We start from the raw sequence: 144,179 nt of genomic DNA on the forward strand, positions 1-144,179 counted from the left end.
CTATTTGCCTTGGTTCCTCATTCATAAAATAGAACTGAGAAAGCATTGGCAAAATATTCCTGTATCTTTGTAACTTTCCCATTGTTGTCTTCTTCTGAGTTTAAGTCTTGGTCTTCCCTGCTCCTGTAGTAACTTTTTATAGTTAAATTCTTTTTTATTGTTATTTTCTTATTTTTCCAACCTCTTCTTGACTGTGAACTTCAGGTTAAAATTGGACTCTGCTTTAGGATTTTTCATGTTTCTTTTTTCAAAGTTAGTTCCAGAGGTCTGCAAATTATTGGTGCTTCCAAGGTAATGTAATCCTGGGAAAAGTATGGTCACTGCTTCCATGGTCTGTGCTCTGGTCCTCATCCAGGAAGGACCTATGGTCCACTATAGCCCCAAATATTAGCATTCTTTTTTGCTTTGGAAGTGTGACTAGGACCCTGCTCCCTTGTGACCAAATGCAAGTATCTATGTATATATACATATATACATATACATATCACCCTAGAAATACAATTTAGAACTGTGTATGGGCAGTAAAGGTGCCAATCAACACCAGCTGTACCCAAGGCCAGCAAAGATCTTTCTATCCAGTTGTCCAATCCCATACTGTCTCTGGGTGGAGAGCTCCCAAAACGGCTGCTGTGGTCAGTCTTGCCACCACTATGCATGTGGATTCCAGACAAATCTCCATTCTAGTGTTATGGACTTCTTTAGGCTTTCTTAGGCCAGAAAATTCTCTCCCCCTGAGCTTTTGTTGTCTCTGCTGCTCAAAAATCTGATTTGAAACTTTTTTTAAAAAGTTGTTCAGAGGGGAATATTGGGTGAGTTATTCAGCTGGGAGACTGCCTCTCATCTGCCATTTTGGCTTTTCCCTCCTATATATTTGTTTTTAAAGAAACTATATGTCATAGAAATTTAAGGCTTCATGAAGGGTGAGTGTTTCAAAAGGAATAACAAAACAGATAAAAATTCACTTTGTCCAGTCTTTTTATCTCTTCATATCTATAACCTTTTTTTCATAAACATAGCATTAGTGAGAAAACATTGGTGTTGAAATGATGAGTTTTTATAGTGGGAGCAATTGGAGATCCTTAAAAACATTTTGGAATTTCCCAAATATGATCCAGACAAATCTCTTCTTTTATCTCAGTTCTTAATTTCTAAACATTATCCAGCCATAGCAACTATCCAAAGTATATATTTATATCTATGTCTATATTTTTATATATACCTATCTATTCATATACCTCTGTTCATATCCAGAATATATGTGTGTGAATATATGCCTATAAATATATATATATATGCATATAAACATACATTATATGGTATATAGGAAAAACATATACATATATATGGTATGTATGCATATATACATATATATGTATGTGTTTACCTTTATATACAGATATGCAATATTTATTACATAGTATGTAGGCAAGATATATATGTATATATTTTATATAAAATACAAATTCCTATAAACACACACACATAACCATAATCTTGTGCACAAATACACACACACACACACACACACACACACACACACACACACACACATATATATATATATATATATATATATATATTACTAGTGTGCATATATACACCATATCAAATATACATAGGGATACTGGTAATATTTAACAATTGACTCTCCAAAAAATGTATACCTGACATATTTTATATTTAATTTGCATTATCAGCATTTTCCATCACTTTTTAAATATACCTTGGCAATCAACAAAACAATAAATCAAGTCCTTATTTGAAACATTTGCTTATCTCTGACATATAAATGCTCCACACTAGAATTTAAAGGGAGCTGATTTGAACTAGCTCCAAAATATTCCTTTATATGGACTTCTGTATTTGGACAATTCTTATAATTAGAGGAAGATCTAAACTCAGAAAGAAGAGGAGGAGGAAAAAGAAGAGAAGAAGGAAATATCATATTTGATAAATTTTATAAGGCTTTCAGTGTCCACCTCCTCAAAAAATATCTCTTTAATACTAATATATTAACCCAGTAAGGACATATGCTGTGAATTGCAGAACACCATTTGTGAGGGTGGTATCATACTATTAAGGATGATATGCACAATAGACATCATAATATATTATTGAGGACATATATGACTCCAAAATAATAGTGATTTTGAGAAACAACATGCAGGATGTCTAAAAGGAAACAATGTATCCTCTGGGTATTGAAAAAGTAAGATTTCTGATTTAAGACTAGCATTTTGGTGACTCCTATAGGGGAGATTTTGGGGAAGTAATGTTGACAAAAAATCCTTGGAAGAGAATTATGATCTGTATTTATATCAATGATAATAATAACTGTTACTATAATAGTAACATTTACATAACCCTTTAATGTTTGCAAAATGATTTAGAAATAGTATTTTATTTTATACTTATAACAATGTTGGGCAGTAGATAACATTATTATTCCTACTTTACAGAAACAGAGAAAATGAAACAATGATTTGCTCAGATTCTTGAGGATTTCTTTTTAAAATTCTGTCTCAAAACTTGGATCTTCATTATTAGCTAACATCCAAGAAACTAATTGTTTTGCAATCTGTAAATCACGAGGTCAATATATATTAGCATGAAAGATCTCACATTTTCACAATACCTTTCTAACATTAAGTTTCAACTAGCTTAGAAATGGGTATGCTTAGGATTAATATATAAAGGAGGGATGTTATTTTATTATAGGGCTAATATACAGTATTAAATTTTAGCCAAAGTAGAGGAGCACTGACTGGAATGGCACTTTGAATTCATTATGAATGAATAGTGAAACTTTCAAACCATAAAAGCTAATACAAACAAGAAGAGAAGTATCATGAATGTATTAGAATAGCATGAGAGTCTCTTTGGTCAATTCACTTGACTTTTGTGTTCATTTCTGGGAACTGCATTTTAAGAAAGACATTTAACAGCTGAAGCATCTAAAGTAAGATGACTAGGGAGGCAAAGAGATAATAATGTACGTGGGATCCCTCTTTATTTGAAGGTTTTGAGAGGAGTTCCTTGCTTTGCCTTCTAGTTCTCCAATCAGAAGGGCAGAAGGTGCTGAGAGTCCTGGTGAGCTATAAGTTCCAAGGGGAAATTTCATCTTCCCAGGATGATAAGGTTCCACACAATATAAATCCTGGAGGCAAAGTGGAGTTCAGTTTAAATGAATGCAGTTGAATAAGAAGTTATTGTTGCTGTTATTGCCATATAGTCCTTGTCATTGTCCTTGTCATCCTTGTTAGTAATAGGCAATTAGGTGATGCAATGGATAGATCACCAGACTAGTGGGAAAGATCTGAACATCCCTGACTCTATGACATCCCTGATAATGCTGTCCTTCCTCCCCTTGCTCCCTTTTCCTTCTATGTGCTTTTTTCAACATTATATTATAAGCTCCTTGAGGACATCTTTTTTTATATTTACATCTCCACACTTTGCATATATGTTCCTGCCATATAGTAGGTTCTTAATAAATGCTTACTGATCGGCTGACTGATAATAATAGCTAGAATCTACATAAAAGTTTAGTGTTCAAAGAACTACACATATACCTATGCTCTTGTATGTGTAGATATTGTCTCTCCCCTCCTCCAAAGACTATAACTTCCTTCAGAATAGGTACTTCTTCATTTTTTTTTGTCTTGACATTCTCGTTGTTTCACACATTGTCTAGCAGGTAGTAGACGCTTAAAACTGCTTGTTGATCACTTGTAAAAAAAAGTATGAATAGTAGACAAGTTTATAATTTGGTAAAGAATATGGGAGTAGAATACATGTGTCAATAGCATGAATTAAAGAGTATAATCAATTTATTGATACAGAATGTTTCTATAACTATGTATGTTTCTATAACTACATGTCTGAACTGCATGTACAACATATTATACACAAAGCCACTCCAATATCTTTGCTAAGAAAACACCATATAGGGAAATGACTGAACAGCACAATAACTTGCTTAAGATTTGGGTGGCTTCCAAAAAGCACCTTTGACTCAGAACTTGGGGTTTCTAGCTGGACACCTCCCTTCCCCCAAGAAATGAATCTATATTCCCCAGGATCAGCACTAAGGGAGATAATACAGTGAATTTGAGAACATAACAGGTTGGAATTGAAAAATCATACTTAAATGTTCACCTGGGTAAAGCAGACTCTGTTAATTTGCTTGTCTCTATTTAACCTATCTTATAGTATTTCACAGCTTTTCATAAATGTCTGTACTTTGTGTTAAGAAATTGCCATAGGCAGGGCAATTCAAGCTTTTATAGTCATCCTCTACCCTCAATCCCACTTGGGGTTTCTTCTTCTCTCCTTTTCTAATACCGTGTTTCCCCGATAATAAGACCTATCCTGAAAATAAGACACCCACATACTCTTTAATATTCCGCTAAAATAAGCCCTCCCCCGAAAATAAGCCCTATCGAACTTACTATGAAAACGGTCATCATGGTGATCCCCTGCGCTATATGCTGCGTAGCGGTACCTTCAGTAAGCAGCGCCGCCCTCCCCTCCCGGGTGAAACGCACGTCGCGCTCCGAGCTGCATCCAATCAGAGCTGCAGCAGTGAGCGCGTCATCCTCTTCTTCCCTGGTGATTTGCTTGCTGGCGCTACTGAGAGCAGCGCCGCGGAGTAGAGCTGAGACAGGACCATCTAAAAACTCGGTAAGTTCAGTAAGCGATGGAGAAGAAAATAAGCACTCAGGGGGCATGATGGAGGCTAAAAGGGGCATGATGGAGGCTAAAATGGGCATGATGGAGGATAAAAGGGGCATGATGGAGGCTAAAATGGGCATGATGGAGGATAAAAGGGGCATGATGGAGGATAAAATAAGCCCTCCCCTGAAAATAAGCCCTCTGGTGTTTTTTAGTCCCAAAAAAATAATAAGACAGTGTCTTATTATCGGGGAAACACGGTATATACCATAACCCAAAGCTGTTGCTTCCATTTCTGGCTTCTGACAACCCCAATGACTATACCTTCCACCCTCCCTTCAGATCTCCCCAAAAATCTTAATCACTTGTTCATTAACTTTTGCCTTAGTTCACCTGAGGCAAAAGCAAGATTTTCATAAGATGCTTTTATTAGAAGCCACGAGAGAGAAGGTAAAATATAATAATTTTGAAATCCTACTCTAAAATAATCTTAATCCAATAGACTGGGGTGATATAGCTTTCTGTGCTAACTTTTGTCCCTATTATATAGCTATCTGATCACAAATTGGCCAACTGCCATGCTTCCTCAGAGGATAGACTATTCTCCACAATTCCCTCTCCGATCTCTAGTGGGATTTGGATATCCTTTCTACTTAAAAGGAAAGTAGAGAAAAAGAAGATTCCAAATAAAATTGGGTTTTCAAGAGCTAGTTTTCATTTTATAATAAAGTGAACTTCTACTAAAAGTATCCTGAATCACAAGTGCAGAATAGGGATGTAGGGTCAATCCTATGATAATAGTCTAAGGAGGGGCTCAGGGAGAAGATGTCTGAGAGAAGCTACTACTGGGCTGCTGAGATGGTAACCCCAGAAGTAACCAGAGAAAAGTTTGGATTGTTTTCTGTTCAGTGGTCTTATAACATTCCCCCCATCACATACTTCCCTCTAGCATAATAAAACACCATGGATTCCTGTGCTCCAATCTCAGATTCTTTATTATATTCATAGATCCTACCCTGGGCAGGATCAGATGGGGTAGTAAATAGTGATGGTCTGAAAGGGAGAAAAGATGGCACAAGAGAAGTAGATTCAAGTGCAGAGACTATGGCTCTAAACTGGAGAAGCAGAAGTGCTTTGAGCTAAGGAGAGTGAGGAGCTATGTGGTCAGGAGCGGAGTCAGTGTCAGGACTGAATTGGGGCCCATGATTTTATGCAAGGTCAGAACATCGAGGCCGCAGGTGATGATCTTCCCACCTTCCCCTCACTAGGAATTCTTGCAGCACCGAGCACTGGTCCAGTCCATGCCCTTACACTGACAATGACATGTGTTGTCTCCTCGAACATCCCAGGAGCCACAGCCATAGCCACAAGCACAGCCAGTAACTACAAACCCTACAAGAAAGCAGAAACATTATGAGATGCCAGGGAAAGGGACAATGCCTTTACTACCTTGGATAGGTCCCTCCTACCCTTTTTCATTAATGGTCAAATTGAAACAGTAGATGGAAGAATGGGAGGGGAGACAAAGTAGGAAGAAGGGGCCATTTGAGGTGAAGAGTCCAGATGAGGTGAAGAGATGGTTTAAGAAAAGAAAAGAGTTTTAAAGAGATATGAGAGGAAGAAATGAAAGTAAGTGTCCCCCAGTATCAACCCCAAAGAGAAAATGGAGACAGGAGGTAAGAATATTAAAGGGAGAGAGATTGAAAAATCCAGGAGTCCTGTGGAGTAGAACAGTTGGACTAGAGCAGGGGGGGGAAGTTCAGGCCACAAGCCATGTAAGATCAATTAAATCATTTGCTAAGGTGATGGTGAGCTGAAAGCTAACCTCCCAGTGCTTGAGTTCTATAACTTGATATTTTTGTATGCTTGGAAAATGATTTTATAAATGATATTATAAATATCCAAATGGCCTTTGCCAGAAAAAAAGGTCCCCCAGCCCTGGGCTAAACAAAGGACTGGGGTAGGCTGGGAGGAGATATCTTGAAATAGGTTAAGGAGAATCTTTGATCACTTACCTGCAGGACAAGTGGCTAGGGTGCCTCGATTTTTCACACTTGTACAAGAGAGGGGTCCCTTATTTCCAATCTCTGAAAAACAAGTAATGAGAAGATGGGATATTTCTTGTTTAACCCAACTCAATAAATCTCACTCATTCCTCTGTGCCCCTCTTGTTCCCTCAGTTGGACACTAAATCTCAACCCCAGGGACATACAAGTTTTTAGATTGTTTCCTGGGACCAACAGTAAGATTGTCCTGAACTGAAGGAGGAAGACTTGGGGATGGGGTTGGGGTTTTGGATAAAGAGTTCAGTCTTCCACATTCCAATTCCCTCAAAGCCTATTACCTAATTTGGAAAGAGCTTCATTTACTTTCTTCTGCACAATTAATTCTAAGTCTTCTTTTAAGCAACCAGCATGGCCAGGAGACAGTAGTGCTAGAAGGTGGATAATAATTAGCAGGAAAAAGAAAGATTTCATCTTGTTACAAGGCTGTGGCCTGTAGGGAAAAAAAAATGCTGGTTAAAAGTGAAAAACTTATTTCCCTGAGAGTCTAACAGAGACTAGTAAACTAGATGGTTTTAATTCCAGGATGTCAGTCCTCCATGAAGGTGAATGGAGAAATATTGTAGAAGAAAAAGTTGGCTACAATCTGAAAAGTAGGGGGTTTATATATGTCCTGGGACTTTTCAGTTAGGTCCACCCTAGCTAAATTAAATACACAGTGGGATAAGACAAGAAAATAATTCTCCCTTTCACTTCCCATTGATCCAAATGTTATTTCAAAAAGACACTGTGATAAGCCATACCAGACCAAAAAGTAAATATTCAGGGAGTGTCCAGAATCTTTTTTCAAGGCCGGTTTCCTCACTTCTCATTTCTAAGGAAATCTCAATCAGCTTTGATAAACCACCGTGGAACAAGAACACAGGTAATCATAGAGGGAGTGTCTGGTTCTAGGAAAGATAGTAGTAGCCACCCTCGGTATACAGAGGACAAGAATGGGCACAAAGTTTCTGCCCTTTGACTTCATAATTCTTTCCTAATTAATATATTTGACAAATGGCTCCATACACTTTCACACTTTTGACTCAAAGAACCTTGTTTGTTTATTGGGCTCCAGGTTTTATGTTTTCAGTCCTGGAACAATTTGCTATATTTTAGGATGCCTTGTGGCCAAGTAGCTGGGGAGTTCATAGGAGGCAACAAGGAATATTTGGGGAAGGGAGTAGTGATGCCATGATGTCTACTACTCAATAGACAGGAGAGGAAGAGGACCCTTTCAGGTTCCTCTGGAAGATCAGCTTGATGGATTCTTGTACCTGCACAAAGATTTGTTGTCATGCAGATTTCTAGGAGAAAGTAGCAGATTATCTTGTCACCTGATAGGAGGCTTGAGAAAAATTTCCAGGAGACACATGTAGCCACCAGTAACTGAAAAGTCCAGCTCTTCACTGACCTATTTTGCATTTTCTTGGCAAAGATACTGGAATAATCTGCCACTTCCTTCTTCAGCTCAATTTACAGGTGAGAAAACTGAGGTCAGATGTTAATAAATGCCTGAGATGAGATTTTGAATTCTAGTCACTGCCATCTAGCTGCTCAGCAAGCATTTACTAGGCTCTTATGTTTCACCAAATATAAAGCTGAAGATCTGTTCCTCAAATACACCTTCTTGCCTCCTATGAAACTCCCAGTTGCTTGGTTACAAGGCTTCCTAAAATATGGCAAATTGTTCCAAAACCTGAAAACATAAAATCTGGAGCCAAATAAACAAACAAGAGTTGTCTGAGTCAAAAGTGTAAAGGTGTATAGAGCCATTTCTCAATCCTCTCTGTGTGTATATACACATGCATATAATATGTATATGTAACACATATGTATTTATAATGTGCAGATAATAATGCATGTTTATATACCCACAGATGTATGTGTGTACATGTAACACATATATGTACAATGTTTCTACATTACATGTACATATACCATAGTTATTGTACACCCATATATGTAACATATGTATATATCACATGTACACACATAGAGACAAGCAAGTGCTCTATGAGTACTTATATGTATTTTGTACTTACCTACATATATGTATTGCATGTACATGCACATACTTTCTTGCTCTGTTTTTTCATCAAATTAAATAACCTACTTTCCCATTTTTAGTTACAAGCTATACACACTATACTCCTGGTGCTAGCTGCTACTATGTCTGCTACCTATCTATCACTCTCCTAGGTATCTATACCAAAATTTCCCAGCAGGATACCTTTGAAGAATTTCAAAGCTAGTGGTAGGTGGTGTTATATAGTGACACCTGGAGATCCTGTCTGTAAATGCCCTTTATTGGGTGGGCTTTGAGACTGATATCCCAGGAGAGGCAGAGCCTTACTTCTCTAGAAAGGCAAAATCAATACTTTATGATTTAGGGGAATATGGTCTGTGTGAACTATCCACACCCTCCTGCCTCTGATAAAGGGGAAGACTAAGTAGGTAAACTATTAACCTCCTGGGTATGGTTTTGGAGGAAAAAAGAGTGGCTCAGTGGTGAGTGTATTATCAGTTATTGCCAGGATCAATGGCAACCCTACTGCTCATCCCTGATAAATGTTTACTACTCAGTAGACAGGAGAGGAAGAGGAAGAGGACCCTTTCAGGCTCCTCTGGAAGATCAGCTTGATGGATTCCTGTACCTGCACAAAGATTTGTTGTCATGCAGATTTCTAGGAGAAAGTAGCAGATTATCTTGTCACCTGATAGGAGGCTTGAGAAAAATTTCCAGGAGACACATGTAGCCACCAGTAACTGAAAAGTTCAGTGTATTATTGCATTACTTTTTTATTGTGAAGACCTCCTAACCAAAGAACTTTTCTTTAACTGGTCTTGGTCTGTCTCTCTGGGCTCCTGTCCAGAATTTCACTTGTATTGATGGACATTGGATCCTGACTGTGTTGGTTGTCTTTTCAACCTGTATTAGGATGTAAAGGAGGGAAGTCAAGATCTACTGAGCCTTCACTTCAGTGGGAGTGACTAGCCCAATGCTCAGTATAATGAAGGGCAGTCACTTTGGGGAAATAGTGGATGTCTTAGATGTCTGTCCTACTCAGACATTGGACAATTGCAGGGCTGTTTTGATACTCTTGCAGTAAGCCTATAATATATTGTTTTCATTTCTAGGTGAAAGAAAATTATTCTTGATCCTCCTCCCACAGGAAAACTAAAAAAAAAGGCATTGGTCAAGTCAACTACAACATACTAGTCCTCCTGTGTTGTGGTCATTCTTTTATTAAGAGCAATCACATCAGGTACTGTGCAGGACAGCAGAGTCCCCGGCCCCGTTTGGTTCTTTATAGTCAATGGTCAGATCCCAAATTCCAGTAGCCTTTCTGCTGGATTATTCTAGTAAGAAGTGATGGGCTGTAGGATTCCCATTTGTTCTCATTATTGGCTTAGTACTATGACATCCTTTTCTTGGGATCCCATAGTAGATCCAGGATGGAAAGAAGAACAAAGGAGGAAGAAACAAAAGGGGGAGGGAAAGAACAAAGATGGAACATAAGCAGTAGCCATATCCACTATATATTGATGGACGGATACTGAAAGACAGAAAGTGAGGTAAGTCATTCTTTTCAATGAACTAAAGTGGTCAAGTATGCTAATGGATCTAGTCCGGTGATATATTTGTCATTTTTGTTTTAGCCAGAAACCCTTAGGGTCTTTCCCTGCCAGATAAATTAATTAGTTAATTTTTTTGGGGGGGGGGTCTAGGTAAAAGAGGCCTTTCTTTGCCTCAGTTGCTACCTAACTTTAATCACCAAATGGGTGTAGTCTCTGTTGACTACCTGTTGAAGACCTTAGCTTTAAAAACCAAGGTCTTCCATTGCATCCAAGGCTGCCTCCAGTTATCCTGACCTATATCTGGCCATTGGATCCAGATGGCTGTGAAGAATATGAGGAAAATGTGTTCCATGCTGAAAAAGTTGTTTTTATTTTTGCATGTGTTGAATAGTTGGGATTTGCTACACTCTGCTACCTGTAGCAGAGGAAGGTCAAATATGAAGTCTGCCTTGCTCAGAGTTTAGGTTATAGCACTCAAATCTTTTAGAACAAATAACCCATTTTAAGGGGGAAAAAGAAGTTAAAGAAAACCAATAAAACTGATCAATATATTGAAAAACACTGAAAACATATGCAAAGTATCGCACTAATGGATCTCTCTGACAGAGGGAGAATAATGGCATTCTAGAAAAGTTACATTTGACTAAGAACCTTGTGATGGACTAACAATACCTTTTTTGAATCTTAAATAATCCAGGTCTACAATATGAAATTTTCATTCTTTATCAGCCTCCTTGTTATCACAAAATCGAGGAGGTGTAATAATTCTAATATGAGATTTTTATGCCTTAATGTTTAGTTAAACTTTATTTACCTCCCCTAAGATATTTCTTATTGGCTGTACATTCTAATTGGCCTACACAAAAAAGAATATAAATTAAATCTGTACACTAGAAAGTAAGGATTGCTATTAGCACTTGTATTTCATAACATTCAAATAAACCTCCTTCCTATTCAGTATGGCTGTTCATCTAATTTGACTTCCAGTCCAATGAATCCACTGATAGGTAAATTTCTTTCCAAGAGTCAGGGTGAGAAATTTCCTAACAATTTGGTGTCAAAAGTAGGATTCCCCAGAGTAGAGGCTGATTCTACCCAGAACAGTCTATTGGCGATCCAATTTTTCCACATCCCACTCCAACATTTGTTATTTTGCCCTTTTATCATTTTAGTTAGTCTGATGGGGGTGAGATGATATATCAAAGTTGTTTTGATTTGCATTTCTCTAACCAATAAAGATTTTGAATATTTCCCCCCATATAACTATAGCTTTAGTTTCTTCAACTAAAAACTGAATGTCCATATCCTTTGGCCATTTATCAATTGGAGAGTGACTTGTATTCTTAAAAATTTGTCAAAGTTCTCTATATATTTGAGCTATTAGACATTTATTTGAAAAACTGTCTATAAATTTTCCCCTAATTTTCTGTTTTCTTCTAATCTTGCCTACATTATTTTTATTTGTACATAGCCTTTTGAATGTAATCTAATCAAAATTCACTTTTTACCTCACAATGCTATCTGTTGTTTATTCATAAATTTTCTCCTATCCAAAAATCCAATAGGTAATCTATTTCGTATTCTTCTACTATCCCCCTTTATGTCTAGGTCATGTATATATTTTGATGTCATCTTGGTCAATATAGGGAGGTGTGTTTATCCTATAGTATAGAGACATTATACCTACTATCTGTCAAACTGCTTTCCAGTTTCCCCAACAATTTTTCCATAGTAAATATTTATCCACAAAACTTAAGTAAAGACTTAATACTATTCAAACACAAGGCTACTATAATAATTTTTATGGATTTTATGTGTCTACTCTGTTTCACTTATTTACCTTTTCTATTTTTCAGCCAGTGTCAGATAGTTTTGATAATTACTGCCTTGTAGTACAGTTTAAGATCTAGTATTCCTTTTAATTTTTTTACATTAATTCCTTTGACATTCTTGACCTTTTGTTCTTCCAATGGATTTTGGTATCATTTTTTTCCTATCTCAATAAAATTTTTCATCCCATAAATTCTCTCTATTAGGAAACCTCTCTGATTATATACCATTAATCAAAACTCTTCCTAGTCTCCTAGCATTGTCTGCTATTCCCCGAGATTTTTTTAGGACCAGTAGAAAGCAAGGGTTAAGTGTGTGAGCCTGGTGAATCAATGGGAGGGCCTCATTCTCTAGCCTATGTCTGGTCTGGGACTAAGTCTTTGCATCCCACAGATTCTTTTTTTTTTTTTTCCCTTGACAAAATGAGCAAAGCTTTCAGTCCCAGTTGATAAGAGTATATGTATTCAGCTAGTGTCAGACTTGACACTAAAATAAATCCTCCAGCATCACAGAGGAGATCCTGAGGATTGGCTTTCCCTTAACTGTTCAAATATTTCTGAGCCTGATAGCTTTTCTTGCAGCTGGGAACCTTCTTGAAGTTCAATATGGTATAGCCCTTGTGGATGTGATTCTGATTTAGCCTGTGGCTATCCCCAGTCATCTGAAAATTTGAGTCAAATCCTCAGAAAAACTGGGGAGTCTTCTATAAAGTGATACAAAGTGAAGTGAGCAGAGGCAGGAAATCATTACACACAGTAACACAGTATTGTAATGATGATCAACTGTAAAACAGCTACTCTGATTGTTACAATGATCCAAGATGATTCTGAAGGGCTCATCATGAAAAATGCTGTCCACCTCCAAAGAACTGACAAACTGCAGTCAAGAAAACCTGAGGTCAAACTGGGTCTCAAATACTTACTAGCTGTGTGATGCTGGGAAAGTCACTTAACCTGGAGAAGGAAATTACAAACCAGTATCTTTGCCAAGAAAATCCCAACTGGGGTCAGGAAGAGTTAGACACACCTGAAAAAGCAACACCTAGTTTGTGCATTTGTAATCTATATTGCTAAGGGCAGGTCACTTCTTCCCTTCTTTATAGTTTTCCTTAATGTACTGAGTTTTTTTTTCCTCCCATGAAAATATGAAATCCTTCAGAACAAGTATTGTCTTGCTTGTATTTTTTATCTCCAGGGATGCAAATGCACAGTGTCTGGCACATAATAAGTGTTTAATAAATGTTCTTGCATTCCTTCAAACATAAGAGAGCCAATGAATCTGAGATGGTTGCTATAGAAACAATTGAATGTAAATTTTATTTTATTTTTATAACAGCTATTTATCAAGAGAAAAACCCTTCCACCCAAACAGAAACAAAATCAGGTAAAGTTAAGAAAACTGGTGAGTGCAGAAAAGCATTTTCCTGAAGGGCCTTCACACAAAAGTGTAATAACATCACAGAGTGATCATGCTAACACATTTTTTCTTCTCACTGTTTCACTGGAAGATTATAGAATAGAATACACGTGTCACATGGCTTTGGGGAAACCAGCCCTTTTTCAGACAAGAGAAAAGATCTCCCGAGCCTACCTATGAAAACTTTGAGGAATTTTAGAACTGAAGAACAGTATAAATTCCCCTGTTTGAAGGGGGAAGGATTGCTAATTTCAAGGAGAATCATTTAGTCCCATCGAGGACTAAAATTTGGGTGTTTTAAAATGGTTTGAACTTTCCTGCTTCATATCACAGTTTATTCAATCCCCTAAGAAGGAAGTTAGGCTGAAATGGACTGGGTTGAGCTCTGTGAAAATCCAATAAAGTATTTCATCTCCCCACTTTGCCAACACTTACAGTTATCCCTTCCACATCTCAAATTTCCCATATGTTTTGGGTCAGCATAAGAAATTAAATAGGATTTGGGGGGGAGTTTTGTAAAAGCCACAGTGGACATGCAAAGGCCAGCAGAGGACACAGACAAGAAAAAGGTATTTTGACTTAACATTGAGCTACATATAACTTAAGACCAAATACTTAACCTAAATTATACAGTAAGGTATTAAAAACACTCCCTAAAAGAAAAAAGAAAAAAATTCTGACTTCTCTAATACAAAAGAAGAGTCAAAACAGTTTACGTGGATTTTACATATTATGGGGTACTGCATCCCTAACCCCTACAATGAGGAAGGGGTCTAACAGTTTTGATTTATTTATTTGCTTGGATAAAATCTTTCAAAAGGTGAAGCAAAGTGGACATTGACAGCGTGGGAAGAGGGATGAATCTTGCTGCAATCTCGAATGTTTTCTGCCTGTAACTACTCAGTGGAACAAGGGCAAAGATTGTAGAGCAGGTCCACCTAGTGGGAGGACAGAGGTATGCTATGGACACGCCCGTATTCCAAAGTAAGGGTCAGGGAAGAAAGGGAATACCTTTTCTTCTCATTCATTTTCAGTTTTCATCTGAAACCTTTAGACTTTATAACTCCACCAGTAGATCTCTGCCTGACCAGGAATTATGGACCATTTAAGGTTATTTCTTTCATTCTTAGCTCTGTTGGCTTAAGTAGAATAAATAGGTTGTAGGTATGCTGAAGAAAGAAGCCCTTGCATTTTGGAAAGATGCTCATACTTAGCAGGCTGGTTTCAGAAAAACCTGGAAAGACTTACATGATCGGATGCTGAGTGGAGAAGCAGAATCAGAACATCGTATACAGGAACAGCAAGATTGTGTGATAATCAACTATGAAAGACTTAGCTCTCCTCATCTATTCAGTGATCCAGGACAATTCCAATAGACTTGGGATGGAAAATGCCATCCGCATCCAGAGAACTATGGAGACTTGAATGTGGATTAAGGCATAGTATTTTCACCTTTCTTTTAGGAGGATATTTGTTTGATTTATTTCTGTATTTTTTCCCTTTTTTTCACAACATGACAAATATGAAAATATATTTAGAAATTGTGTACATGTTTAACCTATATCAGATTGCTTATTGTCTTGGGGAGAGGGTTAGGGAGGGAGAAAAAAATTTGAAATACAGAATTTTACAGAAATGAATGTTGAAAACTCTTTATATATACTTGGAAAAATAAAATACTGTAAGAAAATAAACTTCCTTCTAGCTGAAAAAAAAAAGATGCATATACTAGAAAAGACTCAAAAATATTGAGATTGACTGGAGTCACAGAAGATTCATCATTCCCATCTCAGGCTCTCTACTAGGTTTATGCTTGATGAATGTAATGGAAACTTGAATTACTTGAATTAGGGTGGTGTGTGTGTGTGTGTGTGTGTGTGTGTGTGTGTGTGTGTGTGCTCCAAATTATTTAAGTTAAATAGGTAGATGATGTGATTTAATTGCCATAGGAATGTACAATTAGCTATAAGGTAGGTTGGAGCCAGATTGAGAAGCACTTTTAAATGCCTAGTACAGGAGTTTTTATTTTATCATACCTGCAGTAGAGAGGCCCTAGAGCTTCTTGAACAAGGGAACAACACAATTTGGCAGCTGTGCAGAGGGTTAGATTAGAAACTCTCTCCTAGTGACTTTCAACAATTCAATTAAAGTTTCAATTTCTACACTGCTAATTTAAAAAAAAATCCCTTCCACTGATGTAGATCTGCAAAGTAATATGAAAAAGTTGCTTGTGAGGTTATGTGACTTGTTCATTGTATGTGTCAGAGACAGGTCTTGAAGCCAGGTTTTCATGATTCATAGGTCAGTCTCCTATCTAGGCTGTCTCTCATTCTTAAATGTAGGGTTGATAAAACTTGGAAGGTTATTTTGAGGATGAATAAGATAATGACACTGATGAAGAACTTTGAGTTCTTCTAAGAAAAGCATAATTTTAAACAGGAAGCATTTCCTATTTGAATATAATAATTTTAAAAAGAAGAAAATATTCAGAGCTGCCCTTTCTAACCAAAGAATCTAATTACCCTTTTACTTTGCAAACAGTCATGAAGTTAGCCTTTGCTGTGAAGCAAATTGCCACTTGGCTCCTATAAATAGGAAGTGCAGAGGAAAGGCTGCAACTCTGGGTCTTTTCCAAGCTGAAAAGCCCTCTTCACAACCTGAACTTGTCACTCCAAAGACAGTGACTTTCTGAACCATATGGGCTAACTGAGGGAGGACAAATGACTGAAAAATGAGACCTCTTTCATTTCACAGCTAGCAATCCTCTTGATCAGATCCTAGGGAGAACCGCATAGACTTGCAAAGCTACTCCCACCAAACTTGAATTAGATTACTTCATCCCTCCCACTGGTGTAAGAGGGAAAGGAGAAAGGGCAGAAAGTGATGTATTTCTAGGGAAGCTTGTTCCAGCAAATTTTCTAATGGCATCATATTAGAAAACAAAAGTGGGGCCAAAGCTAATGTCTAGGCAGGTACTTCTCTATTGCAAGTAACTAATTATGCTAAAATTAGCTGGCAGGGCAGCCTAATTGAAAAGTCTTGGGTGCTTCACACTGAAATGGCATTCAATTAATGAGGTTATTTGGTGGCCACTGCATCCCTACTCTGAATTCAGACATTATAAGATAGAGAATGAGAAATGCCATGGAAGTTGGGTTCCTTTTTTAGGGAATCTATAGTCTAGAAACACTGAAGTTGTCTGCCTTGTGCCAGTAGAAAGTCAAAAATGGTCATGAACACTTTGGATTCTAGAAGCATTTATTGATGTGTAACTATAGACCTCTTAAAGATTTGTGCTATGGTATCCAGATATTCAAAAAGAAATGATTTGAATAAAGGAAAATGAGTTTTCTCTCAAAGAGCATTGAAATAATTATAGAATCAGATGATTTTTCTTTAAAATTTTTAAATTGTGTGCATATTTAACCTATATTGATTGCTTGCTGTTTTGGAGAGGGGGAAGGAGAGAAGAGAGGAAGAAAAATGTGGATCTCAATGTTTTGCAAAGGTAAATGTTGAAAACTATCTTTATGTACTTGGAAAAATAAAATACTATTTAAAAAATAAAATAAAGTTTTAAATTCTGAACTTAACAAATATCACTTAAAATGAACATTTCCATATGCAAAGTAAAAAGAAAATGAAACTGTGGCTCTTTATTATACTACTTAAAAAATAATAAATTCAATGTGTATGTTTCAAAGGTATTCTGCTCAATAAACAATATCACTCTGTGATTAATCTTCTTTCTTATTATGTTGGACCCCATTTCTGAAGGAGGTTTATGAAGGGCATGATTGAGTGATGTGACTATTCTCAGCCTCCAAGGCATCTGCTCATTAACTAGCTTTGGCTGAGTCCCTCCCAAGTGGGTTTCCAGATTTCTGTTTACAGGCTACAGCTTAAGCTAGACATATCCCTTGTCTTTGTCCTTGTCTTTTCCTTCAACAGAGTTGGGTGACCTGGTTTACAAGGGCTCCTGATTGGAGTGGGTTTTTCTAGCTAAGATTGCTAGAGGTACTGGGTCTCATAAAGAACTTTATGTTTATTACTATTAATTACCCTTATATTTACTGCTACTAATTACTAGATTACCCTCTAGTAATCCTTAAGTGTCAGAAAGGAGCATAATCAACTTTTATCACTAAAATAAAGCATAAATCCACAAATAAAGAATTTAAAGATGAATCCAGGAATATGCAAAAGATGAATAAGTATAAAAATTATACTTTGATAGTCATTTTTTCTCATTCACTAATTTTTTTAATCTTTGAAATAAAAAGACATGACATGACACATGAAACAAACCCAAAATATTAATTCATTGCTTTTCTTCCATTTTATTGATAAAAATGTTTTCAAGCTGACAGCAATTAAATATGAAGCCTCCACAAGTTATTTTCAATTATGAAATGCAGTTGAAAAGCAATCCTTTGGCAAAGATATTTCTATACAAAAAATTGATTGGTTTATTTTTTATTTCCAAATGTTTTGTATTCAAATGTCACGGAAGTTTTGCTGGCTTTAGAACTTTATTCACAAAATATCTCCACAAATGCCACACTGGTCTTGGCAGATTCTCCTTTAATCCAGGCCAAATGAGGAATCCAATTTTTAAATAATGGGCATTATGCTTCCAGACAAAACCTAATCTTGTGTCCTACCAAGGTAGGCGATGAAATCTTATTTTTTTTTATTATCAGATACAGATAATTGAAGTATTCAATTCATAACTACTTCTGTAAATAAAAATGAAGCCCCCTTGTACTTTTTCTTCTACTCATTAAAAAAAATAATCCTCATGTTTCATTATCCTTTTGATGTTGATCAAAGGAATAATCTGATAAAGGATCTGATTCACTCACTGTATGTACTCCCTTCTCCAACCCTTTCTGACTTTAAGGAGTACTGAGGAATTTGTCATCCTACCACCTCAGAACCTATCTAGACTGATCACTGCATTTAGAGCTTCAGTAATTTTCTACACCCAGATTAATAATTTGTGATGATAAATTGAGCCCTCTTTTTGTCTCAATTCTAACTTAACTCGTAGTCTATTGGGCATCATCTTGGACAAACTAAGACCTGGAAAAGGCTAAAGTCACCCACTATATCATGGGCCATTGCCATTTATCTGGACTTTTATTTTGCTATGTGATTTCAATGATTGGAGGCTGATTACAATGCAACAACAGCTCTGTTTCACTTAAGCTCAATTCAGGCAAAAGTCAAGACATCACTCTCATGATGTCATTTGTCCTCTGAGAACAAAGGACACAAAACTCATCAGCTGAGTAAAACATAAAGGAGCTTGCTTTTTTCCGAAGTACACAGCCTTCAGGAATACATGCATCTTTGAGGTAAAGGTACCGATTCAGCATCTTTATTTTTTTAAGTAAAAAGGGAATTATTTATTAAAACAATAAAGAATAAAGATAAACCAGTATTTCTAGATACTTTCTGATAAACAATTAAAACAAGAATTTTGGAAATATAAATATAGAAGAACAATTTACTACTTTTCTCTAATTGTTGATCATCCCTTTCCTTATCACTTATCCTTGCAATTCTCTAAATCAAATATCCTAATTCAGAGGTTCTTAACTTTTTTTCATTCCTTGGACCCCATTAGAGTTTTCTTGGCAAGGCTATTCAACTGATTGTCATTTCTTCCTCCAGTGGATCACTTTTTGTTAGACTTCTCCATCTTGGGTAACTTGCATGGCAGTTTTATTGAGTTATGCAAATCCCCCTGCCATGACAACACAGTGATCCAACATAACATAGCATTTTCACTCTTTTCTTGTTCTTTGCTTGCATTTTGTTTTCTTTTTTCATTTTTTCCCCTTTTTGATCTAATTTTTCTTTTGTAGAATGATAATTGTAGAAATATGTAGAGAAAAGTTGCATATTTTAAACATATATTAGACTACTTGCCATCTAGGGGAGGGAATGGGAGAAAGGGAGGTAAATTTAGAACACAAGGTTTTGCAAGGGTAAATGTTGTAAAATTATCCATGCATATGTTTTGAAAATAAAAGCTTTAATAAAAAATTTATTAAAAGACAGTGATCCAGGAGGGGTCTGGTACACAATAAATGCTATATAAATGTTTATTTCCTTCTCTTTCCCTACTAGTATCATGAAGTCAAGTGATTTCTGCATCATCTGAAATTACAAACCTTTCCATCTTATTCCAGCACATGTGATCCATGAAAACTGGGACGCAGAAAAAATCAGAGCAAATATAGCACCAAAAGTTACCCAGATCCAGGGATATGCATAGACTCTGGCCAAAATCTATAGAAGTTAGGTGCTTATCTCATTAAAGGAATAAGGAAAGAAAGTTTGGGGTGCTGGTGGAAGTAAGATGGTGGAGAGATAGCAGGGATTCATATAAGCTGTCCCCCAAACTATTCCAAACACCTTTAAATAATGCCCTTAAAATATTTAAGAGCCCATACATAAAGTAAAGCAATTTTCCAGCCAAAAACAACTTAAAAGTTTGACAGGAAAATTCTGTCACAAAGGGGTGAGAGTCTAATACAATCAATCCAGTGCAGCCAGAACCCAGCAAACCAGAAGCAAACTTTGATAGTAAATGAATCAGCAACTATATCCAAAGATGTCAATCCACAGATTATAAAGGGGTTGAAAAATTGACCAGAAGGAGATTACAGGGGTATCTTTGCTGGCCCTGCCTGAGGGCAGGACTCATTTACTTGTCCCATACTCAGATCCAGGTGCATGGATACACATACACTTGTAGGTATGTACAGCCAGAAAGAAATAATTCAAATACTAAGGACCACAGTCAGGATGGATTTTGCAACTTCTACCTTAAAGAATTGGAGGTCCTGGGATAAGATATTCCTTTTTTTTTTAGAAATATTTTTTTATTATTTATAATTTTTTTCACAGTATATATGCATGAGTAATTTTTTATAATATTATCCCTTGTATTCATTTTTCCAAATTATCCCTTCCCGCCCTCTACTCCCTCCCCTTGATGACAGGTAATCCCATACATTTTACATATATTACAATATAACCCAGATACAATATATGTGTGTAAATACCATTTTCTTATTGCACATTAAGTATTAGATTCCGAAGGTATAAGTAACCTGGGTAGATAGACAGTAGTGCTAACAATTTACGTTCACTTCCCAGTGTTCCTTCTCTGGGTGTAGTTATTTCTGTCCATCATTGATCAACTGGAAGTGAGTTGCATCTTCTTTATGTTGAAGATTTCCACTTCCATCAGAATACATCCTCATACAGCATTGAAGTGTACAGTGATCTTCTGGTTCTATTCATTTCACTCAGCATCAGTTGATGTAAGTCTCTCCAAGCCTCTCTGTTGGAATAAGATATTCCAAAAGGCAAAGGAGCTTGAATTACAACTTAGAATCAATCACCCAGCAAACTGAGCATAATATTTCATGGAAAAAGATGGATATTTAATGAAATAAGGGACTATTAAACTTTCAATAAAATAAATAACCCTTTGGTTATTTTGATTAGAAAAAAAATCTGATATTCTAAGTGATATGGATGAATATTTACAAAAATGTAAATTTTTCAGTTTAACATAGGAGGAAATAAAATACTTAACCCCATTTTAGGAAAAGAAATTGAACAAGCCATCAATGAACTCCGTAAGGAGAAAAAACCTCCAGGGTCAGATGGATTTACAAGTGAATCCTACCAAACATTTAAAGTACAATTAATTTCAGTACTATATAAATTATTTGGAAAAATCCTTTTATGATACAAATATAGTGCTAATCTCTAAATCAGGGAGAGCCAAATCAGAAAGAAAATTATAAACCAATTTTCTTAATAAATATTAATGTGAAAAAATTTAGATAAAATATTAGCAAAAAGTTTACAGCTATTTTTCATCAGGATAATACTCTCTGTCCAACTGGAATTTATATCAGGAATGGAAAGCCAGTTTAATATCAGGAAAAGTATCAGCATAATTGACCATATCAGTAATAAAATGAACAGAAATCATATGATTATCTCAATAAATGAAGAAAAAGCTTTTTGCAAAATACAGCATTGATTCCTACTAAAAAATATTAGAGAATATAGGAATAAATGGAGTTTTTCTTAAAATGATAAGTGGCATCTATCTAAACAAGCAATATTTGAAATGGGGATAAGCTAGTAGTATTTCCAATAAGGTCAGAGGTGAAAGAAGGATGCCTATCACCACCACTCTTAATCAATATTATACTAGAAATGTTAGCATTAGCAATAAAAGAAAAAGAAAAAGAAGGAATTTGAAAAGCAATAATAAAACCATCACTCTTTGCAGATGATATGATGGTATATTTACAGAATTCTTGAGAATCAACTTTAAAAACTATTTTGAATAATTCACAACTTTAGCAAAGTTGCAAGATATAAAATAAACCCCCATAAATCATCATTATTTCTACATATTACCAACAAAGCCCAGCAGCAAGAGAGAGAAAGAGAAATTTCATTTTAAATAACAGTATTCAATAAAAAATATTGGGGGATCTACCTGCCAAAACAAACCCAGAACTATATGAAGACAATTACAAAACACTTTTCAAAAAAATAAAGTCAGATCTAAACAATTGGAAAAATATCAATTGCATATTGTAGGCAGAACTAATATGATAAAAATAACAATTCTACCGAAATTAACTTACTTCTTAAGGGATGTACTGATCAAACTATGAAAAATTATTTTATGGAGCTAGAAAAAAATAACAAAATTCTTTTGGAAAAACAAAAGATCAAGAATATCAAAGGAATTAATGAGTGAAAAAATTTAAAAGAAGGCCTAAAACTGTATTATAAAGCAGCAGTCATCAAAACTAGTTGGTACTGTCAAGAAATAAAGTGCTGGATCAGTAGAATAAGTTAGATACACAAGACACAGTAGTCAATGACTATAATAATGTGTTATTTGGTAAACTCAAAGATTCTAGTTTCTGGGATGAGAACTCACTATTTAGCAGAAACTGCTAAAAAAAAAAAAAAAACTAGAAAATAACATAGCAAAAACTGAGCATAGACCATTAGCTCACACCATATGCTAAGATAATGTTGGAATGGGTACATGATTACATAATGTAATCCATACATGGGTACATGGGTACATAAAGTATGATACCATAATCAAATTAGGAGAGCAAGGAAGAGTTTATCTGTCAAATCTTTTGAGAAGGGAGTAATGTATGACCAAACAAAAAACAGAGAACATTATGAAATTGATTATATTAAATTAAAAAGGTTTTTCACAAACAAAACCAATGCAGCCAAGATTAGAAGGAAGCAGAAAGCTGGGAAACAAGTTTTACACCTAATGTTTCAGAAAAGGGCCTTATTTCTAAAAATATCTAAACAAATTTAATTTATAAGAATACAAGTCATTCCTCAATTAGTAGTCAAATTATATGAACAGACAATTTTCAGATAAAGAAATTAAAGCCATATTTAGTCTGTTTTAAATCACTATTGATTATGTATATTAAGTCAGCTCTGTGGTACCACTTCACACTTATCACATTAGCTAAGATAACAGGAAAAGATAATGATAAATTTTGGAGGGGATGTGAAAAAAGTGGAACATTAATACATTATTGATGCAATTGCATATGACCCAACCATTCTGGAGTTCAATTTGGAACTATGTTTAAAGAGCTATAAAATCATGTATATTCTTTGATCCAGAAGTGTCACTACTGTGATCATAAAAGAAGGAAAACGATCCACATGTGCAAAAAATGTTTATAGCAGTTCTCTTAGTGGTGGCAAGGAATTAGAAACATTAATAGGGAATGGTTGAATAAGTTTTGGTATATGAATCTAATGGAATACTATTGAAATACCATATGAAATGATGAACAGGCTGATTTCCAAAAAGCCTGGGAAGACTTACATGAAATGAGGCTGAGTGAAGTGAGCAGAACAAAGAGAGCATTGTGCAACAAGATTATATGATGATCAATGTGTGATCCATATGTGATGGACTTGGCCCTTTTCAACAATGAGGTGATTCCAGGCAATTCCAATAGACTTGTGATGGAAAATGCTATCCACATTCAAAGAGAGAATTATGGAGACTGAATGTGAATCAAAGCATAGTATTTTCACCATTTGTTGTTATTGTTTGCTTTTTCCCCCCCTTTATCATGTTTCCCCCCTTTTCTTATGATTTTTTTTTGCACAGCATGATGAAGATGGACATATATTTAGAATAATTGCACCTCCTTAACCTGTATTGGATTGCTTGTTGTCTTGGGGAAGGAGGAGGAGAAGAGAGGGGAAAAAATTGGAAAACAAGGTTTTGCAAAGATGAAGGTTGAAAACTATCTTTTTATGTATTTGAAAAAAAATGCTATTAAAGTAAAAAGAGAGAGAGAGAGAGAGAGAGAGAGAGAGAGAGAGAGAGAGAGAGAGAGAGAGAGAAAACTCAGTCAAATTTATAATAATATAAATCAATCCACAATTGATAAGTGGTCAAAGGATATGAACAGGAAGTTTTCAGATGAAGATATTAAAATTATCTGTGGTCATATGAAAAAATTCTCTAAATCACTATTGATTAGAGAAATACAATTTCTTTTCTTAAAACTGGGTTATTTTATTTCCTCCTCTGTTAATCTGGGTAATTTAAATTTTTGTAAATATTCACCCATTTCATTTAAGATCGTCAGATTTATTGGCATACAGATGGACAAAATACCTTCTAATTTCTATTTTAATTTCCTATTCAATGGTAGTGACTTTACCCGTTTTATTTTTGTTACTGGCAATTTTTTTTTCTTTTTTTGAATCAAATTAATCAAACATTTATCTATTTTCTTGTTTTCCCCCATAAGATCAGCTTGGATTAGGTTCGATAGTTTTCTTTCAATTGTATTAATTTTTCTTTTGAATTTCAGAATATAATTTGATATTTAATTGGGGATTTTTAATTTGTTCTTTTTCTAGCTTTTTTAGTTGCATGCTCAATTCATTGATGTCCTTTTTCTATTTTATCCATGTAAGCATTTAGAGATTTGAAATTTCCCTTAAGAACTGAGAGAATGTTGAAAATGTTTTTAAATGTAATTGGGGGAAAATAAAATAACATTAAAATTTTAAAAAAGAAAATTTGGTAGCATGTTGTAAAGAAATTTAAATAAAAAAGTAATCTGCTCAGGGGTGTGGCAATATAAAAATAAGTTGGTGGGGAGCAGGGTGTAAGTTAGGAGGGTTATCATGAAGTAGTCAGTAGATGAACTGAGTCTTTTGAGAGTGCTATACATGACAGGAACTAGGGGTTCTCCCATTCAAGAAAAAAAGCTATTAACAAATGAGTTCATATTGGAGGAGTCAATGCTTATTAGGTGACTAAATTCAAAAGAGCACCTTCTGATAGAATGCCCTTCTGAGCAACTTGTTTTCAGCAAAATTGCATAAAACAAAGGAATGTGATAATTTTTCTTTTTGAGACAGGGATAAATCTGAAGTACATGCCTAACTACTGTTATCGACTCTCTTTAGAACTTTAAAAACAGATGCAAAAATGCAATTGACTTGTCTGCTATGTATATTTTTCAAAACTCTAGATATTATAGGCAACTAAGATCTCCAATTGTTTGATTTAAAAATGAAATATCTGTGTTATTAAAGAAGGGAGTTGTAATTAGAGCCAGAAGCTAAATATGATAATAGAAAATTTTCTATCCTTGGTAAGAAGACAGCTTTTGCTTGCTTTGCTTCTTTCTAGAAGAAAGACAGACTACAAAGACAAAGAAAGAGATAAACAGACACAGATAGGGACAAAGATAGAGACAGAGAAGACAGAAATAGAGAGGAAGAGGGAGAGACAGATGGATGAACAAACAGAGACAAGGAAAGACAGAGAAAGATAGAGACAGACACAGAGAAAGAAAGAGAAGACAAATAGAGAAGTAGAGAGAGGTGGAGGAGACAGAGAAGAGGGAGGGAGAGACAGAAAGATGGAGACAAAGAGTCAGAAAGATAGAAACAGAAAAAGAAAGAGAGTAGACAGAGACAAACAGAAACAAACAAGGAGAGGGAAAAGCAGAGAAAAAGAAAGGGGGAAGAGAGAAAGAAGATGGGGGAGAGAAAGGGAGAGAAAAGAGGAGGCAGAGGAGAGGAGATGGGGAAATGAGGAGAAAGAAAGAAAGAGTGAGGGAAGGAGAAGGGAGAAGGAGGGAGGGAGGGGAGGAGTAAGGAAGGGAAGAAGAGGAAAAGGGAGAAGGGGAGGGAGAGAGGGAAAGAGAAGGAAAGGGGGAAGGAGAGGGGGAAGAAGAAGGGGAAGGAGAGGAGAAGTGGGGAAGGAGAGAGAAGGAAGAAAGAAAAGGAGAGGAGGAGGAGGAGAGGGGGAAGGGGAAGGAAAAGGAAAGGGGGAGAAGAGGAAGAGGAAGAAAGGGAGGAGGGCAAACAAGTAGTTAATTTACAATTTCAAAATCTCTCTGCATTCAGGATCTGTGGACAGCAGCAATGTTGTTTCATCCTTCATAATTGAAACCAAATTCAGAGGCATAATTTAGGTTGATAAATTCAGAAAATTAGAATACTAGACTGACATCTCCATTTACAAATCTCCTGGGAAGGGACTCCTTTAAATAAAAAAAAAAAATTTTAACTTAAAAGATCAAAATTTATGGGATGTAGAATGTTCCTTTTTGCAGCTACTCAATAAAAATACCTCAGGGTGGGGTTCTAGCCCGGTTGAATATAAACTGGAACAATCATAAATATACTGGTCTAGGAAATTTTCCTCTATTCTAGGATTCTTCTTTCCTACCCTCTTAATAGCCTCATTCCCTATATCCTATTAAAATTCACTAGAGTCTGATAACTAGTCATTTACACTTGATGATTAATTGACCAATGACATTTTAACTGAAATTCGTTCTCACTCAACTATGTATTTGTGTTTTAAGCCTTTTATCTCTAATTGAAGAATGAAAACTGTTTTCTCTAGCTGAAAGAATTTCAGACATCATAAAACAAGTGAGAAGGCTTAGTTTGAGGGTAGAAGCAAATCTTGGGGGAGCCCTGAAGTCATAGGAAGTCTACGCAGAAACCTTTAAAATAAACCTGACTTATTCTTTTAGAAAAACTTGAGGATAGGAGGAGGACATAGTCTGTGGTCTATTCAAAGTGCCTAGATCTGATAAGATGATTGAAGGTGTTGGTGGGGTTACACCTGAGACCTGCTCATGGGATAAGGAATAGATACTCTGATTTCCTATTTCACATGGAATAGCTCCTTGAGGAGCTATATTTATATTTTTCCCCTATCTTCAGTCCTAACACAATGATTGAGACATCGTAGATTCTTAATAATTGTTTGTTGATAGGTTGGCTTCTTCAAGGGCCTTGGGCCCTATCTCACCCTAACTCCCAGTTCTACCTATGAATATGTCTTTTTTTTCCTTCATGCTTTCCCTTTTTCCAATTTCCTATGTTTCCTCTTTCTTTGTTTCCAGGATTTTTCTTCCACAGAAGAAAGAACACATATGGGGGTTAGGAAACTTGGGTTCTATTTTTAACTCTCTCACTAAGTAGATGTGATGTGATTTAGGAGAGCAATTTCTGGTTCCAAATGATATGTTTGGGATTTAGCACTGCATGATGAGATTTAGGCTCCAAATGGTGGCGTTCAGTCATATGGAGAATTCACAATGGCCATTCTCTTTGGCAAAAGGGAGGTTTACTAGGAGAAGAGGTTACAGGAATAGTAAATATGAAACGGAGTTGGGAGAGCACTGAGTGAGCAAAGAAAGGGGTCTTAACAATTAATGATGGAAAAGACAAGTTCCCTAGTGGATCTCACAATTAATCATAAAGGGAACATTCCACGAAGTTGGAGTATGCTGGCAGGCTAAATCCTAAAAGGATTTGGCACTCTAAAAGAGAAGACCATGAGGTATGGAGAGGGGAAAGGCAGAGAGTCATGGTGGACTACATCCCCAAAAGGGAATCAGCAAAAGACATGAGCCAAGGACACATGGGGAAGTTTAACCTCAGGGATTTGATGACCTCCACAGAAGTCTATAAGGTTGAAGTGATTCCCATCAGTGCCCTTCCTTGCTTGCCTTACTGAGTCATTCCAAAAATACTTCAGTTTTTCTCTGTCAACCTCATCTACCCAGGACCTCATCAGAAGAGTGAACTTGGGAGAATGACAACTTCCCTGGATACCTCTCACTTTTTCAATCTGAAAATGAAGGGCATGAACAAGATTTCATAGATCTTATAATGAAGATGCTGAGACAGAGAAAGATTAAGTCACTTGCCCACAGTCACATAGCCAGGAAGTGTCTGAGGCTATATTTGAATCCACATTTTTCTCACTTTAATTCTAGCATTCTACCCTCTACTACATCAACAAGCTGCCATAAGTCCAGCACTAGATAATTTTGGCAAGTCATTCGTCCTTTCTCAGATTTGAATTCCTCTTCTGTAAAATGAGCAAGTTAGAATGGAAGACATAAAAGGGCTTTTCCCATTGTAAATCTCTATGATTTGATAAATTATCCAAGATAATAAAATTTTGGAAGGTTGAACAAATAGGGTTAGAAAGGTACCAGATTGTGGAAAGTGACATTTATCATATTATTCCCCTCCATTGACTTTGCTCATGTAATGGCTAGAATATTCTCCTTCCCTCTCTTTGCTTATTGAATTTCTACCTATTTTTAAAGCCCCATTCCAATGTCACAGCCCTAAGGTTGCCTTCCCTAATGTTCTGTTGGAAAAGATCTTTCCCCTCCAACTTCACATTATTTGTATCTTTTAAATGCATTTATTATTATAGTTATAATAATAATTATTATAATTTATAATTATATGTATAAGAATATATAAGAATCAGCTATTTCTGTATTTTATCCCTTATCATGCTAAATTCCAAAGGTTGGGACAGAATTTTATCTAAACTTTGTGCTCCCCTCCCAGAATAATGCTCTACTGTATATAGGAAGTGCTTAATAATTATTTCTTGTGTTGTTTCTTCGAAAAAATCCTACCATGATACCTCTTTAAGGCATGGAAGTGACTTGAAGAAATGAATAGACAGATGGCATAATATATAAATTTCTGGACTGAAAAATCAGGAAGATCTGGATTTTAAACCTTCAGACATTTCATAGCTGTGTGACTTTGTAAACCAGTGACTTCCTTGAGCCTTAGTTTTTCTAGCTGTAAAATGAGAAAGTTGGACTAGAAGATATCTTATACTTATATATTTATAGTCTCAGATGACCTCTGTACAAAGGTCACAGAGCATAATCTCTGTCATAGATAGAAAGGTTGCAAGTATGGATGTATTAATAACATAACCCATTTTTTTTTTGGTCTGAAAATCAATCTGGTTATTTGGAAGGGACCGTCAAACTGAAATCCAGAGTAATGAATTTTTCAGAATTCATGATTCTCCAAAGCCAGATGGCTTTCTAATTCCCAGAGAGGTTGCATCTAACCCCATGCACACTGGTCAGCTCTTTCGTTTCTACCTCTTGTCCGTTTTTTCAAATCCATAGCCCATCCATTTCAGATAGTGACAGTTACTGAATCCCGAAAGTCAGTTCATTTGAGAAAGATTGAGATCTTAATACCTGTCAAGAAAGAAGAGGAAATGCTATTTCCCAGCCCATCTATAAAGTAGCTACAGAGGAGTATTTCAGAAATGTCTAATACATAAGATAGCCTCCAATTGTCACTTTAGCCCCGAGTATTTGGGGAATAGAGCAGGAATAAAAAAGACCTTAAATGGTATTTGAGGTAGCAAGGCAGGAGCCCAGGTTGAAAATATTCTGAGAGATCTTACCATCTGTCTGGGTAAAAAAGCATGCTAGCTGCATTGTTAATATGCTATAACGAAAATTCTTAGAAGTTATGTATAGCCTATTTTTATCCTGCCATATAATAAGCTATATGGTGCTGCTTAGGCCTAGTGAGTCCTAAGCTCTGGGCCCTGGTTGTCAGTGCACTTTATCCTGCTATAGACAGTATACTATAACCTCATTGTGTGTGTGTGTGTGTGTGTGTGTATAGCCTCATATGCATTAGATATAATGGAATATACAAAATTTTAAAAAAGATATGGTATTTTCCCTGCCCTAAAAAAATCTTTATCACAAATGATGACTAATATTATAGTACAAGACAGATAATCCCCAACCAATGCGTTACACTTCAAAATTTCTTATATAAGTTTGTTTGGAATTTGAAATAAATTTTCCTTTGAAGATAATATTACAAATAAAGTTAAATTCCTAGACCATCCCAAAAAATCTATCGCTATACTTATAATGTATCTGAACCTAACATCATGCAATAATATTTGAGATTGTTGGAATGTGGAATATTAGCCTTAGAAAAGAGAAGACAGGGGAATAGTGATTAAAATATTCAAAACTGGAAGAATTTGCATGTGGAAATAGAATTATACATTTCACCTGATCTTGGAAGGCAGAACTAGAATAAGCAGATGAAAGGGGCATCAAGGAAGATTTTGACTCACCATAAGAAAAAACTCAATAACAATTAAAATAATAGACTAAATTAGAATAAATGAGATTAGAATAAACCTCCTCTACGAGGAAGTGAGTTCTCTGTTAGAGGCTTGATGGTCACCTATCAAGTATATTATACAAATGACTCACACTTCATATAGGAATTTGACCTAGATGATCTCTAAGGCAAAGGAAAGAGCACTAAATGCGATGTTAGGGGACCATAGTATGAATTCTGAATTTTCTATTGTTCAGTGATGTGACTTTAGACAATTCATGTAACCTCTCAAGATTTAAGTTTCCCTTAATTGTAAAATGAGGGGATTGGGATTAACGGATTTCTAAAAGTCCTTCTAATTATAGAGCCTCTGATTTCTATTCACATTTGAAGTTTCTGAAATCATTTATAATTTCACCTTCACCTTCCAGTGAGAGACTCTCACCCACCAGGCTCTATTTGGTGGTAGATCAGAGAATACTGATCCCCCCTGGAGGGGGGATGAAGTAGAAGGGGAATGAACAACTGGAAGGAGGTTCTCTGGGAGGCAGGAATAGAGTGAATGAAGAGTTGTGGATTTCAGACTGCCTGCTAAAGTAAATTTGGCACTTTTCAGTCTGAGTTGGATCCTGATCATCCCACTTTTCTATAAACCCAGATAGCTACACTGGTAATTTTGAATAATTGTCCCTTGAATCAGCTATGGGACTCTTTCTCTTGATTAAGCTGGGTTAACTCACTCCCAGTGGGAGAGCTTCTTCATTCTATAGTTTCTGGTATATCATCTACTATGTATACTTTCTCTAATTTCTGTTTTGCTATCAAATTGGATTAATGAATTTCATTACTACTTTTTTTTTTTTTTTTTTTTTTGAGGCTGGGGTTAAGTGACTTGCTCAGGGTCACACAGCTAGGAGTGTCTGAGACCATATTTGAACTCGGGTCCTCCTGAATTCAAGGCTGGTGCTCTATCCACTGCCCCACCTAGCTGCCCCCTCATTACTACTTCTGATATGTATTCATTGTGGAACTGGTATTTAATAGGAAGAGAGTCAAATTTTGGATATAAAGTTTGGATTCTTCTTTCCTCATTAATGACAAATGATTTGAAGTTTAGCTTGAACCCCAAATACATATTCCCTAGACTAAGAGTATTTAAAAGAGCAAACAATTATAAATTATAACTCAGTACCTCTTTTCTGAGGAGAGCTGAGTGGACAGGCTTCTGGTCTCAACTTCTTGCTTCTCCTCCTGGCAGAAATTACAGTATTGCTTGGAAAAGAGGAATAGGTAATTAAAGGATAAAGATATCTATTTTGCCTTCCTTTGAAACAGCACAATAGTCCCATGTTATAGTGAATGCAAAGAATTGGAAGGGATCTGAGACTTCTAGTGTAACTCATGTGTGAAAGAGCCCAACTTAATATTCCCCAAAAGTGATTGTCCAGTTTTTGATTGAAGACCTTCAAGGCAGCAGAAGCAACAACTTCTCCGAACAAGCCATTGAACTTTTGGAAGGCTCAATTATTTGGAAGTTTTTCCTGACATAAAAACCCTCATTTGGCCTCCTTAGAATTCCTACTTTTTCCTTCTGGTACTATCCTCTGGAATCAAACAGAACAAGTCATATTCTTCCTCCTTATCAGAAGTTAAACACAGGTTTTATGTCTCCCTAAATGTTTTCTCCAGTCCTTCAACTGCATTTCATATTATAGACTCAAGATTTGTCACTGTCCCGGTTGACTTCATCTGGACACTTTCTGGCTTATTAATGTTCTTAAACTGTGTTGTCCAGAAGTGAATGTGGTATTTTAGATGAGGTCCGAGGAGGACGTAATAGAGTGGAATTATCACTGACCTATCCCTGGCAGCTCCTGATACAGCCCAAAATTCCACTAGATTTTTTGGCTGATACATAACACTGCAGACTCATATTGACTTTGATGCTGGTGTTTGTCCTTCCTTCTTGAAAAGACCAAGACATCAGGGAGGTGATTCTATGAAATGCAAATGAATTGAATTTAAGTGAGGGAGGGCTGTGCTAGTTTACCTACTTAACTTTCTCCTCCAGACCCATCTGGGTCCTGTAGCCAGATATCAAGACAAAGATGCATTGGAGACCTTGCTCTTTTTCAACTAAGGTCTCTTTGACAGTTTGACTGAGGCTAGACCGTTTGGTGATAAGAATTGGTAGCAATTGAGGCAAAGAATGAGTTTATGATACACTAAACCCCCCACTCCTTTTTAGAACAGTCAAGTCAGCCAGCAAATATTTTTTTAGCATTTGCTTTGTGCCAAGTACTGGGCTAAGCAAGAAAGACAGTTCCTGCCCTTGAGGAGGAAATTACATTCTAATTTGTTATTGTTGAGTTGTTTCAGTTTTATCCAACTCTTGATGATCCCATTTGAGGTTTTTTTGGCAAATAGACCAGAGTGGTTTGCCATTTCCTTCTCCAGATCATTTTACAGATGAGAAAACACAGTTCAGTGATTTGCTCAGGATCATACAGGGTCTGAGGCTAGATTTGAAGTCAAGAAGATAAGTTGTCCTGACTCCAACCTAACATTCCAACAACTACATCACCTAGCTGCCCTTACATTCTAAAGAAAGGAAGTTAACACTTAAAAGGAAAGTGAAAGGGAAGGGGAAGAGGTAAACAAAAACTATATGCCATAGAAGTATGGTTAAACAATAAAAAAAATCCAGAATGCAGCCTGGAGTGGAATGAGACATGCCTGGCCTGGGTGCTCTCCTTAAATAAAGATTCTGGAAGGAGATTCACTTCAGTAAGTGAATTCCAGTGTTGGAGAAAACTCTCAGGAGGAAGAGATTTCTGGGGGCAAAGCTGTCTGTTCAAGTTTGCTCTCTATTACTAAATGTATAGAAATATTTGGCACCCAGTTTCATCATCTCAGATTAAGCCCAATGTTCAAGCTCGAATTTGTAATCAGGAATGCATGGATCAAGAAATTTATGAATAGGTTTTTGGAGAATTTATATTGGATGGGAAAAATAACATATTTATTCTCATTAATCATTAACTGGAATTTAGCATTTCCTTCAATTACGAATTTTTTTGAAATGATTGCCAAAGATTGCCAAAAAAAAATTTGTCAACTCCCTCTAGCCTGTCTAGTTCTTTTGGATCTTGACTATGCCATGCAGTGTGTTAGCTATCTCTCCTAGATTTGAGTAATCGGCAAATTTGTTGAGTATATTGATCTACCTACCCATGAGTTTGAAATGGGATCAAATACAGATTCTTAGAGCCCTCTCCTGCAGACCTCCTATATTGTGACACCATACAATTAAAAACTCCTTGAGTCTAGTTATAAAACAATTTCTGAACTATCTAATTGTATTATTATATAATTTATATTTCCACATGATTGTTTTCATTAACAAAACCTTTGCTAAAATCTAGGTAAGTTACCTCCACAATATTTCCTAACCTAGCTGTTTAGTAATCCTGGCTCCCTTCTCCCCAAAGAGGAAATAGTTAATCTGACATGACTTGATTATGTCAGCTCCTTATAATTGCTGTCTTCTTAATGAGATATTCATCAACCATATATTTAATATTTCAGTTTAGAATGTTCCAAGAAATTGATGTCAAGCTTACTGACCTGGGAAACTATCCTTTTCTGTTCTTGAAAATTGAGACAAATTTTCCCTTTTGAATCTTTCTATATCACTCCTACTTTCTGTGAGATTGACAGTGGCTCAGCAATCACTTCTGTCAGTTCTTTTAGGATTTGGATGAGAGAAGTAATTATCTCTTTGATTAATAATCAATTACTGAATTAGGACTATGGATTTCCCCCCCTCCTCCTTTTCTATAGCATTCAGAAATCAGGTTATTCAGACACCTTTGAAGTACAATGCTAATTTTAAAAATGGAAAATTTCGATTTGATCAAAAGATAAAATAAATGATTCTGGCCCATTGTGTCTGAATCAGACAGGTCTGGGTAGAAATGGATTCTTCCTCTTTCCCTAGATTAGCCTAGATAAAGTGACACAGGTTTAGATAAGTATCTTTAACCAAGACTGAATGATCAGTAATGTCCCTCAGACCTTCCTTAGAATAAATCTATCTCTCATGATAATATTCATTCTCTCATTACTTGTTAACCAGAGTTTATTTTCATCCTCAGGAGCATCCAATCTTTCAAGGGCATAAAAACATTGAATGGATTGCAGGGGTAGTCTTTCGTTTATGAGAGATGGCCAAATGATGATTTTTTTTTATTAACTCAATTAAATAATAAAATGATTAATTACCTAGAAATTGGGTCTCTTAAACTTTTTACATGTCACATGGGTCAGATGACTTATATTCTTAATTATTCCTTACTGTCTTATATATTAACTCCTGGGCTGATAAGTGTTGTTATGGATACAAGTGTCAGGCAGTCCTGAGATCAAATTTGGCCTCAGACACTTACTAGTTGAGTGACTCTGGGCAAGTCACTGACCCTGTTTGCCTCAGTTTCCTCATTTATAAAATGAGCTGGAGAGAAGAAATGGGAAACCACTCTAGCATCTTTGCCAAAGACGTCCCAAATGGGGACATGAAGAATTGGGCACAATTAATCAACAAAACAAGGTTAATTCCACATTAGTAATTTTTTTCTGTCATTTTCAGTGTAATGAATATTCTTCTTTATGGGGAAAATAGAAATAACAAAAATTAAACAGCTCTGCTACCTTACTGTTGTCTTATTGTCCTATTCACTCCAACCAATGATCCCTGTCTCATCTGTGAGCCACCTTTTTGCGCCAATAAAACTAAATCATCCCTCTTTGTTTTCCATACTTTTCCTTACTAAGCTCAGCTACTGAAATTGCACATTAACAGTATTTTTTATAAAACTATGCCACATTCTCCTATAAAAGGAAGAGAGAAAGAGAAAGGAGAGAGCACTGTAGCAGTCTGGATAGTTGAAGTTCTCTAACACTGGTATATTGTATTTCTGTCTCTCTTTAGGCTTTCACACAAATACTTTTTATCATAGTTCTTCCCCCTGGTTCTGGATTTCCTAAAATGAATACACCATCTTAATATCTACCCATATTTTTGAAAATACAGGGTTATTGTACATGATGAGGTATTGGCTTAGAGGGTTAACAGCTTATTTGAAATAGTTATGTGTACTCATCTTTATCATTTATTTACTTTTTAGCAATAATGCTTCTTTTGAAAAAATTATAGTCATTCATATCCATGAACCAACTCTCAGTGGAACCTATGAGGTCAAATGTGCCTCCTTGCATTGTAATCTGCAGATGGTCTTCTTTGTTTTCTATATTTTGGGTGTTTGCTTATGGACATTTGATGCCATTGGGTTTTTTTTAATAGTATTTTATTTTTCAAATACATGCAAAAATAGTTTTCAGCATTCCCATTGCAAAACATTATATTCCAAATTTTTCTTCCTTCTTCATCCCCTTTCCCTTCCCAAGGCAGGAAGCAATATAATAGAGAATAAACATGTGCAATTCTTCTAAATATTTCCATATTCATCATGCTGTGCATGAAAAATCATATCAAAAGGGAAAAAAACATGAGATAGAAAAAAAAAACCAAGCAAGCAAACAACAACAACAAAGATGAAAATACTGTTTTCTTTGTGCCTTTGATCTACATTCAATCTCCAGATTGCGGATGGCATTTTCTAACCCAAATCTATTGAAATTAAGCCCATAGATTTTACTACTCACTTCTTTCTTGGGATTTATTTCTATCTGGTGTATTACTAAGTGCCTTAGCTGTTCTCTCTATAGAATTTAATTTTTGACATACACAGTTTTTCCTTCTTATTTTATCTTTCTTAGCTTTAAGCTCTTGATTAGACAGGTAAGACACGTGGTAAATACATTCTTGTTGGCCTTTATTAGATTTATTCCATCTTTACCCAAGAATCTGTCAACCCTATATGAGTCATGATCCAGAAATCCAAATCCCACGCTAGACCACCATATTCTGAGACATGTTTTAATTTCATTTCCTTTTTTTTTTTTTTTTCTTTTCTGAATGCTTTACCTTCAGTAGAAAACATTAAGAAAAATACAGCCTGTGTTCTCTGGTTTTTGGTTTCTTACCCATTGGTAATACTTTTCAGTTTCTTCTTGGTAGTATAATTCACACTCACAGTAATCACCGAAGTTGAAAACTGTCATAGATTTTGATAAGTGTTGAGAGGTTATCTATTATGTCCTAGACACCTGCCCCCACAAGACAACAAAGCTATCTATGATTATCAGGTTGATAAATAGTAACTCCTAAGCAGATAATAATCAACTACTATTACTCACCTCTTCCTCTTTACCCCTTAATGAATGATCTCTTTCACCTGGTGGCTTTATTCCCTTCAATGAACACTAATAATAACTTTTTAATATAAACATGATATTATTAGTAGTAGTATAGAGAGACACACTAGGCACTAATAAAGAATACAACCCTCTACTATGATTTAGCAGGCAGTCATCAATAATTTGCTGAAAAATTCACCACTCTGGACCAAACTGGTTAGAGATATATCCAAATTAAAACAAGGTTTTGCAAGGGAATAAATATTTTAACAAAATTTGGGGTCATACCAACAATGATTTCAAAAGCTACAACACATTCTCACAGAAAGGTTGGACAAGAGATAGGGCCACAGTATGAGTAGAATAATAGGTAGAGTTCAGGAGGAGAAATTAGGAATTCCTTCCTCACTGAAAATCTTAAAAGTACAACATCATAGGCTAAAGGCAAAAGTGGTTTCTTTTATTTAGAATGATTTTTCTTATTCTAAATTTAAATTAAAAAGAACATTTTCATGTATGTAGCAAAATATAATAAAATATTTTAAATAAAACCATAAATCTCCATAGGTCTACTTTTTAAATATATATACATATATATATATATAATTAATTTTCAAAACTGTCTTGTTTACCTATGATTTCCTTTAAACTTGTTTTATGTTTTTAAAAAAAATTTTTTTTTACATTTTTTTTCCCTCATTACTAAATCTTCCTTTTCAGTTAATCTCAGTTAATCAATAGGGCCTTATTAAGATTTATTATATGATAGCAGATACTATGGGGATAAAAAAAAGAAAAGCAAGGAAGTTCTTGCCCTCAAGTACCAAACAATCTAATGGGAGAGACAAGTAAACAAACATGTACAAAACAAGCTATCTGTGGGATAAATAGGAAATCATTAACAGAAGGAAGGCACCAGAATTCAGTGAGATTAGGAGAGGCTTCCTTTAAATGTGAGATTTCAGGAGAGACTTGAAGGAAACCATGAAATCTGGAAGGCAAAGACAAAGGGGAAGAGCATGCCAGAAATGGAGTTCAGCCAAAGAAAATGTCTGGAGGTAAAAAAAAAATAAAGTATTTTGTTAATGAAACAAGGAGATTAGTTCTATTTTTTCATTTGATTTTATTCTATTAATTATTTTAGTCTCAGAAATTAATTTCTATCTGATCTATGCTAATTTTCAGAGAATTCATTACTTTGGTATGATTTACCATTTTTTCCTCCATTTTATTTTCCTTCCAAGCTTTTCCTCCAGAGTTTTTATTTAATTTTATATTTCTTGCTTCATTTCTTCTTGGTGTTCATGTAGTTAGTAAAAAATTCATGTTTCAAGTGTGATTTTTTTTTTCAGTATCTACTTAAAGTTGTTCTGGAGTTATTTTCTCCTGAATTGGATTTTGGAATTTGTATCTTTTACATCTCATGTTGTCAGCTACCTGGAAATCAAGGACTAACCTGAAATTTTGCCTTCCACTCTGCCTTTGTCAATAATTTATAAACATTTATTAAGTGTCTATGGATTGTCAGCCTACTCTGCTGTGTACTGGGGATGAGTAGAAAAAATAAAGAAATGTCAGCTGAAGAGCTGGGGAGTGGGAGAAAGGACCTAGAGATATTGTGAAATCAGAGAAACCCCAAAGTATCAAAGGCAGGTAGGAAATTAAATATCTGTGCTGAGAACCCTGTTTAAATGGAGCTTTTGTAGTTCATGGCTCTGCCCAACTCTTCATCTCAAGGAATTGACAATAGGTTTGATTCTAGTATCCAGAAAAATGAAAAAGTGTGCAGGGATCATTATCTTTAGGATCATCCATTTGGAGGTTAAAGCCAGTTGCTTTCTTAGCTATGCTTTGGTCTTTTTCATCAGTTTAAAGAATTTGAAGTTTTGCTCTGAGATAAAAACTAAATCCATTAGATATTGTTGCTCGTGTAAGTATTGTAAAGGGAATAATGAGTAGCCTAACAATCAAAGGTATTTCCCCAATTGATCATGTGGACTATTTGTGCCTATTTGTGGTAGAGCATTCTGAGCTCCTATTGATCTGATCAGACAATCAGACAGTTACTTAACTCCAACATAGTGATGCCATTGTGATTCTCTTTAAGAACCAAGAACCACCACCAACTGATGTGATCTGTAGTGTGGGGCTTGTCACCAAGTGATGGCAGGCACCAAAAGTTGGGGTTTGATCATGTGAAGAATTCACTATTCTCTTTAACAAAAGGTAGATTTATTTAGGGAAGAAGTTACAGACAAAATGAAGGGATACAATAGACATTGGGAATAGTAAATATTAAATAAGAGTGGGAGAGCATATGAAAGACAAGTTCCTTAGTGGAACTCAAAATTTCCCAGTAGAAAGAGAGCACTCCATGGGATGGGGGCTTGCCCTTAGCTGGAAAGTTAAATCCTGAAAGGGACTTAGCACCCTAAAAGAGTTAGTTGTAAGGAGGAGAAGAAGAGTTGGGAAGCATAGTGGAGTTAAGGGAGATGCCACCTGGCATGGGGGAGGACAGGTAAGGAGAAAGACACCATGAGGCAGAATGCCATGGCAGGCTGATCCAAAGAAAGGCCCACAAGTAGGTTTTATAAGATCCCTTTCTACTCTAAATAAATGTTATAGTAAGATATACCCACGTTTCTCAGTTTAAAGATCAGAACATTTATTTACAGTAGAAAGGGATCTTAGAAGTCACATATATATAAATAAAAATCTTACATCAAAGCTTTGTTCTTAGTTGCTTTCTTTCTCTCCCTCTTCTCCCTTCTCCCCCTCTGTCTCTGTCTCTTTCTCCCTCTTTCTCTCTCTCTCTGTGGTCTCTGTCTCTCCCTCTCTGTCTCTCTTTTATTTTTTTTCTTTCTTTGCCTCCCAGTCTCACCCTGGCTGGAACTGCAGCTTTTACTCACAAGCTTCAATCCATTACTAACCAAAAAAGCTTTTATTTTCTTCATTCTGCACCAGCTTGGCCCTCTTTATGCAGCCTAATGTACCTCTTTCCCCTCACTCCTAGTAGACTTTTTTTATTTTATTTTTATTTTTTATTTTTTTTACTCCTAGTAGACTTGAAGCGGGTTGTGGTCTCTTTAAGAAACTGTATTTCCTATTGATTTGTGATTCCTTTCAGATTCCCAGCCCCTCCTAGCTGAGGCATATCCTCCCCAGTTCAGGATGGCGGAACCTTTGATTCACAAATCCTGGTCAAAAGCATCCCTTTGAATTCCAATAGGAGCTCTGGGTTTGTTCCAGCCCCCACTGGATCTGAGCCAATTTGGGCTCTCCCACCTCCCACTGGCTCTGATCTGCTCAGATTTCCCAGTCCCCACCAAGATAATCACTATAATGGGGTTCCATCAACTAAGCCTTTGCAGATGGATCTGGCAGCTCCCTTTGCTGCCAGGACCTTCTGTCCACTGAGAACTGCATTCTCAGTGAAAAACTCCATTTTCCATAGATCTGCTCGCTGGAATCATATTCTTTATCAGCGCCATCCTCTCCTTACCCTCACCTATTTCCCTAACCATACTTTGCCTCTCTGTCAGGATTTCTAACCTTACTTCCAATCCCTATAATAAACCTCTTTTTATCAATCTAGGTTTTCAGGTCTGTAAATTCCTTTACAGAGGACCTCTGCACCGCCAGAAGGGAGTCCCCAAACTCCCTAGTCTTACTCCAAATCCCAAAGGGATGCAGGGGAGCCACACCTCTCCATTTGGTTCCCTGAACCCCGAACCTGTCACTAGACTTTATCATTTAACTCCCTGACCACCAGAAACCTTAATTTCATTTTGGTTCCCTAAATCTAAACCTCATCAGACTCACCATATTGGTGTCACATTTGTTAGTGTGGACACTGATTGATTTAGCCCAGAGTAGCTTAGAAACTCAAGCTTACCAGATTCCTGGCCTCAGGCTTCCCAGGAGCATGGATTACATACAGGAGCATTCCAAGACATTCCAAGAGTCCAGATTCAAACCTGTTGCTTGGAGTTTCAACCTGGTTCTCTAACAATTTGCACTAGTGATCCCTCTATGGCAAGATTAAAACTTTTATATTCTTGTGAGAAATGGATAGGCATTTGTTTTCCAATTATGAAAATTAAATTGGAGAAATGAAACAAATTAGAAAACTGAACATAAGGACATTAAGGGATAATCAATGATGAAGGTTATCTACCCTCCTCCCCTCAAAAATGTAAACTTCTTGGAGGCAAGGATTGACATTTAAATGATCCCTCCTCTGTTCCCTTCCCCCTCCTCTAGAATGGACGCTCCTGGGAACAGGGACTGGCTATGTAATGAGGAGTGGAGATTCACCATAACTTGTCACATCCAGTTAATGGGGAATCAGGGGAGGGACTTGTCCTTCAGGATAAGAAATAAAATACTTTCCTTTGGAGCCAAAGGTAAGTCTACACTAGACACCCATTCTTGCACAAATGTAAAACAAATTTTTCTTACATTCATCAGTGGATTTCTTGGTAAGAAACTTTGTTTCTTACAGTAGAGTTTTGAATACTCTAGGGTACCCAAGGTATGATAGCTTGGAGTTAGGGGAAAATGAATCAATAATCCAAATTCTAGAGAAATACATTTATTTTATTTTCAATTAAAAAAAAGTTAAGATCAAAGTTAACTAAAGGAAAAGTAATAAAGAGAATCTGCTCTGATGATGAATGCAGCTTAGTGGTTACTTAATATGATGAAAATGAGTTCAAATTTGTATTAGTGCATGTTAAATCAAGACTCAGGCATGTTTTACCACACCAGTCAGCACTGTTCATTACACAAGTAGATAAGATATGCATAGTGCTTCTTACTGCATTTGAATATGAATTTTTAAAACTTAAAGCTAAGCAATCTTCTGTGGAAGTAAAAAGTAACATGATATGTGTTATATTTTTCAACATCAGGGTTTTTTTAAAATATAAGATATTTTCAATAAAAAAGATGTTTTAAAAATTGAAGGTAACTGAAGAATTGTTTTAGACAATCATTTTTAAAAAATGTATTTTAGTTTTAATGGAATAAAACAAGCATTTCATAACTATTTTTATTTAAAAAAATGATTGCACATGAAACTGCGAATCTACTATATACCTTTTATTTCTTCTAAATATACAACAGTTACCTTGTAAATTTCTTTTTTTCTTCCCTCCTTAACTCCTCCTCCAACCCTAGAGAGCCACCATCATACATGCGCATATATATATGTAATATTTATACTTCTGTGAGGGATAGAAAATCCTATCCAAAAATGACTACTCAGAGATCACTCATAGAAAAGCAGAATGATTTATTATAATCTCCAGAAGTGGTTCCCCCCCCCCATCTGTGAGCCAAATTCACAGCAGGAGAGAGCCACTCCCTTGAAAATGTTCACAACTTTTATACATTTCAGACAAAGAACCTCCAAAATCCCACCCTCCATAGATTGTGATTGGTCATACAAGTCTGTACCCTCCACCCATTTGGTCAGTGGAATGCAACCCACAAGGTGATTTACAGCCTCTTCTTCTTGGGCAAAGGAATGCAGCCTAGGTAGGCCTAGACTGGGGCCTATAGGTCTGGTTTACGTTAGCTAGCAGTCTCTGATCAATATGTGCTTAATCTGTGTTCTTCACCATAGCTTACTTCACACAGCTTCTATTAACAGTTCTTTCTCTGGATAAAGTGTCTTTCTTCATATTTCCTTTATAGTTAGTTTTGAGTATTTATAATAGTAAAACTTATATGCTCAAAATTATTCTTAAAATAATATTGCTGTTAACTACATACAACGTTCTTTTAGCTCTGCTCATTTTATTCTTATTTTGTGTAAATCTTTCTGAAAAGGGTACAGCTTCTAAGGTAAAGACAGCAGTAACCCCAGTCTCCTGACCTTAGAATGCTATTGTTCTAACAATCTGTCAATGATTCTAAAATCTTCTGGCTTTAGGAAAGTCCTACAAATATTGCTGACTGTCAGATAATCTGCTGGTCAATGATAACCAACCTCCCAAGACAATAGTGATGAATGAGACCACCCCTCAAATCTATCTGTAAACCATAAAATTAGCACATAAATAAGAGGAAGCTCTGGTCTCTCTAACTTTGTCCCTATAAATTTTTTTTTCTCCTCATTCTTTGCTAAATCGTTTTGGAACTTAACCTGCTTCAATTGGTGTTACCATTACAATAAATTTTGCCCTTTGACTTGGAGATGGGTTCAAGTCTGTAAATTTTTTTGAGATACCTTGTGCCACTGGTCAGTGACACAAACCTTTTGGGGTCTCCTTCTGAACCTCAACATTTCCATGTTTTTCTAAGATCAACAAGTTAATTATTTATTATAACACAGTATTATTCCATCACACACATATAATACCACTTCTTCAGCTATGCTCAGAGAGTGCTGAGCCTAAAATCAAGGAAGAGTTCAAATCTGGCCTCAGGTGCTTACTAATTAGATGGCCCTAAACAAGTCACTTACTCCTGTTTACTTGTTTCCTCACCTGTAAAATGAGCTGGAGAAGAAAATGGTAAGCCACTCCAAAAGTTTGCCAAGAAGACCCTAAATGAGCTCACAGAAAATGAGATTCACCTAAAATGACCTAATAACAAATATTCCAATTTAACTATCTTAAATTTTTATTGGCTTTTTTTTTTTAAGAGAAAGGAAAGGAATAAGCATTTACATAGCACCTACAATGTACCTTGCTAAGTGTTTTATATTAAGAACTAAATGTTATTACATTGTTTTATATTATCTCACTTGATCCCCTCAAAAATACTTGTATTATTATCCCCATTTTATAGAGAAAACTAAAGCATGCATTAAGTGACTTTCTCAGGAATACTCAACTAGCCATTATATATTGTTTAAGGCTCTAGAAAAAGGTAAGATGTTCCAGAGAGAAAATAATCATTTCCCCTAGGGACCACTTATGAATTCTTGATGTTTTCTGCACTTTCTTTGGGGTAAAATAAAGGATGTTCAATATCTAACAAATATGCTGACCTTGAGAATTTATATGGAAACCAGGGACCTTTTTATCCATATTTCTAAGCACTTAGTTCTATTCTGATGTTTACAAGAAGTATCTGTATGTGGGAAGCATCATTCGACAGGCTTGATATTATCTCCCTCTCCTATTAAAAAAAACTTTTTAATGGTTACCATTAGATATAGAACAAAGTATGAACTTTAGGATTTAAATCTTTCCACAATTTGGGTTTCTATGTACCTTTCTAGACTTGTTTCATACTTCTTACTCTCCTCCATTAATTCTATGTTCCAGCCAAGTTAGAATATTAGCCATTCCCTGAACTTGAAATTTTATCTCCTGCCTTTAGTGCATTTGAAAAAGCCAATCTCTATGTCTTAGATGAATTCCTTTCGTCTACTTTTCAGGCTGAAATCGGATTTATATCTTCTGTGAAATCTTATGTGATATTTGCAGGTGTTCTCTCTCACAGATGCTAATATTATACTTTTCTAGAGATTATCTTTTTCTCCAACACTTGGTACACTTTTCTTGTACCTGCTTGGTATTTAATAAATATTTAATTATTTGAAGATATAGAAAGATGAATTTCTTCTCAATATAAAGATCTCTTTGAAGATACTTATAGATAAGATTATTTCATAAAAGAATGGGTTCCATATTGCTAGAAGCACTGAAATGGGATTAATGAATATGTCAGGGATATAGAAGAAATTTTTGATTGAATTTAAATATGACCAAATGATTCCTAAAACCTCTTCCAACTCTAAGTTCTATGAGTCTGTCCAAATTCTTTTTATAATGGTCTAGTTTATATTAAGGGAAATGGTCTATGTGGCAGACTAAAGTTGGCAATTGATAAGAAAATATTAAGGCTAATGAGTAAACTGGAAAATTTTAATTCAGATTGGAGATACCTCGAGATTTTTAAGGCCTTTACTAGTAAAACATACATTTTGGCAGGTACTATAAAGCTGCAAAACTTTGAATATTGGATTTTATTTCTATATTCCAGAACCAGCCCAAATTTAGAGAAGCTCATTGCAGGAGGGCTAGCTTCCAAGTAACTCTTTTTGGTCATAGCAATTCAGGGGAAAAAAATAAATTCAGAGAAAAAATTGGATTTGAAGTCATAGGGCTTTATTTTGAATCCTATTGTACCATTTTCTAACCTGTATTACTTTGGACAAGTTACTTATCTGTCTTTCTAGGCCTCAGGTTCCTCACCTGTAAAGGGAGGGCATTAGATTACATAATATCCAATGTCCCTCTTCGCTATAAATATGTATGATCATATTATGTAGATGATAATGCTTGAATTCTATGTAGATGAAGCAAGTTCAACTGCTGAAAGCTTAAATTCTTTGAAAAGAAAATAAGTAAATAAAAGGAAAAAGGATGATCAAATCTGGAAAAATTCAAAGGTAAGGTTCACTGTTAATAAAGTTTGGAGGAAGTGGAAGGAATTCTAATTTGTGGGAGAATTACATATCACATAAAGAAATTAAATGCCTATTTGGAAATATGCCCAAAAAGTTATCAAACTGTGCATACCCTTTGATCCAGCAGTGCTACTACTGGGCTTATATCCTAAAGCAATACTAAAGAAGGGGCAGCTAGGTGGCGCAGTGGATAAGAGCACCAGCCCTGAATTCAGGAGGACCCAAATTCAAATCTGGTCTCAGACACTTAATACTTCCTAGCTGACCCTGGGGAAGTCACTTAACCCCAGCCTCAAAAAAAAAAAAAAAATACTAAAGAAGGGAAAAGGGCCTGTATGTGCCAAAATGTTTGTTGGCAGCCCTTTTTGTAGAGCCTAGAAACTGGAAAATGAATGGATGTCCATCAATTGGAGAATGGTTGGGTAAATTATGGTATATGAATGTTATGGAATATTATTTCTCTGTAAGAAATGACTAACAGGATAAATACAGAGAAGCTTGGAGAGACTTACATGAACTGATGCTGAGTGAAATGAGCAGAACCAGGAGATCACTATACACTACTGTATGAAGATGTATTCTGATTGAAGTGGATATCTTCAACCTAGAGATCTAATTCAGTCCCAGTTGATTAATGATGGACAGAATCAGCTACACCCAGTGAAGGAACACTGGGAATTGAGTGTAAACTGTTTGCACTATTATCTTTCTACCCAGGTTATTTTTACCTTCTGAATCCAATTCTTACTGTGCAACAAGAAATTTGGTTTTACACGCATATATTTTATCTAGGATATACTGTAACACATTTAACACATATGGGATTGCCTGTCATCTAGGGGAGGGGGTAGAGGGAGGGAGGGGAAAATTTGGAAAAGTGAGTACAAGGGATAATGTTATAAAAAAAAAAATCACCCATGCATATGTACTGTCAAAAAAACTATAATTATAAAATTAATTTTTAAAAATGGTATGCTTAATATTTGGAACTAAGAAACAATATTCTGAAGAGGAAGCAGCCTTGTTCTCCAAGGAATGATAATATAGTTCAATAGGCATTATCAAGTAGGAGATTATCCTCTTAAGGGCCACAGGATAAAAATGCCACTTGAGGATTAATTGCTGAGTATTAATGGAGTTATATGTTTGATCTGACAATGAGAGAGATCTCCTATCTTTACAAAAAAAATGGATTTAGATGTAACAAACATATCTAACAGCTGTCAAAATAGAACACTATTCATTTTTGATGATGCATGTGAGTACAAGAGGTATTGCCAAAAGGAACATTAAAAGTTTTGCTAAAAATCACAAAGTTTAAGTAAAAGACTTTAAGACCTGAGGAACACAGATAGTATCTTCTTCAATGCCACTGACTGAAGATAAAAACATCAGTAGAGAAAGACACATCTAAGAAATGAATTATTGGTGAAGAATATATTAGAATAGGATCTGGATTTCTTGACCACAGCTTGAAATATAAGACAACATCCTAGCTAAGTATAAAGCACACCTAACAAGAGCTATTAAAAATGTGTGGCCCTGAAGTCTTACAAATATATTTTTAAAATATCACAGGATTGTAGACTATCTGGAACAAACATTTTTTCAATATGCTGAGTAATAAACATTTCAAAAATTAATTTTACTATAGTTTATCAGTGATTGGTAACCAATATTTGAGTAATTTAAAAACTATCAATTTTTTCAGTAACTATTTTGGGAAAATGCCAAAGCTAATATTGAATTAGAAGATTGGGATGTAATTATAGCAACTCCAATTCAACTAGCTTAAAAGAGCTATAAACTGAAAATGGCAAATAAGATAAAGACACTGTCCATAGCCATGGCTTTGATTATGTTAACTAATCAAGAGACTTCCAATGTATTATCCTAACATCAAGTTTAAAAGGGGGGGGAGGGGAAGTAAAGAGAAAATACCAACTTAAAAGCATAAATTCATTACTGTAGGATTATAAGCAACATCACTTTGTATACATTTAAAAAATGAAGAACAGAGGGAGTCTAGAGAAAGCATGGCTTAAGATTCTATATAAGGCAAATTATCCCAAGAACACTTGTAGATAATAGCGAAAAACAGGGCACAAAAATGGGTGCAAAAATGAAACATATATCAATGTTGATAATAGAAATTTATTTTCGTCAATGATAGTGAAACCATCTTCCTTAGTACCCTTGGTACTGTGACAAAACAATAGCACAAGATTATTTCAGAAATAATATCTAGATTCCAAAAGAATGGGAAAGAATATAGATGGTAATATTAGTAAAAGATGGTAACCAAGAAAAAATCAAAACTACTACTCTCCATAACTTTATCAATGTTATAAAAATCTTTATTAAAATAGTTTATACAAAAATGTATCACTAATTATAATATAAAAAGGATTACTTTTACTGATATAGACAAAATACTACATATTCATAGACAATAGTCAAAAATACAGAAAACACAAGATTTTCTTGTGTATTATGGATCATTAAAAATGGATTTAAGTAGAAAACTTTCCTCCAAGAAACTGTTTCCCATGCATATATTATAAACAGTAGACCATATAATGGCAGAACCAAAGAGATAACAGTTCAATTATTAGCTAAGTATCATTAAGTGAGAAATATGATCAAAGCTGTTCACCAGTGTCAAGATCTTTAAGGTTTCTTGTTCTTAAAATCCAGGATTCTACAGTGACTGACTTCATGTTGATTTGACAGTTTTGCCTGTGACAACACAAAAAAAGCCTAAAGTCCTTGTCTTCCAATAATCCTTTCAACAGAACTCTCCCAAGAAGAGCTCAGTGTAGGAAGGCAGTAATTTCTTCTGCTCTGAAAAGATGGTAGCAAAAACCCTATTCAGCTCACTGGTTGCTCTGAGAGTTGGGCAAAGATTTGCATCCTTGGCTTCAGTTTCTCAAGCAAGGCAATGCCCTCAAATTCTAATGTGGTTATGGTTCTGTTTGGATTGATTTATAATGCCAATATCTGGATTCTCTTATTTAGATTAGTTACTGAAGAAAAAGAGACAATTCAAGTTGTGACTTCAATTATTCTAATCATCAGAATAACTATTTGTATGAAATAGGTTCACAGCCCTGCCACTCTGAATAAATGGTACACACTGACCTTGCCTATTTGTTCTCTGAAAGTGTTTTCTCCAGCCAGACACAGACATCTATTACTGACTTATCTTTCTGTTTGAGCATATATAAAGTTGGTAATATTTCTGTTAAACCTGCTTAGTATTACAAATAAAGTTTTCTTGCATTTTCATTATCTCTTTAAACACAATGCATAATCTTTCCTTTGGGATAAATGACACCAAAATTCTTGGGCTTCTAAAATGAGGATAATGACATGCCTACACTGAAGTATATATCAAACACTGGGATTCTCAAGAGTTATTTAGATCAAATTTAAATTCAACGAAGCAATTTTTAAATAAACATATTGTTTGTAATGAAGCCCCTAACAAGGTTTGCTTTAAACTGTTTGTCCCAAAGTCTAATGAAGTGCCAGAAATATAGGCCCATTCTCCAAATTAGACCTTAATTCTAGTCAAGAGTTGCTTCATTATTAAAAATGATCACTTTCCCCTGTTATTCCTTTCTCTCATCTCTCCAGAATAGCTAAAGGAATGATGGAATTCATCTCAGTGAGTTTGAAGACAAGCTCAGGAATCAAGAAAATCTGATACATAAGAGAGGGCAGATTAGAAAAAAAATTTTTTTAAGAGATAAACAAAACTCTTATAATAATGAAAAGTATTGAAAATGGCAGTATTAGATGCTAGAGGTTTTCAAAATAACTTAAATATAAAAGAATTATTAAATAGTTCTATCTCACTCACCCATGGAAAAGAACATATAGGGAAATCTATTAGCAAATCAATTACTAATTCAGAATTTTTTTAAAGCAGCTAAACTTGTAAAATTAGGGGTTAACCTACTGATTTCTAAGATTCCCTTATAGCTCAATGTTCTATTATAACTATGAACTTCTTATAAGTAAGTATTCAGGAAGAGCCCCAGCTAGTTAATTCAAAACCTAGCTTAAGTGAAAATCAAATGTTTTCTTTTTCCTAAGCTTACCATGAGCCTTTGTATTTTAAAAAGAGTAGTCTTAAATTTTCTTCAAAGACCATTAGATTTCTTGGCTATATTAACAAGTGAAATACAACTCTTACAATATCACAACTTAGATGAAGTGATGGAAGGAATTCGCATTCTCTGTTAAATGCAACCAAGGGTTCAACTATTTATTAGAAAATCTTTTTAATAACATGAGATGCTACAACCTAAATTACTTGTAAACTCAAAATATTTTGAAAATGTCACTCTTGTATGCAACAGTGGACCTTGCAAAAAGTACTTGTGTTATCTATCTATCATATTACATGCCATTTCTTCTCAGCTGAAGATCTCTCAAAGTGCACATATTTAAGTTCTTTGAAAGACTGGTTAACCTAAAGAATGTATTCATGGAGGACAGCAGAGTATATAAGAAGATTAATAATGGTAGAGGATCTAACACAGAAAGCAATGGAAAATGTCTAATGTTGTTGTTGAGTATTTAGGTGGCATATTAGATAAGAGTACTGGCTCTGGAGTTAGGAAGACCTGAGTTCTGGGTAAGTCACTTAAACTTGTCTGCCTCAGCTGTAAAAAAAAAAAAAAAAAAAGAAATGACAAACCACTTCAGTTAGCTTTGCTATAAAACCTCCAAAATACAATCATGAAAAAATCAGACATGACTTATCAATAAAACCATAAAATCTGGTTGAAGATTTGGCAAAAACTGAGAGCAGTGGAAATTGCCTGATAATTGTTTTCAATTATTTAACGAGCAGTCAAAGGAAATAAGTCTTATTATAATACATTAGAGAATAGGAACAGGAACACATATGTAGAACACAGGAGACATTCAATGTTGTAATAATTGGACCTGTTTAAAAATGAAGAGAACTATCTTCAAAATTAGTTTTCTTCAATAGAAATATTTAAGCTAGATGACCATCTGTCACAGATGTTGAAAATGTACCTTTATTGAGAATAGTAAACTACAGCAGATGACTTTCTAATCCTTAAAACTATATTTTGCATAATTCTTCAAAATATTATGTGGAGAATATCAGTTGCATTATTTAAGGTAACAAAAGGGAGATTTGGAAAGGATAATATAAAGTAGAGGGTACTGGAACGGCATAGGCTTCTAGAGGAGAGCTGCAAGATGAGTAGTTCTGCTTTCAACATGGAAATCTGCTGATCAATTTGGAAGAATAAGGATTTTGTTATGAGAAAAATTTTAATATAAAGCTATTATCTTTGTAGCATTTTCTTTCAAGTTTCATCTATTGTTGAGCTTTTAAAAAATTACACATAAGTATCTTTCGCAATCTTTTACATAGTTTAAAAAGAATGCTGCTTGCTAGCCACCTGGAATACATGAATTTTAAAGCCTGATTCTGCTAGGTACAATGACTGGATTGAATACTGCTCTATGTCTCAGATTTTTCTATTTGAATACTGCTTTTATATAACTTGTTTTTTAAAAGTATACTTTAAACTATATTGAGGATGAAGACCTTTTATATAGATTCTATTTTCCAAGCTTGAGAACTAATGCTCTCTTCTGGACAAAAAAAAAAAAAAAAAAATGTCATTTGTCCTTAATCTTTTTGAGGAAATTTACATGAAGTACAAATAGATTTTTTTAAGATCTCAAGAAATAATACTCATTAATTTTAATGTGCAGGCAGGAGTCTTGACATAAAATAGCAGCTTTGTTGAGGGGTCAAATTGAGTTGGATGTCAACAGTTATTGAAGATACTTTGGATACCATTAAGTATGGAAAATTCCTGCACTCTTCAACTTTGAGCCTAATTAATGTTTAAATGATTGCCAACCAGTATAAAATATTTTACTTTGATAATTGTATTTGGCTATAAAATAGTGAATAAAATATCCAATATAACATTAAGTTAAAATTAACATCAGATTAGCTTCCCTAATCCATCAAACTACTACAAAATGGGGTTCCAATCATTAAGAAAAACAAGTCTTAATTAATTGGTTTTAATCCCCAAAGAGGCTTTTACTTTAAAACACACACACACACACACACACACACACACACACACACACACACACACACACACACACGGCAAAATACTGTTTTTCTGACCTATCCTTATAATGCTAATAACATAGTCCAAATTTGTGTTTTAAAAATAAATTAAAATTCTTCAATGAAGAATTATTGTTTCCCCAATCACTAATACTAACAAGAAGAATGTATGTAATTTTAAGAAACACAATCATATAGAGAAAATGATTAAGGTCTGCTATTCTAAAAAATCATCTTGTAGCTACATTTAAATATAGTGAAATAGTTTATAAATTATCATTATAAGCATAAAAATAATTTATATGAACTGATGAAACATTTGAAGATCATGTTTATTGAAACAGGCTATACAGTGCTAGTACAGAAGTTTTCTATGTAAGTATGGAGAGTAAGGAGCAAAATATTAGCCCCCAATTTTTTCATCTAATCAGTATTAAAGGACTACTGTTACAATTGGTTAGCCAGTATGAATCCCAACAAAGTGAACTAAAGTTATGCTCTTAATTCTAGTTTTAGTTGTGGGTTTGGTTTTAAATCTTTTAAAAATTTTCTAATTTTAACCACATTTTTTTACCTACACATGAATAGTTATGTGGATCTGCAGACTTGTTTACTGTGCATGGATAAGTAAAAGAGATAGAAACATCCTAGCATGTATATTGGTGTGACAAATACTATACTAAAAGTCAGTGACCTCAAGGATACAAAAAAAAAACCAAAACAAAACAAAACCACACCTCTAATTTCATAAGTTATAGTTTTCAAATTCAAACAAAGCTTTAAGGCTTAAAGGTGAGGTGATGAAACTGTCATGCTCTTCTTCTCTCCCTAAGATACAACATTTCAGGAAGAGGTCAGAGAATAATGCATAATGAATTAGATGTTATTCAGTTGGGTAAAAATTATCTAGAAAAGGAAAAATCCTAGTCAGTGATTGAATAGCTAGATCAAGTCAATCTGTTGTATAAAACTTTTCCTGAAAAGAGAACATTAAACTTGATATGAACTTCTGAAATGCTCTCTTTCTATAAAACATTTAATTTTCTCTTCAACATTTCAGTATCATTTATCTGGCATATTATCTATAAACTTAGCATCTACCTTCAAGTCAGCAATTTTTATAAACACCACAACTACAAAATGCCTGATGGAAACACAATTTCAATCACAGATTTAATGGAGACATACAAATATTGCCAAAACATAATGAAATTCTTTTGAAGCAATATGATTAAAGTCTATTGATTTGAGCACCAAAAAAGCCATTCCCAATGGGAGCAAATTTCAGCTTGTATGAAGTGAAGCTGATATTTAAGATAACATATAGCCCATGAAAATAAACATACATCTGAAAGATATAATAGAGTCTTGTTATCACTCAATTGCATCCCAACTGACTTTTTGAAAGAAACTTCCAAACCCTGCAATTCCCTGATATCAACTTCTCAGTATCTTGATTAAAAATTTATTACTGTACTTCTCTAACTATAGGAAAGGAGAAAGACTGTGATCCACGTCACAGGTTTTAAAATTCTGATGTTTTTGAACTCTTCTACAATGTTTTTTATGCCTGGAATTCCAACTACAGAATAGCAAGGATAGAGAGCCTGAAATATATGGAGCCTGCTTAAAGCAACAAAATGATTTTTGCAACAATTCAGCCATAGTGTCACAATCTAGTCAACAGGTAGGCTAAGAAACTTTTCCTTGTATGCATTCCTATTTGCCAACTAATCCATTGCTTTTCACATTATTTCATGGAACTTCAGGGTTACCACAAGGAAATGAGGAGGATTCCCTGAAATAAACTGTGGTCAGACATGGTTTAATCAGTGTCTGCTGGGTTCCCATTTCAGATCAGGAAGTGGAGTTCCAAGACATCAAAAAAGAACTAAAAGGAATAAATATACCACTCTAAAAACAACTACCTCAAATTAAGGATTAATTAAATTTTCATATCTCTAGAGTAAGAAAGGATTTAAGAAAAATGCTAATAAGGTTTTATGTGATTTGTCTGTTCTTTTAAAAAAAATTCACAGAACTTAAATACCACCCTCTATGTACAACAGGAATGAATAATTAATAAAATAAGTAATTATGATTATAGTTACATATTTATTCTCAAGCATAATACTTAACCGCATTAACCCTGATTATTGGCAGGTGAGTAAAGTCAAGGATTAGTCTCTGGTATCTAAAGCAAGACCAGAGAAAATTAAAAGATATTTTTCATTTACTAGGGTTTCTAACTAAGACAAAACCTCTTCTAAAAATATGAATCTTCACAATATTTATGCAAATAAAACCATAAAGCATAAATTGAATCATTATTTTTTGCTGCTATGATGTCTTTACTGAGTGTTTCTTAAATTCTAATATACACAAACCAAAAGAATGAGGGTCAAAAGTGCCAAAAAGAAATGTCACATTGGAAAAAAAAAAATCTTATCTTTTAAAGACTAAAATATGGTTGCTTTAACAGTGAAAAAAATTATTAGAAGGTAAAGAAATTTTGCTGTTAATAGTTCAAATATTGACAAGAAAGTCATTACTAAGGTGTTTTTTTTTTTTTTTTTTCTGATCAGGAAAGATTTTTCAAACTATTTGGGTATTGCCAACCTAGTAATATTTTTTGCAAATGTTTTCATCACGTAACCACATGGAAGAATCTGTAGCTATTAGTATAGGAATAAAAGAGGAAAGTTTAGAGTTAAAAAAAAAAAGTTTAGCTAATTGTTTAAAAATATAAAAAATATTACTGCAAAGAAAATATTTCGAAAACTGAAGCCTGTGTGTTAAGAAATGCAAAACAAAACTGTTTTTGGCTAAAACCAACGTCTTATTTGGTTGATGTTACATCAGGTCATAACATAAAACTAACATAAATTTGAGGTGTTTTTCTTGGTCTCTGAAAAAAAGAAGTGAGAAACCTAACAAGGAATAAAAAAATCAGAAAGACGCAAGAAGGGGACGATTAAGGAATGACTAATATTAAACGTATTAAAAGTTTACATTCACCTAATAAAAAGGCAACCAGAAGGAATGCAGTTAAATTATAGCACATGAAAAACCTATACAGTCAACCTAAAAAGGATGTGGTACCTGTTCGTGAAAATCTACAGAAATAGGCGACTGTCATCTTATAAGGTTCAGATATAACTGACTGAAATGGGAAAAACTCAGGGAAACTGATTAGAAATATTAGAGTTAAAAGTCTGCTAGTGTAAGAGTTAAACCCAGAGCAGTAGAGGATATTGGGCTAGTCAATCCTTTAAATTCTGCTAAAACCCAATGATTGATTCTTCCTAATGTTTTGGACTTCTTTTCTCCTAGGTCTTGGCAAAATTCTGGTCAAGAATGATCCTATTTTTTGCATGTAATAAATAAAAAATATATAGATATACACACACACATACATATATATACACATATATATTTAAAATGCAAATTCTATGTATATTCACCAAGAACAACACAGCATACATATATAGAATATTTTTCAAATTACATTATTGTAAATATCAATGATGCTATATGTTTAAAAATTATACATATATGTTAACATACATATATGTATGTGTATATACATATATGTTCATTATATCTTAAAGTAATATTAATCTAATGTATAATTTATGAATTGTTCAAATGCATCTAATTTAGCTAAAATTCTAAGATATTTTGACTTTATATACCTTGACTGGAATTAAAGATATATGTTTAAATTGGATTAGAGCAATGAATTTAAAACTATAGAAAGAAAAGTACTCTGAATCAAAATAGCATTTACTGTATCCAGTCAACTTTTTTTTTGTTCCAGACCCATGATTTCATTAGCGGAAAGCTGTTATAGATTAGCAATTTGCTTATAATTCATATTTTATGAATAGGAGTGCATTGAGAGGTTAGGTAACTTGCCTGAGGTCACATAGCTCATGTACGTCAAAAGTAAGACTTGAACTCAGGTCTTTCCAACTCCAAGTCCAGTCCTCTATGCACTATGCCATGATACCTCTCAATTTGGTCAGGATAAAAATCATCTGAGAAGTGTTTTCATTTGCTCCATTCAAAAGGCCAAACATTATACACATGGATTATATCAGGTTCTTTACTAGACTGAAAAGAGTTAATAATATTCCTTGTCATTTTAAAGTCATTACTGACTCTTTTGGGATGGGTTGGGGAAGACGACAAGATAAATTACACACACACACACACGCACGCACACACACACACATACGCACGCACGCACATGCACACATACGACCATAAGCCATTGGTCTGAGCTCTAAAGGCTGAGGTTCACTGTCTCTGGACTCAATTTTCCACCACTCAAGCTGTGGATCATTGCTATCATGTGAGAATGTTTGTTCAGCTCCTCTTGTTGCTGTTTTACCAGAGTCTCTCTCTCTTCCAAACGACTTTCCAGTTGTGCCTTTTGAACCTCCAGGGAGGAAGCCTATGAGATTAACAGAAAAACAGCTTAGCAAACTTTTGCCCAAATGGATACGTTAATAAACTCTTGCTTACTTAAACACAGAAGAATGACAGGTTCCATAAGAGAAGGACAACTAGGGCAGCTAGTCGATAGAGCACCAACCCTGAGGTCGGGAGCACCTGAGTTCAAATCTGACTTCAGACACATCACTTTTAGCTGTGTGACTTTGGGCAAATCACTTAATGCCAATTGCCTTAGCCAAAAAAAAAAAAAAAAAAAGGCAACTACATAGTAATATGAATAGAGCATGAGTTCAAATCCAGTTTCAGAAACTTACTAGTTATATGACCCTAGGCACTTAAGTCACTTAAATTAACCTGCTTCAGTTGTTTCTTCTGTGAAACGCAAACAATAATTATATCTACTTTCCAACATTGTTATAAAAATCAAATGAGATAATATTTATAAAGTGTTTTGCTAATCTTGAAGTGCCAATTGAAATATATTTGAGCATATAATTTCAATTGTAATGTACAACCAACCTTTTAAATTATATTGGCATGAAAATTTAAACTTTTCATACATTAGCAATGCTAAACAAAAAGTATATATGAATAAACATTACATAAATTACTATTAATACAGTAGAACTGAAGCATTAACCAAAAATTTATGACCACAAACATACTTTAAATCTTATCTTCAGATCAAATCATGTATCTTCACACTTTCCAATATTTAAATAAGCTGAAATAGAGCTCTGACCTAGTTAGGCCCAGGGCAGTGGGCTGGCCAGAAAGCAGTACTCTTTTGTGGGGAAATGATGTTAGAGAGCTTCAAGCTGCAGGTATCACCTCTTCTTTTTAAAATAAGTGATAGGTTTTAAATCATTCAACAACTTAGTTGTTTTGTTTTGTTTTTTTTTTTAATGTACACACAATTAGAATAAGAGAACCAAAACACAGTTTCACTTGTATCTGAATTTAATTTTTAACCTCTTCATTATATGCTATCTCTCAAGGAAAATACAGCAATATGTTCCTTACTCATTTAAGAATGAAAGTGATAGATGAAGACAAAATAACATCTGAGCTTTCCCAATTCTTACATTTTCTTCCTTCATATTATTTTCTCTTATGTTGTGATTCAGAGAGCCAACTTTTTCAAGCAAATATTACAACAAAAATATATAATTCAAATATTGTGCTTTATTGAAAAATTAAGGTGTTAATTTAATATTATAAAGATTTTATTTGAAATCTTTGTAAATTACAACTATTTCAAGATTTTATCACTTTCTAGAATCAAATTACTAAAGAAATCTGATTAATAACTCAACTAAGTTCTCTTACTTTACACTTGTTTTTCTCTAGTGACTACAAATGATCTCTAATAAAGTCTTACCTTAATGCTTAATTCTTTTCTTGTTTGCTCTGTTCTATTTAATTCTTTTCTCAGAATTTCAATAGTATCTTCCCTGTCTTCTCTTTCTTTTTGCACAGTTCTCAGTTTGTCCTCTTGTGCTTTTGTTTTTTGTTGTAAGTCTTTAGAAAAATTTGGAGAAAACATGGAATATTTTATTTCCAGACATCTCAACAATGATACCATCATAATGGATAGTAAAAGAGATTATGGACTTATCAAATATGGAAGTATATATCTACCAGTTATAAATGTTTAAGAAAAGACAGCTAGATGTATAAGCCTGGCTTAAAAAGGTTAGTACTACAAAATCGGAATAATCAAATGTGATCCTATGGAAAAGGCTTAGAATTGGTTTTTGGAGTGTGAAAGCAGAAACAACTAGTATATCCATCATTCCCAGCATAAATATGGACCCTTCAACTATTAAGAATCCAATTTTTAAAAGTTTTGCTTAATCTATTAAATAATACAGGCTTGAAATTCAACTTCCATGATTAACTGATGGACATGCCACTTGCAATTTTAAAATATCCTACATTTTAATCTTTTGACATTTGACTGCTGGGACCAAACTTAGTTCTGGACTTTCTCCTTGAGCCATTTACACCCCATCCAATCCTTCCAGTCTTCCATTTCTAAATTTCATTGTTAATGTCACATCTCTTCCCTTTACCTTCCTTGACATAAAGTACTTTGTGTGATATAAAGGCGATTTCTAGAAAGTTCTGATGTAGAATGCTGGGGAGAAGGGGACTTTAGGGAGAGAGAAGAAAAAGTTTCAGAAAGGAGTTTTGGGTGACCAATGTGCAAGCAGTAGATCTATACTCAGACAACTCAAGTTTAAATCTATACTGCTACTTATTATCTGTACCAGCTTGGACAGGTCACTTAACCTCGTAGGTCTCAAGTTGGAAAATGTGAATAGATGATTTTTCTAAAGTCCCTTTCCAGTTCTTAGATCCTATGTTGTTTAATAGTTATTAATTGTTCTTTCAAAGTCACAGATTTACACAAACTATTATGTAGTTGTAACTAAAAGTTACCTATTACTGCCACCTGCTGTTACTTTATGGTAAGGATCACAATGTAAGAATTTCCCCCATATAATCCTTGTGAAAGCATACAAAGTTCACCTCAAAACTTCAAATTTTTTAAGGAAGCAATCACATTTTTTTGTTGTCCTATTGTGACCCTTTTGCCTCATCTGACTGTACTTTATCACACATCAAGAAGACTATTCAAGTCTAGAATCTTTTAAAATATCCTTTTTAAAGTCCTGCCTATTTTTTAAAAGAAAAGTCAATGTGTACATTTCAAGCTTCAAATTAAACATTAGCTGAGAGAAATCTTCACATCCAAAAAGAGATAATTAGGGTTCTGAGCAGATACAGGTAAAATCTCTTTCATTAATCCTTAAGATCAGTTCTTTTTTCCCTTCCCTAGATCAGGATTTAGTGACTTAGGGAGACATATACTTTAAGTCACTATTGTTCTGTTCGATAAATCAAAGATTGCTACCTATCCTCTTACTCCTGGCTTAATCTTGAGTCTGGAATTTTGTCTTTGCCTCTGAGTAATATAAAGCATGAAAAAAAAGAGGCCATTCTCTGACTCATTTCTTGCCCCGCCTAACACTGATTGGCATTGCCTCAGTTAAATTGAAACTTGTTAAAGAACTTAGCTTAAAAAGACCAAGGTCTCCTACTGCATCCAGTGCCATCTCCAGTTGTCCTGATGTATATCTTTCCACTGGACCCAAATGGCTCTGGAGAGGAAGGTGAGGCAAGTGACTGCACAGCCCTCCCTCCTTTAAATCCAATTCACTTGTATATTATGTCATCAACAACTATAAAGCATATGAAAATTTTGTATAAAGAACTTCAATTAGCAGTTTGAATCTCCTTCCAACTAACAATGCTTATAGAAATAACTGTACCTGAATATATATATATGAGCATATGTGTGTGTGTGTGTGTATATATATATATATATATATATATATATATATATATATATATATATATATATATATATATCCCTCTTATTTCAAGCTTGTTCAAGACATTTTTTTATGTGTGTATGTGTATGTAAATATGAGTAAATATCTATGCAGGGTACTATATTTTTCTCTACAATCAAAAATCTAACATTTGTACTTGCAGACCTCAATCAACTGTATACATGCTGTCATACTGGCACAAAAACATGCTGAAGAAACCATGTGGAATTTAATTTAAGGTTAACATAAAATCAATGACAAACTAATAGAAAAAAGTAGAATAAAATTATTTATGACTTTATTTTGGGGAAAAAATAAACTCAACATAGGCTAAATTTTTTGACTTGCCTGCAAATTAGGAAAATATTATATTGACTTATGAATTCTTTCTGAATTTTAATACTACAGTGTTTATACAATAAAATTTTACCTACTTGCTATTATACATTCTCTCTCCACTAGCTGATTCTGTATTTCTTTTCTTTGCTCTTCTGTCTCCATTAATTGAGTAATTGTTCTGAAATTTAAAAAAAAAAAAAAAAGTATTGCAAAAAGTTCTCAAATAGTCAATGGTTTCCTATTTATGGCACTTCTTTTCAATGATCTATTTAAGGTAAAGTCCTATAGAAAAAAACATTTACCTGAAATCACAACTGTATAAAGTAAGAGTCAACAAGTAGTTAGCAATTTATCTAGCAATTTTGGTGATTAAAAATAAATAATTAAAATAAGCAAAAATCACATTGTTTCTTTAAAAGCAAATAACCTTTTAGAAGAAAGTAGATCAATGATTTAAAAAAAAAACAAAATTTACTTGTCATTTTGTTGCTTGAGTGATTCATTCAATTTTTTCACTGTTTCAATTTGTTTGTTTAAAGAATCACATGTGACCTGTAAATCTTTACTCTTCCTTTCGAAAGTTTCACTCCTGAAAAGAGAAAAGATGGGCTGAAATAAAACAGAACATAAAGCATCGCATTCCTTCAACTTATAGTTTTCTAGGCAAAGTACAGTACAAAGACACAAGTGGGAAAGCTTTGATTGAACATGTGCCATATTCACAGTAACTTCAATTTTAGTGACACCAAAATGGATAAACTTAGGATCTTTTTATAAAACTGCATGGAATATGTAATGAAATCTAGCAGTTATTGCCTTTTCATTATAGAAACTCCTTTACTTCGAGGACACATGAAATTTTTCAAGGAGGGGAAAAAATGTCCATGTCACATATCTACAAGTTGATTTTGTTTTTCCTACAAGATGAAGCTTTAAAAAAATTAAAATCATTATAAAATACTGCAAATGGTGATTATTACTACTGCTTTTAGTTACTATAAAGTTAAAGATTAAAAAGTTATTTGACCCCTATTCCAATTTTTCTACATGATTTTTAAATTTGCCAGGCAGCAAACAGAAAACTAATTAAGGGACCAAAAGCTTTGCCTTCCATGAATTAATGCAAGATATTAATTTTTCTCCTGTAGACTTTTTCACTTTAACTAAATTTTTTTTTCACCATCAGCATTTAGGAGGAAACAATGACAGCTCCAACAGACAAATTTTTGAATCTTAAACTAAAAATGGAAGACATACTTATACTTAATGCTCATCTTTTGGATTATAGGGAAGGAGAAAAACAATCTTTCCAGAAATAATCACATTTGCATCATACTTTTTTTGTTTCTTATTCTGCTGCAAATTTCTCCATTATTCACAGAGTATATAATTCTGCCTTGTTATAATTTTTATAGATATTTAAAATAAAAAAAAACATTTCAAATTTCAAAATAAATATCAATTCTTTCTGATTAAAAATGCCAACACAAATATATAGATTGTTAGCAAATTAAATTTTTAAAGAAAAAAACATGTTGCCATAAAGAGGCCATCTAGAAGTCAAGAAAAATAGAGTTCAAATTCCCCTGCTATATACTGAGAAATACAACTTTAAGCAAGTTAATCTTCTCAATGAAATCATGGGTTAGAATCCTCTCAGATAACCAAAACAAAGTTTTATTTTTTTTTAGTTTATTATGATTATGAAATATATATTTTATATATATATTATAATTATGAAAAAAAGATAATATAAACATTCTCTATTTAATCTTGGCTAATCATCAAAAATCCAACATGAGTGTTAGAGGGGTCAGGGAGCTGTGGACAAAATTTAGAATATAAAAGATTAAAATCTGTTTTTACAGAAACTTGAGATTTTAATACAGTTGGAATAGCTAAAGATGGGAGAGGCTGCTTAGTTAATACCCTAACCAACTAATGAGAACTGACGGGAAGAACTTATAGTCACCAAAAGAAGACCAGAGATTTCTGACCAAAGGAACTGGTAGCTGAATATGGTTCAGAAACAAAAGGCAAAGTATTTAGCAGCATCCCAGAAGAGGTGCTACCTCTTTTCTCTTTTGTGACTCTCTGTTTAAAAAAAAGACCTATTTCTCACAAAAACAACATATCTACTAGTTTGAGACCTAATCTCTCTCCCTGGACAAAGACAACTAAATAGTATTAAGTTCTAAATCAATGTATATAGAATGAAAAGATAATTCATGGGATTCTTTCTATGTACTTCTACTCCAATTTCCAAAGTAATTTAGAATTACTCAACTTGGAGGCAGAACATCTCAGTACAACAAGTACTGGCTTTAAAGCAGGACCCAGATTCAACTCGAAATCAGATAAAAAATTATTAGGGCAAGTCACTTAACCTGTCCATGTAAGTGTCCTCATCTGTAAAATAAGGACTCTAAAGATCCTTAAAGTTCTAAAGCTATAATCCAAAGTTTTCACTGTGAAAAGTAATGGCCATAAAATAAGAGGCAACTGATGGCAGAGCAGAGTGCTAAAGACCCAAGTTTAAATTCAGCCTCAGGTACTTACTAGCTGCAACACCTTGGAAAGTCACTTAACTTGATTGTTTCACTTTCCTCATCATTAAAATGAGGATAATAATAGCACTTAAGCCCCAGGGTTTTCTGAAGATTAAATGGGAAAATATCTATAAAGTGCTTAGCATATGTCTGACACACAGTAGATACTATATAAATAGTGTTATTTATATAGTTATACATTATAAAATATGTAATAATAGATTACATTTATTATTGTGACAAAAAATAATAGCAATGGAGAAAAGTGACAAGAGGAAGAACTGAAAATTAGTTTTGTATTTTGGCCTTAGCTTTGTCAATGCTTTAGGCAAACAGCTCATCATCTAACTGATAATATCACATAAATAAGATAATCTATGTGAAAGTTGAATTAAATGTAGCTTATAAATGTAGGTTATAAAAGAGCTTCCTTGTATTTAGAGTGGGTTGCTTTGTGTGTCAAGATAATGTTTATGTATAATGGGAAAGAAATGCTATGCTTTTATAAAATGCTGCCCACCCCAAGTCTTCTGGGTTTAACAGGCTGATGCAGACCACAAAGCATCTCAAAGATGAAGAGTTGAGGGTCTTAGTCTCTTATATTACTGCTGTAATCACTTATCTTTTATGCCATAGAAATTATGGAATGCTATAAATGGATACCATGTCTATAACATAGAGAAGTGAGTTCAATTTTTTAGAAAACAAATGCGATGTAGATCCAACTTACATATATGTTTAACACAAAAAATTATCCTAGTTGAGAATAGCTAATCAAATCAAATAGTCTGATTGATTGATATTTTGGGGCTCCCCACCTTCTCTGGTTGCTGTATTATAAGACCAGTTCCTATCTTGTTCTTCTGACTTTACCCCAAGGCTAGTCCAGAGGAGATTTTCAGGAATTCCTCTAAGTTTCAGTAAAGTTTTCATCCCAGGCTCATTTGGCAACATTACTTGCTCAAATTGCTTAGGAGCAATTCCTAATTCCACTTCAGGACCTGGGAGTTGTTCCTGGCAATTCAGTTTGGATTTCAAAATTAATTTTCCCATAGTAACATTGGCTATACATAGTGGTTATACATGCTACTACTCCGTCTGATGGACAATTCCCTTTTAAACATCCCAAATCATCAGCCAATAATTCCTTGAACATCTTCAAAAGTACTACAGAATACCAGATAGAATACAAACTAAAAAGGTCTTTGTAAGCTACCATTAATAATAATGTTTCTTTGGGGAAATGAATTCTGAGTTTCAATTAACTGACTTATAAATGAATGTTAAAAACATAGTCCATTTGTAAATTAGGGGCTGCCTACTTTTAATATATAAGATACTGATGCTAGACATAAATATTTTGTTAAACCTCTGAACAAGTTCCACATAGGATTTTTTCAGCACTTCATGTTCTTCAGCCACAGTTTGCAACTTCCTATTATGTTGGAAAAGATGTTCAATATCACTCTGGACCCGTTCTGATTCAAGCTGCTGCGATTTCAGTAATAATCCAAGCTCTTCATTTTTTCGCTCAACTTCTCTCAACATAGAAGCAAGGGTCCTCGCCTTGAACCAAAACACAAGAATTCAAACTATTATATTTCCATGTGTTAGTGTGATTCACCCCCACTGATTCAAAACAGGCATATTTTTGTGTGTTTTTTTTTTTTTTTTGGTAAATCTATTTCATAGAATTATGCTAAAACAAGATTGTCACACATGTTTATTGATTTATGTTAAATCTGATTTTTTTTTCTAAAATGCAACTGGACATCTTAAATTAAATACTTTAAAAAATTTCTCTATAGTTTTTGTCACAATTATCAGAATGAACTTTTCAAAAATTTTCACACATAAATCTCAATGTAAACTATACTGCTTACAAAATTTACAAGGGAGAGGATAATTAAATAGTTGATCTAAAACTATTTGTCTTGTTATTTTATAATTTTCTTAACAGTATATTCATAAGCAAATTAAAGAGAAGATCACCAGATAATTAATTGCAAAAATACCTGAATGTTATGATACCTAGCAAAGGTGCAACATAAGATAATCAGTTTCTATTTGGAAACAGCTACATTTATTTAAAAATAAACTGCACTTATTTATATTTCATTCATTCTGTAGACATTTAGTCTTCCATTTAACAACTTTGTTTCCTAGATTTGGCAATTTGGAATTCTTTCATTAAAAAAGCTAAATAAGAATCCCCTAAGGTAAAAGCCCTAGGTGTAAGAAAAGATGGAATATGATCTAAAAATGGTACTCAAATTTTTCTTTTCCATCACTAATAGGTGTCCAAGTCTATTTTTGTTTTTTTGTGTTTTTTTTTTTTTTTTGGAGGGAGGAATGATTGAGGCTGAGAGAATAATTCTGCTGACATTTCTCAAAATAAGCACCAACTAAGGACTACAAAAATTGAGGCTCCTCAATTCCAATTGATATGCAGAAAATGATATACAATTCTGACTCACTCAAGTTCCTTTTTCTGTAAGTCTGCTTTGCTGGTCTCTCTGACTTTATTTTCTAAAAATACCTTTAGACCGAGAGAGAATAGCAAAAAAGCAAAGACAGTAGTTGGTTTTCATATTTTAGGCAAAGCAGAGACTGAACTTAGGCTCTAAAACTACACATTGAAGGAAAAAAAAAATTAAGTTTACATAAATCTTACACTTAAAAAAGTCTTTTCCTACCAAAGCATTCAACATGAATGTAAGATTTGAAATGTCTAAATTCAACATGAGGGCTAGACATTTTATAAAGTTAAATTAGCATAATGATAAGAGAAAATCATTTTTTATTTTAAAATTAAAAATGTCTGACTTGAAGTATAGTAGATATGATTGTTTTTAGAGGTGTCAATAATTATTATTCCTAGATTCCAAAAACAAATCAAACAAAAACACAAAATAAAAACCCTTATGCTTTCATCTAAGAGGTTCTTTACCTCTGTTGTCTCTTATATCCCTTTTTAATTGACGTTAAATGCATAAATTAATATACACATAAGACTATAAGGAAAATTAATTATATTTAAATATATTTCTCAATTTTTTTCCCCAAAAAAGTTTATGGACTCAGATTAAGAACCTTTGCTACAATTTTATTTCACAGACCTAATATTTTATATAATCTTTTTAGGAGTTGCTTTGCTTATTATATGGGTGAAAAAGGAGATTGTTAATAACAAACAGGTTAATCCAGGCTAGATGAATTTGTATGCCTGATACAAGATTACATAAATTATCTGAATAGGAAAAATGTCAATCAACAAGTTCTTATTAAAAAGGACAAGTTTTCAAGTTCAGCACAGCTTCAATATTTTTCAGTGTTATAAGTTTAATATACCATTAAAACCAAAAGTGAATCTAAATAAAATAAAGTCTTGATTTTACCAGAAGAAAATAGGGAAATACATAATAACTTATATACTTTGTATAACACCTTTCTTATGAAAACATTAAAAAAGATTTTTAAAATTACGCTATCTGAATTAGGAAATAAAAGCCAATTTCAAATCTCATTCATTAGCGAATCATTTAATTCAACACTAAAGTAAACAAAAACAAAGTTGAAATATTGGTTTTCAAACAGCAATAGATAAATCAAAAGAGCAATTACAACATTCATTATACCTACTATAGTACAACACTGATTTATCAAGCCAAATACTATTATAAAGAATTCTAAATACTTTACTATGGTATAATTATTTACATGGAATAAATTGGTCATCAACTAAAGATAGGAAATATTTTTGCTCTACAAAGATTGTTTATAAGCATTTATTGTAATATGATTTGCTTTGCAGAAAATGGTAAAATTATGAGCAATACTAAAAAAAGGAGAGAGAGAGAAAGAAGTAGGTTAAGAAAGCTTGGAAAGACACTCTTCATTCAAAGCCATCTTGAGGGAATTTAAGATGAAAATTGTGACCAAAAAAGGACCCTGATACAAAAATGCAAGAAATAGCCAAAGAAAGTTGTCCTGTAGTGATAGAACAAGAAGGGAAAGTAAAAACAGAAAAAAATCCATTGATCATCACCTCAATGAGATCCTTTGTAGAAAACATAAGGACGTTATTGCCAAATCTCAAAACCTCCAGATCAAAAAGAACATTTTTTAAGAAACAAGAAAAAACCAATTCAAATACACTTGAACTACAATTAGAATTGTAAAGGACTCATCAGCAACCACAATAAAAGACCGCAGGTCCTGGAATTATATATACTGACAAGCAAAAGAACTAGGGCTGCAGTCAAAAATATCATATCCAGCAAAAGTATCTAAAGTACTGAACAAGAAAAAAATGAACATTCAATAAACTGCAGATTTTCAGGACTTTCTATCAACCAAATGAACTTAATAGAAAATTTAACATAAGAGCCAATTTCAAGGAACACAATATGGAAAAATTATTTTGTTTTTTACATGGAAATGTATACTATATATTAAGAGTGAATCAACAATAGAACAGCTCAAAAGAAAAACTGAAGCAGAATTAAGGTAAAAATAATAATTATGTCATACAAATGAGATGCAGAGGAAGACACAGAGGCATTAGAAGGGGAAGGAGAGTCGGTAGTTCTGAAACCCTACTCAAATCACACCATGATCATGATCTTGATCATCATGACGAAGGGTATAGAATCCTCCAAAGTCTAAAAAAAAAAAGGGGGGGGGATGGGCAGATAGGAAAACAAAGGGTAAATGAAGAAGACAAGGGAGGGAATCCAAGATGGGGGAAGGGGGGACAGGGGTTAAGTAATAGCAAGGTAAGTTAAGAGCAGAATTAAAACAAAGGGTGGGCAGGGATAGGAAAGATATATATGTATCTATGTGTGTATGTATGCATGTATGTATGTGAGGTGTGTGTATATCTACATATATATCTATATCTATATATATATGTAAACATATCCTTTCTTAACTATAGTCTGCTTGGGGGTGGTAGAGGGGATAAAAGGGGGGGGGGAAAAGAATACAGTAAAAAAAGGAAGGATTATAGGTGTGTTCCATTTTGCAAAAATTTTTTACTTTAAAATAAATAAATAAATAAAATTTCCCCCTACTAGGTAAGTGGAATCACCAAACTTGGACTCTTTAACTCAATTCTAAGTGAATTTAGAGAAGAGAAAGCAATGTCACTAAAGAGGACAAATGTGGGGAAAGCTACAAATTAAAAGATGTTCATATAGGATCAGAGATAATATAATTGTGTGATTGTTGAGGGATTAATCACAAAGCATTTATATAAAGGAAAGAGAGAGAACATTAACAATAATCTATATATCTAACTTTCCCATCTGTATAAATATTTTTTATAACATAACATACATAACTGTAAAAAATCTTTGATGAGAATATGAGTAGGAAACAGGCAGGCTTCTGCAAGTTGATACTCCACATCTTTATAATCATGCAGATGACTAAAGTTCAATCACTACCTTCTATCTGAAGTCTTTCCTGACTTCAATGTACGATCCCCTTCCCCTCAAAGTACCTCCTGCTTAACTATTTTATATTTATTGTCTTTACATTTATTCTGTATAGATGTCCTTGCTGTTTCCCCTACTAGAACATAAGCATATTACAAGTAAGTTATTATTTCATTAATTTTATGTGCATTCCAGTACTTAGTACAGTGCCTGGCATTTGGTAGACATTTAGTAGCTGTGTATATAGACTGATTCTGAGTATAAAATCTCATGATTATTTCTTTTAAATGAATTATTTTGCTCTATTGAATTTTTTTCCATTTCCCTAATTTTTTTTTTGAGAATTATTTTCTTTTTCCAATTCAGAAATTCTATTTTCTTGAGACTTTTTTATCTTTTCCAATTCAGAAATCCTACTTTCCTGTGTTTTTTTAACCTTTTCTAATTCACTAATTTTGTTTCCCTGCATCTCCTGTGAATTCTTTATTTTTTCCAACTCCAATTTCAGGACGTTGTTATTCTCTATCATAACTTCCCTTTCCTTTCCCCATTTTTCTTCGATCTCCCTCAATTTTTTAAGAGCTTCTTCTAGGAGAGAGTTATGTGATGGGGGGCAGGAATCGTTCCCCTTTAGGTTGTTATCTGCTGTCTCTCTGCTGTCAACTTCCTCGGGGTTGGATATCCGCTCTTTCTCTGTATAGAAGGAATCTATAGTTTTTCTAGCTTTTTTGCTCATACTTAAAAAATGTTTTGGGGTCTGTCCCTGGGGTAGGAAATTATTTACTTCTTTACCAGCTTCCTCCCAGACTGGATGGATGCAGTGGGCCCCTGCGCCGGAGCTAAGATAGAGCTCTGGGAGAGAGTTCCCCACCCCCTCCCTGGAAGTGCCTCAGAGGTGATTAGCACTACTGTGCTTCGAGGGCGTAGAATAGTGAAGACAGCACGAAGCCCAGCCTATGTGTCCGGGTGGGGAGTGGATGTCTGCAGCAGGTGACGTGAGAAGCCCCTGCGCTCAAATTGGAAGTGTCTGCCAGAAACCGCGGTCCCTAGTTCAAAGGTTCCGCTTCTCTGGGACTTCCTGGAGCTGAGGTCCACTCCCTCCAGCTATGCTAGGCAGTGTGTGTTGCCTTGGGCCGTATCCACCCACTTGTCAATCTCTTAACTATTCTCAGGAGGTAGCTGAGGCCACACCCCCTGGTGCCAAGAGTTCTGCTGAGTCACCCCCCCATGGGGAAAATCTAATTTGAGTTTTAAAATATTTTGGCTTTCTCTTCTGAACTGCTAAATAATTAGCAGAGAAGAGCTAACAGCCTGTGCCAGATTCCTTTACCTCAGTGGCTTCTCTGATCCCAGAGCCCTTCCCAGCGCAATGGGCGCAGTGTGCCCCTACCCCACCGTCTGTGCTGGTCTTTCTTATTCCTCCCCTGAGAACTGACCTTTCCTGTTGAAACTCCAGATTCTCTTCAGCTGGTAAGTCGTGCTTCCAGTCCTTGTGGTATCTATCAGTCCTGAGCTAATTTTGAGACTTAATTTATCTAATTGGTTGTGAGGGAGTGAGGACGTTCACTGAGTCGTGTGTTTCTTCTCCGCCATCTTGGCTCCGCCCCTCATGATTATTTCTTGACTTAAAAAAACTTTTTAAAAACTTGGTAGTACAAAAGTCAACAAGCAATATGCTAGATCTTTTCAAACAAGGTATCTCCTATACATGAGTCAAAATTATTCCAGTTTATTAGAAGAATTTAACAGAGAAAATCTTTATTCAATAGTTCACTTATAATTACCATCAATGAAGCATAAAATAAGAGTATTGCATGCTGGATAAATATGTCCACCAAAGGTATAATTGGCACAGAATCCAAGTTGAAGAAGGATTCTTTGTAGTTGGGACAAGATTCTCTAAATACTGTATGTACATGACATCATACTGGTTGCAGCAGTCCCCCAAACACTACTGAGTCTCCTGGATAAGATATGTAATTATTAAAAAGATCCTGGCCTAATTATACACAAGGAAAAGCAAATGAAGAATTCTATTCAAATTATGAGCCACTACAAGCATACAAATGAGAGAGGTCCAAAATTGCTTTTAGAAGATTGCAAGTTTCTTTAATGATCTTATGCTCCCCTAAATGAAGTGTTGCTGTATACCAAGTAATGCAATACTTCATTCAGCGATGGAAAAGCATATGGTATTAGAGCAAGGTAAAATATACAAGAAATAAGGAACTACGAAGAATTGGAGCAATGATTTTACCAAAGAAATATGACTGAAATAGATGAGGTGATCACGTTTAGAGCAAAGGATAAGCAATAATGACCTATGGCTTTCACTACTGTCTTTTCAGTCAAAGGATACCCTGGGGTAAAAAATGGCAGGATGTGGACAAAGGTCACAGAGGAGGGTTAGGCATGTATATAGGTTGTGATCTAAATCACCTAAGTGAATATTCACATTGATAAGATCACAAATTCATATGAGTATCTGTTAATGTAAAGTATAAAGAAGCAGAGAATATCTATGAAGAATTTTATAAGCACTTCCAAATTAAATAAACATATCTTTTAACACCCAGTGAGTTCAATGAAAACATATTAATCAGTCAGCAGAATTTATTAACTAAGATACTGGAAATAAGAAAACAAAAGAAAAATGAAACACTTCATATTCTAAAAGAACTTAAGATAATGTGCACATATCTAACTACACACAAATTAAATATGTACCAAATAAATACATTTACTTAAGCACAGAGCAATTATGGGCAGGAGAGGGAAGGTATTAGCAGTTTGGAGGACCAGGAAAGATTCTGTGGAGAGCTGGAGTTTTAGATGATCTTGGAAAAAAGAAAGGATTTCCATGAGGCAGAAATAAAAAGATACTAAATTCCAAGCATGGGAGCCAGCCATTAGTGCCTTACCAATAAAAAGGATCATTTGGAAGAGTTGGTTTGGCAAAAGACATCTTGGAAATCATTTAGGGGTAGGACATGAGAGAAAATAAAAAGTTTGTAAAATATAGGGAAGCCCCTCATTTATATATCATGAATGTTTTTTTCAAGAATAAAGTCATAAGGAAATGGACATGAAAATTATCAAATGATATTGTCCTCACTATTTCCCAAATTGAAATTAATCATATAATAATAATCAGGAAATTACTAGTTACGGATCTAGAAATCTGATCTAAGACAATTGTCTATGTACAGTCAGGACAACCAATAATTTATTGGAGCCACTATAAAAATTGTACCACATTAGAAGAATATCCCTATTCAATCCCAATCAATTGATGCAAGACCAAAAGACCATAAGGAAATAACTTCAGTTAGCAAGCTCAATTTTTCCAGTTGGAGAAAAACAGCCAAGGACATTTATAATATAATACATATAATATGTATAATATAAAACTTGTTTAAAAATGCTTTAACAAAAGAATAGTTAAATTTTAAGGCATGGTTTGTAAGGAATTAGGCCTGTAAGATTAGGAAGACTGAATTCAAATTTGGCCCCAGTAACATACTAGCTTGTATGACTCTAGGCAAATTACTTAACTTCTGTTTGCCTTAGTTTCCTCAATTATAAAATGGAAATAGTAATAGTCCCTCAATTACAAAATGGAAATAGTAATAGTCCCCAGGGTTGCTATGAGAATCAAATGAGATAATATTTATTAAACACTTAGCATAATATATCGAACACAGTTGGCTCATAATAAATGCTTATTTCCTTTGTTAAGAGGCTATTATAATCAGCAGTAAGAGATAGAAATTCCAATTAAAATAACTTCTGACAACATAAAGTACTTGGGAATTTACCTGCCAAGACAAATCCAGAAATTACATAAACACAATTACAAAATTCTTTTCATATAAATAAAATTAAGATCTAAGTAAATGGAAAAATATTGTTTATGTGTAGGCCAACTCAATAATAAAAATTACAATTCTCCATAAATTAATTTACTTATTCAGTGCCATACCAATCAACTACCAAAAAATTATTTTATAGATCCAGAAAAAATTATAACAAAATTCATTTGGAAGAACAAAAGGTCAAGAATATTAAGAGAAATCAATAAAAAAAAGTGTAATGAAAAACAGTATTGCAGTTACCAGATTTCACATTATATTACAAAGCAGTAATCATCAAAACAATTTTGTACAAGCTAAGAAATAAAGCAGTGTGGGGCAGCTAAGTGGTGCAGTTAATAGAGCACCAGCTCTGAAATCAGGAGAACCTGAGTTCAAATCTAACCTCAGACACTTAAAATTTCCTAGCTGAGTGATCCAGTCTAGTCACTGTAGAGGGCTAGAACTGAGTAGATGAAAGGTAACCTGGCACTTGAGGCTAATTACCAATTGGACAATTCTCTATTACCACATGTTTGGAGGATGACCCTACTTAACTATTCTGTGCTGGCTCCATAGATGGGTGTGGACAAAGAAGGGGAAGTGAGATCAGTAGATGGAGTAGGAAGAGATTGATTGATTCTCTTGGTAGTAGAGAGAGAGGAAGGAGGTGTGGAGATTGCTAGATCTAATCCCCTGACCGCAAAAGACCAAAAATAAAGACTTTTGCTTATCCTGACTCCGGCTGATTCTAAGACATCCAGGGTCTCAACAAGTCACTTTATCCCAATTGCCCCAGAAAAAAAAAAAAAAAAAAGATTAATTAATTAATTTTAAGAAAGAAAGTAAGTGGTGGATCAGTGGAATAGATTAGGTACGTAATATGCAGTAACAAATGACCATAATAATCTAGTGTTTGATAAAACCAAAGAGCTAAGCTTTTGGGTCAAGAACTCATTCTTTGATAAAAATTATTGAAAAAACTGTAAAGCAGTTTGGGAAAAACTAGGCATATACCTACATCTGATATCATGTGCCAAAATAAGGTCAAAAGATGTAAATTTAGACATTAAAGGGGTAATATTAGAAGAAAATTAGGAGGCATGGAAAATTTTACTGGTCAATCTTTGGATAAGAGAAGACCTAAGGACCACAGAAAGCAAAATGGATAATTTTGATTACATGAAATTAAAAAGGGATTGCATCCTCCTCCTCCCCCCTTCCCCCCCAAAAAAGGAAGCAGGAAAGTGTAGAAAAAAAAATTACAGCAAATTTCTTTGATAAAGGTCTCATTTCTCAAACTTATAGGGAACTGAGCCAATATGTAAAAATAAAAGTCACTATCCAATTGATAAATGGTCAAAGAATACTAACAGGTAGTTTTCAGAAGAAGAAATCAAAGCTACCTATAGTTATCAAAAATGCTCTAAAAATCATTTATGATTTAGAGAAATATAAATTAAAACAACTCTCACAAACCACTTTAAATCTGTCAAGTTGTCTGATATAATACAAAAGAAAAATGATAAAATTTGGAGGGGATATAGGAAAACTGGGACACTCATGCACTATTACTGGAGTTGTGAACTGTTCCAACCATTCTGGAGTACAATTTGGACTATGCACATAGAATTGCATTCCTCTGATCCAGTGAATACCATTAGTAAGATTGTAATCCCAAAGAGATCAAAGAAAAGGGAAAGGGACCTATATATAGTTCTTTTTGTTGTGGCAAAGAATTGAAAATTGAGGGAATGGCTATCAGTTGAGGAATAGCTGAAAAAGCTGTGGCATGTGATTGTGATGGGAATACTATTGTCCTATAAGAAATGACAAGCAGGATGGTTTCAGGAAAACCTGGAAAGATTTATATGAACTGATAAAATTGAAATCAAAAGAACCAGGAGAGTATTGTACATAGTAATGGTAATATTGTAATAATGATTAGCTGTGAAAGATTTAGCTCCTCTGATCAAAACAATAACCCAAGGCAATTTCAAATGATATAAGATAAAAAATGCTATCTACTTCCAGAGACAGAAATTATTAATTCTTAAATACAGATTGATGCATCCTCTTTTTACCATTTTTATTTTTCTTGCTCTTTTTCTTTTCAATGTGGTTAACTTGGAAAAATATATTGTATGACTTCACATATATAATTGATATTTTTCTCACCTTTACACTGGGAGGGAAGAAGCTAGAGGAAGGGAGAGAATTTGGAACTCAAAATTTTTTAAAATGAATATCAAAATAAAGTTTAAAAATCAAATTGATATAACTTCATAAATCAATGCAAAGTGTAAAAAGGGAAAAATAAATTTAGCAAAAAACTGGTGAGAAATTCAATCAAGACAGAACCTTTGAAAAACATGTAAAGAATGAAATTCAAAGGATAATGAAAAGGCAAAAAAATGAAGAAAAAAAAATAACAGAAATGCCAAATTCTTTGTTTATTAATAACAATGGAGCCTCCATATTTGAATTTTTAACCTCACCTATATGGGGAAATAGAAATGACACTAAAGAAAATAAACATGAAAAGAATTGGTTCATTTATGAATACATTAAAAAGGAAGTAAGATAACACAAATTTGAGTGCTTTAAGGAAATAACCCTAAATTCCTGAAAAAAGAGAAGATTCTAAATATTTAGAAAAGTTAAAAGACAATATTAAAGGGAAAAAAATACAAGAGATCAGCAACTATTGACAGGTGCCTATTTTCTAAGCACTACAGAATATTTTTGAGAATATACACATCTCAAAGTTAAAGGCATCCTTAGCCAAATCGTGCAAAGGAAACTTTTTAACAAATAATATTCTATATGAGAATACATCTTTAAAGTCACATAACTGAAATGTGTAAAGAATACAAAATTGTCTTATTCTTAATGTTTGACTATCAAAAAAAGGTATTTGATGTGGTCGTGCAAAAACACTAATTCAAAGGGTTCTCTTATTTTTGAGCATATATTAAAATCATATAAAAGTTCACTAAAGACATAACAAGTGAAAAATTTGCTTATTAATCTTCTGATGAATATCAAACATGGCTTAAAAGTGGGAAACATAAGCTCACAAAATGCTGCCATGGTCATGGAAGGCATCCAGTTGCGTCTAAATATAAAAGCGAATCCCTTTGGATGAAGTCCTCCAGATGTTCTTTATTACTGATGGACAATATTGATTAATTACATCAAATTCCACAACACTGCAGAGCCTTCTAAATGAAATATATTCTCATTCAAAAGAATATGACCATTATCTACACAGAAAAAAAAATTATCAATTGAAAAAAGAATGCTTTTTGTACAGGATTACTATATGGCTTGACCAGATAATCCATAGAACTGGTTAGCCAGAATTTTTCTCTAAAACAGACACTGAATATGAATAAAAAATTGAGCTGCAAGTCTTAAAATAGTACAATCTTCAAGGAATAATTTTAGGTCAATCCAAAGTCAATAGAGAAGTGCATGCATTGAAGTGTTGCAGAGATGTATGAAGAGAAAAGATAATAAGGGCAATCATGAAGCAATAAGAAAGGAAAACCAAACAAAGCCTTCTGCTCCAAAATTATCCAAACTATTTCAGAAGACATAAAAGACCCAAATATATTGAAGGGAACCTTGTAGAGTATTTAGAGGAAGACATGGACAAAAGTCACAAAAGATGGGAAAGTATAGATGAATTGCATTTGTAGCAGGAATACTTACATTGATGAGATTACAGAATCACTAAGTACTCAAACCTTGTTTCCCCATAGAATTTTACTAACTTCAATTCTAGCCCACCTCATCCAGTCTATCTTCCTGACACCTAACATAACACCTAGTGAACATGATTAGCATAAGATAAATATTTATTGACTGTTTTAGATCTCCATTCTGTCATTTCCCCACCACTTATTATCTTAATTCAATGAAAAGATTTGCTAAGAGTCAACAAGGTACAAAGCTCTGGGGATACAAAGAGACACAGACACTTCTCTTAGACTATGTGCTTAGCAAATAGTTTTCGTCTTCTATTACAGAAAAAAGCATAAATACTGAACAAAAAACGATATTTGTTTTCACTAAGCCACTGACTGATACATTAACGGGACATTGTAAATATATTTTTCTACAAAATTCCATAATGGAATTCATCAAAACCTGAAAAGGAAAGTACTGTTAACTTTAGGTCATACTACAGTATATCAAAATAGCTTTTCTATGTGAACTCTATTCGAATGGAATTTGCTACAACAGAATCATTTTGTCTTCAATGGCATCTCATAAAACGATAAATCTTTTAAATGCTTAAAAAAGAATGACTCCAAATTACTTAAATACAATTTTTATTTGGTTTGAACATTCTAGGATTTCCATGGTTTATTCAAAGAGTTCATGCACATAAGTTTTATTTCTATCTCTAAACAATTACCATACTCTAAGAAAGCAAAATTTCTGTTTAACCTTATTGTCCTCATATCAACATCAGATTGCCATCTACAAAATGTACTCACTTCTGATTCAGCTTGGGTTCTTTGACAACGGTACTGAGCAATCAATCTGTCAGCCTGTGCAAGGGCTAAGGCTTTTGCTTCTAAAAGATCCTGTAACCTACTTTCTTTGGACTATGAAAGATAAAAACAGATATGAATAGTATTTATTTGCAAAGAAAAGTATCTGTACAAAAATAAAATGCTGTTCTTATTCAAGATAAAACATAACAAGTACTCACTGCCAATGTAGACAATTTCATTTCATAGACATCCATTATGTCAGATATTCTCACATCAGGCATCCGATCCTTCATCTATATAAATATTAACATAAAAAACCCTCAAGAAACATCATTTAAACTTAGTTGTAAATCTAGCACAAAGTCACAACTAGTGGATATCCACTACCCTGATTGCTACAAGAGACTACTTTGTATGAAATCAATAACTGTTTTATTATATATACTTAGTATATATTTTTGAAGAACAAATTCTGGCAACAGAAATTTCAAAATGAAGTCATTGTATTTTTAACACACAATAATTAGGCAAATATCATTCACCTCCATTCCTGTCTGAAGTTTCTGTATTAGCTCTTGAATGTTTAAACCAGGGATGCTATCATTTGAAAGATGAGAAGCTGAGCCCTTTAGAGATGATGAAAAAGCTGGAGTTGCTGACTGCACCTGGATTTTTTTGTATATATGCTCTCCTTCCTGGTGTCTATATGCATTGTTTGCTGCAATACTTTCACCAAGGCTAAATGAAAAACAAATAAATGTTTAAAAAAAAAAAAGTCAAAAAGCAGGATAATTTAATCATATATATGCAGAAAATAGTCTAGACTTTAATTTGCTAGTCCTTGTATAAGTTTACAAACATTTTCTTTCTATTGTTGGGTGAGCTAAAGTTGACTTTTTAACAAAACTTTTGCTAACAAAAGCAAATCAATAATGTTTAAAATTCAGAATGAATGTATCTGCTTAAGAAAACAAACTGCTTTCCAAAAGTCACTTTTTCAACAACTCTATTTACACTACTTACATATAATACAAATTATAATTTTATCTTTATTAAAAGAGATCCATCCGGACTTTTATGTAGGCACAAATTAACTATTTAAGATCTTAAAAATCATAAAAATTTAAGATTTCCCTCTATATATTTTTAAATTGATTACTTTTCCCCTTGATCATTCTAGATTAGTGAAGTATTGCATTATTTCCCTTATATATTTATGTAATTTTATTTATTATATATAAGAAATTATTAAAGAATTTTTGTTGGTATTACAAATAACCATAACTTATTTACACAATTGCAGGGAAGTCTGGTAATGGTGCAGCTTCCAGTAAAAGTCCAAGTCCACATTGCACTTGTTCCCTGTTCTCTGATGTCAAGGCAAAAGCTAAAGGAGTAACCAAACGTTGATCCTAAACAAAATTAAAAAGCACAGGATAAAAGTCAAAGTTAAGCTGGAGGAAAAGAAACATTCTCCCCTGAAAAGAAAAAAGAGATGGAAAGAGAGAAAGGAGGGAGAGAGAGAACTGAATGATGATGATACAAGACTTTAAAGGAGGGCCATGAAATATTTTTAAAACTGACTTTCAAGTTGTATATTATTCTTTTAAAGAACTTTCACACTAGGAACTTTAACAAATATACCAATATACCTCTAAATTCCCAGATCCTCAAGTTCCTCACTTCTTATGATGAAATTCTCAACTAAACAAAGATGGTCCTAACCTAAATAACTATCTTCTACTAACAAATATACCAATATACCTCAATAAACTCGAGTTCCTCACTTCCTATGACCAAATCCTCATCCCACCTCAGCTAAACAAAGATGGTACTAACTTTAATAATAACTACCTTCTTCAAATGCACAACTTCCATGTTCATTAACTCTATAATTCCTTTATCTGATCACAATCTGTTGTCTTTCTAGTTATCCCTCTGCCTTACACAATCCTAAAAGCTATTCTTTGTCCTCATTTTTACTTCTAATCCTTCTAACCCTCACTTTAACCCCAACCATAGCTACATCTTTCCTTCTCCATCTTGACCTCCGGTGAACTAGTTCAACTCCGAACTCTCCTCTTCAATCTTGAGTCCCTGGCCCCTTATCCTATTTAAGATCTTTTCAAATTCACTGCCTTTGACCCTGCTCACACACTCTGGAAACAAAGTTCAACAAAATCACAAGCTGACTGGGTCCAACACAAATTTATGTTACATAATCTCAATTGAAATCTCACTGTGACATGACAATCCTTTCCCACCTCTCTAAATGATACACTATTCTACTCATGACAGTGGGTTTTCCAAATCTTTTCATCCCTCCTCAAATCTACCCCACTCAACCCATTCCTTCTTTCCCCCAGACCAATATTTAGATAAGAACCCTCTCTCATGCTTCACTACTTCATTGAAAAAACAGGCTGAGAAGCTGAGAAGCTCCTCATTTTCTCATCTATTTCTATGATGCCTTCTGACACTTTCTCCATCTTCATCCCTATTTCACATGTAGAGGTAATCCATCTCCTTGATAAAGCAAAATCCTTTACAATTAATCGCATCCCATTTTATCTTCTTCACTCTCTCTTACTTTCATATCGCCAACTGTCTATTAGAGATCTTAAATTGAATGTTTCATACATCTTAAATTCAAGGTGTCCAAAAACTCATGATTTTCCCCAAAAATCTTTGACCTTTCCCTAGTTTCTCTAGTACTTTGAAGAGTAGAACAATTCTCCCAATCATCCAGATTCAAAACTTAGATGTCACCTTTAATTCCACTGTTACACCCCATATCAACTTGCTGCCAAATTGTCATTTTTCACCTTCATAACATCTCTCACATATGCACCCTTATCTCTAACACTGCTGCCACCTTAGCAATGGCAGGCCCTCATTGCTTCACACCTAGACATAAGTATATAAAAGAGAAATAAATTTTGGAGCAGTTATTCAATTAGGATGAAATGCTTCTATGTTAACTTAAAAAAATAAAACCTACCTGAAGGATTTTGTAGAAAGTGACTTCCATGCCAGGAATCAACTCTTTAAGTCTATTCATAAGATCAAGTGTTTTCAAAATGACATCTGCAGCAAGTTTACTTCAAAAAATGGCAAAGTATATATTAATTAGAGTATTTACAGTTGCAATAAGTTTGTTTTCTCACAATATGTCTTTGAAAAACCTGAAAAATCATATTTATTTCCTTTTAAACTATGGAAAGGATGAGGGTCATCACTAATGAGGTATCAAAGGAAATACTTTATAAAACTGAAATCTTTACAAATCACAATCCAAATAGTAAAAGCAGTAAAAGTTTCTTTAAAAATCTTTTTCTTTCCTGCCCTTTTACCCCAAATTTCCAAGACCAAAGTCAGTAATATTGTCAATGTGATTCATTTAATCATTGGTTTCTTTCTTTAGAATATATCAAGAGGATAGAAATGGTTGGCTATGATCTATCAGTACAAAGTCTTTCAACTATTCTACTTTCTATTTCATCTATATTACACTGGTTGTACTTAAAGGATACAAAAGATAATACCAGTTTTAGGAGTTTATCAACATTTATAAACACCTGTTGAAAAATTCTGTATTACACTACAATGAATTTGTTCTATTTCTAAAACTATTTTAAGAACCTTTTACTATCAAACTGGTATATAAATGGTAAATGAAAATGCCAAATTCCAGCCAAAGTTTATTTCTTGATGTTCCAATGCAAGAAAGGTACACCTTAATAGTAGCATAGAATTGTTACTGGTGATGAATTTTCTTACAATAAGATTCTATTTTTTTTGCACTGACAAAATATAAAAGAGATTTCAGAGAAAAAAGAAAAACTTCCTAAAGTCTCCGAAATTTTAACACATTTCTCTACCAAATTCTTGGAGCCAAGAATTTTATAGTAGACATATTAGTAATAATCCTCTGATCAGAGTCAAAATCACCCTTGCTAGCTCCAAACTGATGTTTTATGCTTTTCCTTTCCATTCCAAAATTCATGTTATATATATCTTCAAAAATCTAAGTTGGAATTTTGGAAAGATATGCTTTAAGAATCACAAAACTTTTAATAATAAGCTTTTACTTTTTTCAGTGATCTTGTCTTGATTCAAGGATGGGGGGAGGGGAAGAAGACAAAATCAGCACTTACACTCTCAATTCATAAGAACTATTCACATTTGAGCAAAAGAAGATAATTCAAAATATTTTCAAAAGTATAACTTATTTGAAAATATTACTTTTGATAATGCAGGTGTACTTTCATTTGTTTGTATTTATGTAAACAAATATACATACCTCTGATAGGCTCATCTAAGCATAAAGTTATTATGCCCAATTTTTTCAGCAGTTGTTAATGGAAACTACCATGATTTTATTTTCATACTCTCTATCCCTTCTTTTTCCCCCTCAGATTATGGAAGGATTGAATGACAAATATTAAGTTTTTAAATTAAAAAGTAAATTTAATTTGAAAGTTTCCTGATAGGTTTTCTGTTATGTTTTTAAATAAATATTTATTAAATCTTTAGAAAACATGTCTAAGTTTAGCTTGGATTTTTTTCCTATGTGTATAATTCCTAAAATATTTAATATACTTACCAAAGTTCAGAATCTGCTACCTTTGTACCAAACTCAATGTCAATCTTGCTACATGAAAACTGCTGTTCTATTAGAGTTGTACATCTAAGGGTAGTCAACAGTTTAGCAACATGCATTTTTAATGTATCATCTCCACACAAAGGTAGATTTAGTTAAGGAACGATAAATCATGACAGAGAATTTTAAAATTTCTTTTATTATTACTTATTACTAATTTATTACCTTATTAACAAAGCTATTAAAGATGATAGAAAGGTAATGTTAATATATTTATCTTAACTTTGATACAAGATGTCCTAAATTTCTTTTTTAACACTTTTGTTTATCTTTCCAGGTTCTTCTACTTGTTTATTAAGTCATATTTCTGAGTCATGATAAATAATTAACCCATATCAAATCTGAGTATATTAAATAGAAACACAGAATAAAACCGCATGTCCCAACAATTTAGAAAGAGTACTAGAAACTAACAAAAGAAGATTGTTCAGTGAATAAGACAAATGAGGAAAGCAAGTTGTTCTAAAAGGATGAAGTCAGGTTGGGTAAAAGTTGGGTGGGAAATGTTAAATGAACTGAAGAAGGAAATGGCAAAACAGTCTTTATCTTTATCCCAAATTGGGTCAAAGAGAATTAGACATAACTGAAATAGTTCAACAACAAAAACAAAATGAAGATTCAGTAAACACATTCATACAAGATGCCTTCATTATAAGAGACCTGAGGGAACTGAGACTTATCTATAGGAATAGTAAATTCATATCTTTCATCTAACTCTCACTTCAGTATGTTCACTGAGTGGAACAAAACTACCTGTACTATTCTAAAATATTCCTTTTTTTCTTCTCTTTTTCTGTCAAGTAGATAGAATGTAAATTAAATGTATAGATGATATGACTCCACCACAAGAAAATTTAATCAGAGATAGAAATCACAACTGGGAAAAAAGGAAAAGCTTCAGGTAGGAGGAAGCAGGTTGAGTTCAGCTTTAAAGAAGTTATGGATTCATTTATTAACTCTTATGTACCTATTAAACATGCACATGCTATATACAGCTTACTTGTTTTCTCATGTCTCAACTGTTTTTGCTTTCTAGAGAAGCTTGAAAAAAATTTACTTCATGGTAGCAACCAGAAGTAAAAGTATAGCCTAGAGAAGAAAACGAACAGCCTCTTTAGAACCCACTCTAAGACGCCAATGAAAATATGAGGCATAATTTTTTAAAGTACTTACTAAAGTGCATATTTACATAAAATTTTTCATTTTACTTTCCAGGTTAAAAAAAGTAAAATAAAGGATAACTTACTAGAATATTTTCCTAAAACATGTCATTCTGGGATTTTAAAATTCCAGCCTAGTAATTCTGAACAGAAAATAGCATCAAGAATGGCGAAACATAACTGAAAATTCAACTTCAATACATTACTGGAAAAATTAAGAGAGTAAACATCACATATATTCTGCATTATTTGAAAAGGATATTCAGCAAAATGTCAATAACCTTAGCCATTCTTTCACATTTTTTTCTTGTCAAAAGGTCATCAAGATTCTGTTCTGTGAACTGAAGTTGGTCAAGAACACTGGGCAACAGTAGGACGAGAAAACGATCAGTAGAGGAACAGTTGGCAGAATCTATGACATCCTGTAGAAGTTATATAGACACCATGGATTAAAAACAAAAATGTTAGCTATAAGGTACACAGAAGACATAGTCATTATTTAACATTATTCTTGTGACATCTATTTAAATCTCTTTCCTCGTATACCCATTAAAGTGCCTTTAATTGGGTTCTCCTTTATTTAGTTTTTGTGTTCTGTTATCTTAGTTATTACAAACTTAGAAATTTATTTAAAACTCAGGAAGTCTTGATTATAATAAAGAGAGTCTATACCTATCTTTTCATTGATACAGGGAGCTCTTGGTGATAAAAGGAACTAACATTACCACTGTAGGTAAGTAGTTTCTTTGCAATTTATAATCTTACAGAACTGCCTAGGGTATTGAGAGGTTAAATTACTTGTCTCTTTAATCTTTACTGGAACCCAGGTCTCCCTTAGTTATGAGAGGAAAAAAAACCAAACACAACAAAATTAAGCTAGGAACTAGATGTAATTAATCAAATTTTATTAGGTAAAAGGCAAAAATGAAATAGTTCCTTCCCCATTCTATTGGGGGAAATAATATATATGCATATTGGTAAATATAATATATATATATACACACAGTAGATACATAGTAACTTGGATGACAAAAAGTCTAGCATCTGGGAGAGGGCAAAATCTGCAAAAGCTTCATTTGTAAAGTGTTGTTTGAGCGGAACTTTGAAAGACATTAGGGATTTTAAGAGGGAAAGCATTTCAAGCACAGGGACCAGGAGGAATAAAATGCCAAATGTGAAGAACAGTAAGGAGGTCAAGAGATTGATCTAATATTTTGCAAATAAACTTACAATTAAGTATGTAGCTTTCAATATAATCAAAATGCTTTATAAAACATACTGGCTAAGGAACAAGACAAAAGACTCGCAATATGAATCATTCAAAATAATGGTATTACTAAGGATTATTGTCCAAATATGCACACCACTCTCTTGTAATACCAAGAGAAGTCCTCTGAGCAAGCAATAGCTGGGGGAATAGGCCATAAAGGTGAAAAAACTATGTAATCATCTAGACTTGATGAGATTAAGCTAGCTCCAGCCTTATAATACTAGAAGGCAATACTACTAAAATCTGGCTACCAGATACATTAGTTACTGGTTACAAAAAAAAGTAGTATTAAATCAGTAAATATTCCCACGTTTAAAGGAAGATTTAAAAAACAAAAACAAAACAAAACAAAAAAACACTAATGGAGAGGTACTTTGGCACTAGGAGCTATCAAGTTCTAAAAATTTCCTAGATATGTTTCTTCAAAAAGGGTTACCATTACACATTATCACAAATATAAGAGTAACATTAAAATATTATCACCATCACATTACCTCAAATATCTCCTTGAACAATTCTAGTGCTAGAATAGAACAGTTTTCTGATCCTTCCAAGGGCTGGTTTGACCAACGTAGCAGAGCAACTGTTGGTTCTAAAGATTTAGGATGGTTTCCCAGTCTTGTGTTAGTGGAAGTAGATGATTCAAAAATTGCCTGACTAAGGACATGGCGTAGTTGTGTCACTGAACAGAAAGCAAGAAGTAATTCTAAAACCTGTGTAATATAAACGTAGAGATCTTATTCAATAGCAATGTCATTGGACATTAACATGTGAAATCAAATGCTAAAGTTAAAAGTTAATCATATTTACTTGAATACACCAAAATTAACATGAAAACAGTTTTTTTTTAATTAACTATAAAAAATTAAGGGTTCTTTTATTTGAAGTATTATTACAAGAATCACAAGTGACATTCTCAAAAGATCAAGCTTCAATATACCTTTGAAGAAGAATCAGGATCCTTCCCATGAAGAAGACCTAATACTTGATTAAGGCATGAGTTGAAGTGCTCATATCTAAGTATAAACCAAGATAAATAGTATCACTATTATAAAGTCATAAGAAAATTATGATATTTAGAAAAACTGCTCCCAAAATAAAAGGAAAATGCTTTTTGTAATATGAATTTTTAAGTTTAAATATCAAACTACCATCATAAACCTAAAAAATCTATGGGCTGTATGATCTGCTGAATAAAATAGCAGTGTAAGGAGAACTTAATTTAGAGTCAGCACCTGACTTAGAATGCTGGCTAACTTTTACTTACACTTCTGTGACCTTGGGCAAATCACTTTAATCTTGTAGTTCTTGTTTTCTCTAACTATATAATAATAGGGTTTATGTTTAAGGTCCCTTTGAGCCCTAAATCCTGTAACTCTATAAATCAACACTTATTATGTATTCATGAACAAGTCATTAATTTTTTTTAAACTTCATTGCCCCTACATTCAAATCATAACATTTAACTTCATGCTTACCATCACAAAGATGTTCCCCATAATAATTGTGATACTGAGGAAGATTCTCTCATTGGTGTGATGACCAATAGGATTTTGGTACTCATAATAAAGTAGATAGAATACCATCTGCTAACTCATCAAGGGAGATGTGAATTGATAAATCAGAGGGTAATTGTGGAAAGAGGTATGATGCTAAAATGGAAGAAGAACAGCATGTGGAGGGTGCTAGTAAATGCTAGAAAAGTCAAAAAGTCCACTTTACTGCAGAGAATATTAGTTGGGCATATGCTAACGGGAAAATTTTGTCCAAATGTCTGAGGTATATTTTCTATTCTTATAATTATTCCCTATGTTCTTATCAAAAAGTCTCTAGTATGGAGAATGGTTTAGGTCAGTGTAACTCAAAAAGAAATAGAGAAGGCCACAATATTGACTTAGAAAAGCACAAATTAATATTATCTATGTAATATTGTATTTTTGTTAAACATTTCCCAATAACATTTTAATCTGGTTCTTCCTTCAGTAGTTTTGACACCTCTGGTTAGGACAATTCTAGAGGAACTTATCAAATTACATTAACTAGGTGTATCATGAAACATATAGCAGAAAAACAAAGGAAATAGGAGGTAGAAGCATAGAAAGATTACAAATGTTGCTTGCTTATGCCAGTAATGAATTTTAGTTAAAATAAATAATTTTAACTTTAATTAAATAATGTTATTCACTATTATAAAATGCCACCCTGACTTGATATTCAAAACCAATTTTTGTTCTTTAATTACTTTTTAAATAAAGTTGAATCCAGACAGCCACATTTCAGAAGATAAAAGACAGGTGCAATTATTTAAGGGGTGCCAAACTTAAAACAAATATCCTTATAAATGCATATTGATTTAGAAAATCACTAACTAACAAAATTTATGTTTTAATGTATTTTTTATTTATCTTTAATGTATCTTTATTTATTTATCATTACATTTTAATCTGGTTCGGCTTCACTCAAAAATTCTGTAAATCATATTTGACACCTCTGACTTAATAGATGAATCATATATTGCCTTTTTGTTATTTCAAGCCAAATATGTAATATAAATGGAAAGAAGAATACGAAAACATTCTTATTATATCTTCAGAAATTCATTAGAATTAATTTCACTGAGTCTGATAAAGATAAGTTATGTTTCTAACAATAATGTGAATTATTCTCAATATACCTCTGTAGAGATAAAAGCTTTAAGTTTACCAAGATAACATAGATGTACCTGGTGAGACAATCCGCAATTTTAGGGTTCTTGAGAAGATCCATAAGAAGGTCAACTGAATACTTTCTTGTTAATGTACCATCACCATTTACAAGAATATTAAATATTAACTGAAAAGTTTGATGAATGTTTTGAGAATGGAATAGCTTAAAAACAAAGAAATAAAATACAAGATGTAATGCACACAAAACTGAAGCAGATAATCATGTTCAATTATTAATTCAGATAGTGTTATTTATGTTAAAAAAAATGAAAGTTGTAATGATGTTATGTTTATATATATTTTTTAAACTCATTCAATATTTACCTTTTCTCCAACCTCTTCATTCAATGTAAGACTTGATAATACTGAGAGTGCAAACACAACCACAGTTAAACTACTGTGAGCCAAAAAGCTTATGAGAGTACGATATAAGGCCTTCACATTACTCTGGAGAAGAAAAATGTTTAACATAAATTAACTTTAGCCTAAAATTATATTTCATTCCTAATGAGTGCTCAATAAATATTTATCCAATAAATAAAGTGCATAAGTAACTCAAGTATTTACCCAAGAAAATGCTCTTGTGAGCTTAACTGTGGCATACTTTTATTTTGAAAAATGAGAAGCTTTATTCTCCTTAGTTTATAGAATCAGATCTGGAATAACTCTTAAGAGACAACCTTTCATGAGGAATGCTCACTTAGAAACTCTCCATAGACAAGATATTTTGTTGATAAAAATAAACAACTATGCAAAACATGAAACCCAGCCCTAAAGACAGCAAAAAAAAAGTTTGCCACAGTTTTCTTTTCAGTATAGCCATATGGGAAAAATGCTATCAAATAGGTTTTAATTCTTCTCCTATATGGCCACCTTCAAACAGTTATCATTTTGAAGAAATTAAAAGTATATTGTCACATAAAAAAATTTCTAAATCACTACTCATTAGCAAAATTAAATTTACTCTGAGGTACCACTATCAGATCAGCTAACATGAGAACAAAGGAAAATTTTAAAAGTTGAAGATATGGGAAAATTGGAACAATAATGCATTGTTTGGTGGAGCTGTGAATTGATCGAATCATTCTAGAGAGCAATTTGGAACTGTGCACATCCTTTAACATAGCAATGTCACTACTAGGCCTTTATTCCAAAGAGATCATAAAAAGGAAAAAGGGCTCACTTGTACAAAATATTTATAGCAGCATTTGTAGCAAAAAATTGAAAACTGAGAGGTTGCTTATCAATTGGGGGCTGAAGGAATTGTGACATGAATGTAATGGATACTATTGTGCTATAAGAAATGATGAGTGGGCTAATTTCAGAAAAAGCTGTAAAGATTTACATGACCTGAAGCTTAGTCTAGTGAGCAGAAACAGGAGAATATTGTACAAAAGTAATAGTAACCTTGTGCAAAGATCAACTATGATAAAACTTAGTTTTTCTCAGCAATACAATGATACAATAAAATTTCTAAAGACTAAATAGAAATTGTTTTACTTATCCAGAGAAAGAACCATGGATCTGAATGCACATTGAAGAATAGTATTTTCACTTTTTGTTATTTTTTTTTCCCTGTAGTTTTTCCCCTTTTGTTCTGATTCTTCTTTCACAACATGACTTATGTGGAAATATGTTTAATTTTACTGTACATGTAATCTATATCAGATTGCTTGCTCTCTTGAAGAGAGGGGAAAAAAAAACAAACTCAAAATCTTATAAAAATGAATGTTGAAATCCACTTATAATTGGAAAAAATAAAAATAATATTAACTGGGGAAAAAAAGAAAAGCTTAAAATTTTTAAAAAGGTAACATTTTTTGGATAAGAATTATTGAAAGACTTAAAAATTTTGTATTCTTGTGATCAGTTCCCTTTGGCAAAGTTATCAACCATCAATATTTAGGTCTTCTTCATCTAAAAAATATTTCATGGAATGTTTTAATTTTCTCCTCTTTCTAACCTACCTCTACTATACCATTCCTTTCTCTTTTTATTGTCCTTATCTCTCAACCTCTAGCAAACAGTTTTGCCTTCCTTGATGACTTCAAAAGTTGATTTATTTTTTCTATAGATCAATTTTACTCTAACGATTTCAGCTCTCATACTGATAAAGCCACCTTAGAAGCCTGATCTCTGCAAACACCACTTCCTTTACAGATGAGGCAACTAAAATTGGAAGAGGTTACATAGCTTGTTCAGGCCACAAATATAATAAGTATCTGAGGTGGTGTTTTTAATTACAACTCTAGTCACCATGAAGAACAATCTCCAGTATATACACTGATGTCACTCCAATCTCCAACCTTCTTTAACACATGACTTTAAAATTACCCTTTTAACTCATGACTTACATCCTCCCCTCAGCAATCCATAGGGACAAATATGTCTTAGCTCAGAGCACTTAAAATTATGCTAATAGCTCCACAATCTTTTTTTTTTTTTTTAAATTGAAGCTTTTTTCAAAACATATGCAAGGATAATTTTTCAACATTGACACTTGCAAAACCTTGTATTCCAATTTATCCCCTCTTCCTTCCACTCCCTCCCCTAGATGGCAAGTAATACAATATATGTTAAACATGGTAAAAATATATGTAAATCGAAAATGGGCATATACATTTATACAGTTATCTTGCTGTACAACAAAAATCTGATCAAAAAAGAAAATGAGAAAGAAAATAAAATTCAGGCAAACAACAACAAAGAGTGAGAATGCTATGTTGTGATCCATACTCAGTTCTCACAGTCCTTTCTCTGTGTATAGATGGCTCTCATCATCATAAGACCATTAGAACGGGTCTAAATCATCTCATTGTTGAGAAGAGCCACATCCATCAGAATTGATCATCACATAATCTTGCTGTTGTCCTGTACAATGATCTTCAAGTTCTGCTCATTTTACTTTGCATCAGTTCATGTAGGTCTCTCCAAGCTTCTCTAAAATCATCCTGCTGATAGTTTCTTACCAAACATTAATATTATGTAACATTCTAATACCATAACTTATTCAGCCATTCTCCAAATGATGGGCATCCACTCAGTTTCCAGTTTCTTGTTACTACAAAAAGGGCTGCCACAAACATTTTTGCACATGTGGGTCCCTTTCCCTTCAAGATCTCTTTGGGATATAAGCCCAGCAGAAACACTGCTGTATCAAAGGGCATTATGCATAGTTTGATAGCCCTTTGAGCATAGTTCCAAATTGCTCTCCAGAATGATTGGATCTGTTCACAGTTCCATCAATAATGTATCATCATCCCAGCTTATCCACATCCCCTCCAACATTCATCATCTTTTCCTGTCATCTTAGCCAATATGAGGTGTGTACTGGTACCTCAGAGTTTAAATTGCATTTCTCTAATTAATAGTGATTTAGAGCACCTTTTCATATTACTAGAGATGGTTTCAATTTCATCTGAAAATTGTCTGTTCACATCCTTTGACCATTTATCAATTGGAGAACAGCTTGGATTCTTTAAATTTCAGTCAATTTTCTATATATTTTAGAAATGAGACCTTTATCAGAACCCTTGAATGTAAAAAATGTTTTCCCAATTTATTGCTTCCCTTCTCTTGTCTGCATTAGTTTTATTTGTACAAAAAATTTTTAACTTAATATAATCAAAATTATCTATTTTATGTTTAATAATGAGCACCAGTTCTTCTTTGGTCATAAATTCCTGCCTTCTCCACTGATTTCAGAGGTAAACTATCCTATGTTCTTCTCATTTGCTTATAATATCACTATGTATAAATCATGAACCCATTTTGACCTTATCTTGGTACATGGTGTTAGGTGTGGGTTAATGCCTAGTTTCTGCCATACTCGTTTCCAATTATCCTAGCAGTTTTTGTCAAATAGTGAGTTCTTGTCCCAAAAGCTGGGGTCTTTGCGTTTGTCAAACACTAGTTTACTATAGTCATTGACTATTTTGTCTTATGAATCTAAGCTATTCCACTGATCAATTACTCTGTATCTTAGCCAGTACCAAATGGTTTTGATTAGCATTATAGCTCTACAATAATGACCCAATTTCTCTGGTCATAATTTTTTATATCTTCCTTCTCTTATCCTGCCTCACTGCTCCTAAAATAATTTATCATCTTTACTGGGATCTCCAATAACTATACATGGTCCTATTCTTCTAATTTATCAACCCTGAGATTTTAATCTCTTCAATTTAACAGTTCAACTATAATGCTCTCTATTTGTTACTACCTTGCCTTCCTGACTCTTACTATCATGCCTCCTTATGCTTACTTCTCTTATTACCATTAACCTATTCCAACCCTTCCCTGCCAAAATGAAGTTACTCTTATCATTTGCTTCATGTGATCCATCCTCTAATGGTGAACATTTATAGAAAGAAATGGTGTAAACTACAAATTTAGGTTATCTGATCTCAACTGGGCATTATATACTACAGTCCTTCTCTTCTTCCATGATTGACATTATCATGGAAGTGACAGTGGTTATTCCAAACCTTCTGTTCCCAAGTCTTTTGTATAAACTCCTTTCATTAGGGACCTCACCTCCCAATTAAATAAAGAGAAGCCACCTACTTACAAAATAGCACTTTGTCTACTATATCACAATTTAAGATTTCTTTATATCATACCCCCTTCTCTCTTTCTCACTCTAGCCTCTGAGGAAAGGGGGGTCCTTCTCCTCGCCAATGCCACTCTATATCTGCCCTTGATCCAATTTCTTCCTATGCACTCTGAAAGCCTGTCCTTTGATTATTCCTTCCTTATTAACAGTATTTCCATAATTACTGACATCTTTTCTGCTACTTTACAAACAAATGCATTTTTCCCCAATTTTTTAGGAAAAAAAATCCTTACTAGGATTTTTAAGGTCTTACTAGACCTTAACATCTCCCTAGGCAATGGTCATCTTGTTTCCCTTTCATAACCAACTTCTAAAAAGTTATCTGGAATTCTCATCTCCATTTCCCACCTCCAATTCATTTATACTTACATATCCAATTCACAATGCTTGCAATATGACTTCCAGCTCCAATTGAATCAAATCAGTCTTTTCAAGGTGACCAATGATTTTGGGATTGCTAAATCTTAAAGTCTTTTCTCAATCCTCATCTCACTTGATCTCTGCGACTTTTGATTCTGCTGACCAGTCTGTCATTTGGATATAGTTTTACTTCTCCCCAATTTATTTTCCAGAGTGCTACTAAATGAATGTTCTTTAAAGAGGGCTATTACGCTACTGCTTAAAAATCCTAACTGTTTTCCTATTGCCTTTATAGTCTCACTAAATCCTCAAACTAAACATTCAGAGCCCTTCACAACTGGTTCCAGTTTACCTTTTTCAGATTTTTTCATTATATATATAGTGTCTCACCTATAAAACAAGAGACTAGATGGAATGAAGTTCCTTCTAGCTCTAGATATATTTGACCATTAGTCTCTCTCAAAAACTACATCATAGCTACTAAAGATTATTCACTGCTCCCAAACTTAAGCCTTTGACATCTTATCTTCATGCCTCTGGACAGCCTTTCTCCATTTTAGGAATGCTTTTCTTCTTGCCCTCCATGTATATCACTCAACCACCTTTCTTTCAAGGCTCAGTTCAGGTTCCCTCTCACATATGCAACCTTTTCTGATTGCCTTTTTTGTTGTTGTTAAAAATTTCTCTCAACTCAAATTATCTTGCATTTTGCTTCTCTTTCAACCTACTCTATTATCCTGATACAAGATAAAGTCCTTGTGAACATGAAATTTTATTTTTATTCTAAATTCCTTATGCTTTGCCCATAGTAGACACTTAATCAATCATTGCTCAATTGTATTCAATTAACCCAATCCTGCTAAATTACCCGTTTTATTTGTCTTATCAGAATTTTCTTCCTCACTAGAGTCATCCTTGATTCCTACCTCTCCTTTCCACAATGTATTTCCTTTTCTTTCTTAAAAAAATTTTTTTTTTCATAAATAGAAATCCAATTTCTTTTCCCATTCCCCACTCAATTTAAGGGAATTTTTTTTCTTATTAACAAACATGTAAACCAAAACAAATCCCAGTATAGATTGTACTTAAAAAAAGATAGGTCTCACCACTACATAGAATTCCAAATCCCTCTATTTTTGTCCGCCTGCATTTTGGATTTCCTTCACAGGCTAATTGTACACTATTTCAAAATCCGATTCTTTTTGTACAGCAAAACAACTGTCTGGACATGTATACATACATTGTATTTAATTTATACTTTAGCATATTTAACATGTATTGATCAACCTGCCATCTTTGGGGGGGGGGAGGGGAAAAATGAGAACAAAAGGTTTGGAAATTGTCAGTGTTGTAAAAATTACCCATGCATATATCTGGTAAATAAAAACTATTTAAAAAAAAAAAAATAGGTCTCATTCTTCATACTGAATCCATCCTCTGTCTGGAGGCTTAATCATTGCCCCCCTTAATCATTGACCATCATGATGGTGGTCACCATCATGTCCCACAGATAGTCATGATGCTGAACAAAGTTCTTATAGTTTTGAATGTCATTTGTCTTTACAATTATATAAATTGTTATTCTGGTTCTGCATATTTCATTCATCAGTTATAAAAGACTTCAAAATTGTTTATTATTGACATCATAATGTAAAATCTACATGTCACTCTAAATTAGTTCATAAGTGTTTTTTCTATGTCTCTTTGAAGTCATCTACAGTGATATATGGGATAAACTGAGTGAACACCTCATTCCCATAAGGGAATGTGGCTTTCAACTATGCTTTAATTGTGACTTGAAATTGCAATTAACAAGTTTATCCTATATCTAAAAAGCTACAGGTGTTTGCTTAAATTGGATGAACATTTCCCTTCCTGTTTCTCTCTTAATTAGCATTTAAGCATTTCTTTTAAAGGTGATGATGACTTTGGAAATTCAGATAATAGAATATCTACTTGTACAGCAGTTCTCTAGGGAAATTTAAATTCTGAGATAGACTTCCCTGTTTAGAGTGTTCAAGAGGTTGGAGGCTTCTGGTCTATTTAATTTTATGTTTTGCAATTTGTGATTTGCACTCCCTTTACTGAGGGTACCTTATTAGGAGTTATTCTTTCTCATGAGATTGTAGTAAATCCCTTTTTGCTTTTTCTTACCTTGAGAGTCTCTGATAGTTTTTGTGGTCGCTACTGTCCCACACAATTGGCTTCTTATACTTTTTCCACTTGCAAACCCTTTCTACCCAAGAAATTTTAATGTGACCCTAAGTATTTAGGTATATAAAATAGGTATACAAATTAAACATTTAATGATAAATCATAATTTTGTGGCCTCCCTTCATTCATTTGTGAGATCCAATATGGAGTTATAAACCACAATTTAAGAAGCTGGGATATATAGCACAATAGTATTTTATCCCATTCGTATACCCAATTTACTCAGTTTTCCTGATGAGTATTCCTTTAGTTTCCACTTTGGGGCCACCACAAAAAGGATTGCTTTTTATAAATAAAAGGCCTTTTTCTCTTTGTCTCTCTGAGTATGGCTCGAAATTATTTTCAATAATGGTCATAGCTATTCACAAGTCCACCAACTATTAATCAATGCGCCTGTGTCCCATGGCTCCTCCAACATCTGTGGTTTTCTTTTTGTCATTTTTTCCAATATGATATATGTAAGCTAGAAACTTAAAATATTTTAATTTGCTTTATTTGAATAGTAGGGATTTGGAGCATTTGGTTATAGGTAATCTGAGTTTCTTTCTTTGAAAACCTGTCTGCTTATATTCTTAGAGAATTAATGTATCTTACTTGTATCCTAGAAATGAGACCTTTATCAGAGAAATTTTCACAAACATCATTTTTCCAAGTTAAATATATCCCTTTTAATCTTTATCAGATTTATGAAAATAAATTTTAAAATTTTATCAAAAAAATGATATATTTTATCTTGTGTGATCTATCTCTTGTTTAGTCATGAACTTTTCCTTTATTCATAGGTCTGATGAGCAATTTTTTCCATGTTTTTCTAATATCTTTATGATGCATCTAGGGTATATATGCAATTTGGAGCTTATCTTGGGTCAAGGTTGAAGTGTTGGCATAAACCTAATTTCTTTCACACTATTATTTGGTTTTACAAGCAATTTTTATCAAATGGTGAGTCCTTATTCTGGTATCTGACATCTGTTTTTATTAAAAAAAAAAAAAACAACAACAAACAAACAAACAAACAAACAAAAAAAAACTAAGCAACTCAACCCTTTTTGTAGTGGCAAAGAACTGGAAACTAAGTAGATTTCCATCAGTTGGAGAATGACTGAATAAGTTATGATATTGTGAATGTTATAGAATATTATTGTTCTATAAGAAATGACCAGCAGGAAAGAAGTGGAGAGACTTACATGAACTGTTGCTAAGTGAAGTAAGTAGAACCCAGAGAATGTTGTACACAGTAACAAGAAGATTATATGATGATCAATTCTGTGGCTCTTTTCAACAATGAGGTGATTCGGACCAGGTCCAATGGTCTTGTGATGGAAAGAGCCATCTATACCAACAGAGGACTATGGGAACTGTGTGTGGATCACAACATAATATTTTTACATTTTTGTTTTTGTTTCCTTGCATTTGTTCTTTGTGATCTAATTTTTCTTGTGCAGCACAATAATTGTGGAAACATGTACAGAAGAATTGCACATGTTTAACATGTATGGATTATTTGTCATCTAGGAGAGGGGGTAGGAGGAAGGGAGAAAAAAAAATCGAAACAAGGTTTTGCAAAGGTGAATGTTGAAAACTACGCCTGTGTTTTGAAAATTAAAAAAAAAAAAAAAACAAACTAAGGTTTTTTTTCCCCCGAGGCAACTGGAATTAAGTGACTTGCCCAGGGTCACACAGCTAGGCAGTGTTAAGTGTCTGAAATCACATTTGAACTCAGGTTCTCCTGACTTCAGGGCTGGTGCTTTAACTACTTCACCACCTAGCTGCCCCTTTTGTTTGTTTTTTTATGTACTGTTGTATACCTAATCTGTTTCACTAATTATCCTCACCTGGCCATCACCCTGTCTTATTATCCACCATATGGAATAATACAATCACCTCCTAATTAATGTTTTAAATGATAATTCTTGAAGCTGCCAAAATAATTTCACCAAGGCACAGATCTAGGTTACTCTCCTGCTTGATATCCCTGAGTGTTTCCCTATTGCTTTTAAGATAAAAAAAAATTTAACCTAATATTTTATGTCCTTCAAATTTGGATCCAATTTAAATTTCCAGCATAATTTCCCATTACTATCTTTTTCAAGTTCTATCTTCCAGCCAAACTGTACTAATGGCTATTCTTTGAACCTCCAATTCTATTCCCCTCTTCCATTGCTTTTCAGAGGCCTAAAATATACTCCAACTACATGTTTGCTTTTAACAATCTTTATATTCTTTTTAAGACTCTACTCAGATACCACTAACTCTGCATAGCCTTTCTTGATCCCTTTCCATTACCCTGTTCCTAAGAGATGAAAGCACTCTCTCACTTCTCAAATACATGTAGGGCAAGATCTCTCTTTGGTGGCTCCTATTATTCTCCATGTTCTATCAAACTCATTTATGTATCATCCACACATCATAATAAAAGTTCCTTGGGGGATCATTCAGTATTTATCTTTGTATTCCAAGTACTAGTAAAAATATGTGATATTTAATTGAATTCATCAAAAATGCTCATTTCTCCCATCTGTAGCTATCAAAAAACTAACCTATCCTTAAAAGCATCAGCTCAAATGCCAACTCCTTACTTTCTTTCTTAATAATTCTGGTCAGAAATGATCCCTCTTTCACTTGGCACTCAAGGTAACACTATTCATATAACAATTCTAACACTTTCTTTGTGTAGCAAATATCTATACAAATATTCAATTGCATTTACTAAACAGTAAACCCTTGAAACCATGGACAGTGTCCTTTACAATTTCGTGTCATTTTCTAAGCACTTACTTTCTAAGTTTGGGTTTTTTGAGGGGAAGAAGTGTTTTTGATAAATTTCCTTCTGAAATCTAGTGTGCTATAATCCAATTACTAAAAAGATTACTTGCATCAATTTTATCATTTCCCCGCTTAAAAAATTGTTATTTATATATAAAATAAATGCCTAGTTACCCTGATAAAACTAATTATCCAATGATGCATTGCTGACATCCTTTTCTTCCTATCTTTCCATTGACTATGGATTTACTTTTGTGTTCACACAAATATTGCTAGGGATGAGGAAGGGAAACTAGCTAATTTTGTTTCAAGCTGATCTAGTTAAATCTAATAAAAGCTTAGGGGAACTAAGTTCTTAAGTGAGAACTAGAACAATGTCAATTTCATGACAAAGTAAAAAGACCTGGGTCTATTGTCCAGTTTTGTCACTTAGTATTTGTGTGACATCACTAAACTCTACTACCATATTACTCCCTATCACAAATTAGGATTCCAATCAAGTCTATTTAGGACTCTAATCATCGAGAAAAGCTGTCCCTCATATATTTGCTTCTTATAATTCCTAGATTCAGCTCAAGTGCTACTTACTTACAAGATAGGACTTATTAAATCCTCTTTTGATACACCATCCCCATTGCCTGTGTCCTCCCCTCAAGAAATATTTATCTCTTCCCCATCCTATCCTCCATATATACCACAGAATGCATGTACCTTAAGGGAAGAACATATTTTAGTTTTGTCTTTTTTATCTCTAGCTCTTATTACAAAGCTAGTATTTAATAAATGCTTGATGAATTATGAACCAGACAAAGGAAATCTGGGTTCCAGCCCTGGCTCTGCCTTTAACCTGAAACATGTCACAAACTCTCTGGATCTCAAATTTTTCATTCTTGTAAGGATAGGCCTAAATAATTTCAAATATCTTTTCAATGAAAGGTTCCATGATTTTAAATAAATATTAATAACTCAGTTCATCAAAAGTCATAAAATAATGGGTTGAACTTAGATTAAAAGGAACCCAATGTGATTTTAAACCTTTAACAAAACAATCCAGCATTTCTCATTTATAAACCAGGTTTTCCCTGCAATTCCAACATAATACCATGCAGAAAATAGTCAGAATTTTGCACTTATATTAGAGTCTTTCAAAGTATAACTTAAATATGGGAACACTTTAGATTGTTTAACTTAATTTTCAATCCTTTTATAAGCAACAGATGGCATATGGACACACAAATCCTAACATTAAACAACAAAGTACTAAGATTTCCTTGAAGCAAAGAACCCACACAAAATTTGGAAGATTAAAAAAAAAAAAAAATTAAGAAGAATTCTTACCAAAGACTTTATATGAGTTTGAACAGATAGGTTGTGCCGACAAAGATTTGCCAAGAGTCCTAGACAAGACATTGTTAATTCATCTTCAGGAGACTGACTATGTTTTGTTTCAAAAGAACAAACAAAAAAAAAGAGAGACTGCATTATATTGAATTCCAATCTACTTAACATGATACATGTTAAGTCACATTTTAAACATCTGATTTCTAAAAACTAGAGCAGTTAATGTGAACATTTTCTTTTTTTACTCTTAAAAGTCAACAGTACTACCATATATTTTGAAACCAAATTGTTTTATTCCGTCTCAACATAAAAAAATCTATAAGGCTATGAACTGTACATTGTCTTGTACACTGAAAACCAATGATTTTATATGAGAGACATAATCATCTGCTTTGCTGCTGTACCAGCATGGGACCTTTCCAACTGACTTGAATGTTAAATCTTCCCCCATTAGAATGTGAACTTCTTGAAAGCAGGGACTGTCTTACTTTTCTATTTGTATCCCCAGAATTTAGCACATAGTAAGTGCTTAATAAATTCTTTTTTCATCCATTCATTTGTTGATGGATATAATCCATATAGAAATTTTTACTATGACTTTATATATTTTCTTTAACCTTTCAGTAAAAATACTAATTAAACTGTAAGACTTCTCAAATTCAACTTATTTATAACATAAAGAGATATTTTATAATACTAAGATTTTTATCCTGGAAGAAAGGAAAAAGCAACTTTCAAATTTCCCCCCACAAATATAGATATACTTTTTACTTCAATGCTCAAAGAAGAGAATACTTACTCCACCAAAGCAAATCATAATCCTTAGTATGTAATGGTGCTGGAACAATAACAAAGCCAAAAATCACCAACTTTCTGGTGATAAGTATCTTCCAATTTCATGGGGACAACAGATACTTAATCCATTTTCAAGTCTGTAACCAACTACTTAAGTCTAGGTAAGGCCTTCTAGAGTTTATTAGTACACTCTTCAAGAATTCAGGATCAAAACCTATGCCACAATGTGGTCCTAGAGAAAAGTGACTTGACTAAAAACTACTTGACAAGATTTTGTTTCAAAAAATGTGGATGGCCTACAGGTTATTCTTCAGGAATAAGGATGAATAAAAAATATTAGTTTACACATACACACACATATATTACTTACATATGACCTATCAGGAATGTAATTAATTCATCAAAATTGGCACCAGAATGGAAAACTTTGACATTGTAGGTCAACTTCTGCAGGAGTTGAAGGCACTGCAGGAAATAAAATTGTTATTAACATATAAATATAAAAATATAGTTACTGTTCATAGAAATATGCTACCTCTGAAATATCCTGGTTATGTGACCCTAGGCAAGTTCATTACTCTTCTGGTACTCTAGGTATCACTCAAATCTAGTATCTAGCATCAAATTCAAATAAAAATGGGACCAATAAACAAAACATAAAGTTCCCTGCAGGCAACATATCAAATATGTGAGAAAACTCACATATTAACATTATCTATATTTTATTATATGTTTAATTTACCTGGTCAGATATTTCCCATTTACAATGTAATCCTAGTTCAGACTGAATTTGCTTAAGATCGCATCTTAAGACTAAATTGAGAAGAGAGGACTCTGAAAAGATGGCACAATAGGTCAGAAAACTCTTTGTTCTCCAAATTTTCTCCAAAAAAAGGCAAAACATTGTCTCAGAGAAGGTCAATGGAAATAAGCAAAAGTCAAGATAAAGTAGCTGTTCTCCTAAAACAACCTAAAAAGACCACAGAAAAGACCTAACCCCAGGGCCAGAGGTTTCACTTGAATGAACCAGGCCAACTCTACTGAAATCAAAAAACAGTAAGTGCTGGGGGCAGCTGGACTAGGGAGGTGGCCTTAGTCTTAGAAATTTTCATTCCAGTGATAACAAAGGGTGTGACAGGGTAGAGAAGACTGAAGACCTGCCATGTCCAGGGATGCCAAGCACCACTATGCCTACCAGACATAACCTAGGCTGGACAGAGATGCAGGACTCTACTGGTTATGAGCACCTGCAGGACAGCAGAGTCTCTGGTATTAGTTCCAGGTCAAAAAAAGATAGCTAGAGATTGCAGCCACCAGAGGGACCAGAGGGACCAGTGTGAACTGCAAGGGAGTTGGGAGTCCTAGCTGTGGCGTAGGAAGGAAGAGGAGAAGTCATGGTTTAGCCCCAGAACAGACCTGAGAACATTAAAAAGGACCCGAGTCCTGGGGCCTAATTCTCCAGACCTCAAGGTTAGAACTTGATCATACCAACAGCTACCAAAGATAAAACAAAACAAAAAATAAAAATGAGCAAGTAAAGAAAAAAGAACCCAATCATAGATAGTTACTGTGGGGATAGAGAAGTTCAAAGTTATAACAATAAAGCTCCAAAATCATTCCTTTATCAACGAAAAACATCAAATGGTACTTAGTCCAAAAAGTTTTCTCAGAACTTAAAAAAGATTTTAAAAATAAAATAAGAGATCAAGGAAAACAAATAGAAAAAATAAGCAATCTGATAAAATTAAGAAAAATATGAAAAGAAAGTCTGCCAACTTGAAACAAATCAAACACTTAAGGAATAATTCCTTGACAACTAGACTTGGGCAAAGGAAAACTGATAATGTTCTAAAACATGAAGAAATAATAAAACAAAATCAAAAGAATGAAAAAAAATAGAAGAAAATATAAAACATCTCATCAGTAAAGAAATTGATCTAGAAAACAGATCAAAGAAAAATATAGGGATAATCAGACTACCTGAAAATTATGACAAAATAAAAAACGAATCTTGATAAAATATAACAAGAAATTATCAAGGAAAATTGCCTTGAAGTTCTCTATTAAGAAAGCAAAACAAAAACAGAAAAAACCCACTGATCACCTCCTAAAAGGAAAACTTATAGGAATATAATAACCAAGTTTCAAAACTCTCAAGGTAAGGAGAAATATCAGAATCAACAAGAAAAAAAAAATTTTTTAATAATGGAGCTATAGTAAGGGATTACACAAGACTTAGCAGCTACTACGTTAAAGGACCATAAATCTTGGCATACTGAATTTTATAGAGCAAAAAAACTTGAGTTATAGACAAGGCTAACTTATTTGGCAAAGTTAAGCATAGTTCTAAATGAAAAAAAAAAAAAAAAAAAAAAAAAAAAAAAAAAAAAAAGGACATTTAAGGGCAGCTAGATGGCACAGTGGATAGAGCACCAGCCTTGGATTCAGGGGGACTGGAGTTTAAAATTTGGCCTCAGATACTTAATACTTACTAGCTGTGTGATCTTGGGCAAGGGCAAGTCCCTTAATCCTAATTGCCCCCCCCCCAAAAAAAAAGAGTAAAAGAAAAAGATGGACATTTAATAAACTTTTAAGATTTTTAGGTATTTTTAACAAAAAAATAGTAGAACTTAAGGGAAAATCTAACATAACATCCAGAAGAAATAAACACGCACATGTGTGTGTGTATTATAAGGAACTTTAAAAAAGTCAAATCATTTACTTCTTATATATGAAAATATTATCAGTTCTTTTATTGACTTTTATTGACTGTCATTATTATTTGGGTAGCTTGAAAGAACTCAGCTTGGGCTAAGTGCAACATGATGGGATGATAAAAAAAAATAAAATATATATATTCTATATATATTGGATGATTCTTGGATGAACAGGCAGAATAAGGAATAGGAGGAATAAAGTACCACGAAGAAGTCAAGTAAAAGAGTAGGAAGGGATAGGAATAGTCAAAAGGATAATGAGGGAAAAGAGAAAGGAGGAAAATATATAAGCAATTATGTCTTAGAAAGTGAATGGGATAGGGGGCAGCTAGGTGGTGCAGTGGATAGAGCACCAGCCCTGAATTCAGGAGGTCCTGAGTTCAAATCTAGTCTCAGACACTTAACAATTCCTAGCTGTGTGACCCTGGGCAAGTCACTTAACCCAGCCTGGGGGGGGGGGGGGAGTGAATGGGATGAATTTACTCATAAAATGAAAACTGATACTAGATTAAAAATTCAAATTCAACAGTATGCTGCTTTCAGGAAATGCTATAAAATTAGAGAAATACACAAACATAAAATAAAGGTCAGGAGTAGAATTTATTACATGTAAAAATAAAACAAAACAAAAAAGCAGCAGGGATAATAATCATGATCTCAAAGTTAAAGCTAAAATAAATTTAATCAAAAGAGGAAAACTACACTGTATCAGCTATACTATTCCCTATTTTTTGACTACTTAAAATAATTAGCCATATAAAATAACTGAAGATATATCTGCCAGAATAGATATAGGACCTATATGAATATAAACATAAAACTTTTCATACAAACAAATATTTAGATCTAAATAATTGAAGTAATATTTATTGTTCATGCACAGCTAAAATGACTATAATTTTTAAAATAATTTTACCTAATTATTCATGTAATGCCATTCCAATTAAATTATTAATATTATCTTACTAAATTAGAAAAAATAATAACAAGATTCATTTAGAAGAACAAAAGATTCAAAACTTCAAAGAAACCAAGGGAAAAATATGTAAAGGAAGCAGATTTAGTATTATCAGCCATTATACCATATTATTGTAAAACGAAATCATTAAAGTATAGAACAGATAATTTTGATTATTTCATCTAAATAAGACTCATGCATCCTGAGGCAAGAGCATCTGTGTTCTGATTAATTATTTTGCTTTATCTTGCGATTTTAGATGAATAAAGAACTCTTCAAAACTTAGTTTGCTTATGTACACAATAAAGAGAATATCTCAAATGTGCTTTCAAAAAAAAAAAAAAAAAAGACTCATGCATCCAAGAATAGAAGGAAAGCAGAACATTGGGGAAACAACTCTCAGACAATTTCTAAAACAGAATGGGATTGGGTTAGAATACTGCTGTGGTGTAAGAAATGATGACCTGATTTAGTAAAAACATTGAAAGACTTACAACTTATCAAAGAAGATGTTATCCCCCTTCAGAGAAAGAAATGACAAATGGAAATAAGCATATATTTTGTACTTAAATTTAAAATAAATTTTAAAACTTAAAAAAAAAAGACTAAATTACAAGTAAATATGGCAGACTATTTCTATAATACAAGCTGAGGCTGAAGGTAGCAGATCTCATAAACTCAGAAGGTATGAGCTATAATTGGATTCTATGATCAGGTATTTACACTAAATTTAGCATTGATATATAAACCCCTGGAAGCAGTTGACAAAAATGAGGGTCACACCTGCTCAGGCTGGAACAGGTCAAGGCTGCCATTTTGATCAGTATTAAGACTATGAATAGCCCCTGAACTTCCAGTCTGGGAAAGATGGGGAGACATTAAAAAAAAAAAAAAAAAAAAAAGCCATTTAAAAAAGTTAGAAAGGAAAAAAAAGGACTAAACTGCAGAGATGCCAACCTACATTAGTAGTGGCGGTTTCCTTATTCAGAAATTTCCTGAAACAACACATCTAATTCCTATCTCTATTAAAGAAGGAGAGATTTTGGGGTTTTGTAATTTGTAACAAATCATTTTGAGTAAATATTGAGAGTGAAAATGATCCCATCAAATTAATTACCCATCTCCTAAGTCACCCTTCCAATTTATAATTTGTACCCTATTCCAAGTAGGACATCTTATCTCTATCCCTCTTGATTTCATCTATATTCCTCTCAGAGGAATGTTTATTATATCTTCTAATTTGCCAAATAATATTCTTTGAAACAGAGCTTTATAATGGAAAGATTAATGGACCTGGAATCAGAAATGATATGCATGGATCTTGACTTTATCAGTTATTAACTATGTCAATAAATAAGCTATATCCCCTGTGAGCCTCAATTTTACTTGTAAAAACATGGCTCACACTTGCAATACTTATCTCATATTATTATGTGACTTGAAATTAATTTGTTCATTATTTCTGTTTAGCATTATTCTAAATTATATGGAGATAAAGATAATATCTATTGAAAGCTTTTATATGACAATATGTTCAACCAAACTTTAAATTTCTCAAAGGCAAGGATTATGTCTAATCAGCAAACTCTCCATACTTAGTGAGTACATATACATTGGTTGATAATTACAGGTAATTTATTATTTTCAAGTCTAATCACTTGTTAAATAAGGAGAAGAAAATAAATTAGTTAAAAACAATGCCTTTTTTGTACCTGCAATGATACTGAGTCACCATGGACAGTACTGTTCCGATACACCACTCCTCCCAGGATACTATTCAGATTATAAGTGTTCTGGAGCCACTCTCTGGTATCACTGTCTAAAGCTGTAATGTAAAACAAAATGGCTCAGTAAGTATGTTTAAAATATCAAACTTGTGATCTTTATTACTGTAAGATTTACCTAATGATATTTCAAAAATCTATAATTTCATTGCTGTGGACATTTCTTCCAATATTTCAGATCATAACTCTCTAAGCCTTAGAATGAATATATTTATCCAATTATATTTCAAAAAACTAACAATGGCAAAGGACAAGCAACACTTAAATTAGATTATAAGAAGCAGATTATTCAGGCAGGTAAAAATATGGGTCAATCAGTAAACTATACTCTTTTTCCATTTTCTAGGCTAGTTCGTTTTGCTAGGATAACAAGACACAATGAGAGCTGTTACAATCAGGGCTCAGCAAATCCCTGAATATCTCCAAGACTGTTTCTTTATATATAATATAGAGAATGGTTGGAAGAAATAGCTATAAAATCCCTTTCAGTTCTATCCTTATAATATCTGAGAAATCTAAGGAAAGCTCAAGTAATGCTGCTTGACTGTTATCTGTGCATGTTATTAGCAACTTTTTCAGCTAGTTCTAATACTATTAAAACAGTACCAGCACCACAACTAGTATTTACATAGTACTTTAAGATTTACAAAGCACTTTACAAATATTTTCATTTGATCCTCACATCAACCTGAGAGTTAGGTTTTCTTAACTGAGGCCAACAGAGGTGAAGTGACTTGCCCAGGGTCACACAGATAGAAAGGGCTATATGCCCAGGTCTTCCTAGCTTTCTCCAAGTAAAGCATGAAAATGTACCAATGACAATGAGTGGTCTCTTATACAATCTTTCTTTAAATGTTACTTTAATATATTTTATCAAGTATTAATTAGAAATAATCATCTCTAAATTGGAATTTGTACCTTAAGATCACAAATTATAATGATTTTAAGATATTTTCATATTTTTTCAACATATTTCTAAGTCTGATATCTACATGACAGTATTATTATCTGTATATGTTCATCTTGGTTTCTGGTAATTTAATTCTGAAACTGAATCATATTCTGCAAATAAAATACTACACCAGAAGCATCTAAATCAGCAATGTTTGTTTTCTTTTACTTTAGCCTATCTTTCTTCTAGAACAATAAAGTGAAAAGGATGACCTTACCTAGTTGAGATAACAGATTGATGATGTTTAAAGTTAATGAAGTATTTAAATTTGGGTCTTCAAGGAGCTCTACAAGGCAGCTCAGGCATTCACTAGGCAATACCTGGTTTGGTGTAAACCATCGAGTAAGCTTCTGACCAGAAATGACCTGGAAAACAATTAAATGAAAAGCAATGAACTGTGAATAAATGTTCAAAAGATATGAACAAGTAGTTCTCAAAAGAACTGCAAATTCTTAACACAAAAGATTGTTCCATATCATTAAAAATATATATGCAAATTAAAGAACTCATGTTTTGTCTCATACATACCAAATTGAGAAAGATAAAAAAGTCAATTGTTGATAAGTCAATATTGGAAGGATTATAAAAAGACAGGAAGTCCAAAATACTGAGCTACAATCTACGATCCTAGAAACAATCTGGAATTATCCTAAGAAAGTAATTTAAATGTAAGAGATCTTGTTACTAAGCAAATAATTCAAAGAAGTAAAATTTTAAAAAGACACTATGTAGGCTGAAATATTTATAACAACATTTTTTGCCATAGCAAGACTAAAAACTAAGGTCCCTATAGTTTGAAAGGTAGCCAAACAAACTGTGGTAATCGAACGCAAAGGAATATTATTGTGCCATTATAACAATAAATGTGAATACACAGAAGTATGGGAAGATATGCCAAATGACAAACAGCCAAAAAAGAAAAATAACATATGAGAGGACTATTACAATCTAAGTGGAAAAAATCCAACAAAACCAAAACCACAAAAATGGCTGCTATAGGATTATAATGAACAAGAGCTTGACTCCAAAAAAAGAGATCGGTTAAACATATCTTTTTTGCAAAAGTAAAGGTACTAAAAATGTAGAATAATGTATATGTTGTCAGATTGTGTTAATATTAATTAAAACAACAGTTTTCTCAAATTATCAATTTCTCAAGGTCAGCTTAGATTTAACTTTAAAATTATATTTTACTTAGGTTTACAAAAATAAATTTGAATTACCTGAACACATATCAAATTAGAGGCAAGTAGATGGCCCTGGAGTCAGGAAGAACCAAGTTCAAATCCACTATCAGATATTTACTAGCTGTGTGACCCTGAGCAAGTCACTTAATCTGTTTGCCTCAATTTAGTCACAAGTAAAATGGGAATAATGAAAGCACTTATCTCCCAGGGTTGTAATGAGGATTAAATAAAATAATTTTAAAGCACTTAGCACAATACCTGGCACATAGTAAGTGCTATATAAATATTAGGTGCTATTATTATATGGGATTTGTTGTTGTTTAGTCATTTCAGTCATGCCCAGCTCTTTGTGGCTCTATTAGAAGTTTTCTTGATAAAAATACTAGTGGTTTGTCATTTCCTTCTCCAACTCATTTGACAGATGAGGAAACTGGGGCAAAAAGGGTTAAGTGACTTACCCAGGGTTATATAACTAATGTCTGAGGATATTTTTGAACTGAGGGAGATGAGTTTTCCTTTCTCAGCCCTGGCACTTTATCTACCAATCTGCCCAATAAAAACTTACATATAGTATTTAGATCTACATTTTATCAAGTCTTAGAATCATATACTGAATGAAAACCTGATTATCCCAAGTTCATTTCAGGGATGAAGAAACTGACACTCATTTATATCCCATTTTAAAGGAGGTAATGTGGCAGAGTTCATGTACTTTCAAAACTTACAAGCTTTCTAACTCAAGACAAAACATATTAACCTCTTTCAGTCTTATTTCCTCACCTATAAATACCTACCTGGAAGGACTGGTGAGAAGTTCAAGTAAGCTAATATAAGTGAAGGGATTTTCAGACTGTAAAGAACCATACAAATGCCAGTTATTTTCCATCAGGGATATCCCCTTCATCACCTAATACACATAATATAGCCTCAGTCAATATTTGTTGAGCAAAGTAATCAAAAGTTAAGTCTAGCCCTTCCATAATTGTTCAATCTGGAAGGAAAAGATAAGAATAAACAGATACAAAAACAATAGTAAGCATGGTAAAGAAAAGTAAAAAATCCAATCAATAAAGTGATTCTTCAGGATTTCAAAGTAAACTGTGCAATGGGGATAGTCAATAAGAAAGTGAGCAGGTCTTGGGGCTTTGAAAAGAAAAGCTAATAATTCATTCTAAGTCAATGCAATTTCAGCAATAATAGTAAAACAATAATGACTACCTAACTACAACATTCAATAGGAAATAGTCTATAAATATTTGAAAAACGTTCATTTGAAAAAGAGATTCAAGTTTAAAAGGTGGTAATATGAATGTGCCAAACAATGGGAAGAGACTAAAAATAAAAGACTGAGCAGCAGCTCTCTAGCCAGAAAGACCAGGGAGTAAGACACTTAAACTTTCAATGCTCTAGGTAATTTTCCAAGTCTCTAAGTTGCAAAAGAAAGTTCCTAACAGGTTTAGTCCTTAACATTAGCCAAACAATTGGAGCTATCCAAAATAAGTAATGGACAACCTAAACAACTTTTCCGTTGGTATAAATCTCGAAATAAACAATTAGTGCTGCCCTAGACTTAACTAGGCTACCTTGAATAGTACTAAGTTTCACACTTTGCAGAGCTTGACCACTTGTCTATTTCACAGAAGGATGTTTTACAAGTTTCAGAATATATAATAATTCATTTTTAAAAGTATTTGTCACTTGGTAGGTACAGAAGCTAAAAGAGAAATTTAAAAAAATAAAAACAATCGCCATTCTCAAGAACTTTATATATTTGTAAAGCAGTCTGGTCTCATGGATATTGTGCTGGATGGGAAGTCAGGAAGTCAGAATTAGGATTTCTTCCTAAGAATTAGAGTTAGAAAGGGAATTCAAATTTCCTTTCACTTTTAAAGTTATATGATACTGAACAAGTTATAGCCTCTTCAATTTTTCTCCTGAAGTGAAACGGAGGCACTTGTCCTTCTTGTAGAGTGCATTGCAAATCTCTCACTGTGAGCCTGGGAATAAAACATGGGGAGGTACATATTGTGTACTTGATTACTGGAGGAATGAGAGGAATCATAACAACAAAGGGGAGCAGAATTTTGGATTTCCTTCACAGGTTAATCGTATACTACTTCAAAGTCCGATTCTTTTTGTACAGAAAAACAACTGTTTGGTCATGTACACATATATTGTATTTAATTTATACTCTAGCATATTTAACATGTATTGATCAACCTGCCATGGGGGGGAGGGAGGTGGGAAGGAGGGGAAAAATTAGAACAAAAGGTTTGGCAATTGTCGAAGCTGTAAAATTACCCATGTATATATCTGGTAAATAAAAACTATTTTAAAAAAAAAAGATAAAGTAAAAATAATAATAATAATAATAAAAAATTTAAAAAAAAACACACAACAAAGGGGAGCAGAGCCTCCAAGGTCCCTCCCACTGAGATTTGACAAATCTAGTTTTATTTTGGTGATTTTTCACAAAATTCGTTCACCTCGCTGGGCCTTAGTTTCTACACTATAAAACACGGGATGGAAGAGAGGCGGGGCTAAGCGAAGGATGTTGACCAGATTAAGGGCTCTCCACCTAGAGTCCATGAATTTGACATTGGTTTGTTTATTTTAATAAAAAGTTACTGTGACATAACAATATGGCATTTTAAAAACACTTTTAAAATAATTTATTATTCATTTTTAACACTTTTTTTTCTATTTTGAGTTCTGAAGTCTCCCCCTCCCTCCAGTATGTCCCACACCCACGGAGAAAAAGCAAAACAAAACATTAATCATAAATGGGAAATCATGCAAAACGAGTGAAAACAAAACAAAACAAAACATTTTCCTGAGAACAAAAGGCTTTCCTGACAAAGACCCTACGAGGCAAGTGGTGCAAGTTCTCACCTTCTCCATTTTACAAATAGGGAAACTGAGGGCTGCACGGAGAGGGATGGGAGATGGAAAAGAGAGCGTGCTTTTGGTCCCCATGCCCTGCCCCCGGCCCTGCGATGAGCGGGAGATGCCTGGGAATGCGCCGGGGAGTGAAGAGGTTTGGGGAATCTGGGGGTCGGAGACGCCCCCGGGGCCTCTCACCTCCAAATGCCGCAGGAGTTGGTTAGTGTTCGCCTCAGACTTGACTGCCTTGTACTGGCTGATGGCCAGCAGCAAGGACTTCAGGTGAGCCGTGATGTCCATCGAGGCCGAGGCCTGGACCTCTGCGAAGACCGGGGCAGAGGTAGGGGATCAGGAGCCACTAAGCGAAGACGTAACGCGGACTGCGGAGGCTAGGACAGTCGTTCCCTCGGCGCTCGGGCCGCGCTTTTTTTTTTTGGATTTTCTTAGCACCGCCCTTCTACTCTTCGAGAGCCTTCCGGTTCCGGTCTGGAATCCGGAAATTCCCTTGAGCAGGAGGAGAAAGGGTGGAGTTGCCCTCTAATGAGGGGATACCCCTCCTAACACCTCCGCCCTATTCTCTACCATCCTTTTGGCAGGGCTAGGACCTCACGAAGTCCCCCCCCTCGGCACGTGAGAACTCTCGCGAGAACTGGGGCAGTGCGAGTAAAAGCCGGAGTTTGTAATAGTCGATGCTGTCTTGTCTAAAGGGCCCTCAATAGGAGTCGCCATTCCCACCTCATCTCTGTGGACCGCGGTTTCTCACTCGCTCTGTCGGAGTGTGGTGCCGGAACTTACTGAAGTGTAATTTGGCAGAGGTGACAGACCCAACTAGAACCCCGTCGCTGTCCAGATAGCGTCTCCCTTCCTCCTTCTCCCATTATTCCCTGAAACCCGGTGTACCGCCTCCCTAAGTGTAACGGCTCCGGGGTAAATCATAACTCCATTCTTAAAGAAAACTTGCTTCCACCATGCTTCTAAATATTTTTCTCTTCCCCCCTCCCTCCATCAGTCAAGCATTTATTAACCACCTACTACGTGACTGGTACTGTACCAAATGCTGGGAACACAAAGCCGGGCAAACACCCACTATCTCTGCTCTCAAAGTCAACGGGGAGAGGGGAAAGGAGAGGACGGAGAGGAGGACATACTATAAAATTTTTCCATTAATGCCAGAAAAGACTAGGTTGTCATAAAAGTTTCATTAACTAATAAAAGATGGATGTGACACACAAAACCACCGAGGCACGCGGATCTAGGGGATTACTTGAGGTACCTTTTCTCTGTTATACCTATATATTATGTCTATGTACTCGGCACTGTAGTTACAAAGTAAGATACTATTTTGTTAATTTCCCTCTTCCCACCAAGGGCAGACTAATATAGAACAAATCCTTTGGGACACCTGGAAGGTTCTGGATGGAATTGACATACAGGGTCAATCATTTCCTCGAACCTAGCGATGAACTCTTCTACACACATTGTCCTCCCCAATTAGATTGGGAACTCCTTGAAAGCAGGTTTTCTTTTTTCATTCTCAAATGGCTGGTATACAGCTTAGTACCTAGAAAGTGCTTAATGAATATTTCCCAGTGATTCATTATGTAAATTTCAAATAATATTTTATAATGCCATCCAAAAAAAATCTTGTATAATATGCTGCCTAATGACAGCGTATCAAAGGATTTATTCAAGAAATGATTAATTTGGGTTTCATAAAGTTTTATCAAGAAAAATGTAAAATTGGCTACTTCAAAGTCCGATTCTTTGTACAGCAAAACAACTGTTTGGACATGTATACATATATTGTATTTAATTTATAGCTTAACATATGTAACATGTATTGGTCTACCTGTCATCTGGGGTGGAAGGAGGGGGAAAATTACAACAAAAGTTTTGGCAATTGTCAATGTTGTAAAATTGCCCATGCATACATATATATATACACACACATACATACATACATATGTATATATACATACATACATATGTGTGTATATATATATATATGGTAAATAAAAACTATTAAAATAAAAAAATATAAGAATGGATGTGATACAGAGAACATATTTGCATGTAAATGGAAAGCATTTCAATGTCAAACTACAACAGGATTTGTTGTCCTAAAACCAAAAGAAAACTATCTGTCTGGCTGTTATTTTGACATTATTTGCAGTTGGTGAAGTCATAGAGTGCCAGACATGGAGTCAGAAAGATTCATCTTCCTGAATTTAATTTTGGCCTCAGTTTGTGACCCAAGGCAAGTCACAACCTTGTTTCCTCATCTGTAAAATGAGCCTGAGACGGAAATGGCAACCACTCCATATTCTTTTCCAAACTCCAAAAGGAGTCACAAAAAATCAGACACAACTGGAAAAATGCCATTTGAAAAGACTGTTCCATGTGCTAGTTTCAAAGGTTGTTTTTTTCCCCCAATATAAATCTGGAGGATTTGGGGCATTGACAAATGTAAGAGAAGGCAATCTCTACAAATTATAAAGAAAATAGATTTCATGAAAGTAGACCTAAAATCAGTGTGGACATAAATCCTCCCAAAAATTTTTCAACAATTCAATTTATAATAAAAACCAGTGTGAATGGGATGATAATGTAATTGTAAAGGAATTAATCCAGTGTTTAACCTGTATTAAATTCACTAAAAGTAAATATGGGGGGGCAGCTAGGTGGCACAGCGGATAGAGCACCAGCCCTGAATTCAGGAGGACCCAAGTTCAAATCTGCTCTCAGACACTTAACACTTCCTAGCTGTGTGACCCTGGGCAAGTCACTTAACCCCAGCCTCAGGGGAAAAAAAAAAAAAAAAAGTAAATATGGGAAGTATGCCAGTGTCACCAAAATGGTAAAATTCTTCTATCTGAAATTTGTATTCAATACATATGTTGTCTAATGATATCTGAAGAAAGGATGAAGATTCCATAACCTCCAGAGAGACCAACATAGAACTGTTAATTTTAAGGGAAGTCAAACTTATCTTAACACAGCAACTTTCTACTCCTGTTAGTGACATGAACCTCTGGGTCTCAAACCCATATATCAAAATAATTCTAACTGCTATATATAACCTCTATATTTGAGTCAAGGAAAGAAAGAAGAAAAAATTAAACTCTTATTATGGTCCAAGCATTGTGTTAAGCTCTGGAAATATTTTGGTGTTGTTTTTGTTTTTTTTTAAAGACAGTCTCTCCCTTAAGGAGCTTACATTTTAACAAAGACAACGTATATAGGGTAGTGGAGACAAGAGAAAAGAATTTTATTTTAATGAAATGATAGGAATGATATAAAGATAAGTATGTGTGGTAGACTGGATGTGATGTGGAGGGTTACCTAGAGGTTATAGTAGGCTAAAGTTATCTTTGTTTTGGGAAGAAGAAAGAGGAGGAGGAGGAGGAGGAAGAGGAAAATGCTTTCAGATTCTACAGATGGACATACAGCATCAACATCTATCATTACATAGATGGCAGCTCTAAAGTTTTTCTAAGTTGTTTGTCTACATTGTTTTTATCCTTGTATCAATTGTTTTGCTCACTTCATCATGCATTAGTTCACCCTTCTCAGGATTCTCTGAAATCATCTCTTTGACCATTTCTTACAGTGTTATAATAACCCATTATTTCCACATAGCACAATTTGTAGGCAAAGACAAGTCTTGAGATTCCCCTTTACTTTTTTTCCCCTTTCACCCATTGCAGGATAAGGAAGTTGCTTTTATTTGTAACTATTCCCTCTCCATGTTCTTGGTTACTGAGATTAATCACTAACCATCAATGTATTAATTGCCAGCTTATTTAATACAATGATTTTTAATTACCCAGAAAAAAAAATAAAAACTTCCCTCTCCAGTGTTAGCCTTTCTTTCAGCTCTACTTTCTCACTCCACCTGCCTCACCCCCAACCTCGGACTATCTCTACTGGTTTCTTTGTTGAATCTGATATTTTTCTAGACTAGGGCTCTTAAACTTTTTACACTCTCAACCCTTTTCACCAGAGAAAATTTTACATGATTCTAGGTATATATGTATATTACATAGATATATAAATCAAACTGATAATAAATCATAATTTCATGATTCCCACATTCATTTACAAGACCCCATAGAGGGGCATGACACACAGATTAAGAAACTGGGTTCTAGACCAAATTATGTGGGCTCAACCCTTCTTTGCTCATTACAGATAAAGGAAGTTTATATTATAGCAACTCTTCCTACTCCATGTCTATTTTCCACAGCTATATACTCTCCTCACAATTTCCCATTCTGAGACATAGTACATTTTTCCTCTTCTGTGCTCATTTATTTTAAAAAATGGTTGCAGAAATTTTAAATCAATAAAATAAATTAATCTTGCTCTGTAATTACATATAATGAAATCAATTACTACATATAAAATACTCATAACTTGTTAGCAACTCTCCCTATGTCTTCATCAACTTTCTGGCTCTCCCCCTTTCCTGAGTCAACCATGTTTTATATCTTTTCACTACTTCTTTTATATAAATTGTTGTGGTAAATATAATTCTGTGTACCCATAATAATTTACTCCTTTGCCCACTGGGTAATCTTCAACTTAAATTCTTCAAAGACTATTATTCCAAGATCTTCATCTAGACAGCTTCATCAGAATATTGAATTTTAAGAGATAGGACTTCTCCAATTTTCAAAAAAATTACATTCCAATTAGCACAGCATCAGACTATGGAAATGAAGGAAAAAAAATCAAAAGTGAAGAATATACAAAAATCTTTTAAAAGTAGAACTGGATCCTCAAGGCACAGAATTTTGCAAATTCATCAATAGTTTTTTGTTGTTGTTTTTTTGTTTCAATCTGAACCAGATCTATGATTTTATTAGCATAGGAAATTCACATTCAAATTTTCTGGTCATCCCTCTACCTATGCAGTTCTATCCTGCTTTGCAATTTAAAGACTTGCCAGGAAGGGTTGAAAGGTTAAATGTTTTGCCATAGGTTAAGTAGCAAGCATTTGCCAGAGACATTTCTTGAAGCCACATCTTCCTGATACTGAAGTTCGTTCTCTAACCATTATGTCATACTGTCTCTCATGATTTTGTCCATAGTGGTTGAAGATAGGAGAATTGACATCAAAGAGACAAAAGCTAGAAGAATTTATCAATACAACTAAAAAGATTACTAGAAGCAGTAGACAAGGAAATTCAAACTGCCTAAAGGACATTTTTAAGATAGTAATATAATTTGTATATTACTAATTATGGTTAATATTTAATGTGTACACCAAACAATACTAATCCAAACAAGATTAAAAGGGAAGTAACAAATTGGGAAAATATTTTTACAGTTAAAGGTTCTGATAAAGGTCTCATTTCCAAAATATATAGAGAACTGACCCTGATTTATAAGGAATCAAACCATTCTCCAATTGATAAATGGTCAAAGGATATGAACAGACAATTCTCAGATGATGAAATTGAAATTATATCCACTCATATGAAAGAGTGTTCCAAATCACTACTGATCAGAGAAATGCAAATTAAGACAACTCTGAGATACCACTACACACCTGTCAGATTGGCTAAGATGACAGGAACAAATAATGATGAATGTTGGAGGGGATGTGGGAAAACTGGGACACTAATACATTGTTGGTGGAGCTATGAAAGAATACGGCCATTCTGGAGAGCAATTTGAAACTATGCCCAAAAAGTTATCAAACTGTACATACTCTTTGATCCAGCATTGCTGCTATTGGGCTTATATCCCAAAGAAATACTAAAGAAGGGAAAGGGATCTGTTTGTGCCAAAATGTTTGTGGCAGCCCTTTTTGTAGTGGCTAGAAACTGGAAGATGAATGGATGTCCATCAATTGGAGAATGGTTGGGTAAATTATGGTATATGAAGGTTATGGAATATTATTGCTCGGTAAGAAATGACCAGCAGGATGAATTCAGAAAGGTTTGGAGAGACTTATATGAACTGATGCTGAGTGAAATGAACAGAACCAGAAGATCGCTGTACACTTTAACAACAATGCTGTATGAGGATGTATTCTGATGGAAGTGGATATCTTCAACATAAAGAAAATCCAACCCACTTCCAGTTGATCAATGATGGACAGAAACAACTACACCCAGAGAAGGAACACTGGGAAATGAATGAAAATTGTTAGCACTACTGTCTATCTACCCAGGTTACTTATACCTTCGGAATCTAATACTTAAAGTGCAACAAGAAAAATGGATTTACACACATATATTGTATCTAGTTTATACTGTAACACATGTAAAATGTATGGGATTGCCTGTCATCTAGGGGAGGGAATAGAGGGAGGGAGGGGAAAATTTGGGAAAATGAATACAAGGGATAATGTTATAAAAAAATTACTCATACATATATACTGTCAAAACATTTTTTATAATTATAAAATTTTAAAAAAGAACATAAAAAATGTGTATACCATGTAATTGTATATGCATATTAAATAAGTTATATCATCTTTTAAAACTATAATGGAAACAATAATTTGGGCAAAAATATATATTATGAATGACACAAAAAAGGTAAAGAATTCAAAGAATGCAATTGATTTACCAAAGATTTGTTTACTTCATGTAAGAAATTAAATAAAAATTAAGTAAATCAAATAAAAATGGGGGAAAGTAAAGGAGTTGCAAAATCTCTAATAAAATAATGTGTGGAATCTTAAGAAAGAATAAGAATTAATTGCCTAATAAACTATAATACTTATTTTTAGTAATATGGCATTTATTTTTTTATCACTTAAAATAAATATAAACTATGAAGATAGATTTCATTCTCCCTAGGCAATATTGAGAATGAGAGGAAAATGTTAAAAAACAAATCAAATATATTACTTGTAATTAATTTTTCCATTAAAAAGAATTACAGATTGGATCAAAAATGAAATCCATTAACACAATAACCTAATGTAATGCTGTGCTCTGATGTAATTAAATAGATAAGCATAGGAATATAAAAACCTAAAGAATGAAATAATGCAAAATGAAAAAGCAGAACCAGAATAGTGTACCCACTAAGTACAATCACATAATAGGGAAAATAGTAGACAGCATGACATAGAAAAGGCAGTGTTCACCAAAGTTGATCCATAATTCTAGGGATTCCATGGAATGACTCCAAGGTGACCTTGGAATGCTTCCACAGGGTGTGTGATTAACTAGTGAGAAGGTTGAAAGATTTATAGCATGCTGCTCTCCAATCCCTTAATCAATCATGAGCTTTTCTCTACCATGACCTTACCTCCATTTTTGTTAGGGACAAGTCTAATGCTAGTACTTTTTAATTTGGGTATATTTTTAAGAGGAAATGAGGTTTTTCATAAGGCATTTAGCAATTAAGATAAAGACATTTACTTTGTCCTGACTCCAGAACAATTTGTGATAAGGATACAATAGGATTTAGTTTTACCACTATTTGGAAATGTAGCTAGTCAGAAAGGAAAGGAAGGAAATAAGCATTTATAACAGTGCTTACAATGTACCAGGCATTGCTAAGTGTTTTACAATTATCTCATTTATTCTTCAGAACAATGGTATGAGGTAGGTGCTATTATTGTCTCCATTGCACAGTTGAGAAAACTGAGGCAAACAGAAGTTAAGTAACTTGCCCAGGATCACAGAACTAGTGAGTATCTGAGCCTAGATTTGAACTCTGGTCTTGTGACTCCAGGTCTAGCACTGTGGCACCCATCTAAGTATAGTGACTCCTTACACCAAGCTAATGGTATTGTTCTGATCTTTTGAAGCTCATAAGGTTGTAGACGCCAGATGAATCTTTTTTTATTTAAAATGAAAGACCAAATGCCATTGCAAAAAGATGTGACTTGTTTTTATAATAGCACATGTTGGCATCCTAGGAAGAAGGGTCAAGACCTCCCTCTTTAAAGCATTGTCTCTCGATGGCCACTGTCAAAGCCAGAACAGTAGTCCAAACAAAACAAAAGCGGAGGCTGAGTAAGCCTTCTGAGCAAGCCCACAGTTCTGGTTCTGCAACAGTAGCCAATTAAAGAGGCTGTTATTCATCACATGGTTAGCAAATCAGAATCAGTTACAGAATATCTGTACGTGCATATTTTAAAGTACCCCCCCCCCATGGAACTTTGATTATACATCATCACAATTCATAAATCTTTTCTTTGTACATGCATATTTTAAAACCCCTCCATGAGACTTTCATTATGCATCATCACAATTTATAAGTGCTTTCTTTGAAGATTCTTCTCCCTCTCACTGGGCATTGATGCTGGACTAGGTTCAGAACCTAACAGACACAACTCTGCTGGAATCCCAGGCTCCCAGATTCTAAGAAAACACTGTACTGGGTTTTTTTAGAAACTCATAAGGTTGTAGTCTACTGTTAATTTCTTTGCCTAAAATCCTTCCATGTGGGAAATTGCAAGAGCTGACACAGATACATTCTATGTAAGTTTTTAAGGATTGTACTTTTCAAAAGATCAGAACAGTTCCTTTAGCTTGGTGGATGTCTGAGGACCGTAAGAGTCAATATACTTAGATAGGTGTCACAGTGCTAGTCCTGGAGTCAAGAAGAAGAAAGTTCAAATCTAGCCTCAGATACTCACTAGTTCTGTGATCCTGGACAAGTTACTTAACCTTTTATCTCATGATTTGGCCTGTCTTCCATTACATACTTTCTTAAGATTATATTAAAGAGAAATCAAGAGAATAGTATGCATTAGTGGGAGATATTTCATCAGAAATTCTCTACCATAGCTCCAGCCTCCCCCTTTAAAAAAAATAAAAGGAGAAATAAATAGGAACGAATGTACAAAGAATCCTGAGAGAGCTTTAGAGGGAATGAAAGAAAAGTGATGATATAATATAAAGTGAATTAAATGTATTTAAAAGTAAATAGTTTCAATTTAAATGTAATTCATTACTTTAATGTTCAATATCATTTATGATATATTATTGTTAAAGAATGAGCCTTTCAGAAAAAAAGCTTTGGATAATTAAAAACACTGGGCAATTTACAAAATGCCCATTTTCTTCTTGTGAAGGGCTGAAACTCGAGCCAATGAACTGGGGGTTGGACTATCGAGCACTTGAGGCTAATTACTAATTGGACAATACTCTATAAGAATATGCTTTGAAAATGGCCCTTCCCACGATCCTGTGCTGGCCTAATCATTTGGTATATACAGAGAATTGTGGGAGGGAGTAGGGGGTACAGTGAGACTAGCCAGGGTTATTTCTGCTAGAGGGACTACTAGGTGAGGTCACAGAGATCCTACATGTCCACTCTTCACTTTTACTGATAAAGACCTAGAATAAAGACTTATCCTGACTTATCCTGACTCTGGCTGACTCTAAGGTACCCAGGGTGCTAATGCGGTCATCACATTTGCCCAACGCAGGTCCAAGGACCCTAATTTCACTGAAGAAGTCCTCGGGGACCAGGAAATTAGGGGAATATTTTAATAGACAAACAGGAAACTTACTTTGTTAAAGGCTAAACTAGTAACCTTTTCTAGCTGAAGTGGGGGAGATATTAGGAAAAGATTCTCCCCCACTCCCACCCCCACCCCGAGGGGGCGCTATAGAAAGAATGCTTAAGATGATCAAGGGACAAGGCTTAATTATAACTTGGTTGCAGATCACTAGACTCTTGGGTATATTAGAATGCATGTCCCCTTGGTTCTTAAAAGAAGAAGAAATAGGGCCAGATAATGGGATGCTGGTAGGAGAACAACTTTGTGAATACTACAATGATAAAAGTCCTCATTCAATTTCCAAGGAAACATTCTAAACATACAACATAATACAATTAGCCTTAAAGAATCCTGTAAGTTATAAAAAAAAAAAAAAAAAAAAAAAAAAAAAGAAAAGAAAGAAAAATTTTCAGAGCAGCCAGATGAGGAAATGTGAGGAAAAAGAGGAAGACAAAGAACAGATTAATAGTGATATCACTAGAGGGCATGTGGAGTTAAGTGAGGATGAAGGATGTGGTGAAGGGTGTGGTGATTTTCCTCTGACCAGGCAGCTTCAACCCCTGCCTAAACCAGAACTGGTTCTTGACGTGCTCCCATCAACTTCACCTTCAGGGGTGGAGGGAGGAGAAGTAGTGGGAGGGGCATTGATATCACCAGCACCTCCCCCCCAACAATCACCCCCTCCTATGACTAGATTGCAAAAGTCACTACTTAAAGCTACAGAAGAAGGCCAGGATTTAGCTTATTTGAAAATCAGTATGTATCCAGTGATTCAACAGTTTAATTCTTCAGGTCAAGAAAGTAGAAGATACACTCTTTTTGATCTAGGAATCCTCAAAGAACTGAAAAAGGCTTGTACTCTTTATGGGGCTACATCAGCTTATGTTAAGATGTTATTATAGAATTTGGCTTATGAAGTCTTAACCCCTAGTGATTGGAAATCTATAGCAAGGACATGCTTAGAACCTGGAAAAACTTGTTGTGGCTTTCTGAATATAGTGAGCTCTGTAGGATACAAGCCCAACAAAATAGTCATAGAGGAGTTAATCCTCCAATCACCTATGACCAACTAGCAGGTATAGGTTCTTATGCAGAAATTTCAATACAGATTAATTACCCCATAGCAGCATATGAGCAAATTGCTGCTGCTGCTATCAAAGCATGGGCTTTTCTCCCCAGTAAAAATGACAACGGTGAGGCCTTCACAAAAATAGCACAGGGGCCAAATGAACCCTTTGCTGATTTTGTGGGATGGCTGCAGACAGTTGTCATGTGGACTAATGGTAAAAATACAGTAACAGACATTATGATAAGTCAACTTATACTAGGACTACGCAAGGATGCTCCTTTAGAGGAGACCATAAGATGCTGTGCCACAGTGACCACAAATACCTTTTATAGCCAGGCTATGAGCAGACTTCCCAAGATCACAACATTGGAAGACAGGGTCCTTTTTGGCAAGGGACTTCCAGAGAGACTCGTCAGTGCTTTCAATGTGGTAAAGTAGGGCATCTGAAAGTTCAATGTGGGCATAGAGACAGAATGAGAAAACAGGTTGGGAGAATAAGACCCAATACCCTATGTCCAAAATGCAACAGAGGCTTCCATTGGACATCAGAATGTAAACTGATTCAGGGAAACGGGACGAGGGGCCCAGCCCCAGGGGTCAAGGCAGAAAACACTTGAGGCATGATGGCAGCCCATGCTACACTTAGAGAGTGCCTAAAAGTTCAGTACCCAGACATGACCAATCAGCTAGGAAGCCATCTGATGGGAGAAAGGGATTATACAACTAATCAGCCAGGAAGCAACCTGATAGGAGAAAGGGATTACAATTGGGGAGGATAGAGTTGTATGCATCTGGGACAACTAAGATACTCTCTGGAGAGGTGAAATCTGTTCCTCTCCAGCCTATGGATCCCTTGCCTCCAGGCACAGTTGGCATGACCATTTCACCTCCTGAGAGTACTTACAAAATAGTGTTCATTCATACACTGATGTGGGAAACTGGGGAATGTGTACATAATATCCCAGTCAATAATACAGGTAGACAATGTGTGACTTATCAACCAGGGGAAGTAGTAGCATCAGGTTTACTGATAGACTACTAATAAGCAACCTAGTGATAGTCACCCAGATTCTGACTCCAAGCAACAAAATCCAGGAATATACTGGACAGCAGCTGTGACAGCTGACAGACCTATGCTCACCATCTATATAAATGGCATACCATTAGAAGGATTTATAGAAACAGATCGTACAGTCATTAGAGGTGCCAGCTGGCCCAGTCACTGGCCAAAGATTAAGGCAGACATCTACATGTTTGGCATAGGAGGATCAATAGCAGTTGAAGTTAGTGCTATCCCTTTGAGATGGATATTTGAAGGCAAAACAGGAGTTTTTGCTCCTTTTATATTTGAAAAAATCCTCATCAATCTTTGGGGAAGAGACATTTTACAAGAATTAGGGTTAAAAATGAGTACTTTGTTTTTTTAGGCAGGGCTGCTGTTGAAGGCCTGTCAACACTTTCACCTATTTCTATCCAATGGAAAACTGATACACCAGTGTGGATAGAACAGTGGCCCTTAGATAGCGATACAATTCAGGCCTTATTAGATATAGTACAGGAGCAACTTGATCAAAGGTACTTACAACCTTCTCTAAATCCTTGGAATTCTCCAATATTTGTTGTAAGAAAGAAATCTGGAAAATGGAGGATGTTGACTGATTTAAGAAAAGTAAATGAACAGATGGAAACTATGAGAACTCTTTAACCTGGACTTCCCTGTCCTACTCAGTTGCCTAGAGAATGGCCTCTTTGGGTTATAGACATTACAAATTGTTTCTATTCTATCTCTCTAGATAAGGAGGATATAAAAAGATTTGCTTTTTCAGTGCCCAGCACTAACTTAGCTGAGCCTTATAAAAGATATGAATGGACAGTTTTGCCACAGGGAATGAAAAACAGCCCTACTATGTGTCAAATGTATGTTGCTGCTGCTCTTACTCCAGTAAGAAAAGCATTTCCAAAAGTAATGTTATTACATTACATGGATAAAATATTGGGAAGTGCAACTGAGGAACAAATGTTAGAATCATGTCTACAAAAGATCATGGAAACACTAAGGAACTACAAATTGGACATAGCTCCAGAAAAAAATTAAATATTTAGGATATTAAGTATACTCTAAGATGCTTACAGTACAGAAACTTTCCTTAAGAACAGAGAAGCTAAACACCTTAAATGACTGTCAGAAATTGATAGGAGATATCCAATGGATGCATCCAGTATTTGGCTTGACTACCTATCAGTTGCAAAAATTATATAACATTTTAAGGGGAGACAGTGCTTTAAACTCACTATGCCTCCTTACAAAAGAAGCTCAAGAGGCTTTAAGAGAAGTTGAACTGGCTTTATCCAATGTGGTTGAAAGAGTTACTAAAAAACCCTTGGAAATATCAGTTTTTGCTACACAAGAGGCACCCACAGCAGTCCTTCATCAGGGAGACAGTGTGATAGAGTGGGTGAACCTCCCAGCACAACCAGAAAAAGCCTTATTCCTTAACCAATGCTTGTGGCTAGAATTTTATTAAAGGCCATTAAGTGAGAAGTACAATTATCTGGGATAAGACCTGACAAGATATACACCTTTTATACTAATGCACAAATTAATGTATGCTGTGAAACCATCCCAGAGTGGCAAATTTTATTAGCCATGTCTCCAAATTTTGCACACAGATCTCCATTAAAGATAACCAGACTATTACATAATTGGTGATGGATTCTTGAAGAAAAGGTTTCTAAAGTTCTTCTTAAAGAACCAATTATCTTTACAGATGCGTCCAAACATAATATTTGTGCTGTATACTCACATGACTTAACTATAAAGAGAGTAGTCAGAACTCCTTTTCAGTCCACTCAGCAGAATGAATTGTATGCAATCATTCTAGCTCTTATTATCCAGGAGATATAAATATAATTTCTGATTCAGACTATTCAGTAGGTATGGTACAAAGAATTGCCACAGCTCAAATAAAATTTGTAGCCTCTGATATATGTATCAGCTCTTTAAGGAACTTCAAGAGCAAGTGAGAAAGCATCCAGGTAAGATTTATATCTTGCATGTCCACTCTCATAGTGGACTTCCAGGTCCTATTTTTGATGGTAATTCAAAGGCAGATAACCTTCTAACCATGTTGGCCAATACTCCTTTATTTCAAGAAGCCCAAGAATCTCATTTTAAATATCATCAAGCTGCTCAAGCTTTACTTTTACAATTTGGAATAACAAGAGAGGAAGCTAGGAGCATAGTAAAAGCCTGTACAGCTTGCATTCCTTTCCATGCTCCTACACTCCCTCCAGGGAAGAACCCTCCTGGTTTGAGAGACAATGAAATTTGGCAAATGGATGTGACCCACTATAAATCTTTTGGTTGTCTGTCTTTTATCCATATTGTGGTAGACATTTTCCCAGGATTCACTTTTGCAATACCAGCAGCAAAAGAGATAGCCTGAGGGGTCACTGAATTCCTTATATGAGCATTTGCAATTATGGGTGTGTCACAAGCAATAAAAATAGACAATGGACCTGCATATACTTCTAAACATTTTGCACACTTTTGTGCACAGTATAAGATTTTACATACCACTGGCATACCTTTTAATTCTCAAGGACAGGCAATAGTAGAAAGGAGAAACAGAGACATTAAGATGCCTCTCCAAAAACAAAAGAAAGGGGGAGCCATAGGTAACCCTAGAGAATTTCTAAGTCTAGCCTGTTGCTGACTATGCCCACCCCTAAAAGAGCATGGCAATTATGGTGTTTGACTCATGGACACCAAGAATTGTTAGACTTCAAAATCCTCAGGAAATGATTGGATTCTTTGAGACATGATAATTCTGATGTAGGACTTCTAAACCCTCAGGAATCATTGGATTCTCTGAGACATGATAATACTGTTGCAGGACTTCTAAACCCTCAGGAATCATTGGATTCCCCAACACATAAAAAGACTCTTGCAGGACTTCAAAAACTTGCAGGGATCATTGGATTCCCCAACACGTGAAGCAATGGACAATAGATTGGTTTTAGACTATCTCTTGGCTGCTGAAGAAGGCATATGTGTGACTGATGTTTACATACCCTCCTTCTAGGACTTCTGGAAATCCTTTACAACAACATGTTGATTCATATTGTTTGTTATATCACTACTTTCATGTGCAATTCATGTTTGTTACACTACATTAAGCCTGCACTGATTGTGGGGAGAGTCATCACTAATAGCCTGTGCATTATTGCTATGTGCTGTGTAATACCTCCCATGCTGTTTCTAATAAGATCCTTCAGCCCAGAAACCCGCTAGCAATCCCCATTTCCCTTTGGTGCTTTTCATCTCCCTTCTTCAGATGTCAGGGGAGACATGATCATCTCCTTTTTAGTGCTTTCATCTCCCTTCTTGAGAAGTGAGGGGGGGGCATGATCACCTCCTTTTCAGTGTCTTCACCTTCTTTCCTGAGAAGTCAGGGAGGGTGTGGTCACCTCCTTTTTGGGGTTCTCACCTCCCTGAGAAGTCAGGGATGATGTGACCACCTGTGTTCTAAAACAAAAGAAAGAGGGAGATGTGAAGGGCTGAAACTCTTGAGCCAATGCACTAAAGTCAGAAAATCAAGCACTTGAGGCTAATTACCGATTGGACAATACTCTATAAGAATATGCTTGGGAAAGAGCGGGTATCCAACCCCGAGGAAGTTAACAGCAAAGATTCAGAAGATAACAACCTAAAGGGGAACGATTCCTGCCCCCCATCACATAACTCTCTCCTAGAAGAAGCTCTTAAAAAATTGAGGGAGATCGAAGAAAAATGGGGAAAAGAAAGGGAAGTTATGATAGAGAATAACAACGTCCTGAAATTGGAGTTGGAAAAAATAAAGAATTCACAGGAGATGCAGGGAAACAAAATTAGTGAATTAGAAAAGGTTAAAAAAACACAGGAAAGTAGGATTTCTGAATTGGAAAAGATAAAAAAGTCTCAAGAAAATAGAATTTCTGAATTGGAAAAAGAAAATAATTCTCAAAAAAAAAATTAGGGAAATGGAAAAAAATTCAATAGAGCAAAATAATTCATTTAAAAACGAAATTGGGCATTTACAAAAAGAACTAAAAACTGTGAAAGAAGAAAATAACTCCTTAAAAGTCAGGATGGAACAAATAGAAATGAATGATTCACAGAGAACCCAAGAATCAGTCAAACAAAACAAAAAAAATGAGAAGCTGGAGAACAACGTCAAATACTTACTGGGAAAATCTATAGACCTGGAAAATAGATCTAGGAGAGATAATCCGCGGATTATTGGACTTCCAGAAAACTATGACCAAAAAAAGAGCCTAGATTCTATTTTACAGGAAATTATCAAAGAGAACTGTCCAGAGATAATAGAAACAGAAGGGAAAGTAGATGTGGAAAGAATTCATCGAACTCCTTCTGAAATAGACCCTAAAAAAAGAACACCACGGAATATTGTGGCTAAGCTGCAGAATTACCACACAAAGGAGAAAATCCTGCAAGCAGCTAGAAAAAAACAATTTAAATACCAAGGTGCCACAATAAGGGTCACCCAAGATCTGGCTGCCTCCACATTAAAAGATAGAAGGGCCTGGAACCTGATATTCCGTAAGGCAAAAGATCAAGGACTGCAACCAAGAATGAACTACCCAGCTAAGTTTAGCATCTTTTTCCATGGAAGAAGATGGTCATTCAATGAAACAGAGGAATTCTATATGTTTCTAAGAAAAAAACCAGACTTAAACAAAAAATTTGATCTACATCCACAAGACTGAAGAGAAACAGAAAAAGGTACACAGAACCCTTGAGAACTGTAACTCTGTTGTGGGTATATAAAAAATACTCAAGGATAATTTGATTTTACTGATATAAAAGAAAAAAAGGGGGGTGTAGTAAAGGGAAGGAGTGATAAAAAGAGGGAAACTACATCCCAGGAAGAGACATAGAAAATACACCATATCTGAGGGAACTTAGTGAGGGGGAGAATCATTGTGTGAATCTTACTCTCATCAGAAGAGGCTCAAAGAGTAAATAATTAACATATTTGTTTTTCAGAGAATTTTCTCTCGCCTCATTAAAAGGGGGGAGAGGAAAAGGGAAAAGGAAAAGGAGAATAAGTGAAGGGACTTGGAGGGAGGGGGGAGGGATCCTAAAAAAAAAAAAAAAAAAAAGAGGGAGGGTTGCGCGTCACAAGGGGGGTCGGTAAATTAAATATCGGGGAGGGGGATCAGGGGGGTCAAGGGAAAAAAGCATAATCTGGGGATAATATGATGGCAGGAAATACAGAATTAGTAATTTTAACTGTAAATGTAAATGGGATGAACGATCCCATCAAACGGAGACGGATAGTAGATTGGATCAAAAAGCAGAACCCTACAATATGTTGCCTACAGGAAACACACTTAAAGCAGGGAGATACATACAGAGTAAAGGTAAAAGGTTGGAACAGAGCCTATTATGCTTCAAGTAAAGCCAAAAAAGCAGGGGTAGCTATCCTTATCTCAGATCAAGCAAAAGCAGAAGTAGATCTCGTTAAAAAAGATAAGGAAGGAAACTATATCCTGCTGAAAGGTAGCATAAATAATGAAGCCATATCAATACTAAACATATATGCACCAAGTGGTATAGCATCTAACTTTCTAAAGGAAAAGTTAAGAGAACTGCAAGAAGAAATAGACAGTAAAACTATAATAGTGGGAGATCTCAACCTTGCACTCTCAGATTTAGACAAATCAAACCACAAAACAAACAAGAAAGAAATTAAAAAAGTAAATAGAACATTAGAAAAACTAGGTATGATAGACCTTTGGAGAAAACTGAATGGCAATAGGAAGGAATATACTTTCTTCTCAGCAGTTCATGGATCCTATACAAAAATTGACCATATACTAGGACATAAAGATCTCAAAATTAAATGTAGGAAGGCAGAAATAATAAATGCCTTCTTCTCAGATCACAATGCAATAAAAGCTACATTCAGTAAAAAGTTAGGGGTAAATAGACCAAAAAGTAATTGGAAACTGAATAATCTCATCTTAAAGAATGACTGGGTGAAAGAGCAAATTATAGAAACAATTAACAATTTCACCCAAGATAATGATAATGATGAGACATCATATCAAAATCTTTGGGATGCAGCTAAAGCGGTAATAAGGGGAAATTTTATATCTTTAGAGGCTTATTTGAAGAAAATTGAGAAAGAGAAGATTAACGAATTGGGCTTACAACTTAAAAGGCTAGAAAAAGACCAAATTATAAACCCCCAACCAAAAATTAAACTCGAAATACAAAAATTAAAAGGAGAAATCAATAAAATTGAAAGTAAAAAAACTATTGAATTAATAAATAAAACCAAGAGTTGGTTTTATGAAAAAGCCAATAAAATAGATAAACCTTTGGTAAATTTGATCAAAAAAAAGAAAGAGGAAAATCAAATTGATAGTCTTACAAATGAAAAGGGGGATCTTTCCACCATTGAAGAGGAAATTAGAGAAATAATAAGGAGTTACTTTGCCCAACTTTATGCCAATAAATTTGATAACTTAAGTGAAATGGATGACTTCCTCCAAAAATATAGGCTCCCTAGATTAACAGAGGAGGAGATAAATTGCTTAAATAGTCCCATTTCAGAAAAAGAAATAGAACAAGCTATTAATCAACTCCCCAGGAAAAAATCCCCAGGGCCAGATGGATTCACATGTGAATTCTACCAAACATTTAAAGAACAATTAGCCCCAATGTTATATAAATTATTTGAAAAAATAGGGGATGAAGGAGTCCTACCAAATTCCTTTTATGACACAGACATGGTACTGATACCTAAACCTGGTAGATCGAAAACTGAGAAAGAAAATTATAGACCAATCTCCTTAATGAATATTGATGCTAAAATCTTAAATAAGATATTAGCAAAAAGACTTCAGAAAATCATCTCCAAGATAATACACTATGATCAAGTAGGATTTATTCCAGGAATGCAGGGCTGGTTTAATATTAGGAAAACTATTAATATAATTGACCATATTAATAATCAAATTAATAAGAACCATATGATCATCTCAATAGATGCAGAAAAAGCATTTGACAAAATCCAACATCCATTCCTACTAAAAACTCTTGAGAGTATAGGAATAAATGGATTATTCCTTAGAATAATCAGGAGTATATATTTAAGACCGTCAGTAAGCATAATATGCAATAGAAATAAACTGCAACCTTTCCCAGTAAGATCAGGAGTGAAACAAGGTTGCCCACTATCACCATTACTATTCAATATAGTACTAGAAACGCTAGCCTCGGCAATAAGAGCCGAGAAAGAGATTCAAGGAATTAGAGTAGGAAATGAGGAAATTAAACTATCACTTTTTGCAGATGACATGATGGTATACTTAGAGAACCCCAAAGACTCTGCTAAAAAGCTACTAGAAATAATTCAAAATTTCAGCAAAGTGGCAGGATACAAAATAAATCCACATAAATCCTCGGCATTTTTATATATCACTAACAAAATGCAACAGCAAGAGATACAAAGAGAAATTCCATTCCAAACAAATGTTGAGAGTATAAAATATTTGGGAATCCATCTACCAAAGAAAAGTCAGGAATTATATGAAAAAAATTACAAAACACTTGCCACAAAAATAAAATCAGATTTAAATAATTGGAAAGACATTCAGTGCTCTTGGATAGGCCGAGCGAATATAATAAAGATGACAATACTCCCCAAACTAATCTATTTATTTAGTGCTATACCAATCAGACTCCCAAGAAACTATTTTAATGACCTAGAAAAAATAACAACAAAATTCATATGGAAGAATAAAAGGTCAAGAATTGCAAGGGAACTAATGAAAAAAAACTCAGAGGAAGGTGGTCTAAGTGTACCTGATCTAAAGCTATATTATATAGCAGCAGTCACCAAAACCATTTGGTATTGGCTAAGAAATAGACCGGTAGATCAGTGGAACAGATTAGATACAAAGGACAAAAAAGGGTACATCTATAGCAATCTAATCTTTGACAAACCCAAAGATTCCAACATTAGGGATAAAAATTCATTATTCGGAAAAAACTGTTGGGAAAACTGGAAATTAGTATGGCAGAAATTAGATATGGATCCACACTTAACACCATATACCAAGATAAGATCAAAATGGGTCCATGATTTAGGCATAAAGAGGGAGATAATAAATAGATTAGAGGAACAGAGGATAATCTACCTCTCAGACTTGTGGAGGAGGAAGGAATTTATGACCAGAGGAGAACTAGAGATCATTATTGATCACAAAATAGAAGATTTTGATTACATCAAACTAAAAAGTTTCTGTACAAATAATACTAATGCAAACAAGATTAGAAGGAAAGTAACAAATTGGGAAAATATTTTTAAAAGCAAAGGTTCTGACAAAGGTCTCATTTCCAAAATATATAGAGAACTGACCATAATTTATAAGAAACCGAACCATTCTCCAATTGATAAATGGTCAAAGGATATGAACAGACAATTCTCAGAGGAAGAAATTGAAACTATATCCACTCACATGAAAGAGTGTTCCAAATCACTACTGATCAGAGAAATGCAAATTAAGACCACTCTGAGATACCACTACACACCTGTCAGATTGGCTAAGATGACAGGAACAAATAATGACAAATGTTGGAGGGGATGTGGGGAAAATGGGACACTAATACATTGCTGGTGGAGTTGTGAAAGAATCCAGCCATTCTGGAGAGCAATCTGGAATTATGCCCAAAAAGTTATCAAACTGTGCATACCCTTTGACCCAGCAGCGCTACTACTGGGATTATATCCCAAAGAAATACTAAAGAGCAGAAAGAGACATATATGTGCCAAAATGTTTGTGGCAGCTCTTTTTGTTGTAGCTAGAAACTGGAAGATGAATGGATGTCCATCAGTTGGAGAATGGTTGGGTAAATTGTGGTATATGAAAGTTATGGAATATTATTGCTCGGTAAGAAATGACCAGCAGGAGGAATACAGAGAGGATTGGAGAGACTTAAATCAACTGATGCTGAGTGAAATGAGCAGAACCAGAAGATCACTGTATACTTCAACAACAATACTGTATGAGGATGTATTCTGATGGAAGTGGAAATCTTCAACATAAAGAAGATCCAACTCACTTCCAGTTGATCAATGATGGACAGAGGTAGATACACCCAGAGAAGAAACACTGGGAGGGGAATGTAAATTGTTAGCACTACAATCTGTCTGCCCAGGTTGCATGTACCTTCGGATTCTAATGTTTATTGTGCAACAAGAAAATGATATTCACACACATGTATTGTACTTAGACTATATTGTAACACATGTAAAATGTATGGTATTGCCTGTCGTCGGGGGGAGGGAATAGAGGGAGGGGGGTAATTTGGAAAAATGAATACAAGGGATAATATTATAAAATATATATATATATATATATATATAATAAAAAAAAAAGTTTGTAAAAAAAAAAAAAAAAAAAAAAAAAAGAATATGCTTGGAAAATGACCCTTCCCACTATCCTGTGCTGGCCCAATCATTTGGTGTATACAGAGAATTGTGAGAGGGACTAGGAGGTGCAGTGAGACTAGCCAGGGTCACTTCTGCGAGAGAGACGAGGTGAGGTCGCAGAAATCCTAAATGTCCACTTTCTTTACTTCTACCGCTAAAGACCAAGAATAAAGACTTTTGCTTATCCTGAGTCCAGCTGATTCTAAGGTACCCAGGGTACTAACGTGGTCGTCACATCTTCTTATTCAATTTGGGGCCAAATTCATTTTTCCTCTTGAGAGTTTGTTCAAACAATGAACTAATGAACCAATCTTAAGTTATCCAAATGAGTAAAATGGTCTGGATAATAAATATAGGATATACACTGAATTATTTTCAGTAATTATATATCTCCTTTAGGAGGCTCTGAAATATTCGAGGGGGTTGATAGAATCAAAACAATATGGCAACAAAGAGTCCCCCTTTTTCATTTGATTTTTGCATAAGGTATTCTCCATATTGGTGGCAAGCATCTTTAGTAAGCCTATACTCTCTGTTTTATACCTTGAATACTGATGACTATCTAACAGTGCTATCTCTATTGTTGGATCTTTTAAGGAAATTCTATCATTTTGACCTATGTATGTGAAACATTTTGAAGGAGAACTTTTGATATCACTTTAAGTGTGTAAAAAGAAGTTTGTTTTTCTTTCTTCCTTCCTTCCTTCCTTCCTTCCTTCCTTCCTTCCTTCCTTCCTTCCTTCCTTCCTTCCTTCCTTCCTTCCTTCCTTCCTTCCTTCCTTCCTTCCTTCCTTTCTTTCTTTCTTTCTTTCTTTCTTTCTTTCTTTCTTTCTTTCTTTCTTTCTTTCTTTCTTTCTTTCTTTCTTTCTTTCTTTCTTTCTTTCTTTCTTTCTTTCTTTCTTTCTTTCTTTCTCTTTCTTTCTTTTATCCTTCCTTCCTTCTTTCTTTTCTCTGTCTTTCTTTCCTTTTTCTTTCTTCTTTCCTTCCTCCTTTCTTCCCTTCTCCCCCAAATAAAATAATTATAATAGCTTTACGTAGCAATAAAAAATAAACAATAAATTCACTATTGTGAATGTTAGAATATAAACTCTCCCATCAAATGGAAGAGGATAACAGATTAAATTTGAAGTCAAAAAATAACAATTTACTTCATACAAGAATAACAGTTAAAGTATAAAGAAATTTGTAATGCTAAAATGAAGGGTTTAATAGCACTTATTATGTCTCACCTGATGTGTTTTAAGAAGTAGACATGGCAATCACAAGCTTGTACAAAATAATGGTAAAAGAAAACATGGACAAAAGAGCTAAATGGAAAAATAACATCATTCCTAAAGGTGTCATAGATAATAAAACAATATCAGTGTTAAGTAGACATACAAATAATATAACACCTAAGTATTTAAAATAAAAGCTAAATAATTCAAAAAATTTACTAATATAATTAAATCATTCCTTTCCAACCTTATTCCCCCACTCCTATTTATATTGGCAGACTGAGTGTCTAAAATACAACTAAACACTTCTTTTCTTAGGGTTCTAGGTTGAGGGTTTGAGGTCTCTAGTATTGTTACTTAGGCATCTCCACATATGTACTTCCTATTTATTCTCATCTAGACATAATTAAATTTCAGAGAAAATATATTTACTAGTAGCAAGTGCAAAATAAAGAAAGAAAGAAAGAAAGATAGTTGTTATAATAACATCTCCTCAATTTGGGAATGCACTCTCCCCTCATACATACAAGATTCCTAAGGGAAGTAGGCTCAGATTGAAAAAAATACACATGGATAAATTTATAATTCATAGTAACTGGAAGTATTTTCTTCCCTTTATGGAGTTTTAAAGAATTTATCTTTAGATGTTGCTCTAAGCATTAGTGCCCAGTTAAATTCCTAAAGCTGTCATTCTTCCCCATATTTATTTTTTCTTCAGTGTGTCTCTTAGTTCATGATGCAGAACTGCTAAAGCTGTGAGAATGTTGCTATTGACACCTCTGGAAAATATAAAATCTAATCTTTAGAACTTCTTTGAGAAGTTCATCTGTTCAATGAGGGAGAGGAGAGGAGAAAATTTTACTTCTATCTCTTTCCTTAAGAGCAATTATATCTTTGGAACCCTTCACCATTAGAATTGACCACCATATGCCTGGCCTGTTCCAAGACCATAGAATTCCACATTACCTTGTTTTGTTATACATAAACGTAGAGTTGAACCTGATTCTTCCAGACCATCAGAAAACATTTCTTGTAAGGTACATCTCTTATCAAAGCACTTTAATCCTTTCATATTTATTAAGGCCCTGTTCTACTTAGTTTATATTTTTATTGATTAATTCAGTTTAGCTTACTGTATTTTCTTTGATTACATTAATTGGGGTTGACTTAAGGGTGGGGTTTCCACCTTTATTCAATAGCCACCATAGGTAATTCCAACATCCGGCTTAGTCAAATTTAACAATGATAAACAAAAGCAATTAGGAATCTGAACAGAATGTTAGGGAAATCAGATATAATAAATCTTTGGTCATTGCAGGATGAGACTATGACTAATTTTCAATATGATACAAAGAATTCAATTCTTCACTATGTTGAAGAACAAATTAAAAATTCTCAATTAAACACTAAATTGGAAAATCTAAAGTCAGATCAACAAAATTCAATGTAAGAAAATCACTGAATTAATAAAACTAGAAGATGATTTTATGGGGAAAAACAAGAAGTAGATAAACCATTGGCAAATATGATTTTTTTTTTTTTTTTAGAAAAAAGAAAGAAGAAAATCAAATTACTAGTATCAAAAATAAAAAGGGTGAATGTATAATAAAGATGAAATCAAATCAATTAATAAGAGTTATTTTGGCCAATATATATATTATGTTATATGCCAATATATTTAACATATAAGTGAAATGGAAGAATATTTATTAAAATGTTAACTAAATTGCATAGATTAACAGAAAAGGAAATAAAATATATAAACTTAATTTAGGAAAAAAAGAACTTGAATAGGCTATTAATAAACTTCCTAAGAAAAAAGCATCAGGATCAGATAGATTCACAAGTGAATTCTCCCAAATATTTAACGATTGACTAATTTTAATATTAAGTAAGTTATTTGGAGTAATAGGCAAAGAAGGAGAACTACAAAACTCCTTTAATGAAACAAATATTATGCTGATATACATATTAGGAAAAGCAAAAATAGAGACAGAAAATTATAGGCCATTTTCACTAATGAATATAGATGCAAAAATCTTAAATAAAATATTAGCTAGATGACTACAACAAGTGGGGTTTATGTCAGGAATGCAGGGATGATATGTATAATCAATTATGATCATCATTATAAGACATTTTTTATATAAATAAGTCAGATTTAAATAATTGGAGAAATATTAATTGTTCATGGATGGGCAAAGCCAATATAATAAAAATGACAATTCTGCATAAACTAATCTACTTATTTGGTGTCAGCCCAATTAAATTACCCCCAAAAAAAATTTTAGGGAGCTTTAAAAATAATAACAAAACTTATTTGGAAGAACAAAAAGTCAAGAATATCAAAAGAATTAATGAAAAAAAATGTAAAGGAAGAAACTTTAGCAGAAGCTGTATTATAAAGAAATAATTTTCAAAACTATCTGGTACTGGCTAAGTATTGGAAAGGTGGATCAGTGGAATTGAGTAGAAATATAATACATTATAATAAATTGTTATAGTAATCTTGTGTCTGACAAATGTAAAGAACCAAGCTTTGGGGAGAAGAACATATTATTTAATTTTTAAAAAAGTATTGGAAAACTGGAAAACACTGGTAGAAATTGATTATAGATAAATATCTCACACTACCAAGATAAAGTTAAAATGAATACATGACATAGATATAAAGAGAGATATCATAAAAAAAAAAAAAACCTAGAAGAACCTGGAACATATTAAGCATCAGATTTACAGATAGGTGAAATATTTATGAATAAACAAGATAGAAAACATTGTAAGATGTAAAATGGATAGTTTTGATTACATTAAATTAAAAATGTTTTATGCAGCTAAAACCAATGCAGCCAAAATTAGAAGAAAAGCAGAAAATTATGGGAGGGATTTTTTTACAGAAAAATTTTTTTGGATAAAGGTATTATATCTCAAACATATAGAGAACTTATAAGAATATGTCATTCCTCGACTGATAAATAGTCAGAGGATACAAATAGATGGTTTTTCAATGAAGAAATCAATACTACATATAGCAAAAAAAAAATGTTCAAAATCATTATTGATTAGGAAAATACAAATTAAAACAACTGAGATATCACTATCATACCTATCAGATTGGCTAAAATTATAGAAGGTGGAAATGAAAAGTATTGGAGGGAATGTGGAAAAATTGGATCTATGGTGAAGTGTGAACTAATAGAACCATTTTGTAGGGCAATCTGGAATTATACCCAAAGAGTTATAAAACTGTCTATACTCTTTTGATCCAACAATACTACTACAGATCTGTATCCTAAAGAGATCAAAGAAAATATTTGTACAAAAATATGTAGAGCAGTTCTCTTTGTGGTGGCAAAAAACTGGAAATTCAAGAAATGGTCATCATTTTAATGGCTAAACAAATTGTGCTATATGATTAAGATGGAATACTACAGTGCTATAATAAATAATGACTTGTTGATTTTAGGGGGAAAAACATGAAAAGACATGCATGAATAATGAAAAGTGAAGTGAGCAGAACCAAGAGAATGTTGTATACAGTAACAGCAATATTGTTGTAAGAATAATTGTGAACAACCAAGTTCAGGATTCTGGGAAGATGCTGGAGTAAGTCAGAAAATTTTAAGCTCTCCAGATTTGCTCACAAACAAAACAAAATTGTGCCTCAAAGCAAACATAGAGTAGTTTAAAAAAAAAAACAAGAGAAAACAATAAAAAAAATTAAAAACCTCAAAAAAACAAACACAAATAAATGTTGGGGCAGAACAGTGATTCTCCCAGGACAAGGGTAAAAAAATCTAAAGAAAGTTACCCTGTCACCATAAAGTGTAAACATCTTCAAGACTAATTCCAAAGAAATAGCTAGCAGAAAGCCCTGGACTTCACTTCAGGGTAGCCCTGACCCCAGCCATGGGAATCTTTACCTCTGAGACAATGTAGGGAATCAGACATCTGAGCTGGGGAAGATTGAGGAAATCTTTGCTGATAAGGAATTGTGTTTCCCAGCTAGGCAGCTGAGACACCACTCTGAACAAGAAAGAACCAGCACATGCTGAGTGAGTGCAGAAGCAGTAGGGCAGGAATGTTGAACTTGTGAGGGTTTGAGTTCTTGGTTTTGTTTTGTAGGCCAGAGGGGAAAACTGAAGGAGGACCTGAAGCCAGAGGCACCATTCTTCATATCCTAGAACTAAATGTTCAATAATCTGCTACAAAATGCTCAAATAAGAAAGAACCCAATTATAGTAATTTACTGTGGGAATAGGGAACACTGGGATTCATCTTCAGAGGAGGATATTGAAATAAAAAATTAAAAAAAACCCCTTTCCTCCCCCAAAGAGTAACCCCAAAAGAATTCATAGAAAAAAATTTTAAAAAATCAATGAGATGGGGGAAAAACTAAATACAAAAAATAAAAAACAAAAACCATCCAAGAAAAATAAGATTACATAAAGAAAGTCAACCAAATAGGAAAAAAAAACAAATACAGAATCCTATTTATTTATTTATTTTGAGTCAGTTGGAATTAAATGACTTCTCCAGGGTCACATAGGTAGTAAGTATTAAGTAACTGAAACTAGATTTTAACTCAGGTTCTTCTGACTCCAGGACTGGTGCTCTATCCCCTGTGCTATCTAGCTGCCTCTAACTTAGAATCTTAAGAAAGAAAATGACTCCTTGAAAACTAATCATTGAGTAAAGGGAACCCAGTGAAGTTATGCAACCAAGAAATAATAAAACAAAATATAAAGAATGAAAAAAATAGAAAAGAAAACATAAGAATAATTGCACTATCTCAAAGCTATAATAAAGAAAAATCTTGATATAATAATATAAGAAATAATTAAGAAAAATTGTCCAGAGTTAGAACAAGAGGGGAAAAAAGAAATAGAAAAAATTCACTGATCATCACCTGTAAGAGATCCTATAAAGTGAACATTTTAGGAACATCATCACTAAATTTTGAAATCCCCAAATCAAAGAGCAAATTTAACAAGCAACAACAACAAAAACTATTCAAATATGTGGGAGTCACAGTAAGTATTACAATCAGTGGCTATAACAAAAGGCTGTGGAATACTATAGATTTACAGTCAAAAGAACTAGGCTTGTGGCTGAAAAATATTATATACAGCAAAATTTAGTATAATATCAAATGGGAAAAATGGACTTTAAGTTAATTGTCAGATTTCTAGGATTACATTGCAAATGGACCTGACCTTAACAGAAAAATTGAAATATAAGACCCAAGAGAAATAAAAGGTAAACATCAAAGATTAATTTCAAAGGACTCAATAAGGATAGTTTTTTTTATTCATGGAAAGGTAAAACATATGTCTAAATTTGTCATTAGTTTGAAAGAAATATTGGAGGAGAGCTGAATATGATGTGATTCTTAAAAGCAAAAAAAAAAAAAAAAAAAAAAAAAGTAATTAGGAGATTTGAATGAGATATAAGAGCAGAAACTGACACCTAAGAATCAGTGGAGGAAGAGAGCTGGTAGTTCTGGAATCCTACTCATGTTGGGAATGGATCAAAGAAAGAACAATATATAAATATCTAGAACGGTAAAAAAAGTCTTTTAAATTTATTAAGAAATAAAAGGAGAGGGAATAGAATATGAAGTATATGTAAAGTGACAGGAATGAGATAAAGTGTATAGATTAAAGAGAAGAAGATAAAAGAAGGAAGGAAATGGTAAGGAGGAGACCATAAAAAAGGAATCCTTGGGATTGGATGGGTGAGTAGGTTAAGTAATAGCAGGGCAGGGTAGTATATGGAAGTAAAGCAGAGAGGTCCACAGGGATAGGAAATAAGATACACATAAACAATAAGAATGATTAAGAGTACATCTTATTGGAAAAAAATGCAGGGATAGTAATCACTGATCTTGGATAAAGTTAAAGCTAATAGAATTAAGCAAAAGAGAGAAATAGGGAAACCACACTATAGATCAGATATATTAATCAATAATAGACTATTAAAAATAACTAGATAATATAAGATTGGAATTATTGCTGTGATAGAAAGTGATGAATTCATAGATTTAGAAAAATATGGAAAGATTTGGACTTATGAAGGATGATATTATCTATCTTCTAAGAAATAGAGAACAAACAAGTATAGTACAGCTTTCTATAGATGTTTATAAATGTATATGTGTATATATATATGCTGTCATTGGAAATATCTATGTATATGTCTATATATGTCTCTCTATATATGTGTTTGTGTGAGTATGTATCTATACACATGTGAGCTTAATTGTAGCCTTTTTGGAAGAAGCTGGGGTATGGAGAAAAAGGAAAAAAGAATAAAGTAAAAAGTACCCAGCAGAGAACAAAAGGAAAAAGCAAAGAAAAGATGGACAGCTCTGAACACAATGTGTAGTATTTATTATATAGGCTTTCTGAAATGTAAATTCATTCTCTCATATTTTGAATCCTCTTTTACATTCTGGTATGCATATAGTAACGCTTTTTTTTTTTTTTTCTTTTCTTTTCTTTTTTTCTTTTTCTATTTGGTATTTAAGTTTTAAATAAATAAATAAACAAACCAAGTTAATCCTGAATACCATACATACTCAAATCAACTATTTAATTAGACTTAGGAAGGGTATCAACTTTTAGGCAAAGAACTTTTTTTAATTAAAGGTTTTTGTTTTTCAAAACATATGCAACATTAGCCCTAGCAAAACCTTGAGTTCCAGTTCCCCTCCCCCTTCTTCCACTCCCCTCCCCTAGATGGCAAGTAGTCCAATATATGTTAAACATGGTAGAAATATATGTTAAATATGATATATGCATATATATATTTATACAACTATCTTGCTGTTCAAAAAAAATCAAATCAAACCAGAAAAGAAAATGATGAAGAAAATAAAATGCAAGCAAACAACAACAAAAAGAGTGAGAATGCTATGTTGTGAACCACACTCAGTTCCCACAGTCCTCTCTTTGGGTTAGATGGCTCTTTTGAACCCAAAACAATTGGAACTGGTCTGAATCATCTCATTGTTGAAGAGAGCCATGTACATCAGAATTGATCATCGTATAATTTTGTTGCCATGTATAATGATCTCCTGATACTACTCATTTCACTTATCATCAGTTCATGTAAGGCTCTCCAGGCCTCTTTGAAATCATCTTGCTTATCATTTCTTACAATATTTCATAACATTCATATACCATAATTTATTCAGCCATTCTCCAACTCATGGGCAAAGAACTTTTAAAGAGAAGTATGCATAGTATAATTTTACATATATTTATAAATCTGTGTCAAATGGTAGCCTTCCCAAGTACAGGCAGGATGAGATAGTTCAGAACTTAAAATGTAATCCCCCCCAAAACAATTTAAAAATTCATCAGGGCATTTACTAAATGCTTAAATATTATAAGGTTCTATGCTAGGAATACAAAGGAGAAAAAAAGCTCACAATAATCCCTTCACGGAGCTTTTTTGAGGAGAGTTTACATGTACACAACTAAATACATAGCAAATATATATCAAGTTATATAAACAAATTCAAGAGGGAAAGAATATTAATAATTGTGAGTATTGTGCTTTAATGTAGGATAGGGGTTTTTTGAAGAAAAAGAGCATGTGAGAGCATATTCCAGATATGGCAGATCACTTGAGAAAAAGCATAGTAAATTCATAAATAAAAGCATGAAGGCAGAAGTATTAAATGTATCTTTTCATACTTATAATGTATTAAACATTACAAATGATCAATAAGAAAGAGATATCTGTGGCTTAGTGGATAATGAACTTGTCCCAAAGTAAAGAAAATTTTGGCTTAAAAAGACTTGGGCTAAAAAAAGACATGGGTTTGATCTTTAGTAAGTCACAAATTCTTGGTATCCTAGGAAACTTTCTAAATCATACATTTCCTAGCAGGTAAATGAAAAGGAAATGAAGAAAAATTATCTGCAATAATCACATACAATTATGCATGAGTGACATGGAATTATAAAGAAAATAGGTAAACCTTTACAAAGAATAAACTATGCAGATTAACAAAATAGGAAATCTAAACAACTTGATATAGGAAAGAGAAATCAGCCATATATTAATTCCTAAAAAGCCAAAACCAAACCAAACCAAACCAAAATCAAACCCTGATGCAAATGGATTTACAGGAGAAGACCAAATAATTTCTAGATTGCTAAACTCCTATGAGACAAATATAGCCTTCACACCTAAACAAGGGAAATATAAAGCAGAAAAAGAAAGCTATAGACTAGTGAATAGTGATGCTAAGAAAGACTGATGTAAAAATATAAATGACATATAAAGAAAGATGATATAATAATATATTCAGAAATCTTTCCTATAATTTGGCTCATTCAACATTAGGAAATTATATACAAAATTATGTTCATGATAAAATAATGTTAAATAATACAATCAGGTGAATATATTAAGGACTTATGACTTTGTCAGTGGGAATATTTTTTGATCAGTTGTGTAGGTTACAATCTATGTATAATTTATACTCAAGTCATATCATTTTAGAGTTTCCTGAGACACAAAGTGATTAAATGACATTCATAGTCACACAGCTAATAAATAAAAGATAGGATTCAAATTCAGATCTTCCTCATTCTGGATCTAACATAGTGCCTATTATGACACACTGTATTTATTCTATCAATAAATGCAGAAAAAGTCTTAGATGGAATTCAGGTCTTTCTTATATTAAGAAAATACTAAAATAAAAAGCACTTTTACTTAATATGATCAAGAGTACTTATGCAAAATCAAAAGTTATTTATTTGTAGTAATAAAAAATGGAAGGGGTAAAGCAAGGATTTCCACTGTATCTGAAATTATTTGATATAGTATTTAAAATGCTAACTATAATAATAAGACAAAAAAGATAAATTGAGAGAATAAGTGCCGAAAAAAGAAAGAAAATTTGAAACTGCATGATGATTTACAGAATTGTATAGGATAAAAAATATCAATCAAGATAATCAGTATAACTAATCAATTATTCAGTAAAGTAGGAGGGGAAAAGTCTGCAAAAAATCTTTTGTTTTTCTCTACACTAATAATAAAATCCATGAGGAAGAAATTGTACTTAAGAAAACTACAGATGCATTAAACAACTGGAATTTAATCTCCTCTACCAAGAACTAACATAAGTACAATTATAACAAAATTTTTATGAAAATGAGAGAACTAAGCAGTTGCAGAGAGAGTGTTTATAGTTGGACTAACATAGTAAAAAATAATCTCAATGCCCAAATTATCCTATAGACTTAGTGCTATACAAATCAAATCATTAAAAAGATACTTAAAATTAAGCAAAAATTTAATCACTTATTAAAATTAAGATATAATTTTAAAAAGTGGGAATGCATAGGACATGGTGCTTTAAATTTTTAGCTATTAAAATACTAATTATAAAAACTTTATGTTACTGGCTAAAAAACAGAAAAAGGAGCTAGTGGAACATACAATGTAAGCACATTAGGAAAATACTATTGATAAATTGATTTCTCTCCAACCAAGTTGATGTGATTCCGAATATAAAGGCAGGTAGCAGAAAAAATAAGATGTCAATGTTAGAGGAAAGGTAATTCATTTGTTTTTGTTTTTGTTTTTCAGATGTAAAGATAATTTCCATAAAACTGATGGAATTTGAGGGCAGCTAGCTATCTAGATGTCACCTGAAAGTGCTCAACCTTTCATAATTTTAGAAGCTAAATAAGACTAGGTCTGATTAGTATCAATCAATTATTACATAAACATTTATTAAACATAACTCTGTGCCAGGTACTATACTAAGCACTAATGTATTCATAAAAAGAGGCAAAAAAAACCAGACCCTGCCCTGAAGGAACTTAACATCTTATGGAGGAAAAATTACATATATATATATATATATATATATATATATAATATATATATATATATATATATATATATATGAAAATAATATATATGGTAAATATATATATATGTATGGTAAATATACATATATATGTATATATACATACACACTCACTGAGTGAAGGTATTGGAATTAAGAGGAATAAGGAGTGAATTTTAGGGGGGATATAAAGGAAACTAAGGAAGTCACTGGCTAGAGAACTTGATTTAAAGATACTGACCATGAGACCTTGGACAAATAACTATACATCTCAGTATTGCACTTATTTAATCTATATTGGATTACTTTTTTCTAGGGGGGGTGGGGTGGAAGGAATTCAGAAATACTTGAGCTCAAATCTGACCTCAAACACTTATTAGTTGTATTACCCTGAACAAGTCAGTTAATTCTGATTACTAAAAAATATGTTAAAAAACTAAGAAGTGAATTGAAACAAGAGAAATCTCCATGGAGTATGATCTCTGACAGGATAGAAGAGAGCCAGTCATGAAGGTATTCCTTGTTTAAGAGGGAGGAGAGTTTTCTCTCTCTAATCTTCTTTGACTACAGTATATTTAGTGGAACTTATTTACCCAACAGGAGACATTGCATTTATCAGGAAGCAGTGCTGAGAATCAATGCAGAAGACAGCTCTGAGATTTGTGACTTTAGTCATTTTGGAAGATAGTCCAGATCTTGGGGATTGAACTATGAAGAGGAATAGACTCAGGACAAATAACTTGCTCAGTGACACTATGAAAAAGGAAAAACATTGAGGTCCAATCAGTCAACATTGATGAGGAAGAGGCAGTTGTGGCACAATAGATGAAGAACTGGTCTTAAAGTAAAGAAGATGAGGGATCAAGTCTTGCTTCTGACACTAAATTGTCTGACCCTGGCAAGTCACAGATTCTCATTATCCCGGGCAACTCTCTAAGATGTCAAACTTCAGTGTCAAGCAATTTCTACACTGGTACTAGAATTTCCTTACAGGTAATTCCCTTATATCAGTGAAATCACAACTCCAGAAAAAAATCAATCAAGAAAATGTGAACATAGTATATAACTTAAAATAATTGCTAAATAATATAATCTAAAATAATAAGTGGGTCAAAGAACAAATCATAGAAACCACAGATAATTATGTTAGCTAAAAATTTAAAAATAAGAAATATTAAAAACAATTTGAAATTATGCCAGAAAAGTTTTTTTTTTTTTTTTTTTTTCTTTTGGAAAATAGGTTCTTATCTGGGTCTGTGGATCCATGAATTTGGTTGGGGAAAAATTACTTCTTTACTAATCTTTGACTTTCTTTTTAAGAAAAAAATATTATTTTGAAAAGTGGCCAAGATGCTTCATCAAATGGCTAAAGGGGATTATGACAGAAAAAGGGTGAGAATTCTTGCTTTAGAGAAGTTTTTATGTATTGTGACACTTCGTAATATATTCAGATTTGTTTTTTAAACCATTTTTTAATACTTATGCCTTCTCTGTTTTTCCTTACACTGTTTTCACTCTGGTTTCTTCAATTCATAATGTATATCATGTTGGAGTTTTTCTTTTCCCATTTGCTCATTTCCTTATGTTCTTTTTCTTTTTCTGAAAAACTGCTCTCTTTTGAAGTATTTCTAAATTTCTTCTGTCAGGGTTACCAGGTGATAAACTCCTTTATAATTTCTGACTTTTTGTTGGAAGTGTTCCAAGTTACAGATTTCCAACATAAATTTGTATCATGTCAATATATCTTTTTAATATATTATAAATAAATGCCAAGCAGCTAGTCATATTCAAACTAAAAGATAGTTAAACAAAAAAGAAAATTTGAATAATAGCCTTCAAAGGATTACAAAACTAATTGAAAGAGGATTTGAAAATACACAGTCAGGAGAATGATAAGCTAGGAACCACAGGGTAAAAGATAAATTCAGGATTAGGCCAGATGAAATCAGATGAAATTTAACAGGAATAAATAATTAAATCTTTCTTACACCAGTTAAAAAAAATCACCTTGGTATGTACAAGATAGGGAAGACAAAGATAGGGAAGAGAGCAGTTCTTTGTTTCAAAAAATATCTAGGGGTTTTAGAAGATTTCAAGTTTGGTAATTTAAGTCATTAGTGTGATATGGCAGTCAAGAAAGTCAATTATATTTTTTTATGTGGCATAGAATAGAATAATAAAGAAGAGATAGACCCACTGTACTCTGTTTTGTGTAGATAATTTATATAGTGTTCTGTTTTGGCTGCCTTATTTTAGAAAAGAGAGTTGATCAAAGGGTTATTGATGATTAGCTTGAGCTTAAAGGGATAAAACCTTTACTTGAGATATTGATTATGCACTGAAAGATTCTGGTTGCAATTCTTACATATGTTCGAACATCCCTAAAGAGGTATTAAGTCTCTTTGTGTTTAATGTCTTCTTGGATTGAGCAGATATGAAGAACTTTGTTATCATCTCCTTATGGAAGGCCTGGGTATATCCACTGATAGCTTATTGAAATGATTGAAGACATTTTCTTAATTGGTGTGAGGAAGAATGTGGGCCTTATTACTTGATGATCCATTTATACTTCATTGAAGAATAGTGATTGAGTTTCAATATCAGGCCTAATTTGGTTAGCTCGGCTACTATAGATTAGAGTCTAATTAAATTTAATTTTCCTAAAATTTTATTAAAGACTTTAACTTCTTTTTTCTAGTTTTAGTTGAGGACTTCCACTCTTTTACTATATATATCCCTATAACCTGGTTAGCTTTTCATTTAAATATGTAAATGAAATGTTATTCAGTGCATATATATTAAGTATTGAAATTAATTAATTGCCCATGGTAGCTTTAAGCATAATATGCTTTTCTTGTTTATATATTTTTAGACAAATCAATTTTTACATTTACATTTATACCTACATTTACATATCATAATTGGTACCCATGCTTATTTTACTTCAAATGAAGCAAGAAGTTTTATTCTATCCCCTTATATTAATTCTTTTTTTTTTTTTTTTTTTTTTTTTTTTTCTGAGACTGGGGTTAAGTGACTTGCCCAGGGTTACACAGCTAGGAAGTATTAAGTGTCTGAGACTAGATTTGAAATTGGGTCCTCCTGAATTCAAGACTGGTGCTCTATCCACTGCGCCACCTAGCTGCCCCTCTTTATATTAATTCCTTATGAATGTTTATGATTCCAGTATATTTCTTGAAAACAACATATTATATTCCACTTTCTATTCATTTTATTCCCCTCTTTTCTTTTATGGGTGAGTCTATTCCATTCACATTCATGGTTATAATAGTTGTGTTTTGTCTATTCTATTCTCTTATAATTTTTCCATTCTTTACTTTCTCCCCCTTACAAAGAAGAATGTAGTAAAGGAGAAAAATTGTGCTTAGCACCAGTATTCTCTCCTTGACACAATCTACTTTCACTCTTCTGTTTCTCTTTCTCAGTCTCCTTGACCAGATTTCAATCATAAACTATTATTTTTGTTTTAAATTTAAACTCTTCTTCACTTCTCTCCTTGAGGTTAGCATGTTTTGCTAATAACAAATTTCATAAAACATCTACTCTCCCCCTTATTATCTTCATTCCCATTCCTTCTCCTCATTCTCTCTTTCCATGTTGTGCTGAATGTATTTCTACACCAAACTCTTCCTTGGTATATAACTTTTTTCCATTTCTTTTTCTTTAAGATCATCAAAACACAACAAAACCACTCCCAGATCTCCTTCATAATTCTTACTTCTTTTCAAATACTTTCCTTTCATATGTTTAGTTTATATGATCACTTAAACTTAACTCCCTTTCCCCTCAACCTTTGCTTTATTTCTTCCAGCAAATCTAGTTAATCTTGTGGCCAAACTGTGTTTTTCTTTGAGACTTTGCCTGTAGATATTTTGGATTCATCTTCTTCTGGGTTGGGTTCAGTGTTCCTGATGACATAGCACATCTTTTTAAGCAAGAGTCTTTTTTTGTTTATTCATTCTTCCATTCTTATTTCCCAAATTGGGACTTTGCATTAAAACTAGCTCTGCATACTTCTGGAAAGAGTATTGGAATCTTGTTTGGCCATTTTGTATTCTCTGGGATTCTATTTTTTTTTTTTTTAATTTTTTATTTTATTTTATAATTATAACATTTTTTGACAG

At 33.8% G+C, this 144,179-nt stretch overlaps 2 protein-coding genes across 3 annotated transcripts; both read right to left on the bottom strand.

The window, feature by feature from the left end:
• Positions 1–5,712: 5,712 nt before the first annotated feature.
• On the bottom strand, positions 5,713–9,395 carry LOC141562049 (resistin-like beta). Its single transcript, XM_074302075.1, has 3 exons — positions 9,374–9,395; positions 6,690–6,761; positions 5,713–6,066 (listed from the first exon to the last, which is right to left on the bottom strand). The coding sequence occupies exons 1-3, from the start codon at positions 9,393–9,395 to the stop codon at positions 5,939–5,941; spliced, it is 222 nt and encodes a 73-aa protein (XP_074158176.1). The 3' UTR covers positions 5,713–5,938.
• A 45,654-nt stretch (positions 9,396–55,049) lies between these two features.
• On the bottom strand, positions 55,050–108,808 carry CIP2A (cellular inhibitor of PP2A). 2 transcript variants are annotated; one of them, XM_074301126.1, is made up of 22 exons: positions 108,078–108,352; positions 105,791–105,846; positions 104,027–104,174; positions 102,786–102,898; positions 97,769–97,863; positions 96,601–96,697; positions 85,632–85,754; positions 85,325–85,470; positions 83,543–83,618; positions 83,097–83,315; positions 81,595–81,754; positions 80,116–80,257; positions 78,511–78,610; positions 76,803–76,921; positions 76,052–76,247; positions 75,728–75,802; positions 75,510–75,620; positions 63,079–63,275; positions 59,636–59,749; positions 59,256–59,338; positions 56,802–56,941; positions 55,050–55,418 (listed from the first exon to the last, which is right to left on the bottom strand). In XM_074301126.1, the coding sequence occupies exons 6-22, from the start codon at positions 96,670–96,672 to the stop codon at positions 55,248–55,250; spliced, it is 2,244 nt and encodes a 747-aa protein (XP_074157227.1). In that variant the 5' UTR covers positions 96,673–96,697; positions 97,769–97,863; positions 102,786–102,898; positions 104,027–104,174; positions 105,791–105,846; positions 108,078–108,352; the 3' UTR covers positions 55,050–55,247. The 2 variants fall into 2 exon arrangements, with proteins under 2 accessions (XP_074157227.1, XP_074157226.1); XM_074301125.1 differs by lacking the exon at positions 105,791–105,846 and having other exon boundaries at positions 108,078–108,808.
• Positions 108,809–144,179: the final 35,371 nt, after the last annotated feature.

Source organism: Sminthopsis crassicaudata, chromosome 3 (genome assembly GCF_048593235.1).
Source record: "Sminthopsis crassicaudata isolate SCR6 chromosome 3, ASM4859323v1, whole genome shotgun sequence".
Classification (NCBI taxonomy): Eukaryota; Metazoa; Chordata; class Mammalia; order Dasyuromorphia; family Dasyuridae; genus Sminthopsis; species Sminthopsis crassicaudata.

Bases quoted from the DNA above. Each gene is read 5' to 3' on its own strand.
- LOC141562049 (XM_074302075.1), bottom strand. From the start codon at position 9,395: ATGACAACAAATCTTTGTGCAG. The intron at 6,762-9,373 runs GTACAGGAATCC...CTTGTTTTTCAG, and splicing joins GACAACAAATCTTTGTGCAG to AGATTGGAAATAAGGGACCC. The intron at 6,067-6,689 runs GTAAGTGATCAA...GCTTTCTTGTAG, and splicing joins CCTAGCCACTTGTCCTGCAG to GGTTTGTAGTTACTGGCTGT.
- CIP2A (XM_074301125.1), bottom strand. From the start codon at position 108,179: ATGGACATCACGGCTCACCTGAAGTCCTTGCTGCTGGCCATCAGCCAG. The intron at 76,922-78,510 runs GTAGGTTTTATT...AATTTTGTTTAG, and splicing joins CTTTCTACAAAATCCTTCAG to GATCAACGTTTGGTTACTCC. The intron at 75,803-76,051 runs GTGAATGATATT...ATATTTATATAG, and splicing joins AACTTCAGACAGGAATGGAG to ATGAAGGATCGGATGCCTGA.